The 121,896-nt window shown below is 39.6% G+C and overlaps 1 protein-coding gene across 1 annotated transcript; it reads right to left on the reverse strand.

Moving 5' to 3' along the window:
- Window positions 1-62,099: 62,099 nt before the first annotated feature.
- Window positions 62,100-101,624, reverse strand: LOC144687972 (mucin-19-like). Its single transcript, XM_078554632.1, has 11 exons — window positions 101,520-101,624; window positions 99,046-99,231; window positions 94,886-95,125; window positions 94,604-94,760; window positions 91,614-91,739; window positions 85,254-85,395; window positions 81,149-81,177; window positions 63,245-63,301; window positions 63,101-63,157; window positions 62,255-62,314; window positions 62,100-62,164 (listed from the first exon to the last, which is right to left on the reverse strand). The coding sequence occupies exons 1-11, from the start codon at window positions 101,622-101,624 to the stop codon at window positions 62,100-62,102; spliced, it is 1,224 nt and encodes a 407-aa protein (XP_078410758.1).
- Between the last annotated feature and the right edge of the window lie 20,272 nt (window positions 101,625-121,896).

The raw sequence follows: 121,896 nt of genomic DNA on the forward strand, positions 1-121,896 counted from the left end.
AGAAAGACGGACAATTGAAAAAACGAATAGAAGGAGCAGAGTCAGATACATACAAAAGGCACAAGGGGGTCTATATTCAAGAGGGAGTGGTTTTATGTGAGGGAAAATTTGTGGTGCCAGAGGGGGGACGAAACCAAATTATCCACTGGTACCATGACTTATGGGGACATGAAGAGACAGAGAGCACCCTGGATCAGATAAAGGAGGTGTGCTGGTGGCCCGGAATGAAAGGTAACGTGGAACACTATGTCAAGAATTGTTTGATCTGTGCACAACACAACCCCAATAGAAATGTTAGGAAAGGGACCCTCCAACATACTAGACCAGTAGAAGGGCCTTGGACTAATTTACAGAGAGACTATGTAGGACCCCTTCCCCCCACTCCAGGAGGATACAAGTATATTCTAGTAATAGTGGATACCTTCACTAAATGGGTGGAAGCTTTTCCGACCAGAACAAACACAGCCAAAATTACTGCAACAATTCTTTTAGAAAAGGTGTTTACCCGTTGGGGTTTACCCCGAAGCATAGAATTGGATCAGGGAACACATTTTACAGCCCAAGTAATGCAAGATATTATGACCCTCTTTGGGGTCAGACAGAGATTCCACATACCCTATAGACCACAGTCTAGTGGAATTGTGGAAAGAATGAATCGGACATTGAAAAACATGATAGCCAAAATGGTGCAGCAGCACAAGACAACCTGGCAGGTCGTTCTGTCCTATGTGCAGATGATAATCAGGAATACTGTGGCTTCATCAACAGGCTACACTCCTTATAGACTCATGACAGGAAGGGACATGAGGGGAATGGAGGAGTTGGTAGGTTTGGATTTGTCCGAACCCAAGGTAGACCACTTTATATCAGAAAAATGGGTACAACAGCTAGTAGAAACAGTAAAAGAAGCAAATTATGTAGCCACTCACCGACAGCGAAAGAAGAAACAGCAAAGCAAGGCTTATTTCAACGCAAAAGCCAACCCGATAGAGTTGAGCCCCGGACAAACAGTAATGATTAGAATACATCAGCCCACCTCATTCTTGAGTCCAAAGTTTGCTGGCCCCTATGAGATAGTAGATAAAGCTAGCCCATCTGTATACAAGATACTAACGACACCAGATAAGAGTGGCTGGTATCACATAAATCAGCTAAAGTTAGTGGGAGAAAAACAAGATAATCACTATTGGCATGTGGTGCTCGATGCTAACGATCTTCCGAATCCCGAAGGTCGGGGAGATCAAGAACAGGACCAGCTACAGATCAAAGAGGAGGTGATTGAAAACAAATTTGATACTGTCCGTTCACATGCAGAGGTGAATCCAGGGAAAAAACGAAAGAAAAATAAAACAAAGAGGGGGAATAAGTGGGTTAGAAGAAACGGACGGTTAGAATCTGAAACAAATTGGGAACAGGATATGGACGGTCTGGCTCAGTATATGGAGAGACTGGACTTAAAATAGTATTTAAAAGAAACTGTATATAAGAACAGAAATTACACTTGTTCATTACAGGTCCAGCCTAAAATGAAGGGGATAATGCATTTTGTTGCTATCAGATTGACCATCATCAAAACTGCGGTTGAACCTGCAGTGTCTATGGAGGAGGGATATCCCGAGACCAAGAACAACTTTGCTCTGCAGATTAAGACAGTCCGAACCTACAAAGGGAAAAGAGAGGACTTAAATTTGTATTATACGGGAATGGATGGGTTAACGTGCGCGGGAAAAACTTTGGGTATACCGGAGGGATTGGGAATACAGTTTTCATGCAACAAAGTTCTAGAGGTGACATTGTCGGTAATCCCAGAGGGAAAAATTATTAGTCAATTTGTGGGTCCATTTATTGAACGACCATTGGGGAGCGACGGTCGAGGTAATATTATGGTCCACTGGGACCACGCCTATGTGAATATTGACTGGGGTAGCGACTCATATCGGAGGTATATTGATTGGAGAGGATATAGCAGGCGTTTTAGAAAGATTGGCTGGATCATCATCAATTGTACAACGGAAGACACAACACAGAAAAGGGATAGAGCAAAAAGGGCGTTAAGGGCTGCAGACAGGAGTTTCTGTCGGGGGCCAGGACCCTTCATAATTTTCAGGACCCCGAGGAGGCTTACCACACCACCCCCTCCAGTGATTAAAACCACACCGGAACCTAGATGTAGTGAATCTCAGTATAAAACGGACAGTGTAGGTCTGGTGCTGGAAGAAACAGGAGAATCTGTCACTTTGGTACCAGGATATCAACATGTGCAGGTGGTCTTCAATTTGACTGAACTAACTGCTCCAGAATGGTGTTCATACACCACATAACATTTATTTATCCACCTCCTTAGGAGACAGTTAAGCAGGAATGAGTTTAGGCCAGTAAAGAAAAGGGAAAAAAGAGGGCTGTAAGAACTAGCAGGGACAGGTTATGCATCAGGAGTGGCAACAATCAACACGTTGGACATAGCAGAATTGGAAAATCAGATACAATCCCTCCAGCAGAAAATGCAGGTTATTACTGGAGAGGGTTATTGGGATCAGATACGAACCAGCCAAATAGGTCAGGATGCATTACGAGTGACCCTAGACACAGTTAAATTGCCGAAACCTTTAGAGGATACAATGAATTTGATCATTGACCGTATGGCTAATACTTCAGAGGAGGCCCATAAGGCCGAGACGTGTACCCTATATACTAGCTAGATATTGACTATGATTGGTACTAATTTGTTACAGCTCAATACACACCAAGTTCCAGACTGGGTGTCGGATGAGCAGGTAGAGAAATGGGTTGGAGAAGAAACACCCCTATGTCACCTCAGGAGTTTAACCTTAACTAATAGGGTGTTAGATACCTGCCATGAGGATAAAGGGAGATATTATGTTGGGGCGGTGTTTCATATTCCTCGGCATAGAAGCAATTTGACATACCCTTTTAAAAGAGTTCATAACGTGGGCAAGTATCATGAGGGTACATGGATATCTTTGAGCAACCCACCATCTCATGCTATCGTAATGGACGGTGCTGAGAAAGGGGTAGATTTGTCAAAGTGTCACCAAGGAGGGAATTACTGGGCCTATCCAGAAGAGATAACGAGACAGAAACTCACTAATTGTGGGTTCAGTACTTATGAAAAATGTCCATTGTACATTCTGCCTGTTAACAGCCAGTCTTTTTTACAATATGCCCTTGTGTGACAAACGTATTACATAGCCACAGCGGCTACGAACTATAACAAAGGATGGAAACAGTGCCCTCTGGAAGGACACAATGTGGCCATTAACAATGTGACCTTAGACCTGGTTATTGGTGGACAAGTTCTGCCTAAGCCAATAATGAGAATAGTAATAAATGAAAACCTCACAGTCCAACGTACCGATATAGACCAAGATCTGCGGAAATATGTACCTACCGAGCTACCACCCATTCCGCACCTGACTGCAGATTGGACGCAAATAGCGGAGGAAGCCAATGAGATAATTCATCAATGGATCAAACATACTAAAATAATTAGAACTCATGCTGATAACGCAGAGGAACTGCTACGGGATCCCGGGTTCTGGGATAAGTTTTGGAATTGGGGGTCTAATGTTCAAATACATCCATGGGTCAGGATTTTATCACATGCTGCTGTAGCTGTGATGATATGTGCTTTAATACTTGTCATGTTCAACATATATCAGCATAAAAGGTGGAAAATTGAAATTTTGTGCCTATTGAATGTTAGTGCTAGAATGAAACAGAAGAAACGATTATCAATATAAGGACACTGTGTGAAGTATATTTCATATATGCTTCTCTTTTATACTTCTATATAACCATATGATATCGCGGATCTAACATGCCCATTCGGGGACAATGACAACCTCAGGAGTGGTACACAGAAAGGGAGAATAATGATCCTAAGATAAGTATCTTTGGATCAAACGGGGGGAGATGTTGGCCAGGGGCTGCAGCCGAACTGCTGACACAGGCAAAATCAACTATTGACCTGAAGAAACCTGAGTTCAGTCACTGGACTGAGCTGGCTGGAAACGGTTTGAAGTAGATGAGTTTCTTGAAGAAAAAAAGGAATGAGTTAAGACACAAGTCCTTATTTAGGACAGGAGGAACGAGGTAATGCTACCAAAGTCTTGGAACAGAGCCAATGAGAATATGCAACAGACTAGGCAAGCAGGCCTAAACCAACGGGAGAGAGACAGCACAGATTGAAAATATAAGATGCAGTATAAGACTGGAGGATTTTGGCTGTGGAGTAGTGAAGATTCTGGAGACCAACCATCGCAGAAGCGGAAGAACCTACATCAGCAACGTAGAGACGCAAGAGAGAGAGAACGGAACGCCTGGCCAGCGTCAGCTCTCCTTTTCAAATAATAGCTTTTATATTCTGTGACCACTCAGGGAGTTTCAGAGAATCCGAGTGGGTGTGCGTTTAGATCCTAGTTTTGGGTATAAAACTGTATAACCTGCTGTAAACTGCATGTTTGTACTTAACCAGATGTAGAAGCTATATGTAGATGATCTAAGGACATGAATTAAGCAAATTTAGAGATAAGACAGAATTGAATATTCTCCTCTGCGTACTTAGCCAATAACCATTACCGGTGATCTCCGGAAACACCTGAAAATGGGAAAACATGTCCTCACCAGTAATCCTGGTTTCTGAAACCATGGGAATGCCTGTCCCTGCAGCTGGAGTTCGTCCTATGTAACAGAGATCATATTGCAGAGCGCAATCATATGATACATTATCGGTATCACTTGCTAATACAAAAATATTGCCAATAACACAACCACTCATCCAACAACGACACATCGGACTGACTCCAATAAATTCAACAAGCTTACTTAATTGCTCCGTCCTTGACCGAAAGAAATACTTGACAATGCCAGATATCGACTATAACTGGTAACAATCACAATTCTCATAGCTCTTCAATCAATACGTCTTTTAATTACAAAACAAATATGCATCAATAAGCAGTGAGGTAAGTAAAGGAACCAAGTGTTTGTGCTCACATTTTGTAAAATGCGGCACAGAAATTGTACCTAAGGTAATACAAAGCGTAAACAATTTATTATCATTTGACAATTTTACCATCAGAAACAACTGCCAGAACAAAGCATGAAGAAGCACATTTATGAAGTAAGAACATTACCAATAATACTGTGGAACAACTCATTTGGCACTCATTTATACACTTCCATGTGATTGGACTCAACATATCATGAACTTCAATTTTGCAAAATAAAGACCTTTGACTGCCTACGGTTGGCAGGGCAAACTTCACATGACAATGAGAAATCATGTCCTCACCAGTAATCCTGGTTTCTGAAACCATGGCAATGCCTGTCCCTGGAGCTGGAGTTGGTCCTATGTAGCAGAGATCATATTGCAGAGCGCTAAATCACAAATCGCTCTGAAATAATTTCACCTAATGAAATGAAATAAGCTCTACTCAACAGAAATGCTGGTCTCTGAAGCAGGAAGTAGACTTGTCACTGTAGTTACTACTGGCACTATGTAGCAGAGGAAATATTATAGAATATTAATACACGAATCGCACAAAATTAACTTGACATGCTGATGAGGAGAAGAACAATTCTCACCACCACTGATGGTGGTCTCTGAAGTTGTTGGTCTTCCTGTTCCTCCAAATGGTGTTGGCCCTAAATACCAGAGAAAATGGTACAGCATATTAATTCATTGCTGGCGGCATCGCTTTCCTACACAATGTACACTGAATTTACTTCACTTGAAGGAGCAAGTTAGAGATGATACTAGAAAGGTAAGAAACAGAAAAATAATTATACCCAAAATCTCTTATCACTAATTTAATTCTCAAAATCTAGCGGTGAACCTCCAGAGCAGTTGCTGGAGCAAGTTGTCTGCAAAAGGCATTTGTTTTTCAGGCAAGAATATCATGAATGACACGGTGTCAACAAACGCTTCATTATCTTTTGTCGACAAGAATGAGCGGTTGTTTACATTTAAAGATTATATTTAATGTAGCAGAGGAAATAAACACAAATCGCAGAAAATTAACTTAACACGCTGATGAGGAGAAGAACAATACTCACCCCTGATGGTGGTCTCTGAAGTTGTTGGTCTTCCTGTTCCACCAAATGGTGTTGGCTCTAAATACCAGTGAAAATGGTACAATATATTAACTCTCTACTGGCTGCATCGCACTCCTAGAAAGTGTACACTAAATTTACATCAGTTGAAGGAGCAAGCTAGAGATGATGCTACAAAGCTAAGAAACAGAGAAATAATTACACCCAAAATCTCCTATCACCAATTCAATTCTCAAAATCTAGCGGTTAACCTCCAGAGCAGTTGCTGGAGCAAGTTGCCTGCAAAAGGCATTTGCTTTTCGGGCAAGAATATCATTAACAACAGGGTGTCAACAAACGCTTCATTATCTTTTGTTGACAAGAATGAGCGGTTGTTTACAAGGAAAGATTATATTTAATGTAGCAGAGGAAATATTACAGAATACTTATACACGGATCGCAGAAATCTGTCTTAACACGCTGATGAGGAGAAGAACAATACTCACCACTGATGGTGGTCTCTGAAGTTCTTGGTCTTCCTCTTCCTCCAAATGGCGTTGGCCCTAAATGCCAGAGGAAATGGCACAGATTATTAATTCACTATTGGCTACATCGGCTTCTGAGATAATGTTGAGATATTCGCATCATCTAGTTCAGTTGAAGGAGCAACTTACAATTACTTCTACAAAGAGAAGGAATAGAACAATAATTATAAAAAAAATATCCAAACAGCAATTCCCTTGCCATAAGGTAGAGGTTAACCTCCAGAGCAATTCCCAGATCAAGTTGCTGATAAAAGGCACTTCGTTTTCAGGCAATGATATCTTCAATAACATGGTGTCAGCAAATGCTTCATTTGCTTTTCATCACAAGATTCAGCGCTTCTTAACAGGGAAAACTTAATTAGAAAGATTTCAACTGATTGATATTTCTAACAACTTCAAGGGCGCAATTTCAAAATCTAACTCAGCACATGACACTCACTTCTCATCACAAATTCATCAATTATTTACTAATGCAAACCTTGCTGTATTCCATATTGAGAAAATAATGTCTGTCTTTCCAAAAACATATTTCACATGGAAGCCTCATCATTTCCCAAAATCACCCCAAAAGAATCCTTTCATTTTGCAGTTCATCAGATCAAATGCTTTGAAGCACATCCTCCTGGCCTCAGGACAAACAAGCATTTCTCTACTCATCAGATAACCTGATGTCTTCTGCTATCATCATACATTCAAATAAGTGCATTTAGGTTTCTAAAATTAATACCAGCAACCTGACAGTTCTTCAAAGTACAAATGCAAAAATGCAAATAATCGCAAATTTTTCATTTCAATATTTGCTTCGAAAAAACAAATGGAATTGTCAGGCCCCAGTTCCTCCATTTCTCAAAACGTTTTGGGCCGTCTTCATTATCGGTATCGCTTGCTAATTCAAAGATATTGCCAATAACACAACCACTCATCCAACAATGACACATCGGACTGACACCAATAAATTCAACAAGCTTACTTAACTGCTCCGTCCTTGACCGAAAGAAATACTTGCCAATGCCACATATCTACTATAACTGGTAACAGTCACAATTCTCATAACTCTTCAATCAACACGTCTTTTAATCACAAAACAAATATGCACCAGTAAGCAGTGAGGTAAGTAAAGGGGCAAGGTGTATGTGCGCACATTTAGTAAAATGCGGCACAGAAATTGTTCCTAAGGTTAAACAAAGCGATAACAATTTATTATCATTTGACAATTTTACCATCAGAAGACACTGCCAGAACAAAGCATGAAGAAGCACATTTATGAATTAAGAACATTTCCAATAATACTGTGGAATAACTCATTTGGCACACATTTATACATTTCCATGTTATCGAACTCAAGTTATCAGGAACTTCAATTTTGCAAAATCAAGACCCTTGACTGCCTACGGTTGGCAGGGCAAACATCACATGACAATGAGAAATCTTGTCCTCACCAGTAATCCTGGTTTCTGAAAACATGGCAATACCTGTCCCTGGAGCTGGAGTTGGTCCTATGTAGCAGAGATCATATTGCAGAGCGCAAAATCACAAATCTCTCTGAAATAATTTCAACTAATGAAATGAAATAAGCTCTACTCACCAGAAATGCTGGTCTCTGAAGCAGGAAGTACACTTGTCACTGTAGTTAGTACTGGCACTATGTAGCAGAGGAAATATTACAGAATATTAATACACGAATAGCACATAATTAACTTAAAACGCTGATGAGGAGAAGAACAATTCTCACCACCACTGATGGTGGTCTCTGAAGTTGTTGGTCTTCCTGTTCCTCCAAATGTTGTTGGCCCTAAATACCAGAGAAAATGGTACAGCATATTAATTCACTGCTGGCTGCATCGCTTTCCATCACAATGTACACTGAATTTACTTCAATTGAAGGAGCATGTTAGAGATGATACTAGAAAGGTAAGAAACTGAAAAATAATTATACCCAAAATCTCTTATCACTAATTCAATTCTCAAAATCTAGCAGTAGACCTCCAGAGCAGTTGCTGGAGCAAGTTGCCTGCAAAAGGCATTTGCTTTTCAGGCAAGAATATCATGAATGGCACGGTGTCAACAAAGGCTTCATTATATTTTGTCGACAATAATGATCGGTTGTTTACAAGGAAAGATTATATTTAATGTAGCAGAGGAAATATACACAAATCGCAGAAAATTAACTTAACATGCTGATGAGCAGAAGAACAATACTCACCACTGATGGTGGTCTCTGAAGTTGTTGGTCTTCCTGTTCCACCAAATGCTGTTGGCCCTAAATACCAGAGAAAATGGTACAATATATTAATTCACTATTGGCTGCATCGCTTTCCTAGAAAATGTACACTAAATTTACATCAGTTGAAGGAGCAAGCTAGAGATGATGCTACAAAGATAAGAAACAGAAAAATAATTATACCCAAAATCTCCTATCACCAATTCAATTCTCAAAATCTAGCGGTTAACCTACAGAGCAGTTGCTGGAGCAAGATGCCTGCAAAAGGCATTTGCTTTTCGGGCAAGAATATCATTAATGACACGGTGTCAACAAACGCTTCATTATCTTTTGTTGACAAGAATGAGCGGTTGTTGAAAAGGAAAGATTATATTTAATGTAGCAGAGGAAATATTACAGAATACTTATGCACGGATCGCAGAAATTTGACTTAACATGCTGATGAGAAGAACTGTACTCACCACTGATGGTGGTCTCTGAAGTTCTGGGTCTTCCTGTTCCTCCAAATGGCGTTGGCCCTAAATGCCAGAGGAAATGGCACAGATTATTAATTCACTACTGGCTACATCGCCTTCTCAGATAATGTTGAGATATTCGCATCATCTAGTTCAGTTGAAGGAGCAACTTACAATTACTTCTACAAAGATAAGGAATAGAACAATAATTATACATATAATATCCTAGCAGCAATTCCCTTCCCATAAGGTAGAGGTTATCCTCCAGAGCAATTCCTGGACCAAGTTGCCAATAAAAGGCACTTCATTTTCAGGCAATGATATCTTCAATGACATGGTGTCAGCAAATGCTTCATTTGCTTTTCTTCACGAGATTGAGCGCTTCTTAACAGGCAAAACTTAATTTGAAAGATTTCAAACTGATTGATATTTCTAACAACTTCAAGGGCGCAATTTCAAAATCCCACTCAGCACATGACACTCATTTCTCATCACTACTTCATCAATTATTTCCTAATGGAAACCTTGCTGTATTCCATTTTGAGAAAATAGTGTTTTCTGTCTTTCGAAAAACATATTTCACATGGAAGCCTCATCATCGCCCAAAATCACTCCTAAAGAATCCTTTCATTTTGAAGTTCATCAAATGAGATGCTTTTAAGCACATCCTCTTGGCCTCAGGACAGACAAGCATTTCTCTACTCATCAGATAACCTGATGTCTTCTGCTATCATCATTCATTCAAATAAGTGCATTTAGGTTTCTAAAATTAATAACAGCAACCTGATAGTTCTTCAAAGTACAAATGCAAAAATGCTAATAATCGCAAATTTTCCATTTCAATATTTGCTTCGAAAAAACAAATGGAATTGTCAGGCCCCAGTTCTTCCATTTCTCAAAACCTTTTGGGCCGTCTACATTATCGGTATCGCTTGCTAATTCAAAGATATTGCCAATAACACAACCACTCATCCAACAATGACACATCGGACTGACACCAATAAATTCAACAAGCTTACTTAACTGCTCCGTCCTTGACCGAAAGAAATACTTGCCAATGCCACATATCTACTATAACTGGTAACAGTCACAATTCTCATAACTCTTCAATCAACACGTCTTTTAATCACAAAACAAATATGCATCAGTAAGCAGTGAGGTAAGTAAAGGGACAAGGTGTTTGAGCTCACATTTTGTAAAATGCGGCACAGAAATTGTACCTAAGGTTACACAAAGCGTTAACAATTTATTATCATTTGACAATTTTACCATCAGAAACCACTGCCAGAACAAAGCATGAAGAAGCACATTTATGAAGTAAGAACATTATCAATAATACTGTGGAACATCTCAATTGGCACTCATTTATACATTTCTATGTGATTGGGCTCAACATATCATGAACTTCAATTTTGCAAAATCAAGACCCTTGACTACCTACGGTTGGCAGGGCAAACTTCACATGACAATGAGAAAACATGTCCTCACCAGTAATCCTGGTTTCTGAAACCATGGCAATGCCTGTCCCTGGAGCTGGAGATGGTCCTATGTAGCAGAGATCATATTGCAGAGCGCTAAATCACAAATCGCTCTGAAATAATTTCACCTAATGAAATGAAATAAGCTCTACTCACCAGAAATGCTGGTCTCTGAAGCAGGAAGTACACTTGTCACTGTAGTTAGTACTGGCACTATGTAGCAGAGGAAATATTACAGAATATTAATACACGAATCGCACAAAATTAACTTAACACGCTGATGAGGAGAAGAACAATTCTCACCGCCACCGATGGTGGTCTCTGAAGTTGTTGGTCTTCCTGTTCCTCCAAATGGTGTTGGCCCTAAATACCAGAGAAAATGGTACAGCATATTAATTCACTGCTGGCTGCATCGCTTTCCTACACAATGTACACTGAATTTACTTCAATTGAAGGAGCATGTTAGAGATGATACTAGAAAGGTAAGAAAAATAATTACACCCAAAATCTCTTATCACTAATTCAATTCTCAAAATCTAGCGGTGAACCTCCAGAGCAGTTGCTGGAGCAAGTTGCCTGCAAAAGGCATTTGCTTTTCAGGCAAGAATATCATGAATGGCACGGTGTCAACAAAGGCTTCATTATCTTTTGTCGACAAGAATGAGCGGTTGTTTACAAGAAAAGATTATATTTAATGTAGCAGAGTAAATATACGCAAATCGCAGAATATTAACTTAACGCGCTGATGAGGAGAAGAAAAATACTCACCACTGATGGTGGTCTCTGAAGTTGTAGGTCTTCCTGTTCCTCCAAATGGTGTTGGCCCTAAATACCAGAGAAAACGGTACAATATATTAATTCACTATTGGCTGCATCGCTTTCCTAGAAAATGTTCACTAAATTTACATCAGTTGAAGGAGCAAGCTAGAGATGATGCTACAAAGCTAAGAAACAGAAAAATAATTATACCCAAAATCTCCTATCACCAATTCAATTCTCAAAATCTAGCGGATAATCTACAGAGCAGTTGCTGGAGCAAGATGCCTGCAAAAGGCATTTGCTTTTCGGGCAAGAATATCATTAATGACACGGTGTCAACAAACGCTTCATTATCTTTTGTTGACAAGAATGAGCGGTTGTTTACAAGGAAAGATTATATTTAATGTAGCAGAGGAAATATTACAGAATACTCATACACGGATCGCAGAAATTTGACTTAACATGCTGATGAGGAGAAAATCAATACCCACCACTGATGGTGGTCTCTGAAGTTCTTGGTCTTCCTGTTCCTCCAAATGCCGTTGGCCCTGAATGCCAGAGGAAATGGCACAGATTATTAATTCACTACTGGCTACATCGGCTTCTCAGATAATGTTGAGATATTCGCATCATCTAGTTCAGTTGAAGGAGCAACTTACAATTATTTCTACAAAGATAAGGAATAGAACAATAATTATACAAAAAATATCCTAGCAGCAATTCCCTTCCCATAAGTTAGCGGTTAACCTCCAGAGCAATTCCTGGACCAAGTTGCCAATAAAAGTTGCTATTTTCAGGCAATGATATCTTCAATGACATGGTGTCAGCAAATGCTTCATTTGCTTTTCTTCACGGGATTGAGCGCTTCTTAACAGGCAAAACTTAATTTGAAAGAAATATCAATCAGTTTGAAATCTAACAACTTCAAGGGCGCAATTTCAAAATCCCACTCAGCACATGACACTCACTTCTCATCACTACTTCATCAATTATTTGCTAATGGAAACCTTGCTGTATTCCATTTTGAGAAAATAATGTTGTCTGTCTTTCCAAAAACACATTTCACATGGAAGCCTCATCATTGCCCAAAATCACCCCTAAAGAATCCTTTCATTTTGAAGTTCATCAAATGAGATGCCTTTTAAGCACATCCTCTTGGCCTCAGGACAGAAAAGCATTCCTCTTCTCATCAGATAACCTGATGTCTTCTGCTATCATCATTCATTCAAATAAGTGCATTTAGGTTTCTAAAATTAATAACAGCAACCTGATAGTTCTTTAAAGTACAAAAGCAAAAAAGCAAATAATCGCAAATTTTCCATTTCAATATTTGCTTCGAAAAAACAATTGGAATTGTCAGGGCCCAGTTCCTCCATTTCTCAAAACGTTTTGGGCCGTCTACATTATCGGTATCACTTGCTAATTCAAAAATATTGCAAAAAACACAACCACTCATCCAACAACGACACATCAGACTGACTCCAATAAATTCAACAAGCTTACTTAATTGCTCCGTCCTTGACCGAAAGCAATACTTGACAATGCCAGATATCTACTATAACTGGTAACAATCACAATTCTCATAGCTCTTCAATCAATACGTCTTTTAATTACAAAACATATATGCATCAATAAGCAGTGAGGTAAGTAAAGGAACCAAGCGTTTGTGCTTAAATTTTGTAAAATGCGGCACAGAAATTGTACCTAAGGTTACACAAAGCGTTAACAATTTATTATCATTTGACAATTTTACCATTAGAAACCACCGCCACAACAAAGCATGAAGAAGCACATTTATGAAGTAAGAACATTAACAATAATACTGTGGAACAACTTATTTGGCACTCATTTATACACTTCCGTGTGATTGGACTCAACATATCATGAACTTCAATTTTGCAATATCAAGACCCTTGACTGCCTACGGTTGGCAGGGCAAACTTCACATGACAATGAGAAATCATGTCCTCACCAGTAATCCTGGTTTCTGAAACCATGGCAATGCCTGTCCCTGGAGCTGGAGTTGGTCCTATGTAGCAGAGATCACATTGCAGAGCGCTAAATCACAAATAGCTCTGAAAAAATTTCACCTAATGAAATGAAATAAGCTCTACTCACCAGAAATGCTGGTCTCTGAAGCAGGAAGTACACTTGTCACTGTAGTTAGTACTGGCACTATGTAGCAGAGGAAAAATTATAGAATATTAATACACGAATCGCACAAAATTAACTTAACATGCTGATGAGGAGAAGAACAATTCTCACCACCACTGATGGTGGTCTCTGAAGTTGTTGGTCTTCCTGTTCCTCCAAATGGTGTTGGCCCTAAATACCAGAGAAAATGGTACAGCATATTAATTCACTGCTGGCTGCATCGCTTTCCTACACAATGTACACTGAATTTACTTCACTTGAAGGAGCATGTTAGAGATGATACTAGAAAGGTAAGAAACAGAAAAATAATTATACCCAAAATCTCTTATCACTAATTTAATTCTCAAAATCTAGCGGTTAACCTCCAGAGCAGTTGCTGGAGCAAGTTGCCTGCAAAAGGCATTTGCTTTTCAGGCAAGAATATCATGAATGACACGGTGTCAACAAACGCTTCATTATCTTTTGTCGACAAGAATGAGCGGTTGTTTACATTTAAAGATTATATTTAATGTAGCAGAGGAAATATACACAAATCGCAGAAAATTAACTTAACACGCTGATGAGGAGAAGAACAATACTCACCACCACTGATGGTGGTCTCTGAAGTTGTTGGTCTTCCTGTTCCACCAAATGGTGTTGGCCCTAAATACCAGTGAAAATGGTACAATATATTAATTCTCTACTGGCTGCATCGCTTTCCTAGAAAATGTACACTAAATTTACATCAGTTGAAGGAGCAAGCTAGAGATGATGCTACAAAGCTAAGAAACAGAGAAATAATTACACCCAAAATCTCCTATCACCAATTCAATTCTCAAAATCTAGCGGTTAACCTCCAGAGCAGTTGCTGGAGCAAGTTGCCTGCAAAAGGCATTTGCTTTTCGGGCAAGAATATCATTAATGACACGGTGTCAACAAACGCTTCATTATCTTTTGTCGACAAGAATGAGCGGTTGTTTACAAGGAAAGATTATATTTAATGTAGCAGAGGAAATATTACAGAATACTTATACACGGATCACAGAAATCTGTCTTAACATGCTGATGAGGAGAAGAACAATACTCACCACTGATGGTGGTCTCTGAAGTTCTGGGTCTTCCTGTTCCTCCAAATGGCGTTGGCCCTAAATGTCAGAGGAAATGGCACAGATTATTAATTCACTACTGGCTACATCGGCTTCTTAGATAATGTTGAGATATTCGCATCATCTAGTTCAGTTGAAGGAGCAACTTACAATTACTTCTACAAAGATAAGGAATAGAACAATAATTATACAAAAAATAGCCTAGCAGCAATTCCCTTCCCATAAGGTAGAGGCTAACCTCCAGAGCAATTCCTGGACCAAGTTGAAGATAAAAGGCACTTCATTTTCAGGCAATGATATCTTCAATGACATGGTGTCAGCAAATGCTTCATTTGCTTTTCTTCACGACATTGAACGCTTCTTAACAGGCAAAACTTAATTTGAAAGATTTCAAACTGATTGATATTTCTAACAACTTCAAGGGCGCCATTTCAAAATCCCACTCAGCACATGACACTCACTTCTCATCACTACTTCATCAATTATTTGCTAATGGAAACCTTGCTGTATTCCATGTTCCAAAAATAATGTTGTCTGTCTTTCCAAAAACATATTTCACATGGAAGCATCATCATTGCCCAAAATCACCCCAAAAGAATCCTTTCATTTTGCAGTTCATCAAATGAGATGCTTTTAAGCACATCCTCTTGGCCTCAGGACAGACAAGCATTTCTCTACTCATCAGATAACCTGATGTCTTCTGCTATCATCATTCATTCAAATAAGTGCATTTAGGTTTCTAAAATAAATAACAGCAACCTGATAGTTTTTCAAAGTACAAATGCAAAAAAGCAAATAATCGCAAATTTTCCATTTCAATATTTGCTTCGAAAAAACAAATGGAATTGTCAGGCCCCAGTTCCTCCATTTCTCAAAACGTTTTGGGCCGTCTACATTATCGGTATCACTTGCTAATTCAAAAATATTGCAAAAAACACAACCACTCATCCAACAACGACACATCGGACTGACTCCAATAAATTCAACAAGCTTACTTAATTGCTCCGTCCTTGACCGAAAGAAATTCTTGACAATGCCAGATATCTACTATAACTGGTAACAATCACAATTCTCATAGCTCTTCAATCAATACGTCTTTTAATTACAAAACATATATGCATCAATAAGCAGTGAGGTAAGTAAAGGAACCAAGTGTTTGTGCTCAAATTTTGTAAAATGCGGCACAGAAATTGTACCTAAGGTAACACAAAGCGTTAACAATTTATTATCATTTGACAATTTTACCATTAGAAACCACCGCCACAACAAAGCATGAAGAAGCACATTTATGAAGTAAGAACATTACCAATAATACTGTGGAACAACTTATTTGGCACTCATTTATACACTTCCGTGTGATTGGGCTCAACATATCATGAACTTCAATTTTGCAATATCAAGACCCTTGACTGCCTACGGTTGGCAGGGCAAACTTCACATGACAATGAGAAATCATGTCCTCACCAGTAATCCTGGTTTCTGAAACCATGGCAATGCCTGTCCCTGGAGCTGGAGTTGGTCCTATGTAGCAGAGATCACATTGCAGAGCGCTAAATCACAAATCGCTCTGAAAAAATTTCACCTAATGAAATGAAATAAGCTCTACTCACCAGAAATGCTGGTCTCTGAAGCAGGAAGTACACTTGTCACTGTAGTTAGTACTGGCACTATGTAGCAGAGGAAAAATTATAGAATATTAATACACGAATCGCACAAAATTAACTTAACATGCTGATGAGGAGAAGAACAATTCTCACCACCACTGATGGTGGTCTCTGAAGTTGTTGGTCTTCCTGTTCCTCCAAATGGTGTTGGCCCTAAATACCAGAGAAAATGGTACAGCATATTAATTCACTGCTGGCTGCATCGCTTTCCTACACAATGTACACTGAATTTACTTCACTTGAAGGAGCATGTTAGAGATGATACTAGAAAGGTAAGAAACAGAAAAATAATTATACCCAAAATCTCTTATCACTAATTTAATTCTCAAAATCTAGCGGTTAACCTCCAGAGCAGTTGCTGGAGCAAGTTGCCTGCAAAAGGCATTTGCTTTTCAGGCAAGAATATCATGAATGACACGGTGTCAACAAACGCTTCATTATCTTTTGTCGACAAGAATGAGCGGTTGTTTACATTTAAAGATTATATTTAATGTAGCAGAGGAAATATACACAAATCGCAGAAAATTAACTTAACACGCTGATGAGGAGAAGAACAATACTCACCACCACTGATGGTGGTCTCTGAAGTTGTTGGTCTTCCTGTTCCACCAAATGGTGTTGGCCCTAAATACCAGTGAAAATGGTACAATATATTAATTCTCTACTGGCTGCATCGCTTTCCTAGAAAATGTACACTAAATTTACATCAGTTGAAGGAGCAAGCTAGAGATGATGCTACAAAGCTAAGAAACAGAGAAATAATTACACCCAAAATCTCCTATCACCAATTCAATTCTCAAAATCTAGCGGTTAACCTCCAGAGCAGTTGCTGGAGCAAGTTGCCTGCAAAAGGCATTTGCTTTTCGGGCAAGAATATCATTAATGACACGGTGTCAACAAACGCTTCATTATCTTTTGTCGACAAGAATGAGCGGTTGTTTACAAGGAAAGATTATATTTAATGTAGCAGAGGAAATATTACAGAATACTTATACACGGATCACAGAAATCTGTCTTAACATGCTGATGAGGAGAAGAACAATACTCACCACTGATGGTGGTCTCTGAAGTTCTGGGTCTTCCTGTTCCTCCAAATGGCGTTGGCCCTAAATGTCAGAGGAAATGGCACAGATTATTAATTCACTACTGGCTACATCGGCTTCTTAGATAATGTTGAGATATTCGCATCATCTAGTTCAGTTGAAGGAGCAACTTACAATTACTTCTACAAAGATAAGGAATAGAACAATAATTATACAAAAAATAGCCTAGCAGCAATTCCCTTCCCATAAGGTAGAGGCTAACCTCCAGAGCAATTCCTGGACCAAGTTGAAGATAAAAGGCACTTCATTTTCAGGCAATGATATCTTCAATGACATGGTGTCAGCAAATGCTTCATTTGCTTTTCTTCACGACATTGAACGCTTCTTAACAGGCAAAACTTAATTTGAAAGATTTCAAACTGATTGATATTTCTAACAACTTCAAGGGCGCCATTTCAAAATCCCACTCAGCACATGACACTCACTTCTCATCACTACTTCATCAATTATTTGCTAATGGAAACCTTGCTGTATTCCATGTTCCAAAAATAATGTTGTCTGTCTTTCCAAAAACATATTTCACATGGAAGCATCATCATTGCCCAAAATCACCCCAAAAGAATCCTTTCATTTTGCAGTTCATCAAATGAGATGCTTTTAAGCACATCCTCTTGGCCTCAGGACAGACAAGCATTTCTCTACTCATCAGATAACCTGATGTCTTCTGCTATCATCATTCATTCAAATAAGTGCATTTAGGTTTCTAAAATAAATAACAGCAACCTGATAGTTTTTCAAAGTACAAATGCAAAAAAGCAAATAATCGCAAATTTTCCATTTCAATATTTGCTTCGAAAAAACAAATGGAATTGTCAGGCCCCAGTTCCTCCATTTCTCAAAACGTTTTGGGCCGTCTACATTATCGGTATCACTTGCTAATTCAAAAATATTGCAAAAAACACAACCACTCATCCAACAACGACACATCGGACTGACTCCAATAAATTCAACAAGCTTACTTAATTGCTCCGTCCTTGACCGAAAGAAATTCTTGACAATGCCAGATATCTACTATAACTGGTAACAATCACAATTCTCATAGCTCTTCAATCAATACGTCTTTTAATTACAAAACATATATGCATCAATAAGCAGTGAGGTAAGTAAAGGAACCAAGTGTTTGTGCTCAAATTTTGTAAAATGCGGCACAGAAATTGTACCTAAGGTAACACAAAGCGTTAACAATTTATTATCATTTGACAATTTTACCATTAGAAACCACCGCCACAACAAAGCATGAAGAAGCACATTTATGAAGTAAGAACATTACCAATAATACTGTGGAACAACTTATTTGGCACTCATTTATACACTTCCGTGTGATTGGGCTCAACATATCATGAACTTCAATTTTGCAATATCAAGACCCTTGACTGCCTACGGTTGGCAGGGCAAACTTCACATGACAATGAGAAATCATGTCCTCACCAGTAATCCTGGTTTCTGAAACCATGGCAATGCCTGTCCCTGGAGCTGGAGTTGGTCCTATGTAGCAGAGATCACATTGCAGAGCGCTAAATCACAAATCGCTCTGAAAAAATTTCACCTAATGAAATGAAATAAGCTCTACTCACCAGAAATGCTGGTCTCTGAAGCAGGAAGTACACTTGTCACTGTAGTTAGTACTGGCACTATGTAGCAGAGGAAAAATTATAGAATATTAATACACGAATCGCACAAAATTAACTTAACATGCTGATGAGGAGAAGAACAATTCTCACCACCACTGATGGTGGTCTCTGAAGTTGTTGGTCTTCCTGTTCCTCCAAATGGTGTTGGCCCTAAATACCAGAGAAAATGGTACAGCATATTAATTCACTGCTGGCTGCATCGCTTTCCTACACAATGTACACTGAATTTACTTCACTTGAAGGAGCATGTTAGAGATGATACTAGAAAGGTAAGAAACAGAAAAATAATTATACCCAAAATCTCTTATCACTAATTTAATTCTCAAAATCTAGCGGTTAACCTCCAGAGCAGTTGCTGGAGCAAGTTGCCTGCAAAAGGCATTTGCTTTTCAGGCAAGAATATCATGAATGACACGGTGTCAACAAACGCTTCATTATCTTTTGTCGACAAGAATGAGCGGTTGTTTACATTTAAAGATTATATTTAATGTAGCAGAGGAAATATACACAAATCGCAGAAAATTAACTTAACACGCTGATGAGGAGAAGAACAATACTCACCACCACTGATGGTGGTCTCTGAAGTTGTTGGTCTTCCTGTTCCACCAAATGGTGTTGGCCCTAAATACCAGTGAAAATGGTACAATATATTAATTCTCTACTGGCTGCATCGCTTTCCTAGAAAATGTACACTAAATTTACATCAGTTGAAGGAGCAAGCTAGAGATGATGCTACAAAGCTAAGAAACAGAGAAATAATTACACCCAAAATCTCCTATCACCAATTCAATTCTCAAAATCTAGCGGTTAACCTCCAGAGCAGTTGCTGGAGCAAGTTGCCTGCAAAAGGCATTTGCTTTTCGGGCAAGAATATCATTAATGACACGGTGTCAACAAACGCTTCATTATCTTTTGTCGACAAGAATGAGCGGTTGTTTACAAGGAAAGATTATATTTAATGTAGCAGAGGAAATATTACAGAATACTTATACACGGATCACAGAAATCTGTCTTAACATGCTGATGAGGAGAAGAACAATACTCACCACTGATGGTGGTCTCTGAAGTTCTGGGTCTTCCTGTTCCTCCAAATGGCGTTGGCCCTAAATGTCAGAGGAAATGGCACAGATTATTAATTCACTACTGGCTACATCGGCTTCTTAGATAATGTTGAGATATTCGCATCATCTAGTTCAGTTGAAGGAGCAACTTACAATTACTTCTACAAAGATAAGGAATAGAACAATAATTATACAAAAAATAGCCTAGCAGCAATTCCCTTCCCATAAGGTAGAGGCTAACCTCCAGAGCAATTCCTGGACCAAGTTGAAGATAAAAGGCACTTCATTTTCAGGCAATGATATCTTCAATGACATGGTGTCAGCAAATGCTTCATTTGCTTTTCTTCACGACATTGAACGCTTCTTAACAGGCAAAACTTAATTTGAAAGATTTCAAACTGATTGATATTTCTAACAACTTCAAGGGCGCAATTTCAAAATCCCACTCAGCACATGACACTCACTTCTCATCACTACTTCATCAATTATTTGCTAATGGAAACCTTGCTGTATTCCATGTTCCAAAAATAATGTTGTCTGTCTTTCCAAAAACATATTTCACATGGAAGCATCATCATTGCCCAAAATCACCCCAAAAGAATCCTTTCATTTTGCAGTTCATCAAATGAGATGCTTTTAAGCACATCCTCTTGGCCTCAGGACAGACAAGCATTTCTCTACTCATCAGATAACCTGATGTCTTCTGCTATCATCATTCATTCAAATAAGTGCATTTAGGTTTCTAAAATAAATAACAGCAACCTGATAGTTTTTCAAAGTACAAATGCAAAAAAGCAAATAATCGCAAATTTTCCATTTCAATATTTGCTTCGAAAAAACAAATGGAATTGTCAGGCCCCAGTTCCTCCATTTCTCAAAACGTTTTGGGCCGTCTACATTATCGGTATCACTTGCTAATTCAAAAATATTGCAAAAAACACAACCACTCATCCAACAACGACACATCGGACTGACTCCAATAAATTCAACAAGCTTACTTAATTGCTCCGTCCTTGACCGAAAGAAATTCTTGACAATGCCAGATATCTACTATAACTGGTAACAATCACAATTCTCATAGCTCTTCAATCAATACGTCTTTTAATTACAAAACATATATGCATCAATAAGCAGTGAGGTAAGTAAAGGAACCAAGTGTTTGTGCTCACATTTTGTAAAATGCGGCACAGAAATTGTACCCAAGGTAACACAAAGCGTTAACAATTTATTATCATTTGAAAATTTTACCATTAGAAACCACCGCCACAACAAAGCATGAAGAAGCACATTTATGAAGTAAGAACATTACCAATAATACTGTGGAGCAACTCATTTGGCACTCATTTATACACTTCCGTGTGATTGGGCTCAACATATCATGAACTTCAATTTTGTAATATCAAGACCCTTGACTGCCTACGGTTGGCAGGGCAAACTTCACATGACAATGAGAAATCATGTCCTCACCAGTAATCCTGGTTTCTGAAACCATGGCAATGCCTGTCCCTGGAGCTGGAGTTGGTCCTATGTAGCAGAGATCACATTGCAGAGTGCTAAATCACAAATCGCTCTGAAAAAATTTCACCTAATGAAATGAAATAAGCTCTACTCACCAGAAATGCTGGTCTCTGAAGCAGGAAGTACACTTGTCACTGTAGTTAGTACTGGCACTATGTAGCAGAGGAAAAATTATAGAATATTAATACACGAATCGCACAAAATTAACTTAACATGCTGATGAGGAGAAGAACAATTCTCACCACCACTGATGGTGGTCTCTGAAGTTGTTGGTCTTCCTGTTCCTCCAAATGGTGTTGGCCCTAAATACCAGAGAAAATGGTACAGCATATTAATTCACTGCTGGCTGCATCGCTTTCCTACACAATGTACACTGAATTTACTTCACTTGAAGGAGCATGTTAGAGATGATACTAGAAAGGCAAGAAACAGAAAAATAATTATACCCAAAATCTCTTACCACTAATTTAATCCTCAAACTCTAGCAGTAGACCTCCAGAGCAGTTGCTGGAGCAAGTTGCCTGCAAAAGGCATTTGCTTTTCAGGCAAGAATATCATGAATGACACGGTGTCAACCAACGCTTCATTGTCTTTTGTCGACAAGAATGAGCGGTTGTTTACAAGGAAAGATTATATTTAATGTAGCAGAGGAAATATACACAAATCGCAGAAAATTAACTTAACACGCTGATGAGGAGAAGAACAATACTCACCACTGATGGTGGTCTCTGAAGTTCTTGGTCTTCCTCTTCCTCCAAATGGCGTTGGCCCTAAATGCCAGAGGAAATGGCACAGATTATTAATTCACTATTGGCTACATCGGCTTCTGAGATAATGTTGAGATATTCGCATCATCTAGTTCAGTTGAAGGAGCAACTTACAATTACTTCTACAAAGAGAAGGAATAGAACAATAATTATAAAAAAAATATCCAAACAGCAATTCCCTTGCCATAAGGTAGAGGTTAACCTCCAGAGCAATTCCCAGATCAAGTTGCTGATAAAAGGCACTTCGTTTTCAGGCAATGATATCTTCAATAACATGGTGTCAGCAAATGCTTCATTTGCTTTTCATCACAAGATTCAGCGCTTCTTAACAGGGAAAACTTAATTAGAAAGATTTCAACTGATTGATATTTCTAACAACTTCAAGGGCGCAATTTCAAAATCTAACTCAGCACATGACACTCACTTCTCATCACAAATTCATCAATTATTTACTAATGCAAACCTTGCTGTATTCCATATTGAGAAAATAATGTCTGTCTTTCCAAAAACATATTTCACATGGAAGCCTCATCATTTCCCAAAATCACCCCAAAAGAATCCTTTCATTTTGCAGTTCATCAGATCAAATGCTTTGAAGCACATCCTCCTGGCCTCAGGACAAACAAGCATTTCTCTACTCATCAGATAACCTGATGTCTTCTGCTATCATCATACATTCAAATAAATGCATTTAGGTTTCTAAAATTAATACCAGCAACCTGACAGTTCTTCAAAGTACAAATGCAAAAATGCAAATAATCGCAAATTTTTCATTTCAATATTTGCTTCGAAAAAACAAATGGAATTGTCAGGCCCCAGTTCCTCCATTTCTCAAAACCTTTTGGGCCGTCTTCATTATCGGTATCGCTTGCTAATTCAAAGATATTGCCAATAACACAACCACTCATCCAACAATGACACATCAGACTGACACCAATAAATTCAACAAGCTTACTTAAATGCTCCGGCCTTGACCGAAAGAAATACTTGACAATGCCACATATCTACTATAACTGGTAACAATCACAATTCTCATAGCTCTTCAATCAACACGTCTTTTAATCACAAAACAATTATGCACCAGTAAGCAGTGAGGTAAGTAAAGGGACGAGGTGTTTGTGCTCACATTTTCTAAAATGCGGCACAGAAATTGTACCTAAGGTTACACAAAGCGTTAACAATTTATTATCATTTGACAATGTTACCATCAGAAACCACTGCCAGAACAAAGCATGAAGAAGCACATTTATGAAGTAAGAACATTATCAATAATACTGTGGAACATCTCAATTGGCACTCATTTATACATTTCTATGTGATTGGGCTCAACATATCATGGACTTCAATTTTGCAAAATCAAGACCCTTGACTACCTACGGTTGGCAGGGCAAACTTCACATGACAATGAGAAAACATGTCCTCACCAGTAATCCTGGTTTCTGAAACCATGGCAATGCCTGTCCCTAGAGCTGGAGATGGTCCTATGTAGCAGAGATCATATTGCAGAGCGCTAAATCACAAATCGCTCTGAAATAATTTCACCTAATGAAATGAAATAAGCTCTACTCACCAGAAATGCTGGTCTCTGAAGCAGGAAGTACACTTGTCACTGTAGTTAGTACTGGCACTATGTAGCAGAGGAAATATTACAGAATATTAATACACGAATCGCACAAAATTAACTTAACACGCTGATGAGGAGAAGAACAATTCTCACCGCCACCGATGGTGGTCTCTGAAGTTGTTGGTCTTCCTGTTCCTCCAAATGGTGTTGGCCCTAAATACCAGAGAAAATGGTACAGCATATTAATTCACTGCTGGCTGCATCGCTTTCCTACACAATGTACACTGAATTTACTTCAATTGAAGGAGCATGTTAGAGATGATACTAGAAAGGTAAGAAAAATAATTACACCCAAAATCTCTTATCACTAATTCAATTCTCAAAATCTAGCGGTAGACCTCCAGAGCAGTTGCTGGAGCAAGTTGCCTGCAAAAGGCATTTGCTTTTCAGGCAAGAATATCATGAATGGCACGGTGTCAACAAAGGCTTCATTATCTTTTGTCGACAAGAATGAGCGGTTGTTTACAAGAAAAGATTATATTTAATGTAGCAGAGTAAATATACGCAAATCGCAGAATATTAACTTAACGCGCTGATGAGGAGAAGAAAAATACTCACCACTGATGGTGGTCTCTGAAGTTGTAGGTCTTCCTGTTCCTCCAAATGGTGTTGGCCCTAAATACCAGAGAAAACGGTACAATATATTAATTCACTATTGGCTGCATCGCTTTCCTAGAAAATGTTCACTAAATTTACATCAGTTGAAGGAGCAAGCTAGAGATGATGCTACAAAGCTAAGAAACAGAAAAATAATTATACCCAAAATCTCCTATCACCAATTCAATTCTCAAAATCTAGCGGATAATCTACAGAGCAGTTGCTGGAGCAAGATGCCTGCAAAAGGCATTTGCTTTTCGGGCAAGAATATCATTAATGACACGGTGTCAACAAACACTTCATTATCTTTTGTTGACAAGAATGAGCGGTTGTTTACAAGGAAAGATTATATTTAATGTAGCAGAGGAAATATTACAGAATACTCATACACGGATCGCAGAAATTTGACTTAACATGCTGATGAGGAGAAAATCAATACCCACCACTGATGGTGGTCTCTGAAGTTCTTGGTCTTCCTGTTCCTCCAAATGCCGTTGGCCCTGAATGCCAGAGGAAATGGCACAGATTATTAATTCACTACTGGCTACATCGGCTTCTCAGATAATGTTGAGATATTCGCATCATCTAGTTCAGTTGAAGGAGCAACTTACAATTATTTCTACAAAGATAAGGAATAGAACAATAATTATACAAAAAATATCCTAGCAGCAATTCCCTTCCCATAAGTTAGCGGTTAACCTCCAGAGAAATTCCTGGACCAAGTTGCCAATAAAAGTTGCTATTTTCAGGCAATGATATCTTCAATGACATGGTGTCAGCAAATGCTTCATTTGCTTTTCTTCACGGGATTGAGCGCTTCTTAACAGGCAAAACTTAATTTGAAAGAAATATCAATCAGTTTGAAATCTAACAACTTCAAGGGCGCAATTTCAAAATCCCACTCAGCACATGACACTCACTTCTCATCACTACTTCATCAATTATTTGCTAATGGAAACCTTGCTGTATTCCATTTTGAGAAAATAATGTTGTCTGTCTTTCCAAAAACACATTTCACATGGAAGCCTCATCATTGCCCAAAATCACCCCTAAAGAATCCTTTCATTTTGAAGTTCATCAAATGAGATGCTTTTAAGCACATCCTCTTGGCCTCAGGACAGAAAAGCATTCCTCTTCTCATCAGATAACCTGATGTCTTCTGCTATCATCATTCATTCAAATAAGTGCATTTAGGTTTCTAAAATTAATAACAGCAACCTGATAGTTCTTTAAAGTACAAAAGCAAAAAAGCAAATAATCGCAAATTTTCCATTTCAATATTTGCTTCGAAAAAACAATTGGAATTGTCAGGGCCCAGTTCCTCCATTTCTCAAAACGTTTTGGGCCGTCTACATTATCGGTATCACTTGCTAATTCAAAAATATTGCAAAAAACACAACCACTCATCCAACAACGACACATCGGACTGACTCCAATAAATTCAACAAGCTTACTTAATTGCTCCGTCCTTGACCGAAAGAAATTCTTGACAATGCCAGATATCTACTATAACTGGTAACAATCACAATTCTCATAGCTCTTCAATCAATACGTCTTTTAATTACAAAACAAATATGCATCAATAAGCAGTGAGGTAAGTAAAGGAACCAAGCGTTTGTGCTCAAATTTTGTAAAATGCGGCACAGAAATTGTACCTAAGGTAACACAAAGCGTTAACAATTTATTATCATTTGACAATTTTACCATTAGAAACCACCGCCACAACAAAGCATGAAGAAGCACATTTATGAAGTAAGAACATTAACAATAATACTGTGGAACAACTTATTTGGCACTCATTTATACACTTCCGTGTGATTGGACTCAACATATCATGAACTTCAATTTTGCAATATCAAGACCCTTGACTGCCTACGGTTGGCAGGGCAAACTTCACATGACAATGAGAAATCATGTCCTCACCAGTAATCCTGGTTTCTGAAACCATGGCAATGCCTGTCCCTGGAGCTGGAGTTGGTCCTATGTAGCAGAGATCACATTGCAGAGCGCTAAATCACAAATCGCTCTGAAAAAATTTCACCTAATGAAATGAAATAAGCTCTACTCACCAGAAATGCTGGTCTCTGAAGCAGGAAGTACACTTGTCACTGTAGTTAGTACTGGCACTATGTAGCAGAGGAAAAATTATAGAATATTAATACACGAATCGCACAAAATTAACTTAACATGCTGATGAGGAGAAGAACAATTCTCACCACCACTGATGGTGGTCTCTGAAGTTGTTGGTCTTCCTGTTCCTCCAAATGGTGTTGGCCCTAAATACCAGAGAAAATGGTACAGCATATTAATTCACTGCTGGCTGCATCGCTTTCCTACACAATGTACACTGAATTTACTTCACTTGAAGGAGCATGTTAGAGATGATACTAGAAAGGTAAGAAACAGAAAAATAATTATACCCAAAATCTCTTATCACTAATTTAATTCTCAAAATCTAGCGGTTAACCTCCAGAGCAGTTGCTGGAGCAAGTTGCCTGCAAAAGGCATTTGCTTTTCAGGCAAGAATATCATGAATGACACGGTGTCAACAAACGCTTCATTATCTTTTGTCGACAAGAATGAGCGGTTGTTTACATTTAAAGATTATATTTAATGTAGCAGAGGAAATATACACAAATCGCAGAAAATTAACTTAACACGCTGATGAGGAGAAGAACAATACTCACCACCACTGATGGTGGTCTCTGAAGTTGTTGGTCTTCCTGTTCCACCAAATGGTGTTGGCCCTAAATACCAGTGAAAATGGTACAATATATTAATTCTCTACTGGCTGCATCGCTTTCCTAGAAAATGTACACTAAATTTACATCAGTTGAAGGAGCAAGCTAGAGATGATGCTACAAAGCTAAGAAACAGAGAAATAATTACACCCAAAATCTCCTATCACCAATTCAATTCTCAAAATCTAGCGGTTAACCTCCAGAGCAGTTGCTGGAGCAAGTTGCCTGCAAAAGGCATTTGCTTTTCGGGCAAGAATATCATTAATGACACGGTGTCAACAAACGCTTCATTATCTTTTGTCGACAAGAATGAGCGGTTGTTTACAAGGAAAGATTATATTTAATGTAGCAGAGGAAATATTACAGAATACTTATACACGGATCACAGAAATCTGTCTTAACATGCTGATGAGGAGAAGAACAATACTCACCACTGATGGTGGTCTCTGAAGTTCTGGGTCTTCCTGTTCCTCCAAATGGCGTTGGCCCTAAATGTCAGAGGAAATGGCACAGATTATTAATTCACTACTGGCTACATCGGCTTCTTAGATAATGTTGAGATATTCGCATCATCTAGTTCAGTTGAAGGAGCAACTTACAATTACTTCTACAAAGATAAGGAATAGAACAATAATTATACAAAAAATAGCCTAGCAGCAATTCCCTTCCCATAAGGTAGAGGCTAACCTCCAGAGCAATTCCTGGACCAAGTTGAAGATAAAAGGCACTTCATTTTCAGGCAATGATATCTTCAATGACATGGTGTCAGCAAATGCTTCATTTGCTTTTCTTCACGACATTGAACGCTTCTTAACAGGCAAAACTTAATTTGAAAGATTTCAAACTGATTGATATTTCTAACAACTTCAAGGGCGCAATTTCAAAATCTCACTCAGCACATGACACTCACTTCTCATCACTACTTCATCAATTATTTGCTAATGGAAACCTTGCTGTATTCCATGTTCCAAAAATAATGTTGTCTGTCTTTCCAAAAACATATTTCACATGGAAGCATCATCATTGCCCAAAATCACCCCAAAAGAATCCTTTCATTTTGCAGTTCATCAAATGAGATGCTTTTAAGCACATCCTCTTGGCCTCAGGACAGACAAGCATTTCTCTACTCATCAGATAACCTGATGTCTTCTGCTATCATCATTCATTCAAATAAGTGCATTTAGGTTTCTAAAATAAATAACAGCAACCTGATAGTTTTTCAAAGTACAAATGCAAAAAAGCAAATAATCGCAAATTTTCCATTTCAATATTTGCTTCGAAAAAACAAATGGAATTGTCAGGCCCCAGTTCCTCCATTTCTCAAAACGTTTTGGGCCGTCTACATTATCGGTATCACTTGCTAATTCAAAAATATTGCAAAAAACACAACCACTCATCCAACAACGACACATCGGACTGACTCCAATAAATTCAACAAGCTTACTTAATTGCTCCGTCCTTGACCGAAAGAAATTCTTGACAATGCCAGATATCTACTATAACTGGTAACAATCACAATTCTCATAGCTCTTCAATCAATACGTCTTTTAATTACAAAACAAATATGCATCAATAAGCAGTGAGGTAAGTAAAGGAACCAAGCGTTTGTGCTCAAATTTTGTAAAATGCGGCACAGAAATTGTACCTAAGGTAACACAAAGCGTTAACAATTTATTATCATTTGACAATTTTACCATTAGAAACCACCGCCACAACAAAGCATGAAGAAGCACATTTATGAAGTAAGAACATTAACAATAATACTGTGGAACAACTTATTTCGCACTCATTTATACACTTCCGTGTGATTGGGCTCAACATATCATGAACTTCAATTTTGCAATATCAAGACCCTTGACTGCCTACGGTTGGCAGGGCAAACTTCACATGACAATGAGAAATCATGTCCTCACCAGTAATCCTGGTTTCTGAAACCATGGCAATGCCTGTCCCTGGAGCTGGAGTTGGTCCTATGTAGCAGAGATCACATTGCAGAGCGCTAAATCACAAATCGCTCTGAAAAAATTTCACCTAATGCAATGAAATAAGCTCTACTCACCAGAAATGCTGGTCTCTGAAGCAGGAAGTACACTTGTCACTGTAGTTAGTACTGGCACTATGTAGCAGAGGAAAAATTATAGAATATTAATACACGAATCGCACAAAATTAACTTAACATGCTGATGAGGAGAAGAACAATTCTCACCACCACTGATGGTGGTCTCTGAAGTTGTTGGTCTTCCTGTTCCTCCAAATGGTGTTGGCCCTAAATACCAGAGAAAATGGTACAGCATATTAATTCACTGCTGGCTGCATCGCTTTCCTACACAATGTACACTGAATTTACTTCACTTGAAGGAGCATGTTAGAGATGATACTAGAAAGGTAAGAAACAGAAAAATAATTATACCCAAAATCTCTTATCACTAATTTAATTCTCAAAATCTAGCGGTTAACCTCCAGAGCAGTTGCTGGAGCAAGTTGCCTGCAAAAGGCATTTGCTTTTCAGGCAAGAATATCATGAATGACACGGTGTCAACAAACGCTTCATTATCTTTTGTCGACAAGAATGAGCGGTTGTTTACATTTAAAGATTATATTTAATGTAGCAGAGGAAATATACACAAATCGCAGAAAATTAACTTAACACGCTGATGAGGAGAAGAACAATACTCACCACCACTGATGGTGGTCTCTGAAGTTGTTGGTCTTCCTGTTCCACCAAATGGTGTTGGCCCTAAATACCAGTGAAAATGGTACAATATATTAATTCTCTACTGGCTGCATCGCTTTCCTAGAAAATGTACACTAAATTTACATCAGTTGAAGGAGCAAGCTAGAGATGATGCTACAAAGCTAAGAAACAGAGAAATAATTACACCCAAAATCTCCTATCACCAATTCAATTCTCAAAATCTAGCGGTTAACCTCCAGAGCAGTTGCTGGAGCAAGTTGCCTGCAAAAGGCATTTGCTTTTCGGGCAAGAATATCATTAATGACACGGTGTCAACAAACGCTTCATTATCTTTTGTCGACAAGAATGAGCGGTTGTTTACAAGGAAAGATTATATTTAATGTAGCAGAGGAAATATTACAGAATACTTATACACGGATCACAGAAATCTGTCTTAACATGCTGATGAGGAGAAGAACAATACTCACCACTGATGGTGGTCTCTGAAGTTCTGGGTCTTCCTGTTCCTCCAAATGGCGTTGGCCCTAAATGTCAGAGGAAATGGCACAGATTATTAATTCACTACTGGCTACATCGGCTTCTTAGATAATGTTGAGATATTCGCATCATCTAGTTCAGTTGAAGGAGCAACTTACAATTACTTCTACAAAGATAAGGAATAGAACAATAATTATACAAAAAATAGCCTAGCAGCAATTCCCTTCCCATAAGGTAGAGGCTAACCTCCAGAGCAATTCCTGGACCAAGTTGAAGATAAAAGGCACTTCATTTTCAGGCAATGATATCTTCAATGACATGGTGTCAGCAAATGCTTCATTTGCTTTTCTTCACGACATTGAACGCTTCTTAACAGGCAAAACTTAATTTGAAAGATTTCAAACTGATTGATATTTCTAACAACTTCAAGGGCGCAATTTCAAAATCCCACTCAGCACATGACACTCACTTCTCATCACTACTTCATCAATTATTTGCTAATGGAAACCTTGCTGTATTCCATGTTCCAAAAATAATGTTGTCTGTCTTTCCAAAAACATATTTCACATGGAAGCATCATCATTGCCCAAAATCACCCCAAAAGAACCCTTTCATTTTGCTGTTCATCAAATGAGATGCTTTTAAGCACATCCTCTTGGCCTCAGGACAGACAAGCATTTCTCTACTCATCAGATAACCTGATGTCTTCTGCTATCATCATTCATTCAAATAAGTGCATTTAGGTTTCTAAAATAAATAACAGCAACCTGATAGTTTTTCAAAGTACAAATGCAAAAAAGCAAATAATCGCAAATTTTCCATTTCAATATTTGCTTCGAAAAAACAAATGGAATTGTCAGGCCCCAGTTCCTCCATTTCTCAAAACGTTTTGGGCCGTCTACATTATCGGTATCACTTGCTAATTCAAAAATATTGCAAAAAACACAACCACTCATCCAACAACGACACATCGGACTGACTCCAATAAATTCAACAAGCTTACTTAATTGCTCCGTCCTTGACCGAAAGAAATTCTTGACAATGCCAGATATCTACTATAACTGGTAACAATCACAATTCTCATAGCTCTTCAATCAATACGTCTTTTAATTACAAAACAAATATGCATCAATAAGCAGTGAGGTAAGTAAAGGAACCAAGCGTTTGTGCTCAAATTTTGTAAAATGCGGCACAGAAATTGTACCTAAGGTAACACAAAGCGTTAACAATTTATTATCATTTGACAATTTTACCATTAGAAACCACCGCCACAACAAAGCATGAAGAAGCACATTTATGAAGTAAGAACATTACCAATAATACTGTGGAACAACTTATTTCGCACTCATTTATACACTTCCGTGTGATTGGGCTCAACATATCATGAACTTCAATTTTGCAATATCAAGACCCTTGACTGCCTACGGTTGGCAGGGCAAACTTCACATGACAATGAGAAATCATGTCCTCACCAGTAATCCTGGTTTCTGAAACCATGGCAATGCCTGTCCCTGGAGCTGGAGTTGGTCCTATGTAGCAGAGATCACATTGCAGAGCGCTAAATCACAAATCGCTCTGAAAAAATTTCACCTAATGCAATGAAATAAGCTCTACTCACCAGAAATGCTGGTCTCTGAAGCAGGAAGTACACTTGTCACTGTAGTTAGTACTGGCACTATGTAGCAGAGGAAAAATTATAGAATATTAATACACGAATCGCACAAAATTAACTTAACATGCTGATGAGGAGAAGAACAATTCTCACCACCACTGATGGTGGTCTCTGAAGTTGTTGGTCTTCCTGTTCCACCAAATGGTGTTGGCCCTAAATACCAGTGAAAATGGTACAATATATTAATTCTCTACTGGCTGCATCGCTTTCCTAGAAAATGTACACTAAATTTACATCAGTTGAAGGAGCAAGCTAGAGATGATGCTACAAAGCTAAGAAACAGAGAAATAATTACACCCAAAATCTCCTATCACCAATTCAATTCTCAAAATCTAGCGGTTAACCTCCAGAGCAGTTGCTGGAGCAAGTTGCCTGCAAAAGGCATTTGCTTTTCGGGCAAGAATATCATTAATGACACGGTGTCAACAAACGCTTCATTATCTTTTGTCGACAAGAATGAGCGGTTGTTTACAAGGAAAGATTATATTTAATGTAGCAGAGGAAATATTACAGAATACTTATACACGGATCACAGAAATCTGTCTTAACATGCTGATGAGGAGAAGAACAATACTCACCACTGATGGTGGTCTCTGAAGTTCTGGGTCTTCCTGTTCCTCCAAATGGCGTTGGCCCTAAATGTCAGAGGAAATGGCACAGATTATTAATTCACTACTGGCTACATCGGCTTCTTAGATAATGTTGAGATATTCGCATCATCTAGTTCAGTTGAAGGAGCAACTTACAATTACTTCTACAAAGATAAGGAATAGAACAATAATTATACAAAAAATAGCCTAGCAGCAATTCCCTTCCCATAAGGTAGAGGCTAACCTCCAGAGCAATTCCTGGACCAAGTTGAAGATAAAAGGCACTTCATTTTCAGGCAATGATATCTTCAATGACATGGTGTCAGCAAATGCTTCATTTGCTTTTCTTCACGACATTGAACGCTTCTTAACAGGCAAAACTTAATTTGAAAGATTTCAAACTGATTGATATTTCTAACAACTTCAAGGGCGCAATTTCAAAATCCCACTCAGCACATGACACTCACTTCTCATCACTACTTCATCAATTATTTACTAATGGAAACCTTGCTGTATTCCATGTTCCAAAAATAATGTTGTCTGTCTTTCCAAAAACATATTTCACATGGAAGCATCATCATTGCCCAAAATCACCCCAAAAGAATCCTTTCATTTTGCAGTTCATCAAATGAGATGCTTTTAAGCACATCCTCTTGGCCTCAGGACAGACAAGCATTTCTCTACTCATCAGATAACCTGATGTCTTCTGCTATCATCATTCATTCAAATAAGTGCATTTAGGTTTCTAAAATAAATAACAGCAACCTGATAGTTTTTCAAAGTACAAATGCAAAAAAGCAAATAATCGCAAATTTTCCATTTCAATATTTGCTTCGAAAAAACAAATGGAATTGTCAGGCCCCAGTTCCTCCATTTCTCAAAACGTTTTGGGCCGTCTACATTATCGGTATCACTTGCTAATTCAAAAATATTGCAAAAAACACAACCACTCATCCAACAACGACACATCGGACTGACTCCAATAAATTCAACAAGCTTACTTAATTGCTCCGTCCTTGACCGAAAGAAATTCTTGACAATGCCAGATATCTACTATAACTAGTAACAATCACAATTCTCATAGCTCTTCAATCAATACGTCTTTTAATTACAAAACAAATATGCATCAATAAGCAGTGAGGTAAGTAAAGGAACCAAGTGTTTGTGCTCACATTTTGTAAAATGCGGCACAGAAATTGTACCTAAGGTAACACAAAGCGTTAACAATTTATTATCATTTGACAATTTTACCATTAGAAACCACCGCCACAACAAAGCATGAAGAAGCACATTTATGAAGTAAGAACATTACCAATAATACTGTGGAACAACTTATTTGGCACTCATTTATACACTTCCGTGTGATTGGGCTCAACATATCATGAACTTCAATTTTGCAATATCAAGACCCTTGACTGCCTACGGTTGGCAGGGCAAACTTCACATGACAATGAGAAATCATGTCCTCACCAGTAATCCTGGTTTCTGAAACCATGGCAATGCCTGTCCCTGGAGCTGGAGTTGGTCCTATGTAGCAGAGATCACATTGCAGAGCGCTAAATCACAAATCGCTCTGAAAAAATTTCACCTAATGAAATGAAATAAGCTCTACTCACCAGAAATGCTGGTCTCTGAAGCAGGAAGTACACTTGTCACTGTAGTTAGTACTGGCACTATGTAGCAGAGGAAAAATTATAGAATATTAATACACGAATCGCACAAAATTAACTTAACATGCTGATGAGGAGAAGAACAATTCTCACCACCACTGATGGTGGTCTCTGAAGTTGTTGGTCTTCCTGTTCCTCCAAATGGTGTTGGCCCTAAATACCAGAGAAAATGGTACAGCATATTAATTCACTGCTGGCTGCATCGCTTTCCTACACAATGTACACTGAATTTACTTCACTTGAAGGAGCATGTTAGAGATGATACTAGAAAGGTAAGAAACAGAAAAATAATTATACCCAAAATCTCTTATCACTAATTTAATTCTCAAAATCTAGCGGTTAACCTCCAGAGCAGTTGCTGGAGCAAGTTGCCTGCAAAAGGCATTTGCTTTTCAGGCAAGAATATCATGAATGACACGGTGTCAACAAACGCTTCATTATCTTTTGTCGACAAGAATGAGCGGTTGTTTACATTTAAAGATTATATTTAATGTAGCAGAGGAAATATACACAAATCGCAGAAAATTAACTTAACACGCTGATGAGGAGAAGAACAATACTCACCACCACTGATGGTGGTCTCTGAAGTTGTTGGTCTTCCTGTTCCACCAAATGGTGTTGGCCCTAAATACCAGTGAAAATGGTACAATATATTAATTCTCTACTGGCTGCATCGCTTTCCTAGAAAATGTACACTAAATTTACATCAGTTGAAGGAGCAAGCTAGAGATGATGCTACAAAGCTAAGAAACAGAGAAATAATTACACCCAAAATCTCCTATCACCAATTCAATTCTCAAAATCTAGCGGTTAACCTCCAGAGCAGTTGCTGGAGCAAGTTGCCTGCAAAAGGCATTTGCTTTTCGGGCAAGAATATCATTAATGACACGGTGTCAACAAACGCTTCATTATCTTTTGTCGACAAGAATGAGCGGTTGTTTACAAGGAAAGATTATATTTAATGTAGCAGAGGAAATATTACAGAATACTTATACACGGATCACAGAAATCTGTCTTAACATGCTGATGAGGAGAAGAACAATACTCACCACTGATGGTGGTCTCTGAAGTTCTGGGTCTTCCTGTTCCTCCAAATGGCGTTGGCCCTAAATGTCAGAGGAAATGGCACAGATTATTAATTCACTACTGGCTACATCGGCTTCTTAGATAATGTTGAGATATTCGCATCATCTAGTTCAGTTGAAGGAGCAACTTACAATTACTTCTACAAAGATAAGGAATAGAACAATAATTATACAAAAAATAGCCTAGCAGCAATTCCCTTCCCATAAGGTAGAGGCTAACCTCCAGAGCAATTCCTGGACCAAGTTGAAGATAAAAGGCACTTCATTTTCAGGCAATGATATCTTCAATGACATGGTGTCAGCAAATGCTTCATTTGCTTTTCTTCACGACATTGAACGCTTCTTAACAGGCAAAACTTAATTTGAAAGATTTCAAACTGATTGATATTTCTAACAACTTCAAGGGCGCAATTTCAAAATCTCACTCAGCACATGACACTCACTTCTCATCACTACTTCATCAATTATTTGCTAATGGAAACCTTGCTGTATTCCATGTTCCAAAAATAATGTTGTCTGTCTTTCCAAAAACATATTTCACATGGAAGCATCATCATTGCCCAAAATCACCCCAAAAGAATCCTTTCATTTTGCAGTTCATCAAATGAGATGCTTTTAAGCACATCCTCTTGGCCTCAGGACAGAAAAGCATTTCTCTACTCATCAGATAACCTGATGTCTTCTGGTATCATCATTCATTCAAATAAGTGCATTTAGGTTTCTAAAATAAATAACAGCAACCTGATAGTTTTTCAAAGTACAAATGCAAAAAAGCAAATAATCGCAAATTTTCCATTTCAATATTTGCTTCGAAAAAACAAATGGAATTGTCAGGCCCCAGTTCCTCCATTTCTCAAAACGTTTTGGGCCGTCTACATTATCGGTATCACTTGCTAATTCAAAAATATTGCAAAAAACACAACCACTCATCCAACAACGACACATCGGACTGACTCCAATAAATTCAACAAGCTTACTTAATTGCTCCGTCCTTGACCGAAAGAAATTCTTGACAATGCCAGATATCTACTATAACTGGTAACAATCACAATTCTCATAGCTCTTCAATCAATACGTCTTTTAATTACAAAACAAATATGCATCAATAAGCAGTGAGGTAAGTAAAGGAACCAAATGTTTGTGCTCACATTTTGTAAAATGCGGCACAGAAATTGTACCTAAGGTAACACAAAGCGTTAACAATTTATTATCATTTGAAAATTTTACCATTAGAAACCACCGCCACAACAAAGCATGAAGAAGCACATTTATGAAGTAAGAACATTACCAATAATACTGTGGAGCAACTCATTTGGCACTCATTTATACATTTCCATGTGATTGGGCTCAACATATCATGAACTTCAATTTTGTAATATCAAGACCCTTGACTGCCTACGGTTGGCAGGGCAAACTTCACATGACAATGAGAAATCATGTCCTCACCAGTAATCCTGGTTTCTGAAACCATGGCAATGCCTGTCTCTGCAGCTGGAGTTGGTCCTATGTAGCAGAGATCATATTGCAGAGCGCTAAATCACAAATCGCTCTGAAATAATTTCACCTAATGAAATGAAATAAGCTCTATTCACCAGAAATGCTGGTCTCTGAAGCAGGAAGTACACTTGTCACTGTAGTTAGTACTGGCACTATGTAGCAGAGGAAATATTATAGAATATTAATACACGAATCGCACAAAATTAACTTAACATGCTGATGAGGAGAAGAACAACTCTCACCACCACTGATGGTGGTCTCTGAAGTTGTTGGTCTTCCTGTTCCTCCAAATGGTGTTGGCCCTAAATACCAGAGAAAATGGTACAGCATATTAATTCACTGCTGGCTGCATCGCTTTCCTACACAATGTACACTGAATTTACTTCACTTGAAGGAGCATGTTAGAGATGATACTAGAAAGGCAAGAAACAGAAAAATAATTATACCCAAAATCTCTTACCACTAATTTAATCCTCAAACTCTAGCAGTAGACCTCCAGAGCAGTTGCTGGAGCAAGTTGCCTGCAAAAGGCATTTGCTTTTCAGGCAAGAATATCATGAATGACACGGTGTCAACCAACGCTTCATTGTCTTTTGTCGACACGAATGAGCGGTTGTTTACAAGGAAAGATTATATTTAATGTAGCAGAGGAAATATACACAAATCGCAGAAAATTAACTTAACACGCTGATGAGGAGAAGAACAATACTCACCACTGATGGTGGTCTCTGAAGTTCTTGGTCTTCCTCTTCCTCCAAATGGCGTTGGCCCTAAATGCCAGAGGAAATGGCACAGATTATTAATTCACTATTGGCTACATCGGCTTCTGAGATAATGTTGAGATATTCGCATCATCTAGTTCAGTTGAAGGAGCAACTTACAATTACTTCTACAAAGAGAAGGAATAGAACAATAATTATAAAAAAAATATCCAAACAGCAATTCCCTTGCCATAAGGTAGAGGTTAACCTCCAGAGCAATTCCCAGATCAAGTTGCTGATAAAAGGCACTTCGTTTTCAGGCAATGATATCTTCAATAACATGGTGTCAGCAAATGCTTCATTTGCTTTTCATCACAAGATTCAGCGCTTCTTAACAGGGAAAACTTAATTAGAAAGATTTCAACTGATTGATATTTCTAACAACTTCAAGGGCGCAATTTCAAAATCTAACTCAGCACATGACACTCACTTCTCATCACAAATTCATCAATTATTTACTAATGCAAACCTTGCTGTATTCCATATTGAGAAAATAATGTCTGTCTTTCCAAAAACATATTTCACATGGAAGCCTCATCATTTCCCAAAATCACCCCAAAAGAATCCTTTCATTTTGCAGTTCATCAGATCAAATGCTTTGAAGCACATCCTCCTGGCCTCAGGACAAACAAGCATTTCTCTACTCATCAGATAACCTGATGTCTTCTGCTATCATCATACATTCAAATAAATGCATTTAGGTTTCTAAAATTAATACCAGCAACCTGACAGTTCTTCAAAGTACAAATGCAAAAATGCAAATAATCGCAAATTTTTCATTTCAATATTTGCTTCGAAAAAACAAATGGAATTGTCAGGCCCCAGTTCCTCCATTTCTCAAAACCTTTTGGGCCGTCTTCATTATCGGTATCGCTTGCTAATTCAAAGATATTGCCAATAACACAACCACTCATCCAACAATGACACATCAGACTGACACCAATAAATTCAACAAGCTTACTTAAATGCTCCGTCCTTGACCGAAAGAAATACTTGACAATGCCACATATCTACTATAACTGGTAACAATCACAATTCTCATAGCTCTTCAATCAACACGTCTTTTAATCACAAAACAATTATGCACCAGTAAGCAGTGAGGTAAGTAAAGGGACGAGGTGTTTGTGCTCACATTTTCTAAAATGCGGCACAGAAATTGTACCTAAGGTTACACAAAGCGTTAACAATTTATTATCATTTGACAATGTTACCATCAGAAACCACTGCCAGAACAAAGCATGAAGAAGCACATTTATGAAGTAAGAACATTACCAATAATATTGTGGAACAACTCATTTGGCACTCTTTTATACATTTCCATGTGATTGGACTCAGCAGATCATGAAATACAATTTTGCAAAGTCAAGACCCTTGACTGCCTACGGTTGGCAGGGCAAATTTCACATGACAATGAGAAAACAAGTCCTCACCAGTAATCCTGGTTTCTGAAACCATGGCAATACCTGTCCCTGGACCTGGAGTTGATCCTATGTAGCAGAGATCATATTGCAGAAAGCTAAATCACAAATCGCTCTGAAATAATTTCACCTGATGAAATGAAATAAGCTCGACTCAACAGAAATGCTGGTCTCTGAAGCAGGAAGTACACTTGTCACTGTAGTTAGTACTGGCACTATGTAGCAGAGGAAATATTACAGAATATTAATGCACGAATCACACAAAATTAACTTAACATGCTGATGAGGAGAAGAACAATTCTCACCACCACTGATGGTGGTCTCTGAAGTTGTTGGTCTTCCTGTTCCTCCAAATGGTGTTGGCCCTAAATACCAGAGAAAATGGTACAGCATATTAATTCACTGCTGGCTGCATCGCTTTCCAACACAATGTACACTGAATTTACTTCAATTGAAGGAGCATGTTAGAGATGATACTAGAAAGGTAAGAAACTGAAAAATAATTATACCCAAAATCTCTTATCACTAATTCAATTCTCAAAATCTAGCGGTAGACCTCCAGAGCAGTTGCTGGAGCAAGTTGCCTGCAAAAGGCATTTGCTTTTAAGGCAAGAATATCATGAATGGCACGGTGTCAACAAAGGCTTCATTATCTTTTGTCGACAAGAATGAGCGGTTGTTTACAAGGAAAGATTATATTTAATGTAGCAGAGGAAATATACACAAATCGCAGAATATTAACTTAACGCGCTGATGAGGAGAAGAACAATACTCACCACTGATGGTGGTCTCTGAAGTTGTAGGTCTTCCTGTTCCTCCAAATGGTGTTGGCCCTAAATACCAGAGAAAACGGTACAATATATTAATTCACTACTGGCTGCATCGCTTTCCTAGAAAATGTTCACTAAATTTACATCAGTTGAAGGAGCAAGCTAGAGATGATGCTACAAAGCTAAGAAACAGAAAAATAATTACACCCAAAATCTCCTATCACCAATTCAATTCTCAAAATCTAGCGGATAACCTACAGAGCAGTTGCTGGAGCAAGATGCCTGCAAAAGGCATTTGCTTTTCGGGCAAGAATATCATTAATGACACGGTGTCAACAAACGCTTCATTATCTTTTGTTGACAAGAATGAGCGGTTGTTTACAAGGAAAGATTATATTTAATGTAGCAGAGGAAATATTACAGAATACTCATACACGGATCGCAGAAATTTGACTTAACATGCTGATGAGGAGAAAATCAATACCCACCACTGATGGTGGTCTCTGAAGTTCTTGGTCTTCCTGTTCCTCCAAATGGCGTTGGCCCTGAATGCCAGAGGAAATGGCACAGATTATTAATTCACTACTGGCTACATCGGCTTCTCAGATAATGTTGAGATATTCGCATCATCTAGTTCAGTTGAAGGAGCAACTTACAATTACTTCTACAAAGATAAGGAATAGAACAATAATTATACAAAAAATATCCTAGCAGCAATTCCCTTCCCATAAGTCAGCGGTTAACCTCCAGAGCAATTCCTGGACCAAGTTGCCAATAAAAGTTGCTATTTTCAGGCAATGATATCTTCAATGACATGGTGTCAGCAAATGCTTCATTTGCTTTTCTTCACGGGATTGAGCGCTTCTTAACAGGCAAAACTTAATTTGAAAGAAATATCAATCAGTTTGAAATCTAACAACTTCAAGGGCGCAATTTCAAAATCCCACTCAGCACATGACACTCACTTCTCATCACTACTTCATCAATTATTTGCTAATGGAAACCTTGCTGTATTCCATTTTGAGAAAATAATGTTCTCTGTCTTTCCAAAAACATATTTCACATGGAAGCCTCATCATTGCCCAAAATCACCCAAAAAAAATCCTTTCATTTTGAAGTTCATCAAATGAGATGCTTTTAAGCACATCCTCTTGGCCTCAGGACAGAAAAGCATTTCTCCTCTCATCAGATAACCTGATGTCTTCTGCTATCATCATTCATTCAAATAAGTGCATTTAGGTTTCTAAAATTAATAACAGCAACCTGATAGTTCTTTAAAGTACAAAAGCAAAAAAGCAAATAATCGCAAATTTTCCATTTCAATATTTGCTTCGAAAAAATAATTGGAATTGTCAGGCACCAGTTCCTCCATTTCTCAAAACCTTTTGGGCCGTTTTCATTATCGGTATCGCTTTCTAATTCAAAGATATTGCCAATAACACAACCACTCATCCAACAATGACATATCGGACTGACTCCAATAAATTCAACAAGATTGCTTAACTGCTCTGTCCTTGACCAAACGAAATACTTGACAATGCCAGATATCTACTATAACTGGTAACAGTCACAATTCTCATAGCTCTTCAATCAACACGTCTTTTAATCACAAAACAAATATGCACCAGTAAGCAGTGAGGTAAGTAAAGGGGCAAGGTGTATGTGCGCACATTTAGTAAAATGCGGCACAGAAATTGTACCTAAGGTTAAACAAAGCGATAACAATTTATTATCATTTGACAATTTTACCATCAGAAGACACTGCTAGAACAAAGCATGAAGAAGCACATTTATGAATTAAGAACATTTCCAATAATACTGTGGAATAACTCATTTGGCACACATTTATACATTTCCATGTTATCGAACTCAAGTTATCATGAACTTCAATTTTGCAAAATCAAGACCCTTGACTGCCTACGGTTGGCAGGGCAAACTTCACATGACAATGAGAAATTTTGTCCTCACCAGTAATCCTGGTTTCTGAAACCATGGCAATACCTGTCCCTGGAGCTGGAGTTGGTCCTATGTAGCAGAGATCATATTGCAGAGCGCAAAATCACAAATCTCTCTGAAATAATTTCAACTAATGAAATGAAATAAGCTCTACTCACCAGAAATGCTGGTCTCTGAAGCAGGAAGTACACTTGTCACTGTAGTTAGTACTGGCACTATGTAGCAGAGGAAATATTACAGAATATTAATACACGAATCGCACAAAATTAACTTAACACACTGATGAGGAGAAGAACAATTCTCACCACCACTGATGGTGGTCTCTGAAGTTGTTGGTCTTCCTGTTCCTCCAAATTGTGTTGGCCCTAAATACCAGAGAAAATGGTACAGCATATTAATTCACTGCTGGCTGCATCGCTTTCCAACACAATGTACACTGAATTTACTTCAATTGAAGGAGCATGTTAGAGATGATACTAGAAAGGTAAGAAACTGAAAAATAATTATACCCAAAATCTCTTATCACTAATTCAATTCTCAAAATTTAGCGGTAGACCTCCAGAGCAGTTGCTGGAGCAAGTTGCCTGCAAAAGGCATTTGCTTTTCAGGCAAGAATATCATGAATGGCACGGTGTCAACAAAGGATTCATTATATTTTGTCGACAAGAATGATCGGTTGTTTACAAGGAAAGATTATATTTAATGTAGCAGAGGAAATATACACAAATCGCAGAAAATTAACTTAACATGCTGATGAGCAGAAGAACAATACTCACCACTGATGGTGGTCTCTGAAGTTGTTGGTCTTCCTGTTCCACCAAATGCTGTTGGCCCTAAATACCAGAGAAAATGGTACAATATATTAATTCACTATTGGCTGCATCGCTTTCCTAGAAAATGTACACTAAATTTACATCAGTTGAAGGAGCAAGCTAGAGATGATGCTACAAAGATAAGAAACAGAAAAATAATTATACCCAAAATCTCCTATCACCAATTCAATTCTCAAAATCTAGCGGTTAACCTACAGAGCAGTTGCTGGAGCAAGATGCCTGCAAAAGGCATTTGCTTTTCGGGCAAGAATATCATTAATGACACGGTGTCAACAAACGCTTCATTATCTTTTGTTGACAAGAATGAGCGGTTGTTGAAAAGGAAAGATTATATTTAATGTAGCAGAGGAAATATTACAGAATACTTATGCACGGATCGCAGAAATTTCACTTAACATGCTGATGAGAAGAACTGTACTCACCACTGATGGTGGTCTCTGAAGTTCTTGGTCTTCCTGTTCCTCCAAATGGCGTTGGCCCTAAATGCCAGAGGAAATGGCACAGATTATTAATTCACTACTGGCTACATCGGCTTCTGAGATAATTTTAAGATATTCGCATCATCTAGTTCAGTTGAAGGAGCAACTTACAATTACTTCTACAATGATAAGGAATAGAACAATAATTATACAAAAAATATCCTAGCAGCAATTCCCTTCCCATAAGTTAGCAGTTAACCTCCAGAGCAATTCCTGGAACAAGTTGCCAATAAAAGGCACTTCATTTTCAGGCAATGATATCTTCAATGACATGGTGTCAGCAAATGCTTCATTTGTTTTTCTTCACGGGATTGAGCGCTTCTTAACAGGCAAAACTTAATTTGAAAGAAATATCAATCAGATTGAAATCTAACAACTTGAAGGGCGCAATTTCAAAATCCCACTCAGCACATGACACTCACTTCTCATCACTACTTCATCAATTATTAACTAATGGAAACCTTGCTGTATTCCATTTTGAGAAAATAATGTTGTCTGTCTTTCCAAATACACATTTCACATGTAAGCCTCATCATTGCCCAAAATCACCCCTAAAGAATCCTTTCATTTTGAAGTTCATCAAATGAGATGCTTTTAAGCACATCCTCTTGGCCTCAGGACAGAAAAGCATTTCTCTTCTCATCAGATAACCTGATGTCTTCTGCTATCATCATTCATTCAAATAAGTGCATTTAGGTTTCTAAAATAAATAACAGCAACCTGATAGTTTTTCAAAGTACAAATGCAAAAAAGCAAATAATCGCAAATTTTCCATTTCAATACTTGCTTCGAAAAAACAAATGGAATTGTCAGGCCCCAGTTCCTCCATTTCTCAAAACGTTTTGGGCCGTCTACATTATCGGTATCACTTGCTAATTCAAAAATATTGCAAAAAACACAACCACTCATCCAACAACGACACATCGGACTGACTCCAATAAATTCAACAAGCTTACTTAATTGCTCCGTCCTTGACCGAAAGAAATTCTTGACAATGCCAGATATCTACTATAACTGGTAACAATCACAATTCTCATAGCTCTTCAATCAATACGTCTTTTAATTACAAAACAAATATGCATCAATAAGCAGTGAGGTAAGTAAAGGAACCAAATGTTTGTGCTCACATTTTGTAAAATGCGGCACAGAAATTGTACCTAAGGTAACACAAAGCGTTAACAATTTATTATCATTTGAAAATTTTACCATTAGAAACCACCGCCACAACAAAGCATGAAGAAGCACATTTATGAAGTTAGAACATTACCAATAATACTGTGGAGCAACTCATTTGGCACTCATTTATACACTTCCATGTGATTGGGCTCAACATATCATGAACTTCAATTTTGTAATATCAAGACCCTTGACTGCCTACGGTTGGCAGGGCAAACTTCACATGACAATGAGAAATCATGTCCTCACCAGTAATCCTGGTTTCTGAAACCATGGCAATGCCTGTCCCTGGAGCTGGAGTTGGTCCTATGTAGCAGAGATCACATTGCAGAGCGCTAAATCACAAATCGCTCTGAAATAATTTCACCTAATGAAATGAAATAAGCTCTACTCACCAGAAATGCTGGTCTCTGAAGCAGGAAGTACACTTGTCACTGTAGTTAGTACTGGCACTATGTAGCAGAGGAAATATTATAGAATATTAATACACGAATCGCACAAAATTAACTTAACATGCTGATGAGGAGAAGAACAATTCTCACCACCACTGATGGTGGTCTCTGAAGTTGTTGGTCTTCCTGTTCCTCCAAATGGTGTTGGCCCTAAATACCAGAGAAAATGGTACAGCATATTAATTCACTGCTGGCTGCATCGCTTTCCTACACAATGTACACTGAATTTACTTCACTTGAAGGAGCATGTTAGAGATGATACTAGAAAGGTAAGAAACAGAAAAATAATTATACCCAAAATCTCTTATCACTAATTTAATTCTCAAAATCTAGCGGTTAACCTCCAGAGCAGTTGCTGGAGCAAGTTGCCTGCAAAAGGCATTTGCTTTTCAGGCAAGAATATCATGAATGACACGGTGTCAACAAACGCTTCATTATCTTTTGTCGACAAGAATGAGCGGTTGTTTACATTTAAAGATTATATTTAATGTAGCAGAGGAAATATACACAAATCGCAGAAAATTAACTTAACACGCTGATGAGGAGAAGAACAATACTCACCCCTGATGGTGGTCTCTGAAGTTGTTGGTCTTCCTGTTCCACCAAATGGTGTTGGCCCTAAATACCAGTGAAAATGGTACAATATATTAATTCTCTACTGGCTGCATCGCTTTCCTAGAAAATGTACACTAAATTTACATCAGTTGAAGGAGCAAGCTAGAGATGATGCTACAAAGCTAAGAAACAGAGAAATAATTACACCCAAAATCTCCTATCACCAATTCAATTCTCAAAATCTAGCGGTTAACCTCCAGAGCAGTTGCTGGAGCAAGTTGCCTGCAAAAGGCATTTGCTTTTCGGGCAAGAATATCATTAATGACACGGTGTCAACAAACGCTTCATTATCTTTTGTCGACAAGAATGAGCGGTTGTTTACAAGGAAAGATTATATTTAATGTAGCAGAGGAAATATTACAGAATACTTATACACGGATCACAGAAATCTGTCTTAACATGCTGATGAGGAGAAGAACAATACTCACCACTGATGGTGGTCTCTGAAGTTCTGGGTCTTCCTGTTCCTCCAAATGGCGTTGGCCCTAAATGTCAGAGGAAATGGCACAGATTATTAATTCACTACTGGCTACATCGGCTTCTTAGATAATGTTGAGATATTCGCATCATCTAGTTCAGTTGAAGGAGCAACTTACAATTACTTCTACAAAGATAAGGAATAGAACAATAATTATACAAAAAATAGCCTAGCAGCAATTCCCTTCCCATAAGGTAGAGGCTAACCTCCAGAGCAATTCCTGGACCAAGTTGAAGATAAAAGGCACTTCATTTTCAGGCAATGATATCTTCAATGACATGGTGTCAGCAAATGCTTCATTTGCTTTTCTTCACGACATTGAACGCTTCTTAACAGGCAAAACTTAATTTGAAAGATTTCAAACTGATTGATATTTCTAACAACTTCAAGGGCGCCATTTCAAAATCCCACTCAGCACATGACACTCACTTCTCATCACTACTTCATCAATTATTTGCTAATGGAAACCTTGCTGTATTCCATGTTCCAAAAATAATGTTGTCTGTCTTTCCAAAAACATATTTCACATGGAAGCATCATCATTGCCCAAAATCACCCCAAAAGAATCCTTTCATTTTGCAGTTCATCAAATGAGATGCTTTTAAGCACATCCTCTTGGCCTCAGGACAGACAAGCATTTCTCTACTCATCAGATAACCTGATGTCTTCTGCTATCATCATTCATTCAAATAAGTGCATTTAGGTTTCTAAAATAAATAACAGCAACCTGATAGTTTTTCAAAGTACAAATGCAAAAAAGCAAATAATCGCAAATTTTCCATTTCAATATTTGCTTCGAAAAAACAAATGGAATTGTCAGGCCCCAGTTCCTCCATTTCTCAAAACGTTTTGGGCCGTCTACATTATCGGTATCACTTGCTAATTCAAAAATATTGCAAAAAACACAACCACTCATCCAACAACGACACATCGGACTGACTCCAATAAATTCAACAAGCTTACTTAATTGCTCCGTCCTTGACCGAAAGAAATTCTTGACAATGCCAGATATCTACTATAACTGGTAACAATCACAATTCTCATAGCTCTTCAATCAATACGTCTTTTAATTACAAAACAAATATGCATCAATAAGCAGTGAGGTAAGTAAAGGAACCAAATGTTTGTGCTCACATTTTGTAAAATGCGGCACAGAAATTGTACCTAAGGTAACACAAAGCGTTAACAATTTATTATCATTTGAAAATTTTACCATTAGAAACCACCGCCACAACAAAGCATGAAGAAGCACATTTATGAAGTAAGAACATTACCAATAATACTGTGGAGCAACTCATTTGGCACTCATTTATACATTTCCATGTGATTGGGCTCAACATATCATGAACTTCAATTTTGTAATATCAAGACCCTTGACTGCCTACGGTTGGCAGGGCAAACTTCACATGACAATGAGAAATCATGTCCTCACCAGTAATCCTGGTTTCTGAAACCATGGCAATGCCTGTCTCTGCAGCTGGAGTTGGTCCTATGTAGCAGAGATCATATTGCAGAGCGCTAAATCACAAATCGCTCTGAAATAATTTCACCTAATGAAATGAAATAAGCTCTATTCACCAGAAATGCTGGTCTCTGAAGCAGGAAGTACACTTGTCACTGTAGTTAGTACTGGCACTATGTAGCAGAGGAAATATTATAGAATATTAATACACGAATCGCACAAAATTAACTTAACATGCTGATGAGGAGAAGAACAACTCTCACCACCACTGATGGTGGTCTCTGAAGTTGTTGGTCTTCCTGTTCCTCCAAATGGTGTTGGCCCTAAATACCAGAGAAAATGGTACAGCATATTAATTCACTGCTGGCTGCATCGCTTTCCTACACAATGTACACTGAATTTACTTCACTTGAAGGAGCATGTTAGAGATGATACTAGAAAGGCAAGAAACAGAAAAATAATTATACCCAAAATCTCTTACCACTAATTTAATCCTCAAACTCTAGCAGTAGACCTCCAGAGCAGTTGCTGGAGCAAGTTGCCTGCAAAAGGCATTTGCTTTTCAGGCAAGAATATCATGAATGACACGGTGTCAACCAACGCTTCATTGTCTTTTGTCGACACGAATGAGCGGTTGTTTACAAGGAAAGATTATATTTAATGTAGCAGAGGAAATATACACAAATCGCAGAAAATTAACTTAACACGCTGATGAGGAGAAGAACAATACTCACCACTGATGGTGGTCTCTGAAGTTCTTGGTCTTCCTCTTCCTCCAAATGGCGTTGGCCCTAAATGCCAGAGGAAATGGCACAGATTATTAATTCACTATTGGCTACATCGGCTTCTGAGATAATGTTGAGATATTCGCATCATCTAGTTCAGTTGAAGGAGCAACTTACAATTACTTCTACAAAGAGAAGGAATAGAACAATAATTATAAAAAAAATATCCAAACAGCAATTCCCTTGCCATAAGGTAGAGGTTAACCTCCAGAGCAATTCCCAGATCAAGTTGCTGATAAAAGGCACTTCGTTTTCAGGCAATGATATCTTCAATAACATGGTGTCAGCAAATGCTTCATTTGCTTTTCATCACAAGATTCAGCGCTTCTTAACAGGGAAAACTTAATTAGAAAGATTTCAACTGATTGATATTTCTAACAACTTCAAGGGCGCAATTTCAAAATCTAACTCAGCACATGACACTCACTTCTCATCACAAATTCATCAATTATTTACTAATGCAAACCTTGCTGTATTCCATATTGAGAAAATAATGTCTGTCTTTCCAAAAACATATTTCACATGGAAGCCTCATCATTTCCCAAAATCACCCCAAAAGAATCCTTTCATTTTGCAGTTCATCAGATCAAATGCTTTGAAGCACATCCTCCTGGCCTCAGGACAAACAAGCATTTCTCTACTCATCAGATAACCTGATGTCTTCTGCTATCATCATACATTCAAATAAATGCATTTAGGTTTCTAAAATTAATACCAGCAACCTGACAGTTCTTCAAAGTACAAATGCAAAAATGCAAATAATCGCAAATTTTTCATTTCAATATTTGCTTCGAAAAAACAAATGGAATTGTCAGGCCCCAGTTCCTCCATTTCTCAAAACCTTTTGGGCCGTCTTCATTATCGGTATCGCTTGCTAATTCAAAGATATTGCCAATAACACAACCACTCATCCAACAATGACACATCAGACTGACACCAATAAATTCAACAAGCTTACTTAAATGCTCCGTCCTTGACCGAAAGAAATACTTGACAATGCCACATATCTACTATAACTGGTAACAATCACAATTCTCATAGCTCTTCAATCAACACGTCTTTTAATCACAAAACAATTATGCACCAGTAAGCAGTGAGGTAAGTAAAGGGACGAGGTGTTTGTGCTCACATTTTCTAAAATGCGGCACAGAAATTGTACCTAAGGTTACACAAAGCGTTAACAATTTATTATCATTTGACAATGTTACCATCAGAAACCACTGCCAGAACAAAGCATGAAGAAGCACATTTATGAAGTAAGAACATTACCAATAATATTGTGGAACAACTCATTTGGCACTCTTTTATACATTTCCATGTGATTGGACTCAGCAGATCATGAAATACAATTTTGCAAAGTCAAGACCCTTGACTGCCTACGGTTGGCAGGGCAAATTTCACATGACAATGAGAAAACAAGTCCTCACCAGTAATCCTGGTTTCTGAAACCATGGCAATACCTGTCCCTGGACCTGGAGTTGATCCTATGTAGCAGAGATCATATTGCAGAGAGCTAAATCACAAATCGCTCTGAAATAATTTCACCTAATGAAATGAAATAAGCTCGACTCAACAGAAATGCTGGTCTCTGAAGCAGGAAGTACACTTGTCACTGTAGTTAGTACTGGCACTATGTAGCAGAGGAAATATTACAGAATATTAATGCACGAATCACACAAAATTAACTTAACATGCTGATGAGGAGAAGAACAATTCTCACCACCACTGATGGTGGTCTCTGAAGTTCTGGGTCTTCCTGTTCCTCCAAATGGCGTTGGCCCTAAATGCCAGAGGAAATGGCACAGATTATTAATTCACTACTGGCTACATCGGCTTCTCAGATAATGTTGAGATATTCGCATCATCTAGTTCAGTTGAAGGAGCAACTTACAATTACTTCTACAAAGATAAGGAATAGAACAATAATTATACAAAAAATATCCTAGCAGCAATTCCCTTCCCATAAGTCAGCGGTTAACCTCCAGAGCAATTCCTGGACCAAGTTGCCAATAAAAGTTGCCATTTTCAGGCAATGATATCTTCAATGACATGGTGTCAGCAAATGCTTCATTTGCTTTTCTTCACGGGATTGATCGCTTCTTAAAAGGCAAAACTTAATTTGAAAGAAATATCAATCAGTTTGAAATCTAACAACTTCAAGGGCGCAATTTCAAAATCCCACTCAGCACATGACACTCACTTCTCATCACTACTTCATCAATTATTTGCTAATGGAAACCTTGCTGTATTCCATTTTGAGAAAATAATGTTCTCTGTCTTTCCAAAAACACATTTCACATGGAAGCCTCATCATTGCCCAAAATCACCCCTAAAGAATCCTTTCATTTTGAAGTTCATCAAATGAGATGCTTTTAAGCACATCCTCTTGGCCTCAGGATAGAAAAGCATTTCTCTTCTCATCAGATAACCTGATGTCTTCTGCTATCATCATTCATTCAAATAAGTGCATTTAGGTTTCTAAAATTAATAACAGCAACCTGATAGTTCTTTAAAGTACAAAAGCAAAAAAGCAAATAATCGCAAATTTTCCATTTCGATATTTGCTTCGAAAAAACAATTGGAATTGTCAGGCACCAGTTCCTCCATTTCTCAAAACCTTTTGGGCCGTCTTCATTATCGGTATCGCTTTCTAATTCAAAGATATTGCCAATAACACAACCACTCATCCAACAATGACATATCGGACTGACTCCAATAAATTCAACAAGCTTACTTAACTGCTCTGTCCTTGACCGAACGAAATACTTGACAATGCCACATATCTACTATAACTGGTAACAGTCACAATTCTCATAGCTCTTCAATCAACACGTCTTTTAATCACAAAACAAATATGCACCAGTAAGCAGTGAGGTAAGTAAAGGGGCAAGGTGTATGTGCGCACATTTAGTAAAATGCGGCACAGAAATTGTACCTAAGGTTAAACAAAGCGATAACAATTTATTATCATTTGACAATTTTACCATCAGGAGACACTGCCAGAACAAAGCATGAAGAAGCACATTTATGAATTAAGAACATTTCCAATAATACTGTGGAATAACTCATTTGGCACACATTTATACATTTCCATGTTATCGAACTCAAGTTATCATGAACTTCAATTTTGCAAAATCAAGACCCTTGACTGCCTACGGTTGGCAGGGCAAACTTCACATGACAATGAGAAATCTTGTCCTCACCAGTAATCCTGGTTTCTGAAACCATGGCAATACCTGTCCCTGGAGCTGGAGTTGGTCCTATGTAGCAGAGATCATATTGCAGAGCGCTAAATCACAAATCGCTCTGAAATAATTTCAACTAATGAAATGAAATAAGCTCTACTCACCAGAAATGCTGGTCTCTGAAGCAGGAAGTACACTTGTCACTGTAGTTAGTACTGGCACTATGTAGCAGAGGAAATATTACAGAATATTAATACACGAATCGCACAAAATTAACTTAACACGCTGATGAGGAGAAGAACAATTCTCACCACCACTGATGGTGGTCTCTGAAGTTGTTGGTCTTCCTGTTCCTCCAAATGGTGTTGGCCCTAAATACCAGAGAAAATGGTACAGCATATTAATTCACTGCTGGCTGCATCGCTTTCCAACACAATGTACACTGAATTTACTTCAATTGAAGGAGCATGTTAGAGATGATACTAGAAAGGTAAGAAACTGAAAAATAATTATACCCAAAATCTCTTATCACTAATTCAATTCTCAAAATCTAGCGGTAGACCTCCAGAGCAGTTGCTGGAGCAAGTTGCCTGCAAAAGGCATTTGCTTTTCAGGCAAGAATATCATGAATGGCACGGTGTCAACAAAGGCTTCATTATCTTTTGTCGACAAGAATGATCGGTTGTTTACAAGGAAAGATTATATTTAATGTAGCAGAGGAAATATACACAAATCGCAGAAAATTAACTTAACATGCTGATGAGCAGAAGAACAATACTCACCACTGATGGTGGTCTCTGAAGTTGTTGGTCTTCCTGTTCCACCAAATGCTGTTGGCCCTAAATACCAGAGAAAATGGTACAATATATTAATTCACTATTGGCTGCATCGCTTTCCTAGAAAATGTACACTAAATTTACATCAGTTGAAGGAGCAAGCTAGAGATGATGCTACAAAGATAAGAAACAGAAAAATAATTATACCCAAAATCTCCTATCACCAATTCAATTCTCAAAATCTAGCGGTTAACCTACAGAGCAGTTGCTGGAGCAAGATGCCTGCAAAAGGCATTTGCTTTTCGGGCAAGAATATCATTAATGACACGGTGTCAACAAACGCTTCATTATCTTTTGTTGACAAGAATGAGCGGTTGTTGAAAAGGAAAGATTATATTTAATGTAGCAGAGGAAATATTACAGAATACTTATGCACGGATCGCAGAAATTTGACTTAACATGCTGATGAGAAGAACTGTACTCACCACTGATGGTGGTCTCTGAAGTTCTGGGTCTTCCTGTTCCTCCAAATGGCGTTGGCCCTAAATGCCAGAGGAAATGGCACAGATTATTAATTCACTACTGGCTACATCGGCTTCTCAGATAATGTTGAGATATTCGCATCATCTAGTTCAGTTGAAGGAGCAACTTACAATTACTTCTACAATGATAAGGAATAGAACAATAATTATACAAAAAATATCCTAGCAGCAATTGCCTTCCCATAAGTTAGCAGTTAACCTCCAGAGCAATTCCTGGAACAAGTTGCCAATAAAAGGCACTTCATTTTCAGGCAATGATATCTTCAATGACATGGTGTCAGCAAATGCTTCATTTGTTTTTCTTCACGGGATTGAGCGCTTCTTAACAGGCAAAACTTAATTTGAAAGAAATATCAATCAGATTGAAATCTAACAACTTGAAGGGCGCAATTTCAAAATCCCACTCAGCACATGACACTCACTTCTCATCACTACTTCATCAATTATTAACTAATGGAAACCTTGCTGTATTCCATTTTGAGAAAATAATGTTGTCTGTCTTTCCAAATACACATTTCACATGAAAGCCTCATCATTGCCCAAAATCACCCCTAAAGAATCCTTTCATTTTGAAGTTCATCAAATGAGATGCTTTTAAGCACATCCTCTTGGCCTCAGGACAGAAAAGCATTTCTCTTCTCATCAGATAACCTGATGTCTTCTGCTATCATCATTCATTCAAATAAGTGCATTTAGGTTTCTAAAATTAATAACAGCAACCTGATAGTTCTTTAAAGTATAAAAGCAAAAAAGCAAATAATCGTAAATTTTCCATTTCAATACTTGCTTCGAAAAAACAATTGGAATTGTGAGGCCCCAGTTCCTCCATTTCTCAAAACCTTTTGGACCGTCTTCATTATCGGTATCGCTTGCTAATTCAAAGATATTGCCAATAACACAACCACTCATCCAACAATGACATATCGGACTGACTCCAATAAATTCAACAAGCTTACTTAACTGCTCTGTCCTTGACCGAAAGAAAAACTTGACAATGCCACATATCTACTATAACTGGTAACAGTCACAATTCTCATAGCTCTTCAATCAACACGTCTTTTAATCACAAAACAAATATGCACCAGTAAGCAGTGAGGTAAGTAATGGGTCAAGGTGTACGTGCTCACATTTTGTAAAATGCGGCACAGAAATTGTACCTAAGGTTAAACAAAGCGATAACAATTTATCATTTGACAATTTTACCATCAGAAACCACTGCCAGAACAAAGCATGAAGAAGCACATTTATGAAGTAAGAACATTTCCAATAATACTGTGGAATGACTCATTTGGCACACATTTATACATTTCCATGTTATCGAACTCAAGTTATCATAAAATTCAATTTTGCAAAATCAAGACCCTTGACTGCCTAAGGTTGGCAGGGCAAACTTCACATGACAATGAGAAATCTTGTCCTCACCAGTAATCCTGGTTTCTGAAACCATGGCAATACCTGTCCCTGGAGCTGGAGTTGGTCCTATTTAGCAGAGATCATATTGCAGAGCGCTAAATCACAAATCGCTCTGAAATAATTTCACCTAATGAAATGAAATAAGCTCTAGTCAACAGAAATGCTGGTCTCTAAAGCAGGAAGTACACTTGTCACTGTAGTTAGTACTGGCACTATGTAGCATAGGAAATACTACAGAATATTAATACAAGAATCGCACAAAATTAACTTAACATGCTGATGAGGAGAAGAACAATTCTCACCTCCACTGATGGTGGTCACTGAAGTTCTTGGTCTTCCTGTTCCTCCAAATGGTGTTGGCCCTAAATACCAGAGAAAATGGTACAGCATATTAATTCACTGCTGGTTGCATCGCTTTCCTACACAATGTACACTGAATTTACTTCACTTGAGGAGCATGTTAGAGATGATACTAAAAAGGTACGAAACAGAAAAATAATTATACCCAAAATCTGTTATCACTAATTCAATTCTCAAAATCTAGCGGTTAACCTCCAGAGCGGTTGCTGGAGCAAGTTGCTTGCAAAAGACATTCGCTTTTCAGGCAAGAATATCATGAATGGCACGGTGTCAACAAACGTTTCATTATCTTTTGCCGACAAGAATGAGCGGTTGTTTACAAGGAAAGATTATATTTAATGTAGCGGAGGAAATATTACAGAATACTTATACACGGATCGCAGAAATTTGACTTAACATGCTGATGAGGAGAAGAACAATACTCACCACTGATCGTGGTCTCTGAAGTTCTTGGTCTTCCTCTTCCTCCAGATGGCGTTGGCCCTAAATGCCAGAGGAAATGGCACAGATTATTAATTCACTACTGGCTACATCGGCTTCTGAGATAATGTTGAGATATGCACATCATCTAGTTCCGTTGAAGGAGCAACTTACAATTACTTCTACAAAGAGAAGGAATAGAACAATAATTATACAAAAAATATCCAAACAGCAATTCCCTTGCCATAAGGTAGAGGGCAACCTCCGAAGCAATTCCTGGATCAAGTTGCCGATAAAAGGTACTTCGTTTTCAGGCAATGATGTCTTCAATAACATGGTGTCAGCAAATGCTTCATTTGCTTTTCATCACAAGATTCAGCGCTTCTTAACAGGGAAAACTTAATTAGAAAGATTTCAAACTGTTGATATTTCTAACAACTTCAAGGGCGCAATTTCAAAATCTAACTGAGCACATGACACTCACATCTCATCATAAATTCATCAATTATTTACTAATGGAAACCTTGCTGTATTCCATATTGAGAAAATAATGTCTGTCTTTCCAAAAACATATTTCACATGGAAGCCTCATCATTTCCCAAAATCACCCCTAAAGAATCCTTTCATTTTGCAGTTCATCAAATCAAATGCTTTTAACCACATCCTCCTGGCCTCAGGACAGACAAGCATTTCTCTACTCATCAGATAACCTGATGTCTTCTGCTATCATCATTCATTCAAATAAATGCATTTAGGTTTCTAAAATTAATAACAGCAACCTGACAGTTCATCAAAGTACAAATGCAAAAAAGCAAAAATTCGCAAATTTTCCATTTCAATATTTGCTTCGAAAAAACAAATGGAATTGTCAGGCCCCAGTTCCTCCATTTCTCAAAACCTTTTGGGCCTTCTTCATTATTGGTATCGCTTGCTAATTCAAAGATATTGCCAATAACACAACCACTCATCCAACAATGACACATCGGACTGACTCCAATAAATTCAACAAGCTTACTTAACTGCTCCATCCTTGACCGAAAGAAATACTTGACAATGCCACATATCTAATATAAATGGTAACAATCACAATTCTCATAGCTCTTCAATCAACACGTCTTTTAATCACAAAACAATTATGCACCAGTAAGCAGTGAGGTAAGTAAAGGGACAAGGTGTTTGTGCTCACATTTTGTAAAATGCGGCACAGAAATTGTACCTAAGGTTACACAAAGCGTTAACAATTTATTATCATTTGACAATTTTACCATCAGAAACCACTGCCAGAAAAAAGCATGAAGAAGCACATTTATGAAGTAAGAACATTATCAATAATACTGTGGAAGAAGTCAATTGGCACTCATTTATAGATTTCCATGTGATTGGGCTCAACATATCATGAACTTCAATTTTGCAAAATCAAGACCCTTGACTGCCTACGGTTGGCAGGGCAAACTTCACATGACAATGAGAAAACATGTCCTCACCAGTAATCCTGGTTTCTGAAACCATGGCAATGCCTGTCCCTGGAGCTGGATTGGTCCTATATAGCAGAGATCATATTGCAGAGCGCTAAATCACAAATCGCTCAGAAATAATTTCAACTAATGAAATGAAATAAGCTCTACTCACCAGAAATGCTGGTCTCTGAAGCAGGAAGTACACTTGTCACTGTAGTTAGTACTGGCACTATGTAGCAGAGGAAATATTACAGAATATTAATACACGAATCGCACAAAATTAACTTAACACGCTGTTGAGGAGAAGAACAATTCTCACCGCCACCGATGGTGGTCTCTGAAGTTGTTGGTCTTCCTGTTCCTCCAAATGGTGTTGGCCCTAAATACCAGAGAAAATGGTACAGCATATTAATTCACTGCTGGCTGCATCGCTTTCCTACACAATGTACACTGAATTTACTTCAATTGAAGGAGCATGTTAGAGATGATACTAGAAAGGTAAGATGCTGAAAAATAATTATACCCAAAATCTCATCACTAATTCAATTCTCAAAATCTAGCAGTAGACCTCCAGAGCAGTTGCTGGAGCAAGTTGCCTGCATAAGGCATTTGCTTTTCAGGCAAGAATATCATGAATGGCACGGTGTCAACAAAGGCTTCATTATCTTTTGTCGACAAGAATGAGCGGTTGTTTACAAGGAAAGATTATATTTAATGTAGCAGAGGAAATATACACAAATCGCAGAAAATTAACTTAACACACTGATGAGGAGAAGAACAATACTCACCACTGATGGTGGTCTCTGAAGTTGTTGGTCTTCCTGTTCCTCCAAATGGTGTTGGCCCTAAATACCAGAGAAAATGGTACAATATATTAATTCACTATTGGCTGCATCGCTTTCATAGAAAATGTTCACTAAATTTACATCAGTTGAAGGAGCAAGCTAGAGATGATGCTACAAAGCTAAGAAACAGAAAAATAATTACACCCAAAAACTCCTATCACCAATTCAATTCTCAAAATCTAGCGGATAACCTACAGAGCAGTTGCTGGAGCAAGATGCCTGCAAAAGGCATTTGCTTTTCGGGCAAGAATATCATTAATGACACGGTGTCAACAAACGCTTCATTATCTTTTGTTGACAAGAATGAGCGGTTGTTGAAAAGGAAAGATTATATTTAATGTAGCAGAGGAAATATTACAGAATACTTATACACGGATCGCAGAAATTTCACTTAACATGCTGATGAGGAGGAAATCAATACCTACCACTGATGGTGGTCTCTGAAGTTCTTGGTCTTCCTCTTCCTCCAAATGGCGTTGGCCCTAAATGCCAGAGGAAATGGCACAGATTATTAATTCACTACTGGCTACATCGGCTTCTCAGATAATGTTGAGATATTCGCATCATCTAGTTCAGTTGAAGGAGCAACTTACAATTACTTCTACAAAGATAAGGAATAGAACAATAATTATACATAAAATATCCTAGCAGCAATTCCCTTCCCATAAGGTAGAGGTTATCCTCCAGAGCAATTCCTGGACCAAGTTGCCAATAAAAGGCACTTCATTTTCAGGCAATGATATCTTCAATGACATGGTGTCAGCAAATCCTTCATTTGCTTTTCTTCACGAGATTGAGTGCTTCTTAACAGGCAAAACTTAATTTGAAAGATTTCAAACTGATTGATATTTCTAACAACTTCAAGGGCGCAATTTCAAAATCCCACTCAGCACATGACACTCACTTCTCATCACTACTTCATCAATTATTTGCTAATGGAAACCTTGCTGTATTCCATTTTGAGAAAATAATGTTGTCTGTCTTTCCAAACACATATTTCACATGGAAGCCTCATCATTGACCAAAATCACCCCTAAAGAATCCTTTCATTTTGAAGTTCATCAAATGAGATGCTTTTAAGCGCATCCTCTTGGCCTCAGGACAGACAAGCATTTCTCGACTCATCAGATAACCTGATGTCTTCTGCTATCATCATTCATTCAAATAAGTGCATTTAGGTTTCTAAAATTAATAACAGCAACCTGATAGTTCTTCAAAGTACAAATGCAAAAATGCTAATAATCGCAAATTTTCCATTTCAATATTTGCTTCGAAAAAACAAATGGAATTGTCAGGCCCCAGTTCCTCCATTTCTCAAAACCTTTTGGGCCGTCTTCATTATCGGTATCGCTTGCTAATTCAAAGATATTGCCAATAACACAACCACTCATCCAACAATGACACATCGGACTGACTCCAATAAATTCAACAAGCTTACTTAACTGCTCCGTGCTTGACCGAAAGAAATACTTGACGATGCCACATATCTACTATAACTGGTAACAGTCACAATTCTCATAGCTCTTCAATCAACACGTCTTTTAATCACAAAACAAATATGCATCAGTAAGCAGTGAGGTAAGTAAAGGGACAAGGTGGTGGTGCTTACATTTTGTAAAATGCGGCACAGAAATTGTACCTAAGGTTACACAAAGCGTTAACAATTTATTATCATTTGACAATTTTACCATCAGAAACCACTGCCAGAACAAAGCATGAAGAAGCACATTTATGAAGTAAGAACATTACCAATAATACTGTGGAGCAACTCATTTGGCACTCATTTATACATTTCCATGTGATTGGGCTCAACATATCATGAACTTCAATTTTGCAAAATCAAGACCCTTGACCGCCTACGGTTGGCAGGGCAAACTTCACATGACAATGAGAAAACATGTCCCCACCAGTAATCCTGGTTTCTGAAACCATGGCAATACCTGTCCCTGGAGCTGCAGTTGGTCCTATGTAGCAGAGATCATATTGCAGAGCGCTAAATCACAAACCGCTCTGAAATAATTTCACCTAATGAAATGAAATAAGCTCTACTCACCAGAAATGCTGGTCTCTGAAGCAGGAAGTACACTTGTCACTGTAGTTAGTACTGGCACTATGTAGCAGAGGAAATATTACAGAATATTAATACACGAATCGCACAAAATTAACTTAACACGCTGATGAGGAGAAGAACAATTCTCACCGCCACTGATGGTGGTCTCTGAAGTTGTTGGTCTTCCGGTTCCTCCAAATGGTGTTGGCCCTAAATACCAGAGAAAATGGTACAGCATATTAATTCACTGCTGGCTGCATCGCTGTCCTACACAATGTACATTGAATTTACTTCACTTGAAGGAGCATGTTAGAGATGATACTAGAAAGGTAAGATGCTGAAAAATAATTATACCCAAAATCTCTTATCACTAATTCAATTCTCAAAATTTAGCGGTAGACCTCCAGAGCAGTTGCCGGAGCAAGTTGCCTGCAAAAGGCATTTGCTTTTCAGGCAGGAATATCATGAATGGCACGGTGTCAACAAAGGCTTCATTATCTTTTGTCGACAAGAATGAGCGGTTGTTTACAAGGAAAGATTATATTTAATGTAGCAGAGGAAATATACACAAATCGCAGAAAATTAACTTAACACGCTGATGAGGAGAAGAACAATACTCACCACTGATGGTGGTCTCTGAAGTTGTTGGTCTTCCTGTTCCACCAAATGGTGTTGGCCCTAAATACCAGAGAAAATGGTACAATATATTAATTCACTATTGGCTGCATCGCTTTCCTAGAAAATGTACACTAAATTTACATCAGTTGAAGGAGCAAGCTAGAGATGATGCTACAAAGCTAAGAAACAGAAAAATAATTATACCCAAAATCTCCTATCACCAATTCAATTCTCAAACTCTAGCGGATAACCTACAGAGCAGTTGCTGGAGCAAGATGCCTGCAAAAGGCATTTGCTTTTTGGGCAAGAATATCATTAATGACACGGTGTCAACAAACGCTTCATTATCTTTTGTTGACAAGAATGAGCGGTTGTTGAAAAGGAAAGATTATATTTAATGTAGCAGAGGAAATATTACAGAATACTTATACACGGATCGCAGAAATTTCACTTAACATGCTGATGAGGAGAAGAACTGTACTCACCACTGATGGTGGTCTCTGAAGTTCTTGGTCTTCCTCTTCCTCCAAATGGCGTTGGCCCTAAATGCCAGAGGAAATGGCACAGATTATTAATTCACTACTGGCTACATCGGCTTCTCAGATAATGTTGAGATATTCGCATCATCTAGTTCAGTTGAAGGAGCAACTTACAATTACTTCTACAAAGATAAGGAATAGAACAATAATTATACATAAAATATCCTAGCAGCAATTCCCTTCCCATAAGGTAGAGGTTATCCTCCAGAGCAATTCCTGGACCAAGTTGCCAATAAAAGGCACTTCATTTTCAGGCAATGATATCTTCAATGACATGGTGTCAGCAAATCCTTCATTTGCTTTTCTTCACGGGATTGAGTGCTTCTTAACAGGCAAAACTTAATTTGAAAGATTTCAAACTGATTGATATTTCTAACAACTTCAAGGGCGCAATTTCAAAATCCCACTCAGCACATGACACTCACTTCTCATCACTACTTCATCAATTATTTGCTAATGGAAACCTTGCTGTATTCCATTTTGAGAAAATAATGTTGTCTGTCTTTCCAAACACATATTTCACATGGAAGCCTCATCATTGACCAAAATCACCCCTAAAGAATCCTTTCATTTTGAAGTTCATCAAATGAGATGCTTTTAAGCGCATCCTCTTGGCCTCAGGACAGACAAGCATTTCTCGACTCATCAGATAACCTGATGTCTTCTGCTATCATCATTCATTCAAATAAGTGCATTTAGGTTTCTAAAATTAATAACAGCAACCTGATAGTTCTTCAAAGTACAAATGCAAAAATGCTAATAATCGCAAATTTTCCATTTCAATATTTGCTTCGAAAAAACAAATGGAATTGTCAGGCCCCAGTTCCTCCATTTCTCAAAACCTTTTGGGCCGTCTTCATTATCGGTATCGCTTGCTAATTCAAAGATATTGCCAATAACACAACCACTCATCCAACAATGACACATCGGACTGACTCCAATAAATTCAACAAGCTTACTTAACTGCTCCGTGCTTGACCGAAAGAAATACTTGACGATGCCACATATCTACTATAACTGGTAACAGTCACAATTCTCATAGCTCTTCAATCAACACGTCTTTTAATCACAAAACAAATATGCATCAGTAAGCAGTGAGGTAAGTAAAGGGACAAGGTGGTGGTGCTTACATTTTGTAAAATGCGGCACAGAAATTGTACCTAAGGTTACACAAAGCGTTAACAATTTATTATCATTTGACAATTTTACCATCAGAAACCACTGCCAGAACAAAGCATGAAGAAGCACATTTATGAAGTAAGAACATTACCAATAATACTGTGGAGCAACTCATTTGGCACTCATTTATACATTTCCATGTGATTGGGCTCAACATATCATGAACTTCAATTTTGCAAAATCAAGACCCTTGACCGCCTACGGTTGGCAGGGCAAACTTCACATGACAATGAGAAAACATGTCCCCACCAGTAATCCTGGTTTCTGAAACCATGGCAATGCCTGTCCCTGGAGCTGCAGTTGGTCCTATGTAGCAGAGATCATATTGCAGAGCGCTAAATCACAAACCGCTCTGAAATAATTTCACCTAATGAAATGAAATAAGCTCTACTCACCAGAAATGCTGGTCTCTGAAGCAGGAAGTACACTTGTCACTGTAGTTAGTACTGGCACTATGTAGCAGAGGAAATATTACAGAATATTAATACACGAATCGCACAAAATTAACTTAACACGCTGATGAGGAGAAGAACAATTCTCACCGCCACTGATGGTGGTCTCTGAAGTTGTTGGTCTTCCGGTTCCTCCAAATGGTGTTGGCCCTAAATACCAGAGAAAATGGTACAGCATATTAATTCACTGCTGGCTGCATCGCTGTCCTACACAATGTACATTGAATTTACTTCAATTGAAGGAGCATGTTAGAGATGATACTAGAAAGGTAAGATGCTGAAAAATAATTATACCCAAAATCTCTTATCACTAATTCAATTCTCAAAATTTAGCGGTAGACCTCCAGAGCAGTTGCCGGAGCAAGTTGCCTGCAAAAGGCATTTGCTTTTCAGGCAGGAATATCATGAATGGCACGGTGTCAACAAAGGCTTCATTATCTTTTGTCGACAAGAATGAGCGGTTGTTTACAAGGAAAGATTATATTTAATGTAGCAGAGGAAATATACACAAATCGCAGAAAATTAACTTAACACGCTGATGAGGAGAAGAACAATACTCACCACTGATGGTGGCCTCTGAAGTTGTTGGTCTTCCTGTTCCACTAAATGGTGTTGGCCCTAAATACCAGAGAAAATGGTGCAATATATTAATTCACTATTGGCTGCATCGCTTTCCTAGAAAATGTACACTAAATTTACATCAGTTGAAGGAGCAAGCTAGAGATGATGCTACAAAGCTAAGAAACAGAAAAATAATTATACCCAAAATCTCCTATCACCAATTCAATTCTCAAACTCTAGCGGATAACCTACAGAGCAGTTGCTGGAGCAAGATGCCTGCAAAAGACATTTGCTTTTTAGGCAAGAATATCATTAATGACATTGTGTCAACAAACACTTCATTATCTTTTCATGACAAGAATGAGCTCTACTCACCAGTAATGCCGGTCTCTGAAGCGGATATTACACCTGTCACAGTAGTTGGTGTTGGCGCTGTGTAGCAGAGGAAATATTACAGAATATTAATACACGAATCGCAGAATATTAACTTAACATGCTGATGAGAAGAACAATACTCACCACTGATGGTGGTCTCTGAAGTTGTTGGTCTTCCTGTTCCTCCAAATGGTGTTGGTCCTAAATACCAGAGAAAATGGTGCTGAATATTAATTTACTTGTGGTTTCAACAGTTTATGTTTAGATATTCGCATTGTTTCGATCAGCTGATGGGCCAAGTTAGAAATTCTTCTTCAAAGGCAAGCAACAGAACTATAGTTATCCCTAAATTTTCCTATCAGTAATTCCCTTCCCAAACTGTAGTGGTTACCCTTCAGAGCAATTCCTGGACTACATTTCCTGCCTGCAAAAGGGATATCTTTTCAGAAAAGAACATCTTTAATAACATGGTGTCAGCAAACACTTCATTAACTTTTCTTGACAAGATTGAGGGTTTGTTTACCAGCAAAAATTATATTTTCAAGGTTTCTAAATGATTTAAATTCCAAAGACTGAAGGGTGTTATTCAAAAATCTCCCTGAACCCCTGGCACTTCTCACCACTACTTCATCAATTTCTCGATAATGAGCACTTTGCTTTATTCGTTTTGAGGAAATAAATTTGTCTGTCTTTCCAAATAGATATTTCACATGGAAGGATCATCATTGTCCAAAATCACCCGAAAAGAATCGTTTCATTTTGCAATTCTTCAAATGAGATGCTTTCAAGCACGTTCTCTTCTCAGGACAGACAAGCATTTCTCTACTCATCAGGTGACCTGATGTCTTCTGCTATCATCATGCATGCAAATAAGTGTATTGGGGTTTTCAAAATTAATGACAGCAAGCTCCTAGCTCTTCAAAACATGAAAGCAAAAAGCAAATAATCCCAAATTTTCCATTTTAATACTTGCATCAAAAACACAAATGGAGACTGTCAAATCCACTGTTCAATAGGTTTTGGGCAGTCTTCATTATTAGTATCTATTTTTAATTCAAAAGTGTTCCCATTAATGCTCTCAGTCGTGCAACAGTGACACATCGAACATTATCCATTAAATTCAACAAGCTTATTGAACAGCACCGTCCTCCATTGAAAGTTATACTTGATAATGCCAGATATCTGTTATATCACTTTTCCAATAATTTTTCAGTGAGAAGGTCTTTCAATCTCAAAATAAATATGCATTAATAAGTAGTGAGGCAAGTAAAATACCAAGATACTTGTGCTCATATTTTTTAACATAGGGCACAGAAATTGTACCAAAGATGACAAAAGCATTGACTATCATTTGACAATTTTACCATCAGAAACCAATGTCAGTGCTGAGGATGAAAGAAGCACATTCAGGACGTAAGAATATTACCAACAATTACATGGCTCAACTCATCTGGCACTCATTTACATACTTCCATGTGAATGGAGTCAACATATGATGAACTTCAATTTTTCACCAACATCAAGATCCCTGACTGCCTAGAGTTGGCAGGAGAAACTTCACATGACAATGAAAAAACATATCCTCACCAGTAATCCTAGTTTGAGAAACAATAGGAATACCTGTCTCCATAGGTTATAGAGTCATAGAGTCACAGAGGTCTACAGCACAGAAAAAGGCCCTTCAGCCCATTGAGTCTGCGCCGGTCAAACAAGTACCTAACTATTCTAATCCCTTTTTCCAGCACTAGGCCCATAACCTTGTATGCCATGGCACTCTAAGTGCACATCCAAATGCTTCTTAAACGTTATGAGTGTTTCTGCCTCTACCAACCTTTCAGGCAGTGAGTTCCTTCTGAAATCCCCCACTATTACTACCCTATTATTTTTACACTTCTCTGAAATTTGCCTACATATCTGCTCTTCCATTTCTCTCTGACTGTTTGGGGGCCTATAGTGCACTCCCAGCAATGTGATTGCTACTTTTCTGTTTTGGTTGTGTTGGCCGTATGTAGCAGAGGTCATATTGCAGAGTATTAAACCGCAAATTGCTCTTAATTAATTATACCTAATGATATTGATGAAGCTCTGCTCACTAGTAATGCCAGTCTCAGAAGCAGGACACACACTTGTCACTGTGGTTGGTTTTGGCGCTATGTAGCAAAGGAAATGTTGCAGAATATTATTTCACTAATTGCAGAAATTAATACTATATGCTGATGAGGATAAGAACAATGCTCACCACTGGTGGTCATCCCTGAAGTTGTTGGTCTTCCTGTTGCTGCAGTTGGTTTTGGCCCTAAATACCAGAGAAAATGGTACAGAATAATAATTCACTACTGGCTGCATTGGTTTCCTAGGTAATGTTTAGAGATGAGCATCATTTAGTTTAGTTGAAGGAGCAAGTTGGAAATGCAACTACTATCATAAAGAGCAGGTTAATAATTTTAGCCAAAATACCATTTGATTAACTCTCTTGAGTAATTGTTACTGTTGTCCTTCAGATCGTTTTTGGCTCAAGTTGCCTGCAAAAGCTCTAATTGAGCAATAGCAATGTAATCGACATGGTGTCAGCAATCACATCATTATCTTTTCTCAACAAAATCTAATTGTTGGTTTCAAATAATTTAATTTGGAAGAATACTGCCAAGTTTGTTTTCCAGAGAATACATGGTGTGATGCAAACATCTCACTGAACACACTGCATTTGTCATCGAATTTAATCAATTTCTCCATATTGAGCATTCTCCTTCTTTCTGATTTGAAGAAGTCACGTCATCTGTCTTCTGCAGTAGAGATTTAACACAGGAGAATCATCATTGTCCAGAATCATCCCAATCAAATCCTTTGATTTTGGAATTCTCCAAAAGAGATGCTTTCAAGCATTTCTATACTCATCAAATGACCTGATGTCTTCTGCTATCGCCATTCATGTGAATAAGTGGACTTAGGTCAAGAAAACAAGAAATAGCAACAGGAGAAGACCTGTCGAGCCAGGTGTGCCTTTCACCATTTTCATGGCTGATATTCGCCTTCAAATTTCCCACCCACTCCCCATATCCGTTGTTTCCCTGAGAGACCAGAAATCTTTCTATCTCAACCTTAAAATGTAATCAATGACGGAGCATCCACAACCCTCTGGGATAGAGAATTCCAATAATTCACAACCCTTTGAGTGAAGAAAATTCTCTTCATCTCAATTCTAAGTGATCAGCCCTGTGTTCTGAGACTCTGCTCACTTGTTCTAGATTCCCCAGCCAGTGGAAACAACGTCTCAGTATCTATCCTGTCAAACCTTTTCATAATTTTGAATATTCCAATGAGATCACCTCTCATTCTTTTAATCTCCAGATAAACTCCAATTTTCTCAGCCTCTCATCAGAAGGCAGCCCTCTCATCCCAGGGACTAAACCAGTGAACCTTTGCTGTACCACCTCCAATGCAAGTATATCCTTCCATAGATACAGACACAAAACTGCAAATAGTCTTCCAGGTGTGGACTCACCAAAGAATCGTACAATTGTAGCAAGAATGCTTTATTCTTGTACTCCAATGTGTTTGAAATAAGGGCCAACATGCCATTTGCTGATACACACACATATATATATATATATATATATTTATATATATATGAATATTTTATGCTGCTTCCCCTCTTGTTTCAGTTCACCTTCTGCTCGGATCATGTGATCCACATGAACATTCTCACTTTTCTGTCAATTTCATCCAAGTACGTTTTAGTTACACACACATCTACTACATTTCTCACATCCCACTTGCGTGACTTGTGTTGGGATCCCAAAAATACAAACGTGCTCATTTTGTTTGTCATGTTGAAGTTTTTGACCAAACTGTTTGACTGAACTCCATAACCCCGACTGTTGCAGCCCTGCTCACATAACAACTCATTATTTCAACTGTCGAATGGTTTCAGTTCCTCTTCTGTACACTGGTCAGTTTCTGTCCATCCGTTCAATGTCTGTTTGTAGACTCTTCTCAACAAAGAGCCTGAGCTTCAGCTGCAATTTCAATTGCAGTGAAAGGAAAGTCATCATCTACTATCCGAATGAAGTGTCAAATGCGATAACGCGTCAGCAATAGCATTTTCTTTCAAACTACGGTATGCAATGTTGTGTGAGAGGTATAGCCCACACTGCATCCTTAGCACTGCCATCATTGCTTTTGCCGATTTTGCTCCTAGGATAGCTAATGGAGGTTTTTGATCTGTGACTACTTAACAAAAACTGGTGAAACTTACAGTCCAAAGATGATTTCAAGCACCTTTTAAAATCTATTTGCATATGTTACATTTATTCCTGACACAAACGCTATCAGCTTCTCTTGACCATCATCCATAGTGTGACTGATCACCCCCCCAACTCCATAGCTTGAAGCATCACATGCTAACTTCAGGCTGCGATTTATGTCAGAATGAACGAGTAGTGCATCACTAGTCAAGCTTCTCTTATGTACATCATAAGCATCTTAATATGCTTTGGACCATTCCATTTCACATCTTTCTTCAGCAACTCATCTGTTTGCATAAGCAATGTAGCATTCCTTGCAAAATCATGGAACCATGGAATGGTTACAACACAAAAGGAGGCCAGTGCTGACTCTCTGAAGGAACAATTCACCTTGTGCCTGTCCCCTGCCTTCTCCCTGTAGCCCTGCACATTCTCCCTTTTCAGGTAATAATCAAGTTCCCTCTTGAATGCATTGATTGAAATTGCCCCCACCATCTCTCAGCCAGTGTATTGCAGATCCTAACTAATCGCTGGGTGAAATAGCTTTTCCTCATGTTGCCATTGCTTCTTTTGCCAATGACCTTAAATCTCGACCTTCCACCAATAGGAACAGTTTCTCCCGACCTACTCTGTCAAACCCCTCATGATTTTATATACCTCTATCAAATCTTCTCTCAACCTTCTCTTCTCTAAGGAAAACAGGCCCAACTTCTCCTATCTACATAACTGATGTTCCTCATTGGGGAACCATTCTCATGAATCTTTTTTGCATCCCCTCTAAAGCTTTCACATCCTTCCTAAAGTGTGGTGCCCAGAACTAGATGCAATACTCTAGTTGAGGCTAAACCAGTGTTTTATATAAGTTTTATAGAAGTTTAACAAAAGCTTCCTTGCTTTTGTACGGCATGCCTCTATTGATAAAGCCTAGGATGCTGTATGATGTATTAACCATTCTCTCAATTTGTCGTGCCACCATCAATGATTGAGGCACACATACATGCAGGTCCCTCTACCCCTGCACCCCTTTAGAATTATATCCTTTATTTTGTATTGTCTGTCCACAATTTTTCTATCAAAATGAATATAATCATACTTCTTTGCATTAAATTTCATCTGCCATTGTCCGTCCATTTTATGAACCTGCCTATGTCCTTTTGAAGTTCTACACTATCCTCCCCACAGTTCACAATGCTCCCAAGTTGTATCTTATCCCATTGTAGCTAGGAAGATTGCTTTTTTTTAAGAAAGCTTCACCATTATAGGGCAGCTTCATGTAGAAGTATAACCCTTTTTGCTTGTTTATCATGATATACTGTTGACTTTTTCAATCCGCATTGAGCTGTGCATAAACATGAGACAAATCCAAATTCATGAATAGCTTGAATGCCACTAATTCTGCATACAAATCTTGGGAATTCAGTAAGGGATGCTGCTCATTATCCACTGCCTGGGTTATTGTGACTTTGTAGTCCCCACACAGTCATGTGGTTTTGTCTGACTTGGGTGCCACTACATTTGGGGTTACCCAATCACTATGATCAATTTCACTAGCACACCATTTCTCTCTAACTTCTTTAGTTTGTCTTCAACCTGGGAAACATGAATAACTGGCTTAACCTTGCAATATATTGGTTTTGCATCAGGTCTGATTTGGATGTGTGCTTCCTCATTGATTATGCCTTCATAGCTGCCCTTGAAAATGTTGTTGTAACTATTCAATAGCTGATCAAGCTTCTTGGTCATCACAACTTGAAAAACATGCTTCCAATATAACTTCAGCTTGTGAAGCTAGCCTTTATCCAAGCCAGTCTTTATCCATTCACAGGTTGGGGGTTGGTCAGTTGTCTGGACGTCTGTTTGTGATGCAGAGTGACGCCAACAGTGCAGGTCCAATTCCCGTACTGGCTGAGGTCATCCATGAAGGCCCTGCCTTCTCAACTTCACCCCTCACCTGAGGTGCGGTGACCCCTAGGTTAAACTCACCACCAGTTGTCTCTCTCTAATGAAAGAGCAAGGTCCTCTGGGAGTACGACGACTTTCACTATCCATTCACATTTCTTTGTTGACGTATTTTGCTACAACAGTGGACAACTTGAGGGATTTGTCCATATGTTGGACATTGCATTCTATTTGTCCACACATTTCTAAGACCTCACCAGAGTAGGATTTCAACTGAACTGTGCTCTCAGCTAGAGGTACATCAGTAGAGGTACAATTTGCTCTTGCACAAGTCATAAAGGAGCACCTGCAGCAGTATCAATTCATATGTTGACGTACTGTTAATTTACCAACACATTTGTACAAAAGTTGCTGTTATTTGAGTGATTGCTAGTGGCATAAATGCTGTGCAGCCCTAGCTGCTCTTCGCTTAGGCACTGTGGATTCATTTCAAGATTGTAAACTCCAACCCTTTGACATCGCTGTGTTCCATTACTGGAATGAGTTTTCTTTCCTGTTTTGGCCTTCGCTCAGCAAGACATTGCAATATGCTCTTTCTTTGGCAATTAAAGCATTTGACATTTCTGTATACATGCCTCGGCCATATGGTTGCCATTACAACAATAAGAAGTCACTAAACTGCTATCACCAGCACTCTTCTGATCAGGTTTCCATATATTAGGCTTGGCAGAAGCCTTCTGGCTGTGGACAGAAGCAGTACTAGTCACTTGTGTAGGACAAAATTCCTGAGGATTCTTCATTGCCATCTTCATGGAAAGAGCAAGCATTAACACTAGCTCAAATGTAAGATTTTGTGTGTTCAGTAAACTTGATTGGATTCTCCCGTCCACCAACCCACACACAAATCTGTCTTGCAATGCACAGTCTAAGAATGTGCCAACATTGGAATGCAGTCATAAATTCTTCCGTCCCACAATGGAGCATCAACTGTTTCACTACCTTTCTGATTTCTGGTTCCAAATTTGTAGCTTTTCACTATCTCTAGTGGCTTTAGGGTTGAAATATTCTTCAAACATGGTGATGATTGTTTTGAATGGCACATCTTTTTCTTCATAGGGAGCCCGAAGATTTGTTAGCATGCTGTACACTTCCAGGCTAATTTCTTTTTTTAATTTTATTCACAGGATGTGGGCTTCACTGGCTGGGCCAGCATTTATTGTCCATCTCTTGTTGCCCTTGAGAGGGTGGTGGTGAGCTGCCTTCTTGAAGCGCTGCAGCCCATTTGGTGTAGGTACACCCACAGTGCTGTTAGGGAGGGAGCTCCAGGATTTTGACCCAGTGACAGCAAAATTACTTTCTTGTGCTCAATAATTGCCTTACTCTGAGTCTTGACCTCTTCACTTTCACTTTCAAGTTGCAAAATGTTATTTGTTCTGAAAACAATATCCATTCTTTCAACATACAAACTAAATGGTTCTCGAGCCCTCTGATATATTCCGAGCCTTCCGATGAATCCATGGGTGCAGCCATATTACCCGTTTCCAAATTCAACAGTGACACAGTGAACACTTCACTGTAGCTATCTGTAACAGTGGTATAGAGTTTCATGCGTGCCTACTGTACACACAAGACAGATGAGATTCAACACCATGTTTGCGATAAAACATCTCAATAAGTCAGTTTAGGCAGAATAAATTCAGGAGATCCTACAATAACCAGTCGCAGTAAGAAAGGCAACACAGGTGTTCAAGACTCTCAAATCAACAAAATCATCCTATTTTCTGGCTGTGCAGAATACCATGTTGCCATCCAAGCACTGTGACCTTTGAACACATTACAGGAAAGATCTATGTTACATTCTAAAAGTGCTCAATGCTCTCAATAAATCTGATTATGTTTACGCATCAGGTGTTTCTGTCTGAACTGTTGCTCTAATCTATGTACCTTGACCTAGCCACATATGCAAATACAATTGACAGAAAATAAGTAAATATTTAAAAAACACATGCATTTATCATGTGAAAACGCCAACACAGCACAGTAATTTCATAAATTTCATTTGCTATGTACCCTTGTTATGTATCAGACAGACAGTTCAGCACATTGATGTATGTAACTGAGTTTAAGAACACACTATATTTTATGATATATATATATATATATACACACACACGTCTTATCATGGCTATGTCCTAAAATTTTAAAACTGGATAATGATCTTTTAAAAATGACTGAAGCCCTGTCTGGCTGTGACCTTCAAACAATAGGAGCTAATCTAGCAGTACTGAAGAAATTTACACCTTATTATCCCTGAAGATACACTAATGGCTCTGTGGACTACAGGGGCCAAATTCAAAGGGAATTATACAAAGGCCATCCACATTTCATAAGCCAGGCCTGGTCACTAGAGTCTACTAGTCTGCTAGGACAAAGAGCCCTGCAAAGGGTCCTTTGTAATTCTTAATGGTCGGAACATTAACAACCTTAGGAACCCAGAGAAAAGAATATACACACTTCGTCAAAGCCAAAGTGGAGAGGTGGGAGCCATGTGACATGAATCCCTAGCTGGAAGAAAATTGTATTACTGCCTTGTGGAGCTGCAAAACTCAGTCTGCCATTTTCCATCTAGCAAGCAACAGCTCAGAAAAATGGTCGTGTCCAGGTTTGAATGCCTGTCCCCCATTTATACTGTTTCGACTAAGGCTTCTGAATTTCTATACCATTGCCTATAATACTAATTCTTCTCTGCATGCCTATCACATTGTGGAAAAGTCAAATATCTAGCATCAGTCCAGCCTGTTGACCTCTGTGAAGGAATTCACCATTGGACTTTGATTCAGGATTTTGGACTCATGTGAAACAATAATTCTTTACTCGTGGCCTTTGCCCTGTAAATATTTCCTTCTCCATCCCTCTTTTATTGGATAAATGCTCGGGGGGGCTACATAGCGATGCCCCCTCCTGCATTTTGAGTGTATGCAAATAAACTAACCCTATCTCAAGTTTGCTGTGGGATCATTAATGAAAATTAGTTCACACCAAAACTAAGAGCCTGGGAAATATATCACCGCTTTTAAAGGGTGAAATCAAAAATCAAAACACCTTTCTGGTTACAGACGGGTAGTGAGAGGAGAAATCAGGACTGTTTAAATTAAACCCCATCCTGTCTGTAACATACAACATAATGCAGTAGCATGAAGAGATAGAATACAGATAAGTGCTACATTTGTCCATACAGTTGCTTCCCAATATCTGTAAAGCTGTCATTTCTTTCTTCTGAAGAAACATTCAGAAACACAACCTCCAATTCAAGTCCTAAACTGCTCTTGTACGGCAATGTGACACACGTTGAGCAAGAAATATTATATATTAAAAAAAGCAGAGATTTACACTACATCCTCCCAAATAATAATGGGACCAAGTGTTGAGGATAAGGTAGTAATTGTTTTTTAGTGAGCAGGAGCAGTTGCATATTGAAAAAAAACAGCTTTGTGGTTGTGGACCCAGGTGTGCTGGTTGTCACTGTTGTTGTAATTATTTCTTCTGAAGAAAAACAAAAACATGCACAACTGAATTGAGAAACTATTAAGAGTTTTGTCATGATTCAGCATGTACACAAAAGCATTTTAAAACTATTATTACAAATACTCAATTACAGTGTAACCAGTCATAATACTTAAGAACATAAGAACATGGAGCAGGGGTAGGCCATTAGGCTGATCTGATTGAGGCCTGACCCCCTTAACCCTCGATCCTTTTTTAGATCAAAAATCTGTCTACCTCAGCCTTGAATATATTCAATGGCCTAGCCTCCATTGCTCTCTCGGGTAGAGAAATCCGAAGATCAGCCACCCTCAGAGAAGAAATTTCTCCTTATCTACATCTTGAAAGGGAGATGCCTTGTTTTGAAATTGCACTCCCTTCTAATTTCTCCCATAAGGGGAAATATCCTCTCAGTATTAAACCTGTCAAGCCTCCTCAGAATCCCATATGTTTCAATAAGATCACTCCTATTCTTCTAAATTCAAATGAGTATAGGCCCATGCACAACCTTTCCTCTTAAGGTCATCCCTTCATTACAGATATCAACCTAGTGAATCTTCTTTGAACTGCCTCCAATGCGAGCATATTCTTTATTAAATAAAGAGACCAAAACTCTACATAGTGCTCTAGGTTTCATGGCATCAGTGCCCTACAGGGTTGTAGCAAGACTTCCCTACTTTTATACATCACCCCATTGCAATAAAGGTCAACATTCCATTTGCCATCCTAATTACTTGCTGTACCTGCATGCTGACTTTTAGTGATTCATGTATAAGGGCACGCAGATCTCTCTGTAGCACAGCATTCTCGAGTCATTGTCCATTTAAATAATATTCTGCTCTTCTATTCTTCCCAACAAAGTGGACAACCTCACATTTTCCTACAGTATACTCCATATGCAAATTTTTTACCATTCACTTAACCTATCTATATCCCTTTGCAGGCTTTTTGGATGGAATCTTCCTTTCTGGAGGTTAAGTCCAGTGGAGGGAGCAGAAATCGGAGTGACTTCCGCTGGAAAGCAGGCCACTGAACACATGAGATCTTGCACTGTTCAGTTCAATATTTATGCATCCGCAAGGAGCACATTAAATCTCGTGATGGGTCAGGCAGGAAGCAGCCCACCCCACTGTCACCTCAGAGGCTCCGACATCCAGGCGCCATGTTTAAATGGCACCCAGACAGCCATTCACTCTTCCACTCTGCTCCTTGACTCCCCCAAGTCCTGCCTCGGTCTCACCCCTCCCCTGTGCCCAGCCTTCGACCCAACCATTTATGGGGCACCTTTTGCCTTTTGGAAATCCAAATACACTACATCTACTGGTTCCCCTTCATCAACCCTGCTTGTTATTTCTACAAATAATTCTAATAAATTTGTCAAACATGATTTCCTTTTCATTAAACCATGTTGACTCTGTTTGTTTGTATTTTTATTTTCTCAATGTCCTTTTAATATTTCATTAATAATGGATTTCAGTGTTTTTCCAATGACAGGTGATAGGCTAACTGACCTACTGCTTTTAGTCTCCCTCTTTTCATAAACAGAGGTATCACTTCTATGATTTTTCAATCAGCTGGGACCTTTCCAGGATCTAGAGAATTTTGAAAGATCACAACCAACGCATCCATCATCCCTGCAACCACTTCTTTTAAGACCTCAGGGTACAAAATATCAGGTCAAGTAGACCTCTCAGCCTTTTGTTCCATTAGTTTTGCTAGTACTTTTCCCTAGTGATAGTTATTATTTTAAGCTCCTCCTTCCCTTTATTCCCTTGATTTTCTACCATTCTTGGGGATTTTGTTTTGTAATTTCTACTGTGAAGACAGGTGCAAAGTACTTATTTAAAGTCTCTGCCATTTCCTTGTTTCCAATTACTAATTCCCTGGTCTCATATTCTAAGGAACCAATGTTTACTTTAGCTGCTCTCTTCCTTTTTATACAAAAGGCCTGTCTGTTTTTATTTTTCTCATTTGTTTACACTCATTTTCTAATTTACCCTCTTTATTTTTTTTGGTCATCCTTTGCTGGTTTTGAAATTTTTCCTAATCTTTCATCCTACCACTAATCTTCACAGAATTGTACACTATTTCTTTCAATCAAAACCATCCTTAACTTCCTTAGCTAGCCACAGATGGTGTATCCTTCTCGTAGAGTCTTTCTTTCTCATACATGTATGTGTATTCCATTTGTGTTATTGACAAGCTCTCCGTCAAGTGAATATTATGTGGTAACCTAGAATCTGAGACACGGGGATGGAGCATATACACCTCCACCCAGTGGGTTTGAAGGCATGTAAAATCCATCTGGCGCCATGCCTACTACCTGCCCACCACTTCCCCCACTGCAATTAAATAGGAACCAATTAATGGCCATTTAAGGCCTCATCCCACCTCTGTGGGTATTATACCTGCAGCTGGGTGTAACCCACACCGGTCAGGAAGTCCGACAGCTATAGCTGCACAGGCTGTTCTTGGGCAGCTGGGGGACATACCCCACAAAGTCATTACCCCTTTAAACCCTTCCACCAACCTCTCCAACCAGCTTCCACCCTCCATGCCAGGGCCTGTCAACCTGGCCCAGTGAGACCCTGGGTCCCAGAATCACCTGGGTCATTAGCGTGCTGTCTAGATGGCTAGCAGTACTCTAAGGCTGGACTTCTTCCTGAGACAGGGGCAGATGTCCCGCCTCCAGCCACTTGACACTGCTCCCAATTCTACATGACTGCAAGGCAGTTGTCGGAATCATGGACAAGCTATTCCCTCTGACTTTTTAGTTGCGGGGTTGGGGGTTTGGGGGGTTGGAAGGCAGAGACTACACCATCCTGTCAGATCCGGCCCAGCGAATTCATTCTATTTATCCTGGTCTAAGACTGCACTGACACTTAGAATACAGAGGGTACACCAAAAGCATAAAGGAGACTTAGACCAGAAAATAATAACATCTATCAGAACCCATAAGGAGAAAAGGAAGGCATGCAAAGCTGGAGCTCCCTGGATAACTAAAGTTATAGAGATTAAAATCAAACAGCGCAGGGAGGCATGTGATGAATGTCAGGTTCACAATACAGTTGAGAACACAGAAAGGTAGGAACAGGAGCCAATTATTCAGTCCCTCAAGCTTGTTCCACCATTCAGTGAGATCATGGCTGACCTATAGATTAGCTCCATCCACCTGCTTTGGTTTCATATCATTTTATACCTTGTCTAGCAAATATCTATTGATCTCAGAATTAACATTATTCATTGATCTAGCATCTTTTTGTAAGAGGGTTGTGCACTCCTACCATACGTTGCAGGAAGAGGTGTTTCCAAACTTCACTCCTGAATTTTCTGGCTCGATTTTAAGGTCATGTCCCCTTGACCTCGATTCCCCACCAGGAGAAAATGTTTCTCTCCACCTACCCTATTAATTCCTTTCAAAATCCTAAAAACTCATGATTTAACCTTTTTATATTCCAGGGAATACAAGCCTAGTTTATGTAATCCAAGAGTGTCAGAACGTAAGAAATAGAATCCAGAGTAGGCCATGCAGCCCATCAAAACTGCTCCGCCATTTTGTAAGATCATGGCTGAACATCTACATCAGTTCCACTTTCCTGTGCTATCTCCATATCCCATGATTTTCTTGGCACCCAAAACTCCATCAATCTCAGTCTTGAATATACTCATTGAATGAGCATCCACAGCCCTCTGGGTTTGAGAATTCAAAAGATTCATAGCTCTTTGAGTGAAGAAATCTCTCCTCATCTCAGTCTCAAATGGTTGAACCCTTTTTCTGATGCCTCTCAGCATCTACCAAGCCTTTAAGTATTTTTAATGTTTCAATGAGACCACCTCTCATTCTTTTAATCTCATGGGTATATAAACCTATTTTACTCAATCTCTCCTCACAGGACAATGTTTAGTGAACCTTTGTTGCACCCTCTCTCTAAGGCAACTATATACTTCCTTAGGCAAGGAAACTAAAAACGTACATAGCACTCCAGTTGTGGTTTCACCAAAGCCCTATATAATTGAAGTAAGACTTCTTTACTCTTATACGCCAATGCCTTTCTAATAAAGGCTAACATACCATTTTCTTTCCTCATTGCTTGCTGTACATGCATATTATCTTTCCCTGTATAAGGTCATCCAGGTTCTTCTGAATACCATTTCCCACTCTCTCACCTTTTAAAAAATATTCTACTTTTCTTTTTTCCTTACCTTTCCTAATCTGTCCTCATAATCTACCCTTGGAGACCTGTTAATATTCTGGTAAATCTGTGCTGTGCACCTTCCAAGTCCAATATATCATTTTTAACATGCTGTGCTCAGAACTCTACACAGTACTCCAGATGCTGTCTATCACGGCATCATCTAGCTGTAACAAAACTTTCTTTGCTTCATATTCTAGCCGTCTTGTTATAAAAACTAACTTTCTATTAGCCTTTTGATTAGTTTTTGTACATGCCTGCTATATTTCAGTGATTTGCATAGCACGGAGTCATTGGCTTTTCACCAATTACTCGTATCAACTTTTTTTGGTCCAAAATGGATGACCTCACACTTATCTGCGCTGAAATCCATCTCCCCCAATTTTGCCCACTCACGTCATAATCAATGCCTCTTTGAAATGTTATGTTCCTGTCTACACACCTTACAATGCCACTGATTTTTATTAGAAAACTTTGATCTGGTTTTCTTTATATTACCTAAGTCATTAAGAAATCTAGTGAATAGTGGTGGCACATACTCATCACTTCATTCCAATTTGACGATAGACACATTATCATTACTCTCTGCCTTCTACTACCTAACCAAAATCCTAACTAGATAAATAATTTGCCTGCAAATGCCTTCAGGAGGATCATATATACATTTATTTACAACCCCCTGTCTATTACTTTAGTCAACTCCCCAAAAAAAATCAATTAAATTTGTTAGACATGACCTTTTTATAAATCCATGTTGACTCTCTCTAATCAGCTCACATTTCTTGAAGTGCTGAGACAATCTGTCCTAAAATATAATTTCCAACACTTCCCCACAACAGACGTTAGATAACAGAACAAAGCTGAATACAGTATGGAGGAGAACTGAAAAAGGAAATAAGAAAGGCAAAGGAGAATGTATGAGAATAGATAAGTTGGAAGAATAGAAAGGAACACAGAAGTATTTTATAAACATATAAATAGCGAGGTTGTATGAGGAATGGTGGAAAAGATTAGAGCCCAAAGAGGAGATGACATGGCTGAGGTACTTAAAGAATTCTTGAATCTGTCTCTATGAAAGAAGAGGATGCTGCTAATATCACAGTAAAGGAAGAGATAACAGAGAAATTGGATGTCATAAAAATAGATTAAGAGGTGTTTAAAAGGTTGACAGCATTCAACTTAGAAGCATTACACAGACTATATACAGTGCATCCTCAGTTGCTGAGGGAAGTAAGGGCAGAAATAATGGAGACACCAGGCACAATCTTTCAATCCTTATCTACGGCAGTGGTGCCAGAGGACGGGAAAACGCAATTGTTGCAAATGATCAAAAAAGGAAGGGCGCAGAGGAGATTTACCAGAATGGTACCAGTTGTGGAGCTTCAGTTATTTGGAGAGACACTAGAGGTTCTTCTTAAAGCAATTAAAGGAAGATTTAACAAAAGTTCAAAATTATGAAGGGTTTTGATAGGTTCAATAATGAGAAACTATTTCCAATGACAGCATAGTCAGTAGAGTTAAAGCAACTGGCAAAAGAAACAATGGCGATACATGGAAAAATTTATTTTACATAGTGAGTTCTTATGATCTGGAATGCACTGCCTGAATAACTTTCAAAAGGGAATTGGATTAATACTTGAAGAGAAAAAACACAATTCGGATCGCCGGTATAATCAATTATAGCTTCAGAAAAGGATGAATATAATTCCATAACTTGATGATTTTAATGCATACTTTGTGATGTGTTCTTCTGCATGATCGCTAGCCATAATGGCAACATTTTGTCTTAGAAGCGAGCATATGTAATCAAAATTGCTTCAAATATACTGGGCAATAGTGAACAGGATGCTTGGCAGCTTCTGTTTGCATGAAGATTTCAAATCTTGACATTTGAATTTTGGAATTTTTTTGAGCTTTATTTCTACATTTTGAAGATTTAGTAGATTGCTGCCATAATAACAGAGACCATTTCTTACCATGAGAGATAATAAGAGTTGATGATTTCTGGTAAAATGATAGGTACAGCTGAGAATAAAAGGAGTTATTTGAAAGCACATTAAATGGAGAATTATTAATCAAAGGCTTGTCAGCAAAATGGAATTCCTTAAAATTAAAGGGGCAGTGGCAGCGTGGATAGCTAAAGGACAGAATGCAGAGAGTAGTGACGAACAGTTGCCTTTTAGAAAGGACGGAGTTTACAGTGGTGTTCTCAATGAGTCAGTATTAGGACCACTGTTCTTTTTGATGTATTACCAACCGGGGCTTGTAGGCTGAAGGCATCATTTCATTGCTTGTAAATGGCACAATACTTTGAATTGTATTGAGCAACAGATTGGTAAAATGGGCAGAGACGTGACAAATGAAATTTAATGCAGAGAATTGTAAAGTGATGTATTTTGGATGGAAAATGAAGAGAAGCAATGGGAAATAAATGGTACAAATTTAAAGGGGATGCAAGAACAGAGAAATCTCAGGTTGTATGTACAAAGATCTTTGGTTTTAGGACAAGTTGATAAGACAGTTAAAAAAGCAAATGGGATCCTTGGCCTTATAAATAGAGACATAGGGTACACCAGCAAGAAAATTATGATAAACCCTGCTAAACCTTCACTGGTTATGCCTCAGCTGGAGTATTGTTTCCAAATTTGGGCACAGCAAAGAAAGATGTAAAGAAGAGCTTTACTAGAATAGCACCAGTGATAATGGACATTATGTGGAGGAACGAGAAGATAGGGTTGTTCTACGTAGAGCAGGGTAGGTTAAAGGGTAATTAAAATTAAAATCATGAAAGGTATTGACAGAGTAAATGGCAGCCACAGTATACAGAAATATATACTTTCCTTGTGGGCCCTTCAAAAATCACACCACCTTCTCCCGGCCCCACCAAGATAATTACATTTTGAATTCTCTGCTTTTGGTCAGACTGGTTTTAAATGCTGGAGTGTGCAAGCTGGTCACACTGTCCAGTTGGCCTCCAAAGTGGTCTTGGGTTTCCAACCATAATGGCTCTGATTTTTGACATAATTGTGAGGCATCCACTTCAACCATCCAGTTATACAACTGTGGTTTGGGAACTGAGCAGCAAAAAAGTACCTGATGGCTCTAATTCCTGTTCCACCCTTTTTCTGCCAGGTGGAAGGAGTTAAAATCCTGCCAGTGTGTCTGTAAAAATGATCCAAGTTATAAAAATGTATGTATCTTTTTGAGGCTATCCTTGCAATGTGTGCACCGTTGTTAAGAATACCCAGCAAACAAATATGTCTAATGGTTATCAATCCATTTGGAAAAGGTTATGAGGTTATTCCTTCCTCATGATTATTTGATAAATTTTCAAATCATGATCAATAAAAAGTGCAAGACAAAATTCTATAACTAATAATGTGGTTTAACTCTGACTGACTCGATTCACAAAATTGGTGCATTCTGAGCTGGATTATGTGTTAATGGCATGTTGTAGTTCTTAATGTCATTGTTGTCATATCATCTAAATTGACAGTGAATATTTCAAAAGGTTAGTTTCCAGTTTCATAATTAGTGATAACTATTGTGTTGCGTTCAGAGAAATGTTAATGGAAGGTGAAATTGTAAGGGTTTGGAAATTCAGGCATACAAAGGTGCACAGGAATCAATCTCAGTGCCTGAATGGATAGACCCTAGGCAGGTGTAATGTTGTGTTGATCCAGTGCACAGTACACAAAATGGCATCTTCGGGCTGGAGAAGGGGACTTGAAGATGCAGACCTCTGCAACGCTCACAGATGCTCTAAGGTAAGACTGGGTATCATTGGCCAGAATCGGGGAGAGTGAGTGGAGGGCCTGGGACCAGGAAGAGCAGGTAATGGTGGCCAGATTTGGGGAAGGTAGCAGCTGAGATTCAGGGGGGTGAGGGGTGGTGGCAGGGTTTGGTGGTGGAGTGGTGGTGAGCTGTAAGGTTTCAATGAACCATGAAGAACATTCCTGTACTTCCTGAATCCACGTTCAGGTAAATATATGTTAAACACTTATCTTATCAATTGTGTCCTGCCGTGGTCCCTTTAAAGATTGTCACTTAAACTGTATGTAGATCTGGTTTTCCAGAACACAGCTGGTCATTAGCATTCGTCTTCCTTATCGGTTAGAATGATAGTGGGACTACCAGTGCTACTTTTTATCATTGAAACTGTTACTTACCGGAGATAATGGTTCCATTTCGGCATGTGCTGTAAGATAGAAAATAATAAAATTAAAATATGTTGGTATGATATTCATTTTGGGCAAATCAATAGAAAAATTGTCTTCATTTTAATTACAATTTCTGTTTTTGTTCATTGAACAAATTTACTTATTTTGCTCAAATTTGAACAAGATGTCATGCTTATTTAGCTATCATGAACAGCATTTGGGGGTAAATTTAGTCTTGGAGGAACTGAAAATGCTTTGCATTAGAACTCATTTTTAGTCCCTTTTTAAGCATATTGGCAGATCCATATAGCTTTACTCCATTTGTGTTCCGTACGATTACAAGCATTACAAGTAAGGCACAGTTGAGGGGTCAGTCAAATATATCTGTGATGCTGCTGAGCAGTTGGTTGAATTCCTAATCGTCCACATAGCGAACATGTATGAACTCTTAACAAATTCTACCACATAGTGTGCATGTCTCATTTCCTATTGATTGATTGTGTAAAATAATAGAACTGGCCAATAATGATAAGTATGAAATGAGCCCAACTGAACAGTGCTCAGAATGAGAAGAGCCCACATGAACCGTGTCAAGAGTGAGAAGTTTTATCCCACCCTCCTGAAAACATGTATAATGAATGGGATAAGGTTGTTCAATGGTACTTTCACAAGACTACAAGGTAGATACAAAGGAGTAAGCCCATTTGCTCCACCTTAGCCCAATTATTATTTCCTGGTACTTTGTGCAATAGTTTCTTTCATGATTCGGGCCAGCGGGTTTGCACAATTACACTGTTTCGTTGCCAACCTATTGCAGAAAGTACCAGGAAAGCATAAATTTGGAACCAACCCTGAGAACTGAAAGCCAGGTTTAAGAATCCACATACAATCGGAGAGACTGCTGAATTAATATTTAACCCATTTCAAGTGGATGAGGTGAGAAGTAGGCAGAGCTTTACAAAACACTGTGAAATAGGGCAGAATATTGCGCTCGTCAGGCAGGTATGCGCCCGATCCAAACGAGCATAAAATGACGCACGATGACGTCGAGTGAGCATCGTCGGGCACATTAGGCAGTCTATTAAGGCTCTTATGGAACTAATTGACCTGAATTTCTCGCTGCCCATCCAACCGTTAGGTTGGCGGAGGGGCAAAAAGGCCAAGCGGCCTTTACACTTTTGGCAAAGCCTCTTCCAGGGACGGGATGAGGTTTCGGCCGGTGATTAAGAAAAATAAAAACTTTTTGCATTCATACTTTACATATCCCTGCTCATGTGACAGAGTCACATGTGCAGGGATATGTTTTAATTATTTTAAAATTTTTTATTTGTAATGTTAAAAATCTTCAGCTCCATGAGGTAGCTCTGTGCCTCAGGAAGCTTTTACTGCATGCACCCACGCACATGCGTGAACATCAGCGCTCGTGCTTCTGCCACCCCCACCCCAGCAGTGCTGAGCGCTGCAGCGCGCAATTCACCCTGGCTGGCCGTTAATTGGCCAGCCAGCGTAAAATCCATGTCATGGCCCGATCGCGGACGGCAGTCGGCTTTGCGACCCCTCCCGGGGCCGCCCGCCGCAAACACCCGACGAGGGCAAAATTCTGCCCCTAATTTCCATGACCATTACAGTTGGACAGATGTTAATCAGCAGAACAACCTCCCTTTGATGCTGTGAATCAAGAGTGTGCACATGCATGCCCATAACTTAATTTCAAACTTGCACTCACCTATGCACCAACCAGCCCGCAACCATCCCCACATCCCCCCACCCACCTCCCCCCCAACCCCCACCCCACCCCGACCCCCGCCACACCACCAGCAGAGCCTCGCAATTGCAAAACTTGAGTTTTAGTCTATATTTCTTTCATAACTGGATCATTAATGGAAGCTTCAGAAAGTTTGGCAAGGTTCCACATTTGTGATCAATGGCTGAAGTAGCAGATAATTAAACAGAGGTTTAAAACCAGGAATCAGAGGGTTGGCATCAATGAGGAGCTTTATAGATTGCAAGGAAATTAGTCGTGACACTCTCTATTTTCCATCTATATTAATGGCATGGCCAAAAAGGAAGATCTCAAAATTTGCAGAGGATAGCAGAAATAGAAGGACGGACACATACTGAGGAATAATGCAACCTGGTTAGAAAGGTTTAGCTATTTTAAGTAACTGGATCAACAGGTGGCAGATTCAATTCCACAGGCAGAAATGTGAAATAGGTACAAAGTAGTGAACAATCTGGGGTGGGGAGGAGTTGGGGGGGAGGGGCAGCCGGCAGGAGACCTATATTCATTCACAGGATGTGGGCATTGCTGGCAAGGCCAACATTTGCTGTTCATTCCTAGTTAGCTTTGAGGAGGTAGCAATGAGCTAGCTTTGTAAACAACTGCTGTCTATGTGCTGTAGGTACTCACAGTGCTGGTAGGGAATCCCAGGATTTTGACCCAGTGGCGAAGAAACAGTGATATAGTTCCAAGCCAGGATAGTGTGTGGCTTGGAGCATAACTTGCCGATGGTAGTGTTCCCATGTGCCTTACTGCTCTTGTTCACAAGGCAGTTAATTTAAGTGACATGAATGGATGCCTGGTACAATTAGCATCTGAGATTTCACATTCCCTCCAAATATGAGATGTAAAGTTATGTGTTGTAGGTGATGAGATGTAATTTTGTCATGGTGGCTGCTGTTCCATTGACAACGAAAGATGCCTCCTCCTATACAGAAGCCCTCCTGCACTGAACCATTTATAACATGAGGCTATCTGTTGTCCATAATCTGCAGCAAAGATTTTTAGAGACAGTCACAGCCCCATCACATGACATCTTCAAGACCCATCTCTAAATTATTTCCATTTATAAAATTTTCATTATCAAGACTACCATCTCAGCAGATCATGTCTGGTTTAGTTAGCACTAACTATATAAGTGTCGGTGGAATATGGATCTTAGCCGATGCAACCAGAGCAGAAGAAGAAGAAGATACTTTTTCAAAGAGCCCGCAAAATCAAAGCATAGCTCAGCAATGCCTACTGCCAAAATTTCACCAGTGCCGTTTTTAACTTATAGTTTTAGAAATTGTTTCTATTGGTTAATTAATAATGATTTGCAATGAGTGTACAATAGAGGCAGATTCACTAGTAGTTTTCAAAAGGGAGTTGGATAATTGCCTGAAGAAATAGATTTGTAGGGCTATGGGGAAAAGGCAGGGAAGTCAGACTAGCTGAATTGTTCTCTCAGAATTGGCATGGACCTGATGGGCCGAATGGTTTACTTTATTGTAACCATACTACAATTCTATTTCTCCCTCTTCATGGTACCTTTGGAACACAGATGGGGCTTTACAGACAGAAAATAGGGCCCCCAAAGTGCTATGAGGAACTAGATAACAACATGCCGATCAAAAAAGAAATCAGAGGTAATAGTGGATAATTTTTTGAAACCACCTACACAGTGCTTCTTAACTGCTGCACAAAAAAAGCCAAACAAGCTATCTGGTTTAATTGCCACAGTGTACAGGAAAAATCAAAAGGAGCTGCATTGCTCCATAAGTTGTTGGTCAGACTTTACTCATTGTTCTGTTTGGAAATTTGAATGTCTGGGAAATGTTACCCGGAAAGGTCATTAAAGTGGTCAGCCAATGTCTGAAGTAGTGTTCAGTTGTTCAATTGTTCGCTGTTTGATTATTTGTGTCTGGTATCTGTTAACTGTTCTTTGTACAATTAGTCAAGCCTGGGTGTAGTTATAGAGAGAAAGAGAAAATAAAAAGCTGGAACTATTGAATAAAACTCCTGTTCAGACATAGAAACTGGTGCTATTTCCTGCATTTCTCCAAGGCATAGAACACAATATGAAATATTTTGCAGATTATGTTATCACGAAAGCATCAATGTAAATGGATTCAACATACAAGTAGATACAGTTCTCAAGGAAGACATCAAGAATATACTGAGGGCATCAGGTCATCTGATAACCTTTGCAAAAGGGACATGTTTCTTGGGTATATTAGCTTTTCCTAGTTAATAAAAATTGTATTTATCATGATTTTGTTTCAACATGAAGCATGTTTGAAGATGAATAATAAAGCACATAATTTAGAAACGGATAATGAAGTGATACTTTACCATTGTCCAGAGTTTGTAATTTGCACTTCATTTGGTTGCAGTAATAGTCCATCATAGTAACAAGTACATTGAGATAAGGGAACACATTTCATTGTATTTTCATCCAGATAAGGAGCATGCTTAGGGCATTTTGCATAGCAACCTGTGCATTAAAAGAAAATAGTAAAATTAGTCTGAGGCATTGAGCCTAATTAAGCTACTGTAGCTAAGATACATTTGCGTTTAAAGTTTGTGTGCTGTTAAGCTTGTCACTTTTTTTCCCCCCAATTTACTGACATGAACCTTTTTGGAAAGATTTAATGAGTGACTATGCTTTTAAGAGCCACAGTTTAGGCCACTCATTTTGTGCAGATGGGTAGACTGTGTACTACTCACAGTCCACCCCTTTGTACATGAAAATGCCAAATGGTGCGCTCCCTAAGACTCCAATTTTCAAAATTAAGCAGCCTTCCACCTGGAACATGAAGCCCTGCTACTCACCCCATTTAATGTATCAAGTGAAAAAGATTAGTGAAGACAAATGTAGGTCCCTTACAGTCCGAAATGGGAAAATTTATAATCACGAACAAAGAAATGTCAAGCAATTTAGTGCTGTCTTCATGGAGGAAGACATAAATAACTTCCTAGAAATGCGAGGGAACCAAGGGTCTAGTGAGAAGGAGGAATTGAAGGAAATTAGTATTACTAAAAAAATACTGCTGGAGAAATTAACGGGACTAAAAGCCAATAAATCCCCAGGGCCTGATAACCTACATTCCAGGGTACTAAAGGAGGTGGCCATGGAAATAGTGGATATGTTGGCTGTCATCTTCCAAAATTTGTATATTCTGGAACAATCCCAGCAGATTGGAAGTTCGCAAATTTAACCCTACTATTTAAAAGAGTAGGGAGGGAGAAAACATGGAATTACTGACCAGTTAGCCTAACATCAGTAGTAGGGAAAATGCTAGAGTCTATTATAAAGGGTGTGCTAACAGAATGCTTAGAAAATATCAACGGGATTAAACAAAGACAACATGAATTTATGAAAGAGAAAACATATTTGACAAACTTGAGTTTCTTGAGGACATAGATAGCAGAATAAATAAGGGAGAACCAGTGGATGTGGTGTATTTGGATTCTCAGAAAGCTTTTGATAAAGTCCCACATAAGAGGTTAGTGTGCAAAGTTAAAGCACTTGGGACTGGGGGTAATATGTTGATATGGATTGAGAATTGGTTAGCAGACAGGAAACAGAGTAGGAATAAATGGGTCTTTTGCGGAGTGGCAGGCGATGACTTGTGGGGTACCACAGGGATCAGTGCTTGGGCCCTAGCTATTCACAATATTTATATCAATGATTTAGATGAGGGAACCAAATATAATATTTCCAAGTTTGCTGATGACACAAAACTAGGTGGGAATGTGAGTGGTGAGGATGTTAAGAGACTTTAAGGTGATTTAGACAAGTTGAATGAGTGGGAAAATACATGGCAGATGCAGTATAATGTGGATAAGTGTGAAGTTATCCTCTTTGGTAGGAAAAACAGAATGGCAGAGTATTATTTAAATGGTGACAGATTGGGAAATGCTGATATACAAAGGGGCCTCGGGTTCCTTGTACACCAACCACTGAAAGCAAGCATGCAGGTGCAGCAAGCAGTTAGAAAGGAAAAGGTATGTCAGCCTTCATTGTGACAGGACTTGAGTACAGGAGCAGGGATGCCTTACTGCAGCTGTACGGGGTCTTGGTGAGACACACCTGGAGTATTGAGTGCAGTTTTGGTCTCCTTACCTAAGAAAGAATATACTTGCCATAGAGGGAGCGCAACGAAGGTTCAACAGACTGATTCTTGGGATGGAAGGATTGTCGCATGAGGAGAGATTAGGTTGACTAGGCCTGTATTCACTGGAGTTCAGAAGAATAAGAGGGAATCTCATTGAAATGTACAAAATTCTGAAAGGGCAGGGCAGACTGGGTGCAGGGATGATGTTTCCTCTGGCTGGGAGGTCTAGAGCAAGGGGTCACAATTTCAGGATATGGGGTAGACCATTTAGGCCTGAAATGAGGAGAAATTTCTTCACTCAGAGGGTGGTGAGCCTGTGGAAGGCTGTGGAGGCCAAGTCACTGAATATATTTAAGAATTAAATAGATAGATTTCTAAACTCTAAAGGTGTCAAGGGGATGGGAAGAGAGCTGGAGTATGGCATTGGGATAGAGGATCATATTGAATGGAGAAGCAGGCTCAAAGGGTCGAATGGCCTACTCCTGCTCCCATTTTCTACGTTTCTGTCTAAGTGGACATTGGGCAATATGGCCAATGTGCCCCTACCCCAATTTTCAACTGCTAGTTACCTGTTTTTCAGGCAACAAACTGGCAGTTGGCAGTTGAAAATCATCTCCATTCCATTCATGGTGTGTAAACTATTTGAAGAGTATTCTAACATTTTGGCTCCTTAACAAGCAGGACTTTGCTTTGCACAGTGTAAAAGAAGCAATAATGGACAGCAAAATGTGGGAAACTCCAATTCCTACCCAGTGACGAGCTGCAGCAGAGTGCCCGCATGTCACCCACTGTTGGCCATCAGCATATAATTGATGCCCAGTCTTCAAAATGGTTCAGCTCTCATACCAGCAACAATAGGTGAGACGCAGACAGGCCTGTCAGTTATCCACCTCAAGTTAAAATTGGCCCTATTGATTTACCCTAAGAAACTAACTGGTGGGAAGATTCCATCCAGTCACTGCATAGGAAAATTATAAATGCATTAGGAATACATTTCATAACACATAGGAAATCTTTCCCTATCCAGATGTGTTGGTTAAACATGCCAGAGGCAGTAATATGGAGGTTAGGTCCGTGTCCAGCCAATGTAAATGCTAGGAAATGGTGCTAGCACTGTATTAACCCTGACAGGAAATATTTCAATGATAAGAAAAAAACGAATGAGACATTGATAAGTCTTCAACTAAAAGGTATCAAGCTGAGGGGAGGCAAAGGTCAATTCCCTCAGCTGGTGCCCACAGCAGGAGAGCAGCACAGAATCAGTGACATACTTTAGTGCAGAGGGCACAACATGGCTATTTCAAAAGTTCAATGAGACTTTGAGGCTTCGCCGAGGCCATATCCAGGTCATTTCAAAGCCATAAATTCAACGTAAATATATGGTCATGTATCCTACAACTCTGTTCTTTAGACACTATATGTCAGTTTGGAAAGGGCATCTGACAACAACTTACATTTATGTAGCACATTTAATGTCTTAAGGCACTTCACAGGAGAATTATGAAAGAAAGTATGACACCAAGCCAAAAAAGGAGACATTAGGCCAGATGGCCAAAAGCTTAGTCAAAGAGGTAGGTTTTAAGGAGTGTCATAAAGGAGGAAAGTGAGGCAGAGAAGCGGAGAATTGTAGGGAGGGTTTTCCAAAGCTTGGGGCCTAGGCAACTGAGGGCACAACTACTCATGGTGAAGCGATTCAAATCAGGGATGCACAAGACCAAAGCCAGAATTAGAGGAGCTTAGCTATCTCAAAGGGTTGTGGGGCTGGAGGAGATTATAGTGATATGTAGGGGTGAGGTATTTGAAACCAAGGATGAGAATCTTAGAATCAAGATGTTGCTTGACTGGAAGTCAATGTAGATCAGTGAGCACAGGATGATAGTTGAAGGAGACTTGATACAAGCTCAGACAGGGCAATAGACTTTTGGACAACCTCAAGTTTACGGAGGGTAGAATGTGGGAGCCCAGCCAGGAATAGTCAAGTCTAAAGGTAACAAAAGCTTGAATGAGGGTTTCAGCAGCAATGAGCTGACCTGCAAGGTGAGGACCTCAAAATGGCCAGCTGAGAGATGTCACTGCAAGCCCTGTCTGCACCAAATTTTAATTAATTGGTTTCTAAAAGCAACAGCTACCAAGCAACTGCAACACAGGGAACCTCCCAGCAGGAATGAAGATGCACTGAGGTAGCCTTCATTACATTCAGAGGAAGCAAAAATTCTGAATCCAAACACCAGAAACAAACTTCTATTCCCTTACCTAGGAGGGTGCTGGCTCCTCAGTACATGGTTCTTCCTTTCCTGATGCTGCTTAATAACTCTCACAAGAAAAACAGGGCCTCCCTGCCCACCCTTTCCCCACCAGGTATTGCTTTTCAAGTTTCCTCCTGATACCCATCTGAAAACATTGAGCAGCCTGAAACATTGAGGCTCTTTTCTCTCAAAAAGAGGTTAAGAGGAGACTGCTGTATTCTGTTCTGTAGATCCCACGAAGATGTTCAGATGCTGGTAAGGTTGAACTTTAACTGTTTATTGGTAACACATAATTATGTACATATGTATAGGATATAGCCCAACCTATGAGCTAATTCCATGCTTACTTCTACACAGGTCTCTGTCCAGCCCACAACTGACTCTGGTTGCAGGTCATGCGACTCTTTACATCATACTGTGGGCAGTTATGTTCCCCAGCCCCAAATTATCCCTTGCTATGTGAGACATCTTCATATTACAGTGACCTGGTAGAGGTCTTTAAGATTATGAAAGGGTCCAATAGAGTAGACATTGAGAAGATGTTTCCACTTGTGGGGAAGAACAAAATTAGGGGCCATAAATAAAAATAGTCACTGATAAATACAAAAGAAAATTCAGCAGAAATCTATTTACCCAAAGACTTGTTATAATGTGGAACTCACTATCACAAGGAGGAGTTGAGGTGCATAGTTTTGATGCATTTAAGGGGAAGCTAGATTAACACATGAGGGAAAAAGGAAAGGAAGGTTATAGGGTTAGATGAAGAGGACTGACAAGAGGCTCATGTTGAGTAGAAACACTAGAATGGACCAGGAGAGTCAAAGGAATGGCATTGTGGGATGGAATGGGGTGAACATTGCCGGGAGTAGGGATGCAACACTGCCAGGACAGGGGCTGAATATTGCTTGGGGATGGTGGTGGAAAGATGAACATTGTCGGGGAGGTGGAGTCAACATTGGCGGGAGGGGGTGAACGTTGTCAGGAAGATGTGTTTGAGGATGTGGTTGCTCTTGTGCTATGACACTCCAGCTGATTTACTTAGAGTTACACTGCTTAGCATGCCTTATACCTGCTATGTAAAGCTCAACTTAGGTCTGTGTAAAAACCAGGGTTTTTACCATAGGACAAACAGCCCAAGTCTCTGTGGTTCAAGCCATTTGATCCCACTGTCATAGGAATCATGCAGCAATCCAGGCAGGGTAAAAACAGCAATCAGAAATACTTACTGCCTAAGTACTGTGGTTGTGCGTACGCCGGGACTTCCTTAGAGTCCCGATGCACATCAGTGACGTAAGTTGAGTCAGAGGCCTCTCCCCAAATCAGAAGATTTGGCCCAACATTTTGCATCTCTTAGGACAAAGAAACAATTTACCTCTTCTGATGCAAATAGAAATAAAAGCAATCATTTAGAGCAATCATTTGGTGGCCTCCTTGATAGTATATTACATTTCACTCCTGGGCTGCATTGCATGATCTTTGTTGTCACCTGTTCAACATCCTTTTGTTCCTTCCCCCTGCTTTCACATTTTCTGCTGCCCCAAATTAACTTTTTGAATAAAATATATTAAGACCCTCCCATTGATTCAAGCATCCTAAAGGCATACACCATTAGAACCCTGATTCTAATATGACGTATTTAGATGCATGTTGAGTTTGAATATAATGGCTGAACAAAGCTTTCCACCCAACCTTCCTATTCACAACATTCGATCACATTGGGGACCCTCAATATCAAAAAAAACCATGCATAATCTATTGATTGTGTGCATTGACATGCATTCTCTTAGGTGTAGCAGCACATCAAGTGGAGACTGAGGGAGCAGTAACCGTGCTTTCTGAGGGTTATAAACAGGCAATTGACTGTGTCTGCGCAGCCAACAATGCCCAGCATTTAAATCGGCCAGTTTGTTAGCCCAAACTGCCTTTGTTTCTCCTGTCAGTCACAGTGTCACATGAGCTGGGACATGTCAATTAATTTTTTAAAACATTTTATTCAATTTTTAAACACTTCATGAAACCTCACCCCGCCCGTGAATGAGGTTCCATGAAAAATGCAAAGGCCGCCTGGGCTCTTCACCTGCCCGCCAACTTTAAGGTTGGACGGGCAGCATTCTTAACTGCTTTAATTGGTTTCCTAATGGCCTTTATTGGCTGTTTACATTTCGGCAGCCATGCAGCCAACTCCGGGGTGCGCCCACCAAACGAAATATCGCGATGACATTGGGACGCACACCCAGCGTCATTTTATGCATCGGCAAGCGGACCCCGCCCCCACTCACCGACCCAAAAATTCTGCCCATAGTACATGTAACTAAACTATAAACTAACTAGAACAAAAAAATTGAAACCTTCAAGAAGTGTGGAGAACTTTTTGCCAATAGGATGGTCACTGCATGTCTTTTGAGTTGCTGTTCCACATGCTTTGTAGTGCCAGGTGTTTTCAACATCATGATTATAATAGTCACAGTATATAGCTGCAATATAAAATATAAATAATTCATATTATTTAATATCACAAGAATAATAAACTCGTGGAATATTCTAATCATGTATGTGCCAGGAAGTCAAATAAAATATCTGCCCTGCAAAAAATACACAAGTTGAGATTACAAGCTGCCAAGAGCTGTAAGCTCCTTGAAGACAATTCCTAGGTAATAGGCAATATAATCCTCTACAAATGCAAATTCTCAATAATAACAATGCTCATGATGGTCTCACAATATCTCAATGCACAGAAAGTCAGCATTAGCCCTACAAAGCTGAATTAACAACCATGGAGACTGGACACACCACTATATTTAGTCACACTGCATGGCATGCAAATATCACCAATCAATTGCATCAACAGTCTTGGGGAATGATAGACAATTTGCTACACACCATCACCTGGGCAGAAACTTAATTGCCTGGGGCGTACCAATACATGTCACCCTAGCTTGTACATTCCCTGTTGTTCCTAAAACCTTTCATTAGCACAACTGACTAATCACCAAGGAAGATAGTTCTATGTTCAATCATATTGTACTAAACAGGCAACATTGTTACATCAATGAGGCTCAGGAGTTAAAATACCCCTGATGTCATTTTTGGATTAGCAGGAGGGCTTCTTTCTCACAATGTGAGTTGTTGTTGCTACTAAAATGCCAAGAAATGGCCTAGAGTTAGAATCTGGCCAAGGAAATCAAGCTATAATCATTCAACCATTATAATATCAGGCAACTAAATGCACACAATAGGTGTACAATCTGAAAGAATTTGGTGAATGTAAGGTGACATCATAAGCAAAACAACGAATAGTGCGATGACTAGAAAATAGATGATGATTGGAGATCGTTAATATGGAGAAATAATAGTGTGGAAGAGATGAGAAACATGGGAAACCCTTCAGAGAATTATAAAACAAATGATGAATCATAAATTATAGCACAGGTATGAAATGAGAAGAAACTGGGCATCAATGAATAGTTTTGGTTGGTGCCCATATAATTTCTTTAAAAATTCATAGTGTTACAAATGCAGAACTTTACAAGACGATTATATTTTAAAATGTCTTTTTTAACTTAAGGTGAAACAGAATGTTCTGGGGGTGGTGAGGTCATAGTAAACACCTCTGCTCAGAGACAGCCCCAGGTGATCTGGTTACCATGGGGGTATAAACTCAAACCTATTAAAATATAAAGTGACAGATTTCACGCCTTACACACTAATTCACAGAAAAGCACAACTGCTGTTGTGATGAAGGCAGGAGAGGAATTGGGGCTCTCCCAGGACCAGGTTTTACTATTCTGCAAGAAATGATGAGAAGCAAAAGTCAAGCTTTCAATGGGGAAAGCAATTTTACCAGAGTCGACTAAACCATTTAAAGGGGGTAAATACAGGAATCTCTCAAATTCTGGATCGTCAGGATGGTTGTGACCTGAAGGAGAGGGAGATTCATCGAGTTGTACTGTGCTGGTGATAATTATATCCAGGAAATCTTAGGTATTGTAGAACAATTGTCGAAGGACAATGAAATTTTTGACCTGATGTGGCAAGAAGTGAACCTCCAGTTGGGAGCTTGGAGTTACTTTGGACTTGTTCCTGTAATTTTATATAGCTGCCAGGATTCTAGTACACAGTGTAAGAAGTATCACAATTATGTTAATTAATACAGAGTACCTTTTCTTTAGTTTTTTTCGTTTGCTCATGGGATCTGGGCGTCACTGGCAAGGCTAGCATTTGTTGCCCATCCCTAATTGTCCTTGAACTGAGTGACATGCTAAGCCATTTCAGAGGACCGTTAAGAGTCGAGCATATTGCTGTAGATCTGGAGTCACATATGGGCCAGACCAGGTAAGGATGACAGATTTCCTTCCCTAAAGAACATTAATGAACCAAATGGGTTTTTATAACAATCTATGATAGGTTCATGGTCATGATTACTGAGACTAGCTTTATATTCCAGATTTTCTTATATACTGATTTTAAATTCTGCCAGTTGCCTGTTAAATAATGTTTAGCCTATGTTGATTTTAGGCTGTTACAGTAAAAATCTTAAAACGTGAAATCCTGTCCTTCAGTTAGTTCTGTCTGTTGCTGCAAAATTAACCTCCTTTAAAAGGTTATCACTCTCTACAGGGATCAAACCAATAGTACGAGATCTTGTCAAAGATTTGATAATGTCCATGGAAAGGACAGATAATTCAGTAAAATTTTGCAAGGTAATAAGTTTTTCTTTTATTCTAAAAAGGGAAGATTAACTGAAATAACGACAGTTTGTAAAGACTGCATTGGAAAGGAACAAAATTGCCCATGGCTCACAGCTTATGGCCAATGAGAGGAATATGCTCAGGGCTCTCCAAGAATAGGAGAGCAAAATAGAGATGAGGAGGAAGTTTCATTTTAGCTGTAATGGCGGAACAGAACAGACCAACACAAGGACCTAATACCATCAAGTTTAGAACTGAAGTAAAATATTATGAGATTATTTGCATGAAGGGTGCATGCAACTTTACTGCCACGTGTGTACACCACTGTTGCAGCAAGTATTGAAGCTCCTGGCTGATGTCATCTGATCAGCATCCAGGTTCAGAAAGAATGATCATATAGACTGCTTCTTACAGAACTGTTCATTGATCAGACCCATTGTTGACCAGAAGAGGGCTGCCTGTCAACTCTATAGAGACAGAATTGTGATCCTTGATGGGAGGGGGAATATACTTACATTTTAAACATCTCCTGCAAAGTAGGAATTTCTCAAAGATGATTTTCATAACCAGCCTTGTCGAGCAATTAAAAGTATATTTATTTTTCCTTAAAATGGTCCTCGATTATCATGCATAGTGAAATCATTACTTACGACATGATTCTGAAGTTCTCCAATCAACACAAATACCAGCTGCATTACAAGCTTCTGCATACACTGCTACAGAAGTACAGAAACCCAAAAATCTTCCTTCCATGTCACAGGCACATGCTTCCTCGACACAAGCATTGTAGTATGGATCCGGGTCAACCTGATGGGAGTGTTAGACCACAGTGTCAGAAAGCACGTGAACATTTTATAAGAGGCGTCATCTCTTTTTATTTTAAAGCTTTATTGGTACAGCGTTATACAGACATATTACTCATTAAACCTTACCATTTTATGGCATTCTTTAAAATTGACTCCTGTAATGATGGCGCATTTCCTTGCAGCCCATGAGTAACAATATGGGTTTCTGTCACAAGGGGAAGTTTGCGTTATTTTTGCACAGCATGGCTTTGGAGATTTCCAGCTTGCAGCAAATTCCAGAGTATCGGTCATCAAAGATTTTGACTTTGTCATGAGATCATCTTCAGTCCGGGAATTGTAATTTCCACAGAGGCCAAATACTTTGTTCTGTAATGAATTTTCAAAAGAATGTTAGAATGAATCACTGAAAACAGCTTCCTTTTATTGAATACATATTCTCCTCAGGATAAGATATCTTTCTATAAGGTATCATCCAATCATGTCATATGTATCAACAAATTACGTAACTACAATAATCAAATTAGAATATTAAAATAGCTTAGCATTTGCATCAAACGAAGGAACTTTATGGTTATTCTTCTTCCTGTTTTGCATGATGTCAAAATTCTTCATTTGTCTTTAAAAAAGCATTTCCAACATGGAAATAAATCTTAGACCTCACCAGTCAATTTTAACCATCCCTTCCTCTCACCCTGCTGAATAAATAGTAATTTTGGCCAGAATTTTCCAGCCACCCATAGCAGGGCCAGCAAGCCATTGAAATCTCCAGTCACATTGGTGGTTTGGAAGATCCTGTCGGCGTGAGGGGCTGGAAAGTTCCGGCCTTTTTTTGTGCTAAAATTACTTCAAAGTCTCTTGTTCGTCTTAGGGTTTTATCTCTTAGATGCTGATAGCATTGATGTGAAAGCAACAGTTCAACTCATTTAATATAATGGCAATATACTGTCAAATATAAGCAGCAAAAATTTGCAATTAAAGTACCATTTCAAAAGATTCATAATGAAATGCAACAATCAAATGAAAAAAAGCGACAGCCAAAACTAAAGATTGTGCTAGTCAAGTCACAAAATATGCCAATTAAATAAAAGATAATGGCCCAATTTTAACCCATTCAAAACCCATCCACTTGCACAGGGTTAAAATTGGGCCCAATATATTACTATTAATTCACAAGTTATAGAAGTTTAGTTTCACATATCGTTAACAGACAAATAAAAAATTAGTACACATTGTATATATGAATAAAAAAGTTCTCAAGGGTAACAAAAATACAAACATGGTTTAAATTAAGCTGTATGCTACATTATGATTAGATGTATGTCCAATAAAATATGATCTTTAAAAGGTTTAATTTACTTTATGTGTTAAAGTTAGGACACATTAAGGGCTGAATTTTAAGACCACAACAGGGACCCCGACAACAGGCCTGACAGCCATTGACCAGTCATTTCCAGGAGTCCCAGCTGCATTTTACTTGGGTCAGGCGTCTACAAAATGGGCCTCAGATCAATGGCTGGACTTTCCTTGCTTATCCCACCTGTAAACAAGTGATTCAGCAGGAGTAACTGAAGAAATAAAGGAATATATGGCAGCAAGGAAGCCTAGCAGAGATTCCACATCAAAAAAAAAGTCAGTATTTTCATTCAGGGATTGTAATTGAGGTACTAGTCTTGAGCCAATCTTACCTTATAAACATAGGATGGGTGGGGTAGTTTGCTTGACCGCACTATTTCTCTTGCCACTGCCCTCAACAATCAGCACTACTACCAATGTGGGATTTAGAGTACAGTGTCCCAGAGGTGAGATGGCAGAATGGGGACCATAGCTTTAGGCATTGTAAAACTGCTTGTCTTTTGCAAGTTGAGCAGTTAAGGCAAGCTTGGGAGACATTTTATATCTTACACTTAATAATACTGAACTTTACAGTTTGTACTAAAAATATTTAAAGCATTTTGAGGAAAGGAATACATTTCTCTACAGGAATACAATTGTTCCTGAATCATGAGCAGGATGATAATGAGAATAGGGTTGAAGAGCAGATGGAAGTAAGAACTTGGAAACATCACAGAAGGTGACAAAACTCTGCTTTATCAATACCTATTCCACAGGATCTATTGACCTCATGAGGTCATGCATTGGCTTCTGAACAAAGCAATGTGTTGGAAAGCTATGCTGACCCCAAGGTTATGGAGAGTTTGTTAAAGCAGCCAATTTTAACAATCAACACAGCCTTCTCTGTGACTATTAAAATAAATACCGCTTTGAATTTTTATACCACCCAGCCTTTCTAGGCAGCCACTGCTGACCTCAATTACATCAATCTATGTGTACAACCAGTAAAGTGTGTAAGACAGATGGTCTGTTTATGCAAGAATTCCAATATATTCCCTTCCCTTTGCACTCTGCTAAGCAAAGACAAATAGCAGTGAAGTTTTTACAGAATAGCAGAAATCCCCCAGATAAATATTACAATTGATGCTAATCATTCAAGGCCCAAGTTGGGAATCCCCTTCAATTTAGTTTACAGAAAAAGCTGTAATTCTGGTAATCTGATGTTATTCTGTACGTAATTGCCAGCCACTCAAGAAGCTGCTATGATTAATTTATATTTTGGCAGTTAATAATACCTGGGGAAGGCACTCAGGTTAGATATTCTGAGACCAGAAATACTCACCTAGCTCTAGCTTGTGACGACTCCTTGACATCCAAGCTATTATTACAGAACAGGTATAATGAGAAATTAAATTACATTTGAATTTTTAGAGAACAGAAAATGAGTATGTTGATGGCCTGTTTCAATAGGTCCCAAAGATCCCTGCAATGCAGGCCAGCAAAGAATTGCCTTAAGTGTATCCTCAAAATGGAATGAAGTCGGAGTGAATGCTGGGAAAGGAAAGGGCTAATGATAAATTGTAAAAGCTTAGGCAAACAAAGCATTTTTTTTATCAAGGATAGAAGAGAAAACGTAAAGGTCACAAGCCCAAAGATGATTTATAAAGAAAAAAATATCTATGTCCTGCCTTCTTTATACCCGTGAGAGACTCTTCATGAGCAAAGACCTGAAAAGCTAAGGAGTGATTCAACATGTCTCAGTTCTCCTGCTTCAAAGATTTGGAGGTCATCAAGGGCTATGTGAAGTGATGACACCAAAACAGCTCAATTCTTCAATCACATGTATTACTCAGATAATTGAAAAGGTTTAATTGGGTACCCTAAATATGTAAGATGGTGTTTCAACTAAATATTTCTTTAATTCTAGATCTTATAGTGGTCTTTTTAGTACAAGCTGTAGGAATTATTAGCCTAGTCCAAGTATGTCTCTATAAAATCATAAAATGCATCTCTGAAAACAGAAAATAAGGTTACAGAAGTTAATATTGAATAGCTATACAAGCCAGTTACAGGCAGACAAACTGTGTTAGTAAGCTGTACATAGTTTCCTGAGATCCACTGAACTGAGATTGAAGCCAGCTAGTCTAGATACACCTACCAGAATGAAGAGACTAACAGGCAAGATCCATTGATCTGATGTATCAAAAGGCTGAGACCTTCCTGCGAGAGCTTATCTATCTTATCTATCCACGCCAGCTTATTAGGGCTCATTTGTACAAGTTTTGGAAAAATTGTCAACTACCAGCTTGTAGGCTGATCTATTCAATAGATGGGTTATCTAATGCTGCTAAATTGTCAACTATCAATCTAATCAATTTATATCAATCTCAGACACATCTCAACTGTAAATTTATAATCAAAAAGAAATTAATGCTGAAATTATTGGTCTGCCACTGTCAGCTTTTTTGTCAATTAACTCTCTACTCATCATTTACATATTCAATTAACAATCATCTCAGTGAAGTTGCTATCCCTTAAGAGGCACACTGTAGACTTATTAATGGTGGACAACTTTTTTTATTATTAACATATTCCTCTGACTGGCATAGCATTTAGCTCTGAAGAGTCATACGCACACGAAATGTTAACTCTGTCTTTCTCTCCACACATGCTGTTAGACCTGCTTGAGTTTTTCCAGCATTTTCTGTTTTTGTTTCAGATTTCCAGCATCCACAGTATTTTGCATTTATCATAGCATTTAGCTTCACTGAAGAATCTGTAGACACTCCATAGCCAAAGTGTGTTTTGTGGTATTCTTCATTACTTTCTGATGAATAATATTCAATGAAATATGCCAATTTCTCAAAATCAATTAAGGCCTTTACTCTGTTTATGGAGTTAATTCCTATTTGCTAATGCTGGCATGCACACAAGAAAAATTGAAGGATACTTACTTGCCATTCTGTAGTCAGTGTTACCGAAAATCTGGTGTGTTTATCCCAGATCACTGTTATCCCGTTAGCAAATTCAAGAATTAAATAGAATCCAACGATGTGCATTGAATATATATTTTGTGTGCACTTGGCTTCATTAGAATATACATTTTGTACTTTCCCATCAAGTAGCTTTATTTCTATATCCTATAAGAATGTATTGAAAGAAGAAAATATTATGTTTAAACCAACAGTGCTATAAATCCAGTAGTGCCCCATTTTTGAGCACAGGGGTCACAATTTGCATTCTGGCCAGATTGGTTCCAACAAAGGTTGGCAACCCACAGATTTGGTACTTCCACCTCATTTTCATGATAATAGCCTGAGTGGGTTCCTCATTGCCAGGTGCAACTGCATTTAGCATTTACCACGTGGTGCAGTCAGCCAACTCTTCTTAGAGGTGGTCTGACCTTTTTGAAAGAAAACTGTGCTAAATAAAGTTTCTGAAATTTAAAATATAGAAAATGGAACTCCAGGGCAGAGGAAGGTTGGAGGGTCACAGATGCAGCTCCAGAGAACATTAGTGGTGAGCAAGAGAAGGATCACAATGGACTGAATTTAAGGCAGCCCGTCACAGCAGGAAACATGGTGGCCAGGCTTATTTAATCGCAGGAGAGACCACCAGCAGCATCAGTCTCCCGGTGGCAGAAAAACCTCCCACGATTAAGTTGGGGGCTAGGAGCAGCCCATTGGGGAAACTTGCCCACTCCTTGCCTCCCGAAGGCTGCCCAGCAAACCTGTCGGGTTTGCTCCCAGCATTTTAGTGGAGGTCCCTCTATCAAAGACCCCTACTGCCAGAGTGAGGGTCAGAAAATTGGGAAGGGGGTGGCTACTGCAAGCCACATTTCTGCCCTTGCCTCTGACAATCCCTGCCCACTCTCCCATGACACCCTCCCTGTGAGACCCATCCTGCCCCCACTCACCTGAGTCCAAGGAGCCACCAATAATCCCGGATGAAGTTCCTACAGCATTGCCAGCAGCAGCTACCGCTCTTGGTGGCACTGCCTGAAATGTAAAGCTGCCAACCTCTGATTGACCAGCAGCTCTCGGAGGGGTGGGATTTCCACCCCCAGTGTCCTTAATCTTGGGGAAGACCTGACACTGGCCAGTTAAGTGCCTGACAGGGCCTGGTAGCAGTGCTAATAACCTCATACAGGTGATGAAGGTCAGCGAATGCATTTCACATGACATCTCCTATCCACCACACCTTCAACTTCTCATGCTGCTCATCTCACCACACCCCATATCAATCACCCAGCAGCATTCTCTTTCAGGGCTTACACTTCACATCCAGATACGCCACATTAGCCTTACACATCTACCAATGCAGCAGCCTCACACCCACCTCTTGCTGCCTGTAATACCTCCAACTATTCAGCTGTGGTATACACATCACCCAAAAACACAATCATCAACATTTTTCCCTCGCTCTCTGGCAAGGCAAGTTGGTGCACAGTAGAAGGGAGCAGAATAGGCATTGAATATATATTTTCTGTGCATTGGGCTTCATTAAAATATACATTTTGCACTTTCCCATCAAATAGCTTTATAGGGTTATAAGAATGTATTGAAGAAAAAAATTAGGTCTAAACCAAAAAAAATTATGTTTAAACCAGCAGTGCTACATGGAGGTCACAATTTGCATTCTGACCAAACTGGTTCCAATGAAGGTTGGTGCTTCCACCTCAATTTCATGGTAATAGCCTGAGTGCACATCATTGCTCCTCGCAATGAGGAACCCATCTGCACCTGAGTCCCTTTTTTAAATTCATTTCTGCCCATCCCTAATTGCTCTTGTTCAGAGGGCATTTAAGAGTCAACCACATTGCTGTGGGTCTGGAGTCACACGTAGGCCAGACCAGGTAAGTGCAGCAGATTTTCTTCCCTAAAGGGCATTAGTGAACCAGATGGGTTTTTATGACAATCGGCAATTAGACTTTTAATTCCAGATTTTTATTGAATTCAAATTCTGTGGTGGGATTCAAACACAGGTCCCCAGAGTTCTAGATTAGTAGGTTCAGTGACAATACCACTACGCCATTACCTCCCTCCTATAAAGATGATGGCTCTCAGCAACATGAGGCCGGTTGCTTCAGAGCCTGTGGCATCTGGCATCACTGAGAACATTGAGGATGATAGTTTGTTCCTGCCTTATTCCCCTTCTGAACACCCTCCTCACCCTTAGCCTGCATGATCAGAAAGCTACTGACGGTGCCACCAAGAACCTCCCCTCTTCCGTCTTGGCCCAGCCCCTTCCTTCACACCAACCTTACCCCTTCTGATTTCCTGCTTTCAGATACCCAAGAACTGCTGCCTGCCCAACCACAACAATGCCAGGAGGAGGAGAGAGAAAAACGGTACAGCACTAATGAAGAGGTCCCGTCACTTGATCTGACACTAACAGCCACCAGATCAGATATTTGCATGGTACGTACCTTGGAGGCAAGTATAGTCTTGGAGTCAGCATGTGGTGATTGAGCTGCAACCAGGCCAGGGATAAAGGATGGTTTGGTTGTCAGCTCACTTGAGGGCAAGGTCATGACCAAGTTCTGTTGCAGAGTACCCAGATGTGGATCTCAATGGGGTGACAGACAGGGAGTGCTGTTGGACATGCACACCGAGATACTTAGTGCATTGACTGGCTTGTCAAACAGACACGTGTTACTGTCAAGAAGCATGGAGGAGTCCAACTCCAATTTGACAACGGGAATCGAGTAGAACTTGCACTTGCCAAATTAAGTATTCAGGCATTGCATCAGCCAGTTGAACTATGACGTCAAAATAATGCTCCGTCACTGGCTTCCAGCACATGCTGAGGATACCCTGGATGCGCCCTTCTCAAGACTATGCACCTCGTCAGGTGATGACGGTACTATAGAGATGAAATTTACACCCATATTTTCAAAACATATATTAAGATGTTTAAGTCAAATGTTAACAGCAGCTGCTTAATAATTAAAAATCAAAGCATATACCTCAAGTAAAATTCTGATCGCTCTTGAACATGTCACACCATTGTCACAGCAAGGTAAGCTCTGGACTAATACTTGAAATGCACCAGGTCCTTCAAAGGAGGTCTAAAAATGAAAATAGAGATCAAAATATAGTCTGACCTGACTCACCTAGTTTTATAATAAAAGTAGAAAATGTTGGAGATCCTCAGCAAGGCAGGCAGCAAAACAAAGTTAACGTTTTAGGTTGATGACCTTTCATCATACCTGGAAAAGGTTAAAGATGTGGCATGTTTTACACAAACACAGAGGCAGAGGCAGTGGGGAGGGAAAGAAAGATTGAAAGGGAAGGTCTGTGATAGGATGGAAGGCAGGAGAGAATAAATGACTAAAAGGATGATAGTGCAAGGCAAAAGGGGGATGGTAATAGGACAAGTAAGGAACAAAAAAATTGGTCCAGAGGAGGTGTAAATATGAATACCAGAGCCATTGAAAAAAAAATAGGAGAATTGGTTATGACCTGAAATTGTTGAATTCAGTGTTAACTCAGGAAGGTTGTAAAGTATTTGATTAAAAGATGAGGTGCTGTTCTTTGAGCTTCTGCTGAACTTCACTAGAACAATGTAGGAGACCACAGACAGAATGATTAGAGTGCGAGTGGGGCATAACTCTTTGCAATGCTGAGTTCAACAATTTCAGATCAATAACAGATATTCAGAGATAACAACATTTTAACTTATTTTTCCTCATTAAGTCTCACCTGAACAAAAACGTATTCACAATCACTATCAAAGAACCACCTTTGTCCATCAAAGGTTATATAATGGCCACTTCCATAAACTAGACAAGTCCTTGAACATTGATTTTTACTGCAATCCCATGATCCACCTTGGCATGTACTAGAGTGGAAAGAATGCAATGCCAAAACATTTTATAATGTCATGCAGATATTGGTGCATTATTTTATTTATTATTTGGTTTTGCATTTAATCTCACCACTTGTTGCAGTCCAGTTGGATTGTAGCTCCAGGGTTATAAAAGGCATCACCATACAAACAAGAACATTCTTCACGTGGAATGCAGTTTCCATTTCTATCTTCCACTTGATTATTTGGGCAGATACAGCCAGGAACACATAGACTTGGCTTTAAAGAGATAAAGGATAATATTTACTTAAATAAGCATCTACAGATACACTCTTTCAAAACTGTAAGCCCAGGGAGCGAGGCCATGCTAGATTTTGGATTTTGGCGGTTTTCCAATCAGGCACTTTGGGTATTAGGCGGTTCGGGCCAATCCTGGTCAGGTAGGATCAAGGATGTTAGTATCTAATAGGTTCTGTTAATGGATGTTAAATACCTAGTAGTTTAAGGTAATAAGGTGAACATGTGTTGGGTATTGATTAGCTAATTATATTCAGATGTGTATATAAAGAAGAATCAGCCACCACTGGATGTAAGGATGTTAGAGTGGAGTAGTAAGCTCTGTGATGAGCAATAGGCAGTCTTTACTAAAACATCCTAGTCTTCTTCACAACCAGGCTTGGGAGTTTGCTCTGACAAAGGTCACTTGGAGTGTGGGAATTGAAAATGTGCAAGTGGCGAAGGGAATAACAAGTATGGTGCCATGCAATGCCTAGCTGAATTGTCCAGATAAGTTCATTTTAATTGAATAAAACATTTTTTTAAAATGCCTGGCACATTCTAAAAATGTGTGGTTTTTGGACAGCTCAGGTTTTTAGATAACTGATTTTGAGGGAGTTCACCTGCACTTGTAAAGTTTTCTGACAATATTAGAAGACAATGTGATTGTCAATATATTTTATAAGTAGACCTTCATTCTATACTGACTGAATAAGCCAAATTCCAGTTTTATTACATAGAATTAAGGCAAATTCTTGTACTATTCATAATGAGTCTTTATCAAAATTGTGCATTATGTACAATTCCCCTAGGCATTTTGAACGATGTAGGAAACTCCTGCCAGAAAGAAGTGGAAGCTTGATTTCAATGTTTTAATTAGAGGAATGAGGTCTTCATATTAGGCTAATTGAGAGTGATTCATAAAAATCCTCCTGCACACTGGCCACCAAAGATTCTAGGTAGCTATAGGATGCAAAAGTGTTGATTGAAAGCAACAAGGAAGATAAAATACAGGATCTGAAGAGCATTTTCTAAGTGTTTATTTGAATCATTTTGGTTACTATAGGATTGAAAATCCACTGGTCGTAATATTAACAGTTCTGCTAGGATCCAGCCCACCAGGGTTTGACCCTGCCAGGGTTCCTCAGGGTTAGTCAGGAGGCACTTATTAACCATGAGAAGACTGGCAAAAGCACTACCTCTCTGTCCCTGGGAAACCAACTAGAATTTTTTTTTCAAGGAAAACTGGCTCTCTTTAGGGGTGGGGTGGGCCTCACTCACAATACTCTGCCCTCTACTGGTATCCCAAATCCCTATCCAGACTAAGGAATGTAAAATTGGCTTAGGGGTCCATATCACTGCCTCCAATGGCTGGCCTTGTATGGGTGACTGAATGTATCATGAAAACAGGGGTAGGCTATCCAACCTGACGAGCTCTGCTCTGCCATTTTATCTGTATACTAACTCCAATTCCCTATCCTTGATCCCTGACCTTAAAAAAACCTATTGATTTCACAATTGATCATTTCATTTAACCCACCGCTATCCACAACCTTTTGTGAGAGAGAATTTCAGGTTTGCAGTACCCTTTGTGTGGGGAAGAAATATTTCATCATTTCACTCATGAAAGGCCTAGCTTGAATTGTTAAGATTATATCCCTCTTTTCTGCATGCTGTCACCTAAGGAAAGAAATTTCTCTGTATCCACTCAACAGAATCCTATAAATACCTCAATTAGGTCATCATGCAACCTTCAAAACCCTTGGGAATACATGCTGATTTTATCCAATCATTACTTAACTCTTTAATCGATTATATCCTGTTGGTGACTCAGGACTGTATCCCTTCCGGAATCAAAATACCATACCTGAAGTGCAGTGCCCATAAATGGACACAGAGTGGATAAGGGGCCATGACAAAGTAAGAGGCTCAAGCTAGCCCAGCAAGTAAGGCAAAACAGCAGGGAGGGGGACAGTTAGTAGCAGTCACTTATTCGACATCAGGAAAGTTTTCATCAGATCTAACTAAGGGCGGGGTTTCCCCTTCTGTGCATTAAGTGCGGTGGTGTGTGTGAAAATTGACGTTTTACCAGCTGGCTGCAATAGCAGGATTCTGTGCCTCATCATCTGTTCCCTGCCTAACTAATTATGAATGCACAGGAAATATGCCAGGTTACAACCAGGCGGCATCAGATTCGCCCGTCCTGCCATGTGCTGACTATTTCCTCTCTCGGGTGCAATATTTAAATGGCACCTGTGCACAGCATTTTCAATGTCTGAAGCCCAGGACTGCCACAAATGAGAGAGATGGCCCTGATAGGGAATAGGTCAGCTCCAAATTCAGTGATACCTGCCGGACGCAGTCTAGGCCCACTGCGATATCCTCTACCCTCGTAATGGCTGGAGGAGGTCCACCAACCTCACCATTCCGGCTTGGCAGCTTGGGAGGCAGTGACAGCGGTGGTCAGTGGCAATGCAGCACAGATGTCAGCCACCCAATTCAGAAAGAGGATGAATGATCTCATCCGTGCCTACAGGGTAAGTCAATCATTTCATCATTCTGAACTCTCATACTCGCCAGCCCACTAGACGGTCACTGGCATCTCACATGCTGCCAGTTCAAGGGCCATCACCACTCACTGTCTCACACACACCCTCACATCTCCATCTGGTCTCATATCCTCTGCAGTTTGCATCCTCATTCCTGTCCATGGCTGCACTCGCCACCCTCGCATGGCAGGCATCCTTACTGTTCGCCCTGGCATGTGCCTGCTCACACTCTCCAACTGTCTTTGTGTGTGAACTTGTCCTGCACAATCAGAGGGAGAGGACTCAAACCTGGGGGGGAGGTGGAGTGGCCAAAATCAAGGTCCTTACTCTCTACAAGAGTTGAGTCATCGAGCTGGCCGGAGAAGACTTGGGCAGTGCCTGTGGCGACAGTGAGATGGACAGCGTACAACCAAGTGAGGATCCTGCACGAACTCATCTCTCAGACAACCATGCTGTGAGTGCTTGTCCTGTATTAGAGTCACCTGCCATGCATTAATTGCCTATCCTTTCTTTTGTAGGCATCTCTGGAAAGTGCCTGCGGGCATCCACAAGCCAGGCTCTCAGCTTCAGCCCCAACAATACCTCTGATGCAGAACCAAAGAGGAGATTGATAGAATACCTGTCACAATGCTCACCTACACCCTCCAGTAGCACGGAGACTCTCAACCTCAATGGGACTTAGTTCTAGATCAGCATCGGGGTCCACAGCAAGCAGAGGCAGGGACATTTGAGGTCACCGGCACTTGGAGGACTGTTGGAAACCAAGAATCTGCGGAATCAGAGTCAGGTGACGAGCCTCCGGACTCGGTCCTAAATCAGTTGCTGGAGCTGCAGTGACAACCACAGGAACATCAGGAAGGGATGTCAGCTGTATTCCTCAGATTGCAAGGACAATGGAGAAGTCCATCCATGTTCAGTCTGAGGTGATAGCACCGGCATGCCAACACACCGAGGTCAACACTGGTAGGCTGGCGGATGCCATAAAGACCTTGGCCTGGCACATTGGTCCTGCATTGCTGCTGGAATAGCACTCCATCACTGTAGCCATTGGTGATATACATCAGTGGCTACGCGAGAGGGGGGGCTGGGGGGGGGCATCTAAATCTCACTCCAGTTGCCCCTTCTCAATCGGGTACACATTGGGAGGAGGTCCAGCAGCTGGACACCCCAGGGGAATCCACCTTAGGTGATTCCCAGACTGTTTGGCTGGTCTTATGCCCCTCTTCCTGTGACCCCATCACCTTCAGCTCCACAGGCTGAAGCGAGTCCACCAACCCCACAGCAGGACACCCAAAACAGGCCGGAGCCCTCCAGGTCTCAGCCCCCCGGGGGATACTCACCAAAGTTATCACAGACAACAGGGTGTAGCATTCAGGAGGCTGTATCCGCCTCTGCTGTGGATGTCAGGGTATCACCCAGACATAGCAGTAGGGTTAGGAAAGTTTAAAAAATAAAATCTAGGAGCAGAACCGTGGCACAGGTGTACACAATATGTATATAATGTTCACAAATGCACCCTTTTCACATCTCCTCGTGTGCTTCCTTTTTATGGTGAACTGTGTTGCAGTCAATCAGGTGTGATAACATGAACCCTCCCCCCACTTATCACAGATGTCACTACCATGGGCCTCTCGTCTGTGTAGTCTGCTTCCGTATCACCACACTGTGTGCCCCTGTTTCAGATCATTCCCACCATCAGTGGTGCCTCGACCTTAATGTAAGTGTGCTTGTGGAAGGGACCTCGTTCACATGCTTTGCAGGGTCATGTCATGTTTGTTCTTCGCTGTGTTAGATTGAGGCAGAGGTGCTCTCCTATATCACCTGCATTCCTGGAAGGTGAAGGTGTAGTGTACAAGGAGAGATGCATTTACGCATGGAGAAGGGTCATATATCATACAACTTCATGTGTTTTCTATCTGTCGGCAGGGTTTTCATGCTATGAGCCCTTACTCAGAGCTTGAGTGCATTCCTGTCTGCCAACCATGTTTCTGACTTTCCAGGTGTATATCTGCCAATCTCACCAATAAGTGGGGGCACCTTGCCACCTCAAGGTGCTGAAGCTCTGCCCCTCTCAACCACATTATTGCCCTGGCGTTTGATCATAATCTTAATCATTTCTCAACCTACAATTGTCAGTAGTGCATCCGCAAACCTCTCGTCGCAATGTTGGGGCGCAGCGCTGTGCCTCTCACCATTTGATGCGGTCAGTGATACTATTTGCAAATGATGATTTTTGGCAGCCAACACACTCTTTGAACACGCTCTGGAAGCTCACATCGTAGCTTTAGGCAATGTTGAGGGGAACAATGGGATAGGAGCGAGGATGTACTAAAGCTGAAATCTGCTCTTTACTAGCAATGACTTATGACCTTGAGGGCTTCATGATGTCTGAGCATTTTGGAGTTTGCATGGGCCAAAGCTGGCCATGAGGGCACAATATGTGTCTTGAGGAGGCATTTCAATATTTGGCATACAAGTGGATGAACGTCATCCTCCTCAGGTGGTCCACATGCATAGTAAGGTGAGGATAAAAACAGGCAAGCATCCCTAACTGAGTGCCAGGTGTTAATGTGATAGAGAAGAATGTGACACAGGACTAAGCTGCCTCTGAATAGATGCACACATACAGAATGTCTTCGGCTGCCTTGGCCAAGCCTCACCTATCAGTTTCACTATCAAGGTTACACAGAATGTGTTGCCCCATTGATGGAGATGGATCTCCTTGAGGAGCTTTGTCAGATTGAAGGCATATAGCTACGAGCCCACTGAGGATAGTGTAACAGCTCCTGGCTCTTGTAGGCTGCCATTGCGACTAGGATGGTGAAGAGACACTTGAAGAGGTAGCACCTTCTGACGTCTGATGCAGGGATGCCCTCCTCCAGTTAGCACCTCATCTCAGCAAGGACACGTGCTCCCAAGGCTTCATCATCCTTCAAAGCATCAGGACAATGTGAACCTGATGTGTAACTACTCACTTTCAGATCGAAGTGCATGGTTGAAATGGAAAGTCGTCCCCACTTTGCAGTGCCAGGTTGTGCAGCGCGCAGCAAGCCATGATGATCCATGAGAGCCTGTGGGTAGTGCACTGGAGTGCTCCGCCAGATCTATCGAGGCATCGGAATCGCATCTTTAAGATGTCTATGATTTGCTCCACCAATGTTCAGGTAATGGCATAAGCTTCATTATATCTTCTATCTACAGGATTTTGTGGCCAGCGTATGGGCATCATCAGCCATGTCCTTTGCGGGTACCCCTTGTCACTGAAGAGCCAGCCCTGGATCCTGTGCGGTCCCTTGAAGGTGTCCAGGATCTGTGATCTATGAGTTGTGGACTCTTCCTGGGTATCTGGCACAAACATGCGTGATAATGTACAGCTGGTCTGCAACTATAAGAAACTTAAGTGAGTGGTAGCCTTTCTGGTTTATGTATTGGAGTGCCTGTTGCCAGGGAGCTTTTATAGCCATATGAGTGCAGTCGATGGCACCCTGCACCTGTGGGAATCCAGAAATCTCAGCAAAGCCCAGTGCTCTGGCATCCTGGCTTGCTTGATCTCTGTCGAAGTTGATGTAATTATGGGCCTTGGCAAAAAGGGTGCCTGTGACCTCATATATGCATTTATGCATGGACACTTGAGAGATGCTGCAGAGTTCCCCAGCGGAGCCCTGGAAGAAGCCATTGGCATAGAAGTTGAGTGTGGCCGTTACTTTTAGAGCCACTGGAAATGGATGTCCCCCCAGCCTCCTTGGTGCAATTTCTGGAGAATGTGGCAAATGTGAGTCACCACATCCCTGGACATGCGAAGGCGTCAACAACACTGTGTCTCACTCATCCGCAGATAAGACATATGAGTTCTATACACCCTTGGTCTATTAGCCATCTACACACAACGTTTCTGTGAGCCTCATTCTCTGGGTCTGGAGGGGGGCCTGCAGGCCCTTGGTCTTGAGGGTTTTGCGCCTCCCTTTGGCAAGCCAGGCACCTCCATTACAATCTTCTCCTTCTCCCCTGCCTGTATGCAGTTTTGCAGGCAGCAATAAATCCAGGTTCCATCTTCCTGATGGTCTCCTCTCTGCAGCATCAATGCAAAACAGACATGAATCAGCATTAGCTTGGAACAAGGACAGTCTTTGCAAGCTCAACAATGTAAACTGAGGTGCTTCTTTACCTCAGCGATCCTCAAGTTCTGGCCCCAAGTGGCTGATGTCATTCTGTAATATACTCCCATCCTGGCGCTGAGGATGCGACCCACCCCCACCGCAGTCACATGTCTGAGTGCAACCTTTCCCACTCTTACCCCCCAGTGGAGCTCTTGCCCTGTAGCACATTAAAAGCCACCCCCTGCCTTGGCGCTGGTCTGGTAGGTAGATACTTGTCTGTGACAACCCCCTGAAAGCGATGTGGTGCTACCAGCGAAGCCTGGTGCTGATTATCGTGAGTGCTGCGTGATGTAATGGAGGCAAACGACCCTCGAAGTCTCGAGCAATGCGCAGGTCGCCAGGTGCAAGCTGCTTATATACCGTTGTGAAACATGTCACTCTATTTGCATGCCAACGTGCATGCAAATTGATTGAAATGACATTCCCGACGTGCGGCACGGGAAACGCCATTGAAGGCTGCAGATCGCAATCACAAACTGGTTTTACAATGGCATAAAATTTCAGGCAGGATTTTCCCGTCGGTGAGCAGGGAGCGGGACCCGCTCGCCGACGCGTAAAATGACAACCAGTGAGGTCAGGCGGAACTCCTGACATCACCCCGCCCCATTTAAAGTTTCCAGTCGGCAGGGGCGCAGCAAAATCAGCTGTGTGCCCGCCGACCTGTCAATAGCCAATTGAGGCCATTGACAGAGTCATTTAGCTAATTAATGGACCTGCTCGTCCAACCTTAAGGTTGGCAGGCAGGCCAGGAGCCCCAGTGCGAATTAGAAAAAGCATGAAACCTCATCCAGCGGCGGCATGAGATTTCATGTAGGTTTTTAAAAAGCTTATTAACGTTTTTGTAAAAATTATGGACATGTCCCAACTCCTGTGACAGTGTCACATGAGTGGACATGTCAGGAATTTTTTGTTTCTATTTTTAATATTTGTCACAGAACAGCCGATCTCCCTGAGGCAGCACTTAGCCTCAGGGAGATGAGTGTGCTTTTTTGTGCGCATGCGCAAAAGAGCGCACTCTCGATTTTGGGATTCCCCCCTGATCGCACAGGAAGCGTACAGCGCTTCCTTGCGGATGTCACGCTGGGCGGGCCTTAATTGGCCCACCCACGTAAAATGGCGCTGCGCCCCCAAATCGGGGGCGCCAATCGGAAGCACGTCTATACGCGCCCGCCATTCAACTTTGCTCCCGACGGGGGTAAAATCCTGCCCTTTGTTTTGGCTTCTCATGATATTTTCCACTCCCACCTGTCATGACGCCCGCTGCAGGAGGGAGTGGAAAATCCTGGCCTAAGCCAAAAATTTGGATACTGGCATCTAATAAATCCATGAAGTTAAATGTGAATGTTTGAGTGGTCCCAATATTCAAATGAGAATATACTAATGATTACCAGGTTCACATATTGCACAAAATAGGGAGTCAGCTATTCTTATGAATTAGAAGTAATTGGATTAGGTTCACACAAACAAGAGGACCCTAAACTGGCCCCTGAAAAGCTATACATGCCACTAGCACAAGAACAGCATTTTAAATTAATCTTTTTTCCTATATCGCAAACTAATTATTTTTTTCAAAATATTTAATCACTCTTTGGTCCAAAGTGGAAGTTACAAATTAGCATAATATTTGAATGTTACTTACACAGGGCACATTTAAATTTTGGCATGACTTTGCACACTGTTTTTGCAAACCATCACAATTCAAAAATACTTTTCCAGGGCAATCTGAAGAAAAAGGAATTCAATTAAATTGAAGCAAAAGTTGAATTTTGTGTGTCAATGATTTTGAAAGTAATTGAAAGAAAACAGATTACCTTGTCTGAAATCTTCTGATTTTGTGTAGGAACAGCTGAGAACTGCACTTTTACAAAAGCTGCACAATGGAAAACAATTGTTTTATTCTATATTGCTCATTATTTATGCTTAATTTGTTTGAGTGTAAGGAAACTACTTACCAAATGGCACCTTGAACAGTTGCACTGTGTCCATGTTTAATAATATTATCAGAAATATAACATGGACATTGTGTCTTATTAATACAGATTTCATTTTCATCCAAATACATTCCTTCAGGGCAGCCACAATCACTGACTGGGACATCGTCAACATCACAGGTAAAATCATACTGCATTAATGACTTGCAGGTCTGGTTACAGGCTGTCATACTATACCGAAACACCTGGGTGTCAGGGCACCTTATTCCTATAAACAAATAGCACATATACCAGTGATAGAATTGCAATGAAAATGCACCATAGAAGTAAATCTTAATAAAAACAGAAAAATATGACACTGATATTTTGAAATACACCACATTGTGCTTGAATGAAGAATGCACTTATCCATACTTTCTTGCACATGAACGATTGATCTTTCTGAAACTTGAACTAATTTTAACAATTCTAAAATATTCAAACATGAACTGATTTCTCAAAGGATGTTATGTATTTCAGGTACAATCGAGATTTTAACTCATTCAAACCCCACCCACTTGCACTTTGTTCAAATCAGGCCCTATCTGTATGCTGTCATGTTTCATCACCTAATCCAAGTTTCCTTTGCTGTTAACACCTAACATGAAATCTTGTCAGCAGTTCTTGGAAAATCCAAGTGCACAGAAGATACATTTAACCTTTCCTGCGCTGCAGGACAGCAGTTAAAATCACTTTATCACCAAGGTCCAGCTCTCTTCGCGCAGTTTCTGATTTTAATCTAGTCTTCTGATCAGGTAGAAAGGACACCGAGAAGTGGGGTTCTTCAACAGGGTTCGATAGAGCTCGGCTGCTATTTTAAACAGAGGTCTGTGTGGGGAAGCTGTTGTGGCTCCCCTGCCAGGTCAAGGAGTCAGAACCAGAAGAAGGCCCAAAAAGGTAAGTTTTTTTTAACCTTTTTTTACATTTCATGGGTGTCAGAGGGAGGAGTGGTGTACCTCTGGGGCCCACCTTGCTCCTCCATGCAACATAAAGGAAGTACTAAAAGGTTAGAACTTCACTGTTAATGTACAGGTAGCCGGGACACTGGGTTGTGTGGGAGGACAGCTATGAGACTGAGCAAGTCAATAAACTTGTTTTGGTTTTGGCTCCACCAACCGGCTTGGATCCTATTAAAATTCACTGCCCCAGACCTCTTTGCCCCTTTCCTTAAATCGAGAACCCCTTCCAGGTGACTTATCCAAGTGCCAGGTTTCTCTCCTGCCTCACATATCCAACTCTTGCTGCTTCAGTGAATTGTGGGTGGAAGACATTGTGCCTTTGCAGATAAAGCCTGGGAGTTAAATTCTCTGGGACCTCATGCATTGTTTAGTCAGGATGGTCTGCCACTTGCCTTAGGCACTGGCTGCCTCAGCTGAATTGTTTTTTTTTCTGGTTATATATCAACAAATATTTTATTCTTTTATTTACAATTTCTATATAATATTGCTGATATGGTGCTGTTACAATACCACCTATACTTAAAGTAAATGTGTGATAACTTACTGCACATATTTTTTCTCCAGTCAACCACAGTAACACCTCTTGCAGCACACTCATGAGCATATGCTTCAAGTGCTGAGCAGATACAGTCATCAATGTTCAGGCAGATGCATGAGGCAGCTATGCACATCTGACGAAATGGACAAATTTAAAGGAGTTATTTCTTTGTGAAGTTTTTATAAACTCTGTAGTGACAGCCCTTTTATTTAAATTCAAATGACATTATTATGCACTGATGTGGACAAGACACTGAGGATCTAGCAGAGGCTCTCAAAATTATGAAAAGCCTGTAAAGGTAAACTGTGATTGGTTTCTGTTGTTGAGGAATCAGTAACAAGGGATATAAGCTCAGGATTGTAATTAAGAGAATGCAGGAGGAAAGTTAGATGACTTTTTCAGAGTTTCGTTATTAGAAAATGGAATGTTTGATCACAAGTGGTCATTGAGGCAGGGGCATTTAAAGGAATTGACCAAGTATTTGAAAAAGAATATGGGGCAAAAATGGCAAGTCACAGCAGTACTTTGCCAAATATAACCATGGACTAACACAGAAGTCCATGGTCGCTGAAGAGGGCATGGTATCGGAAGAGAGAGAGAGAGAGATGGGGCAAGATTACAGTAGACACCAAGATGTTAGGTGCAGCATTGTGATCATAGCAAATATTCAACTTAGCGAATTTGATAAGTGTAATTTGTAAAATAAGTAATTGTGTTTGAGAGATGTGATGGCAATCCCAGGCATGGTTATGTTAAGCTATAGTATACGGGAGAGTGAAAAGTGTTGAATGCACTCAGAATCCACAATGTTTGCCTTTATTTGTTGAGTCAATAAAATGTAAGAAGCCGCTGTCAAAACCCTCTGACTTTTGATACTGCGTACCCAGCTACCTCACCTATCTCCCATTCCTGCTGTTACTGAGGAACATAGACACAGGACTGGATTATTCAGTTCATTGTACCTGATTCGCCATTTAATTAGATCATGATGGAATTTCATTTACCCACATTTGCTCCTTATTCCTGATGCCTTTACCTAATAAAAATCTACCATCTGAATCTTAATTTTCAATAGACTCAGCATTCTTTTGGGTGAGAGAGTTCCAGATTTCCATTCCCCTTTGTCTGAACAAGTGCTCCCTCCATTTGTTCCTCTGCTTGATATGATTCCATTTTGCTTCACTCACTACCTCAGGGGTATCCATGACCTACCTAAATGAGAACTCTAGGCAGAATTTTCCTGTCGGCGATTTGGGGCGGGGCTCGCTCGCCGTCGGGAAAATGACGCGGGATGACGTCGGGAGGAACCCCCGACATCATCCCGGTCCACTTAAATATCGAGGAAGACAGGCGGACAGCAAAATCAGCTGTCCGCCCGCCAACCTGTCAATGGCCAATTAAGATCATTAAAGACCCTGCCCATCCAACCTTAAGGCTGGCTGGCGGGCAGGCCAGGAGCCCCAGCGGGCTCCTGATAATACATGAAACCTCATCCACTGGTGGGATGAGGTTTCATGTCCGTTTTTAAAAAGTTTAATAAAGTTTATGTCCTTTTTATTAACACGTCCCATCTCGTGTGACATTGTCACATGAGGGGGACATGTTAATAATTTTTATATTTTTATATTTTTAATGTTTTTGACACTGTCAGTAATCTCCCTGAGACAGCATTTAGCCTCAAGAAGCAGTGCACATGCACGAAAGAGCACACTTTGACAGATGGGGAATCCCTCCACCCCCCGCACAGGAAGCGCATAGCGCTTCCTGTCGGGCAGGCCTTAATTGGCCTGCCCACTCAAAATGGCGGCGGGCCCCATTTCGCCGGCGGAGTTCGACTGCCTGCCTGCCACCGAGCTGGTGGGGCCCGCCCACCCATCAAGGTAAAAATTTTGGCCTCTATATTCACCTGAAAGGGCAGACAAAGGATAACATGATGCTGAATTAAGAACAGCAGGGCCGTCCTCCTCATGACCTGGGCAACATTTATCACTCAACCAACATCCCTAGAACTGATTATCTGGTGACTATTACATTGCTTTCTTTGGGACTGTGCTGTGCGCAATTTGGCTGCCTCATTTCCTACATAATAACAAGTGACTACAATTCAAAAGAAACATATTTCATTGTCAATCATGTGTTTTGGTAGGTCTTGAGGTTGGCAACGGCACTATTTAAACCCAAGTCTTTATCTTTATATCTTTTGTCTCTACAGGACATAATTGTGAAGGATGCATATTGACACCACATCTTCAAATCTACTGGAAGTAAACACCCAACATCTTACAAATGATCCAGACAACAGAATCAAACAGTTAATATACTAACAGTGTGAGTCTATAACGAACAGTTGGAACAGGAGAAGGACTTTCTGCCTTTTTATCCTGTTCCATCATTCAATGAGATCCTTGTTGATTTCTTCCCTAACTCCATCCACCTGCATTGGCTCCATATTCCTTAATGCCCTTGGCTAGCAAAAATCTTTCAACCTCAGATTTAAAATGATTGATTTTAATTATTAATCTAGTGCTTTTTGTAGGAAAGAGTTCCAGACTTCTACTACTCTTGCTGTGAAAAAGTATTTCCAAACTTCTCTCTTGAATTATGTCACAATATCAGAAAACTGTGACCAAGTGAGTGATACCGACAACTTCACCAGCTAACCAGAGGCATATTGAACTATTTAATGAAGACCTGTTTAAAAAAAATACAATTAAAGACATTGACCGAAGATGGAAACGAGCAGTCACCTGGCGCCTGGCGTTTTAAGTGACCATTTTTTTCCTATATGGATTGCGCTGCAGACCTGCTTTAAGATGTTGCATGGAATTTCACACCTGGGGGCTGTTAAGGTCTACTTTAAACAGGGATTCTTGAAAGGAATGTATTAAAAATGCAAAGTGCTGGGATGTTAATCCAATGTAATTCTGTGAAGACAACAGGAACTGCTATCCAGCCAGTTACACCCCACAGACACACTCAAAACACCTGGTGGATGATGAAATAACCCCATCTCCTCTTGACTTATATCTCAAAAACATGTCAAGATGTTTCTGTAATGAAAGATCAAAAACTGGGATTACTCTTCTGGGAATATGCAGAAATAAGTTTAAAACAGGCTCTGCAGGTATAGCTGGGGCCCATGCGGGTACCCATAGCCACACCTTTTATTTGGAGGAAGTGAGAGGAGTTAAAGGAGAAATTGTTCAGTGTGAGTGTGGGAGAATAAAATACATCTACAGAATAACAAAGGGTTAAGTGGTTAAACCATAGTGGAATACTACAACAAAGTCTCCTTGCACCAGTAGCAGACAAACCTGCGCTGTCAGCTATTGTGAAGGAAGAAAAACAAGTATCATAATCAAACTACCAAGAGTCCTTGAAACAAAGTTAGGATGTCTGTTATCAGCACATGAGACAGGGCCTAGTCATGCTATCTGTTATCTGTCCAGATGACTAGTCGCCAGATGGGCTACTCAAGGTTTTGTGTAACTACTCAAGGTTTTTGCGTAATTATAAACTAAGACAGAACAATTGTATGCATGCCAAAGATAAAATTTCAATGTTATTAATTACGCACGCTTTTACTATAACTACGTGTGTACTCTGATGCTTCCTCAGAGTGCTGGCTAGCTCCGTTGTATGCTGCTGGGCTCTCCGTGATATCATGATTCAATAAAGACTTCCGAGACAAACCGCCTGGGTCTGAGTGTTCACTCCATTTTTCGCAACAAATTGGCGACGAGGATGGGATCCGACTGAAGTCCAGTAACCTCTTAAGTTGGAGAGGTGATTGAAATCCTGGGCCGTCGGATCTCTAAAAAAGAACCCTCGCGGAGAAAGGGACGAATAACTCTCCCAAGTTGGGGAGAGTATGAACTGACTCCTAGCTGAAAGGGGTAGTGCAGTTAAATAGCGTCCCAGCTACCTCTTAAGTTGGAGAGGTGAAAGGGGGACGAAAAGCATCCTAGCTGAAAGGGGGAGTGCTTGAAAAAGGGTAGCTACCGACCAGACTCAAAAAACCGAAGGAACTGGAGGACTTGTTAAGGAACTCTTAAACACCGGTGAGCACATAAGGTAGGAAACGAGCCACGCTGTTAATTGTGTTTTCTTTTCAGAAAAATGGGAGGTCGCAACAGCAGAGTGGGCTCTGTCACTCCCCCCCCGCTTCGCAAAGTACTAAGAACAAACTGAAACCGGCAAAACCGTAGCTTAAATCAGGAGCTTTGAAGATGGGTAAGAAAACGAAAAAAAAGTAGTAGTAGTATACCCAGAGGTTCGAGTCCCCTGGAGGTGAAAAGTAAGTAATTTCTGTGTTTTCTTTTGTGTATATTATTAAGTAAAATGGGAAATATGACATCAAAGAAACCCCAGGTTCCCCCTTTGAAGGGAACTCCAAATGCTTATATGTATGTCCATTACGGTCTTGAAATTGTCCAATATGTTTCTGATTGGGTTAAATGGACTCAACGTAAAGGAGAGAGCTTCCCACCAGCTGGAACTTTTTAATTGGGACAGATTTGAGCGCTTATAATATGTTTTAAGGGAGGTAGATAGTCTGCTACTGAATTTTCTGTAACTTAAAAAAAAAATGAATTGATCTAAGTTACAAGAGCTGTTTGTGCTGAAGAGAGAGAGAGAGAGGGTACCCCTAGGGGGTTAATGAGCAGTCGACAAGCAGCAGCAGAGAAAATGTGAGCTTTTGTCAGTTTGAACGTCCCTATAGGTGGAGCCTTCAAGATCCCTTTATTTCCCACTGCTACTCGAAGCTTCGTTTAGAGTCAAGTTCAATATTATAGGAGTATCGGTACATACCCTTATCTATGTGTTTGTTTGTGTGCAATGAAGCATTTGTATGTGAGCTTTAAGGTGTTTTCTTCCCTGAATTGTCTTGTGTGTGTGTGTAGTTGAGCACTTTAGAGTCGAAAGCCCATATTAGATTAAAGGAAAAGTTTATTCAAATATTCCAAAGTTTTGAGTATAACGTTTGAGTTGAGATTTCTGGAAAAAATCATAATTTGAAGATAGTGTAAAGATAAAACAGGGCTTGCCTTTGTTTGAGATGAACCAACACTTGTACCACCCCCTTGCAGACTAGTAGGGAATAACCCTCATTATCAGCTTCCAAGCTGATTGGGATTAATACATACGAGTTAGTATTCTAAAATTCTGAGAAAAAGAAATTACTTGAAATTCAGAAGGATTCTAGGAAAACGAAAAGACATAAACACAAGGTCTAGGTGGTTCCAATGGATAAAAAGGGGTTTCTTAAGAAGAGATGAATTAAATATTAAAGGAAATCTGCTTTCCAAAAGCATTGGAATTTGAATTTGGGACAATCTTGAGATGTAAAGTGCAGTGTAATTTAACAGGTTACTTTATCACTAGGATGCTATCTAAGATAAAGAATGTGTCGATAAACATACTTAAATTATAACTTGGATACAAATCATTACACATGAAAAAGAGGTTGTTTAAATTTTGATAGTGTAAATTACAGTTCTTACAAAGTTTAAAAATTTAAGGTTTGGTTCTTGATAAAGTTCTCAAAAGGGAATTTTCATTTTAAAAGGTCTGACAACAATTGGCACTAATTCAAACGCTGCAAGCTTTTGTATTTGTAAGTCTGTTCCCAATATATGAAGCTAAGCTCAAGACCTTGACAAAGTTTGGCAGAAATCCAATTTTTGGCCGAGTTAATGAATCTGAGATAATTCTAAAAGAAAAGGGTCAGACACAATTTAGTGGGTTACTTTTAAGACAATAAAATCTTTGAGAAGAAGAAAAGGAAGCAAAACATGTCAATACCTGATTTCTGTTTTAAAACTGTTATGAGAATACTTTATTGGATTGTAAAGTCTCTCCAGACAACCTGAACAAGATAAGATGGTAGCTGTTGCAAGTGTAAACTGGTATGTGGAATGTAGGAGAATGAGTTAGGGAAAGAGGACATAATGTACAAACTGTTTTAAGGGAAATGAATTTGATAATCTGGCCATCAACTGAGGCATTGGAACTGCACAGGGGGAGATAAGCAAAGATCTAGAGACAGAGATCTCCGTTGAAATGGAATAGTTAACATGGCCTGAAGAGTAAGGAAACATTTTAAACAATCAAGACAATAGAGACACTGAACTCAAGAGAACCTTAGGATGATCATGGTCAGGAAAGAAAACTTAGAGGTAAAACTATGAGCAATCTGTAGTTCAGGAATTGAAATGTAAGGAGAAATAATACTTAACAACAATTTACCACAAGATGGATACAGGTAAAGGGAAAGCTGGAAAAAGGCTAAATAGATGTATTACTGATTATATTAATGTGCCTGTGAGCTACAAAAAGTAAAACCATAGGATTAACACCTTGATGACAGGCAGAGTTAAGCGGTTCCCAGAGAGAAGCATCACTGGAAGTGAAGATACTGAGCCATTGAAAGATAGGATAAGAAGGTGTATTGTAGAGCTGTTTAAGGAATTGAGGTCTGACATGAGACAGCAGCAGGAGGGAGTAAACTGGAAGGAGTGGGGGTGCCTACCCAAATGGATTCAGATCAGGGAACTAATTTCACAGGGAGAGTCATTAAAGAAGTGTGTAATCTTATGGAGATTAAACAGAAATTTCATATTCCTTACCACCCCCAGAGTCCAGGGATGGTGGAAAGGATGAACTGAACTTTAAAAAAAAACATCAATCAAGAGACAGGGAACAGCCCAAAATTCTAATGTACTGTGGGCAACACCAAATAGGACTACCAGGTTCACCCCATTTGAAATGATAACAGGTAAGGGCTATGCAATTACCGGAAAGCATTATAGTAGGTGTAGGGCCACTGAAAGGAAAAATACAGGACAATGAAAGGAAATTAAGTAGGCAATTACATGAGTTGAGGAAGGAAGTCAGAGACCGACAGGTGATTAAGGATATGGAAACAGGCAAATCCAAAGAGCAACAATTGACCAAGTGGTAACCCAGAGAACGGGAGCCGATGTTAACGTCTCCACAGATCTACGATCCTGGTCGTGGGCCTATCAGTACTGGCAACAAGGTCGGGGATCATCACTGCTCATCCTGCACCGCAGGAGGAACTTTGGTACAGCATGGACAGTGCCGAATGCGACACGCAATGGGGAATGATAAATGTAACAGTAGGAGAACAAGTGCTTTCAAATTGTAGTAAGGGTTTGCTTCAGATCGGGCGTGGGAGGTCCGCCCAAAAGAGCCACTACCCAGCCACCTCCCACCTCTACTTTCACAGTCCGAGTAGAGATAATTGAAGACCCTCAAACCACACCGACTGACCCATCTTGTCCAACTATGCATCCAGGACCGACGAATGGTTTGGTACTGGTTAATTAGAAGTTTTGTATGATAATGTACACCATAAGCTGGTACCCGTAGTCTTGAATATATCCGGAATCATCCTGCTCAACCCATACCCAAGCACTCTATACAACTCTGACGCGCCAGTTGATGACTGAAGCAGTTCAGTGGCGAGATGCGATCAGGCTTGGGAGGGAACCGCGTTAAGCGCAGCCTGATAAAAGATGCCACTATGATATTCAATATAGGGACATCATTGGTTAATCCAAAGTCTGGCTACCGTGCTCGAAAGTCATGCGGGGACTATCAATAAATTAATTGAAATAGGAAAAAATATTTCAGACGAAACGAGCAGAAATGATGTATGCAACACCTATGGATCTTGGGCACTGGAGCAAGCCCAAGAACATTTAAGACAGATTAATGAAGGGGTAGTCCCTTTATGGGTAACTAATGAGCATTTATTGAATCTCTCACGACACAAGAATCATGACTTGACCGGTTGCCAGCTCAGGGGTTTAACACGTGTATATAGAATGAATGTTGAATGTATAGTGAATAGTAATATGCTAATAGGCATTGTATTAGTAATACCTGTCATACCTATGTCAATGACATAACCCAGGCAAGATGCCCACAGTGACTGCTGGTACGGGGGACCCCAGCCATGGGGCCCATTTGTACACCTACATTATACAAATGCCTAAATGTATGGGATATAATTATGTTTTAGTTCTAGTATGTTTGTTCTCGCGATGTTTAGAGGCGTGTCCCACCCGACGAAATGATGCTGTTGTTGTTGTAAAATTGTTGTTCATTTTACTGCTAAAGTGATAAAGGAACTGTTGAAGGCCTTACAATGCAACCATCACCTTTCCTGCCCATACCAACCCCAGTCTACTGGAGTGGTGGAAAGACAAAATGGTATTCTGAAAAACAAACTAGCTAAATTATGTGAAGAAACCAGTTTGAAAGGGCCTGAAACCCTACCCTTGGCACTCATGACTATGCACTCTCACCCCAACTATCTCAAGAGCTTGCATATACAGGTCGTAGAAGCTCAGAAAAAGCCCACCATTGAAGATTGCCATCAATACCAGCCCAGGGACCTAGTCCTAGTAAAGACCTTCAGGAGAAAGAACTGTTTAGAACCTCGATGGGAAGGGCCTTTCCAAGTCCTGCTCACCACCCATATGGCCGTAAAGATTGAAGGACACCCTTGTGGATCC

Source organism: Cetorhinus maximus, chromosome 12, assembly GCF_964194155.1.
Source record: "Cetorhinus maximus chromosome 12, sCetMax3.hap1.1, whole genome shotgun sequence".
Taxonomy (NCBI): domain Eukaryota; kingdom Metazoa; phylum Chordata; class Chondrichthyes; order Lamniformes; family Cetorhinidae; genus Cetorhinus; species Cetorhinus maximus.

Excerpts from the sequence above, each read along its gene's own strand:
- LOC144687972 (XM_078554632.1), bottom strand. The coding sequence starts at position 101,624 with ATGACCTTGCCCTCAAGTGAGCTGACAACCAAACCATCCTTTATCCCT. Across the intron at positions 94,761-94,885 it reads TTAAAGAATGCCATAAAATG|GTTGACCCGGATCCATACTA; the intron begins GTAAGGTTTAAT and ends CACTCCCATCAG. Across the intron at positions 91,740-94,603 it reads GAGAACTTCAGAATCATGTC|CTATATACTGTGACTATTAT; the intron begins GTAAGTAATGAT and ends TTTATATTGCAG.